This window comes from Candoia aspera, chromosome 7 (assembly GCF_035149785.1).
Source record: "Candoia aspera isolate rCanAsp1 chromosome 7, rCanAsp1.hap2, whole genome shotgun sequence".
Classification (NCBI taxonomy): domain Eukaryota; kingdom Metazoa; phylum Chordata; class Lepidosauria; order Squamata; family Boidae; genus Candoia; species Candoia aspera.
In genome coordinates this window covers 31,221,615-31,365,793 of record NC_086159.1, presented here as the reverse complement: position 1 = coordinate 31,365,793, position 144,179 = coordinate 31,221,615, and the positions used below count along the sequence as shown (strand labels likewise).

Below are 144,179 nucleotides of genomic sequence, written 5' to 3'. Positions count from 1 at the left end.
GTCTCCCCCAAATAAATGAAGCTGGCGTAAGAAATCGCTGTCCAGATTTCAATCTGTTTTTCAACTTTAGCAATGATGTTGGCCAGGTGTTCTGTCCAGAGAACAGTTACAGCCATTGATTGTAGGCTTCCTTCCTTCTTTACCCCCACCCATGTTGGGAAAGTAAGAATCAATTGCTTTCCTTTTTGATTACATATTTCCATTGATAGTTCTTTTATATGAGTCCCCATATGCTGGCTTCCTCTCATACCTGACACCTTCTATCCATTGCACCCACCATTGGATTGCTGGGGGAAAAACAATTTAATCTTCCTTCCTGTCACTTGAGCTAGAAGGAGAAACTAGCAGAACTCTTTGTCTTGTTCTTTTTTAATCTACCTTTCACTGATTCACCAGTGAAACTATTAAAAAAGAAAAAGTCCACCCTTTCACCTTAACCCTTTCTCTGATTCACTTTGAGGAGGTATTTTCAGAAGTGGGTAGGCATTCCAGCAGTCTAGACAAAATAGCCATATAGGGCAGCAACCAGTGACAGAAGCAGAAGTGGCATTCCTGCCACTGCACAAAGTAGCCAATTGGAGTGGAGGCATTTACCTACAAAAAATGAAGTGCAGCAGATAGACCATATAGCACTGCTTGCATCAGTGAAAGTCATGTTTTTCACATGGAACAAGAAAAGACAGGTGAAATTGCCTGCATGAAGGTGGGTGGCAAGATGAGGACAATGTGTGTTCCTGTCCTCAAGAAATGGTTAGTGGCTATCCTCATGCCAGGGCAGTTAAGATGTTCATGAGCCCTAAGAAGCATTTTTTTTAATGTCGAACATCTAAACAACTGAAACCGATGAATATGAATATGAGTGAACAGATTTCCCCAATAGTTTTAATTTTTTTTTTCCTGAAAAGCTGCCATGGTAGCCTGATTTTGACTGAAGCACTAGGAATTTAACCCTTTCATCCACTATGTACAACATTCCTCTGAACAAAATCATACAATATTGTGCTAAATTATTATGCAGTTTGTTTGATACTGGCTTAGAGTCTTTGTGAACTAGCCACTGTTATTTATAAACCATATTTTCTGGTTTATCATTATATATTAAGCCCATTAGCCTTATTTTACAAATGTGTTAATGACACAAAGCTGCTATTAGCTTTGCTAGAGAAAAACAACAATAATTTTAGAGGGGTTGTTAGAGATTTCAGTGAAAGCAAGAAGTGTCTCCTTCCCAATGCACCTGCTCTGATCAAAATCAGAATTACCATGGCTGCATTTAAGAGTTTCTTTCTTTTGATAAGAAATGCAGTAAGGTTACATGGTCTGTATATTGCTTATGTTAAACAAAAATGATATAAACATCTGCATATTTAAGGCTACCCCAAGCTATTGTTTTACAACATAATCCAGTCATCACTGTGTTACAAATGGTGTTTTCATTCATCCTATTTTGCCAGTGATGACTGAATGATACTAGTAATCACTAGAGTTGAAATAGTCACAACATAGTGCAATAACACAATAGGAATTAGTTGTTTACAGCTGCTATACTCACCAAGCCAATTAGTCTAAGAATTTCTGAGTTAAGAAAGGAATTCTGATTACCATCTAGAAGTGTGATCAACAGAAATTTATTCCATGGGTGTGAGGCAATATGGCATGCTAGAAGTGGAGAAATTTACCACAAATAGCTTAGAAAGCAATTTAAGAAAAGAATCCCAAATTAAATGTATTATTTGTACTGTACTACGTCTTTGTTTATAGCATCAAACAAAGTTTAAAAACTTAATACTCAACAAAGAAAAAACATTGGAGGTAAAATTTAGTTTCTCTCACAAAAATACTTCTTATTACTCCTCACAATTTAAACTGTTTAATTCATTCAGAACCAAAATGTGTTAGTAGAAGAAAAGATGAATCCAGATCATGTAAAATCAAGGAGAGTTGCTATATTACTCAGTAATGAAATTAGAATATTAAGATATCATTTTCTGCCGTATGTAAATATAAAACATGGTTTGGTAGAGTGATTCTGCTTTTATCTCACTGGAAAATATATTATAAACTTCACATTCTATTTTTAAAAAATAATTTAAATTGATTCCCCTATCAAAGCTGTCCTTACCCTACCATGGCCTTTTACATTTTCTGTGAAAATCTTCTCTAACCAGTTCATTTCCCAATAGACTAAAACCCAAGTAAACCCCAGATAGTATGGGAATTAGGATGGTGTGCATTCATGTCTGCACTAGAGACTGATTTCATCATAGCATCACCACCCAGCCATAACTGAATTGATATTAAGCTTCTCCACATTATTGTTATTTTGGTACAATGATGGTTGGATAACTTTAGAAGAGGCTATAAATCACTAGTTCAGAAAGTATCCTAGTCTCACACATCTGGACAGCACCAAGTTGCAGAAGGCTGTTCTAGGGAATTTATCAGAGATAGCCTTAGGATATTGGTTGTCATTTATGTATAGCACAGTTTACTAAATAACCCTTTCTTTGACATCCTCTGCCTTGCTTTCATTTGATAATGAGTTATAGACTAGAGCAATTGCCTGTTTTTATACATGTTCTTGGCAACCATTAAATACCTGAAATAAAACCTCCATTTCAGTAACAAGGTATTTTATACCACTGGGTTTATATCCACTTTAGTGATGTGGGGCCAAAGACTGAAAGCAATCTAGGCAAAGCAAAATAATAAAGTCAATGCAAAGCATTTACTACTAATAAAGCATATACAGAGAAAGATATTGAAAGCTGTACCGATGCTCTGATTTTTCATGTGCAGATATCCTAACAAGACTTCAAGGCATCCAATAGCAGTCTGTGTTAGCAAAAAGTCTTTCTGTAAACATAAAAGTGAGAATACTGTTTATTATCAAATTCAACTACAGGTAGTCCTTGCTTAACAACCATTCATTTAGTGACAGTTCAAACTTACAACGGTGCTGGGAAAACTGACTTATGACCAGTCGTCACACAACTGCTGCAGCATCCCCATGGTCACATGATCACAACTTGGACACTTGGCAACCGGTTCACAGTGTCCTGTGGTCACGTGATCGCCGGCTTCTGGCAAGTAAAATCAATAGGGAACTGCATGATTTGTTTAATAACCATATGGTTCACCTGCAGTGATTCACTTAACAACCACTGCAAAAAATGTCGTAAAATCAGGTCAGATTCGCTTAATGATTGCTTTGCTTAGCAACTGAAATTCCAGTCTCAATTGCAGTCATTAAGTGAGGACTACCTGTAAAAGGTATGCCTGAAATTATAACAGAAGTGGAAATGGTTTCTCCTTTTTTAATCCCCCAGCTGAAAGAATAAAAAATATTGTTATAGTTACCTTGAGAGTCATATTAAGTTATAAGAAAGCTATGGGACATAAAATATTTGAAAACATTCTAGCATTTAGGAAGCCCTTCACAAGCAAAGGGACTTGCCTGCATCTCCACAGTACCATGGACTGTCCAACAGTCTTTACATGCAGAGACAATTTCGGAGACATATCAGGTCTGCTTCTACTTCAGAGGAAATACAGCAAAAACAGATTTGCTGTGCTTCTTCTGTAGCACCACACCAGTTTTACATTTGATAGGAATGAGGTGGGAATTTCCTTCTCATCCCAACTCCTGAGATTCTTCCTCCTTCATGATCTTAAAGTAATAGCATGTCACCAATCTTCTGCTGCTTTTTGGCTGTTCTGAGGGCTGTTCTGAGTACCATACCACTGCACAGTGATCTTTTAAAAACTGTTTTCCCTTGCTGCAAAAAAGAAAACAGCAATGGAATAACAAGAAAGTGGGTAAGCCAATTAATATTGGCTTGGTCAAGGGAATGAGGGAGGGCATGTACCCAAGGATTACTGCAGAATGCTCCAAAATCCTTCTCGCACATAGCGGGCAGATGCAGGAGACAGTAGCTGGGAAGATAGCACAGTTTACAACACTGAGAATGAATCTATACCTTTATGAATAAGTGTCTTTGGTAACAGCAGTAGTAGTAGTAGTTTCCACATCATTTAATAGTTGCAAAGTGAGAAAAAGTACACTGGACTGTGTTTTCTTTACACTTCTCCATACATTTGAAATAAATCAGTTTTGGTGAGTCTTACAATAAATATTTCAATTTTATATTAACAGTAAATTCTACCTGGACAAGTAGGTTTTGTAACCGGGCAACCAAAGACAGTACATGCCATATAGCCAGTGGATAAAAGGAAGCATTCTCTTTTGACTGTGGCAATTCCTTTTGCTGTTCATCTGTAGACTGGACAGTAAACTTCACAAAGGAGGAACAGAGGTTCTGCTTAAAGAGGGCTCTCAGAAACTGAAGGATGCTGACTGGATATAAAATCGTGTATTAGTATAAAATAAGTCTCTCCATCATATACTTCAGAGATTCTTGGTTATGCAGAAGAATCCATGCACTAGTCACCGCATTAGAAAGCCCACTAACTAGCCCAGATTCCTAGCTTTCAGTTTTAAAAGATAGTAGTCTCTAGCCCCTTAATAAGTATGTTTGTGTGTATCTGTGTGTGTGTGTATGCCTGATTATTTTATTTTGTGAAAAAATTATTTGCTATCATGTTTCAAAGCGATCAGTGAACAATGAAGGTCCAACTAAAACACTGCAGAAGTTCTAGCCATCGTGACAAGAACAGTATGGACAATTTGTCTGAAGAAGACATTTCCTGCTTAATTTTTATCCATTGATGTTACTTTCAATGTATTTTATTTTATTTTATTTCTTTATTTAATTTTTATCCCGCCTTTAAAAATTGAGAGAACCAGAATTTTAGTACAGTATAGTGTAGCTATGATTAGACATTAGACTATCCAATTCAAAAGAATAGCTAGCAGCAAGGACTTGAATTTATGTTCTGTTGTTAAACTTTTAATTCTTCCTATTAGGTTTTTACTGTTATTGAATATATACACATTTAAAAAATCATCCTGCTGATGACAATAAAGTATACTAAATTCATATGAGAAGTGGAGCTGAGTGAGGAAATTGCATTAAATCCATATGTGGTATGAAAGAGGATGGGAAATATTGGTTATTATTACACCTGTAATAATGTTGAGTGGAAAACTCCCAAAACCTTCTAATTTTTATTGTTAAAAACGTCCTTGGGAGGTACATTACTTTGTGTTCAAATATGAATCTTTCTGTGCTGTTACCTACCAAAAAACAATACGCACTTCCTTCTGAATGCAACTGCATTGAAGACCTTGTCCACATCCAAGCAGATCATATGATGAACCTTTCAGAAAGGAATCAAATGAAATGTCTGAGGGGAAGAATAGACGCACAAAGGAAGATGTTGTGTTTTCTTTGTTCAATGTCTTCCCCCTGGAAAAAGAACTTTGCCAGGGGTCCCGCAGATTAATTGTTTTCTCTATATGACCAAACCACCTGAGCTTATATTGTCTGAGTTGTCACCATATTCAATGCAGATCATTCATCCTTTTTGCACACATTCTTTTTAACTGCACACACTTTTTAAGTAATTCAGTCGTACAGCATTTAATTTTTATGTTTCTCCTGATGCACCAAACTCTCACTTCCATATTAACAAAGTGGGCAGCATTATATACAGCATAGTATACAATACAGCATACTTATATACAACAATTTTCACTTCTATCAACAAGCATTCTGTTGTTATTTCATTTTTTATTTAACAGGAATTAAGAAAGCAAAAAGTTCTGGTGGATGTAGTTTTTTCTTGCTGGAGCCAAGAAGTCTGAGTGTGGCCAGGTCAAGAAGTCAAATCCTTTGTCTTGCAAATTGATATGCTACTGGTTACTATGATAGCTAATGGTTAATAGCCTAGATAAAGGTCAATGTTCTCCTGCTTCTGCTTCCTGCTCTCTGCTTCTGCTATTTCAAATGCACCTTCTGTGTCCTGCTTGTAAAAAGTTTATCTCCCTGTGTGGAGAGGCAGAACTGTAAAAATGCTTTTGCTCTCTATTTTGTAAATACAGTTTATATTTGTTGAAGTTGCTGGCATGATTTTTTGATCTCTCTCAATGGCAAAGCTCTTCTGAAATTCCACTGCTGATCCTCAGGATCACACACACACACCAACACATTCATTCTGCACAAAAGGACACTAACAATATCTCCATTTGTTTTCTCATCTAGTGAGTAAACATTCTGCTAAGATACACAAATTCATTAACTTGCTCTGTGTTTTCTGCCTCTATGAATAATTTGCAACTGTTACCTACATTTATCCCACAATACGCAATACAACTGTCATGAGTAAGGATGGCGAGCAGGGGGCTCCCATCCAGACTGTTAAGCGCATGTGTAGCACTGAGGAATTGGTCAGCCATTCAAAGAGACACAGATCGGGACCACCTTAACCTTTGGGGTTTATATGTCTGGGTTTTTCCCACGCTTCTTCAGTTTGTTAGGATTCCTGTTATGTACTATCAATAAACATTAGAGACCAGTTCCTTGTCTCAGCGTGTTTCCTGGCTGTTAGGACATCAACCACCTAGGGGGCATCACACTTCTTTATCTTACTCCCTGCCCAATGTTGAACCATACACTAAGCATTCCATTTATGGAATGCTATACTTCTATTATATAGAGCTGTTAGCATGATTCAGCAACCAATCTTCAATTCCTGATTCCTGAAAAATATTTCATAACTCAAGCCTATTCATTTTATTGTATGTTTTCTGTAAATTAAAAACACACAATAAACTTACATTCATACATTTCTCAATTATCTGCTGAAGACCAAACTCAAGCCTGCATGATTTTGTTCAGTTTTTTCTTGTACACTTTCTGTCAGAATGCTGCTGAACAACTTCTCAGGAACATTTAACAAACTAATTCACATACACACTTGCAATCTTTCTCTCTGTATAAGGAAATAGTAGTGGCATTCAGGCACAGATAGAGTCTTCATACATACATTAACAAGTTGCACAGACAGTCCATACAGATACCACACCCAATGGTAATTTTTCCAGTTATATTATCTATTTCAAGAATGGGAATTTAATAATACTTAATATAGTTACTGTAGGTAATGCCCTTATTAGTGAACTGAGTGCTTATAAAGAAAAATTAACTGGTTGTACACAGATTTATCAGTGTTTCTAACCTCTGTATTGTAAATATTTTGTTGAGTCAAGAGTGAAGCAGTCAAAAGCCAAGCAGAACAAATAAGTGATTCAATGGATGAGGAGAAGACAGGCTCAGAGAAAGAGGTTGCCATCCAGGTGCAGTGGAGAACTTTCTCAAGGAGCTCTATCAAAGATGTATTGGAAAGTAACAATACCACCACTGTAAAAGAAGAAAGGATTCAACAAGCTGTAAGTGTAACAAGTATAACTTAAATCAGTAGCTACAGGTACAATTACAAGCTGGTATTGAAATCTAAGGGTACAAAATACCACAGGCCTAAGACTCTTGATCTATTCCAAAGATTTATTTATTTATTTATTAAACAGATTTATAAGGCTGCCCAACTCATACACGGTGACTCCGGGCAGCTTACAGAATTAAAAACCATAAAAACACAATAGACACCCCCCGGCGGCAGCAAACACATTCATACCAGCCACTTGATTGGCTCCGAAGCAGCTTGGAGTCCCCAGGCCCATTGACAAAACCATGTCTTCAGGGCCTTCTGGAACAGGAGCAAGGAGGGAGCCAATCTTATATCTGGGGGAATGATGTTCCAAAGGGAGGGAGCCACTATGGAGAAGGCCCTTTTCCTTGGTCCCACTAGATTTACTTCCCTAACTGAAGGGACCCGCAACATACCCTGCCTCCCTGCTCTGGTGGGTTGGGTAGATGTGACTGGGGAAAGGTGGTCCTGCAAATAACCAGGCCCCAAGCAATGTAGGGCTTTAAAGGTGATAACCAGGACCTTGAATTGGACCCGGAAGCAAATCAGCAACCAATGCCACTCCCGCAAAAGAGGTGACACATGGGCAAGTCTTGGCTTGCACAAAACTATGCAGGCTGCTGCATTTTGAACCAATTGAAGCTTCTGGATACTTTTCAAGGGCAGCACCATGTAGAGCACATTACAATAGTCCAAACGGGAGGTGACTAGGGCGTGGGTGACTGTGAGAAGGGCCTGTTGGTCCAGGAATGGGTGTAGCTGGCGCACAACATGTAGTTGTGCAAAGGTTCTCCTGGCCATGACTGCCACCTGCTCTTGGAGCAGGAGTTGTGAGTCCAGGAGAACCCCCAGGTTACGTACAGGGTCTGTCTGGAGCAGCACAACCCCATCCAAGACCAAAGATGATAACTCTCTAGAAATCAAAGAGCCCCGAACCCACAGCCATTCCGTCTTGCCAGGGTTCAACTTCAACCTGTTGCTCCCCATCCAGACCACAACAGCCTCCAGGCACTGGGAAAGGGTGGTTGCAGCATCACTTAACTCACCATTGGCAGAGATGTACAACTGAGTATCATCAGCATACTTATGATATCTCACCCCATGATGACGGATGATCTCACCCAGCGGCTTCATGTAGAGGTTAAACAGGAGCGGAGAGAGCACTGACCCCCGTGGCACCTCACAAACGGGCTGAGGGCAGGACCTCTCACCCCCAATCAACACTGACTAGAAATGGCCCCGTAGGAAGGAGGTGAACCAGGACAACAAAGCATCCCCCTACCCCCAACCCCCAAAGCCGCTCCAGAAGGATACCATGGTTGATGGTATCAAAAGCCGGTGAGAGGTCAAGTAGAGCCAGGATGGTTGCACACCCTCCATCCCGCTCCCGCCAGAGATCATCAAAAAGTGTGACCAATGCCATTTCCATCCCATATCCAGGCCTGAATCCTGATTGAAATGGGTCCAAATAATCCATTTCATCCAGGATCCCCTAGAGCTGCAGCATAACCACTTTCTCAACAACCTTCCCCAAAAAGGGGAGGTTGGAGACAGGACAAAAACTGTCCATCAGGGTGGGATCCAGCAATGGCATCTTAAGGTGGTGGTGAACCACAGCCTCTTTGAAGGCTGAGGCACAAGCCCCTCCTCCAGAGATGCATTAGTCACTGCCAGTACCCACCCACATGTCACCTCCTGGGAGGCTTTTACTAGCCAGAAGGGACATGGATCCAACACACAGGTGGCCGAGCTCACAGTCTCTAGGATCCTGTCCACTTCCTCAGGAGCAACAGGGTCAAAGTGTTCCCAGAAAACTGGGCAAGAACTGTTAATATGTTTTCTACTACAGATTAAGATTACTATGGTAACTAATCATTTTGGTTGGGTGAAGAGGTTGAATTTAATTGTCCCCTTTTCATGTGTTAATGGTTGCATTGCCTAAGGGAGGAACTTGCCTGGACTTGTTGTAGTTTCAGTTTCCCTTCTGTGTAGGCTTGCAGAGAATATGCAGCTGAGAGAAATCTCTCCTCTCAGCAAGCAGCCTTTAAATATGTTTGTTTTCTGTAAATAAAATTATTTTTATAGAAATGCCTGGTATGTGACTTTCTGATCTCTCCTGGGCCAAAGGCTTTCTAGCACTCTGCCAACAGGTTATGGGCCCAGTAAGCAGCCCAGTAAACCTAGTAAGCCCAGTAAAACCCCAGAGAGAATAGAGAGATCAGCTCCACACCTCATGCACAATTTAAAGGCAAGTAGCAAAGACCTGTGAAGATTTTCTTTGGAGCCACCTGGAGATTTTCCAGCAACTGCCAGTCTACAGGACAAAGAAGCCAGCTGAGGTGACTTGCAAAAGAAGGAAGAAGCCATGGCTACTTCCCAGCCCTCAGCGATGCCTCTGGAGTGCCTATCAGAGACCAACTATTTGAATTGGGCCCTGAAGATGGAGATGTATCTTCACAGAGAGAATCTTTGGCTGCCAATTGGTGAGCAAACCCCCCAAAATCCCAGTGCTGAATGGCTTAGACAGGATGAGCGGGCTAGAGCCACCATTATCCTGGGAGTTGAGGACAATCAGCTAGTCCACGTGCGAGGTATGCAGTCTGCAAAGCAACTTTGGGATGCTTTGAGAGACTTGTATGTAAAGGCAACAGCAGGGAGTAAAGTTACCCTGACAAAAAAGCTGTACAAAGCCTACCTTGCAGAAGGAGATAGCCTTCCTGAGCACCTACATTATATTCAGCAGCTGTTTGTTGAGTTGCAGGAGAGAGGAATGGAATTTACACCTCTCACAAAATCCTGTATCCTCCTGTCCTCACTGAATGAAACATGGGACATGCTGATTTGTACCCTGGAGGCTATGCCTGAAGCAGACCTCACCCCAACGTATGTTACACAGCGCTTACTCGCTGAATGGGAGAAGAGAGAGGAAAGATCTCCCCCATGTCTTCTGGAAAGCTGCAGTACCAGAAAACAAGGGAAAAGAAGGGAAAGGAAGCTGAGGCCACAGCGGTAGCCAGCCAGCGATGCTTCAGTTGTGGTTCAGCTGGACATTTGCAGAAAGACTGTGCCTTGAGACCCAAGAGTAGAAAGACAGAGAAGAAGAACACAAGGGCAACACAGAAGAAGGCTCTTCAGACAACCCAAATTGCACAGGTTGCTGAGAAGAGTAATTCTGATGTATGGGTGTTAGATTCTGGGGCCAATTGTCATTTATGTAATTGTAAAAGCTCTTTTGTGTCACTGTCTAAAACTGAAAGACAAAGTGTATCTTTGGGTGATGGGTCTGTGACCAAAATTATGGGACAAGGTGACTTGTATTTATCCTGCTTGGGAGAAACTGTAAAAGGTGTGTTGTATGTGCCAAATTTACAATCAAAGCTTTTATCTGTGGCACAATTGGCTGCAACAGGGTATGTCATAACATTTAAGAAAAATGGTTGTGAGATACGTAAAAATGGAAAATTGTGTGCTACTGGTATATTAAAAGACTCCTTGTACATGGTGCAAAATGCAAGGAAGCCAAGCTGCAAGGCTGCAATTGGCAACACTCCATATCATGACCAATGTGTACACCTGATGCATAGAAGATTTGGTCATGCTAATTTCAGGTATATAGCACAAGTGCCACAGCTGTGTGCTGACCTAAAGATAAAACCCTGTGACAAATACTTAGATTGTGTGGTTTGCAAAGAATGGAAAAGACTAAAAGCTCCTGTGAGTAAGCACAGTGACTGAGTTACAACTAGACCTTTAGAAATTGTACACTCTGACATTATTGGTCCTTTTGCTCCAAGTCTTGGACAAGCAAGGTATGCAATGACCATCATTGATGATTTCTCAAGATACACATTTATCTACATCTTAAAACATAAAGATGAGGCATTTGAGAAATTTAAAGGTTTTGTGACATGGGCAAATAGAAAATTCCCTAGGCCTGTATCTGCACTCCAATGTGATAGAGGAGGAGAGTACCTTTCTCACAAATTCAAACGGTTCCTAGCAGACAAGGGGATAGAACAAATTCTTTCTAACCCTTACACCCCTCAGCAAAATGGTGTTGCTGAAAGAAAGGGCAGAACCTTGTAAAATGCGATGGAATGCATGCTTAAAGATTCACATTTATCTTTTAAGTATTGGGGAGAGGCAATTTCTACTGCCTGTTATGTACAAAACAAATTGTATAACTCTGTGATTCAGGACACTCCATTCCATTTGTTTTATGGTGTGAAACCAAAGGTAAACCATCTTAGAGTGTTTGGTAGTACTGCATGGGTTCATATTCCACAACAACAGAGAAAGAAGGGAGGCCTCACAACAAAGAAAGCCATCTTTGTTGGCTATGAACAAAGCCAGAGGAGCTACAGGGTCATAATGGGAGAGAAATTAATAATTAGCAAAAGCACTTCTTTTGCTGAACAAAACTGGGGGAGATTAAACTCTAGCTCTCCAGTTGATCTATCTACAACAGAACAGCAAGGACTTGCTGATAGTGATATTTTGCCTGATGAGGACATTAAACCAGAAAAGCAAACTGAAGATCTGTCTGATGAGACAGATGCTTCTCAGGAAAGTGATAGGAGTCAAAATTTAAGCCCTGTATTACCTCACAGATCTCAGAGAAGTAATAAAGGCGTTCCTCCATCACGTTTTCAGGCTGAAACAGTAAAGGCATTTCACATATTCACAGAACCTGAGTCTTTAGAACAAGTGAATGCTTTACCACCTGAGACTGCATAAAATTGGCATTCTGCCATGCAACAGGAGTTAGCATCCTTGAAAGAAAATAAAACATGGAAACTGGTAAATCTACCTCCCAATGAACGCTGTCTAGGTTGTAGGTGGGTTTTCAAACTGAAAAGGGATGCTGATGGCAAAAATCCAAAAATATAAAGCAAGGTTGGTTGCAAAAGGGTTCACTCAAAGGAGAGATTTAGACTTTGACAAGACTTTTGCACCAGTTACTAAAGGTGAATCAATTAGATTACTGTTAAAAATTGCTGCACCAAAAGGAATGTCAGTTCACCACTATGACATTCAAACTGCATTTCTCTATGGTGATTTAGACCACAAATTATACATGCAGCAACCCCCTGGCTATGAAAAAGGGGAGAATCTAGTCTGTGAACTGCAGAAGTCAATCTATGGGTTAAAACAAGCTGCTAGATCCTGGAACCAAAAATTAGATGAAAAACTGCAAAGATAAAAAGGAAAAGCAGATCCATGTGTATATATGAAGAAAGACAAACAAGACTGTATGTATCTGTGCATTTATGTTGATGATTTGCTGCTGTTCACACCAACAGAAAAACAAAGGCTTGATTTTGAAGCCTTCATGAAAAGCCATTTCACATTAAAGAGCCTTGGAACTGTAACAAATTACCTAGGTTTGGAAATACACAGGAAGAAGGATGGTAGCTTTCTGTTAAACCAAAGGGGAAATAATGTTCAAATATTGTGAATGGAAAGACATACAGAGTTGTCAAAGAAAATTGGTTTGCATCTTATTCTGTAGTATAAAAAGGGGAGTGTTAATATGTTTTCTACTATAGATTAAGGTTACTATGGTAACTAATCCTTTTGGCTGGGTGAAGAGGTTGAATTTAATTGTCCCCTTTTCATGTGTTAATGGTTGCATTGCCTAAGGGAGGAACTTGCCTGGACTTGTTTTAGTTTCAGTTTCCCTTCTGTGTAGGCTTGCAGAGAATATGCAGCTGAGAGAAATCTCTCCTCTCAGCAAGCAGCCTTTAAATATGTTTGTTTTCTGTAAATAAAATTATTTTTATAGAAATGCCTGGTGTGTGACTTTTCTGATCTCTCCTGGGCCAAAGGCTTTCTAGCACTCTGCCAACAAGAACCTACCCCAGGCTTCTCCACCAGATCATTATCCATGCTGGCATCCAACTGAAAATGAACCTGAATGATTTTATCTGTCAGATAATCCACAAATTCCTCAGCGCGCCCCTGCAGGTAAACCCCCTAATCCTCCTTACCCAGAAGGAGACGGGTCACTTTAAAAAGATTTGCTGGGCGATTATCTGCAGATGCAATTCATGTGGAGAAGTATTGCCTCTTTGCTGCACAAATTGCCACAAAGTAGGCTTTAATAGCAGCTCTTATCCGTGTTTGGTTGGATTCGTTCTTCGTCTTCCACCAGCAACACTCTAGACATCTCTTGATCCATTTCATCCCTCTCAATTCCTCCGTATACCACAGAGCCCAACAAGGTCCACGGGTCAGGAGAGGCCACATGGATGCAATCCTGTCTAGAGCCTCAGTCACCCTCCTATTCCAGGCGGCAACCAAGATCTCAGCAGCACTATGCAGCAGATCCTCAGTTATAACCCCTAGCTCCCTCTGGAACCCAACTGGGTCCATCAGTCACCAGGGGTGGACTGATCTAATAGGTCCTGCCTCCCTGCGGAGGGGTGAGGTCCTACAGAAGCTCATAGCCACCAGGGCATGATCTGACCACAACGGGGGCCAAGATAGGTCCACCAGTTCCAGATCACATAAGCTATGTTCCAACAAGAACACCAAATCAGGAGTGTGGCCACTATTCCTAGTTGGGCCCTGGATGACTTGGGACAGGCCCATGGAAGTCATGGTTTCCATGAATTCCCAAGCTACCTCCAATCCCACTCCCAGGGAAGGTAGGCTGAAGTCTCCCAGAACCATAAGCCTGTGAAACTCCACCACCAACCCTGTGGTAAGGTCAAGGAGCTTGGGCAGGGAGGCTGCTACACAGCAGGGAGGCTGATACAGCAGCAGCAATCCCAACTGATCACTAGAGCCCAACCTAAGAAAAAGGGTCTCACAACCAGGCACTTGTGGAGCGGCACCCCTGGTAGCCACCAGAGATTCTCAGATGACAACAGCAACATCTCCTCCTCTGCCCTGCTGGTGCCACACTCAAAAACTGGCTGGGTACATTTCAGAGAGAGGACCCCTGCCCCGGCCCCAGCCATGTTTCAGTGACACATGCCAGATTAGCCTTCTCCGTGATGATAAGATCAGCAGTAAGAGGAACCTTATTGCAAACCGATCTGGCATTCAGGAGCAACAGCCTAAAACCCATGCAATTATAGATCTGCTGACCATTGGGTTGAGCTCAGGCAGGTGGAAAGCAAGATCGGTATGAGGCATCAAGGTTGTGTTCCCCGAAAATGACCCCATCTCTCACCATATTTCCCCATACCTGACACCACCGAGATCTGCTCCCCCATCCTATCCAGCCCACAAGTCTCTCCATCCTTGAACCTCCCCTTTCGATCTAAAGAGAACCCCACTCCAAACAGCATACATACAGAATACACACAACCAAGGGGCAAAGTAAAAACCCAACAGGTGCTATAGCACTAGCTCTCAGCATCTGTAGGTCATCACCCACCCCCACTCATATCCCCAACAGCCACAAGCACCCCCCTGCCTGATCACTCACCCACCCAGCAGGGAGCCACTTCACCAACCCACCCACCCTGGCTCTCACCCAGGGGAGAGGATCAACCACACACACTACAATACCCATCGACCACCAGATAGCCCCTGGATCATCCCTAGGTAGCTTCACGGGGCAAGATTACAAGCTCTGCATATGCACACAGAGAAGTCCAGGAATAACTTCCTAAAACACAAAGTACAGCGCTGCTCAATAACAACATGGGATGGACATGCAGCCTCTTCAGCAGCTCAGGAACAGATTGTAGTTCACCAAATGCTTCTGCCGCCGCTGCTGGCCAATCACCATATAGTGCTGATTTGCAAAGCCACCATCTTCATAGCCTCCAAGAGTCTGAGGCATCTAATGTCCAGAGTAGAAAGTCCAGCCAGCAGCCCACTCTCCTCCACGATGCCTCCAGCATCTGTGCAGGTAGCTCCAGCTGCGGCCCTCAGCAGAGACCAGGAGAGATCGTCTCCCTCACTGTCTCCGCTGCCATCATGTGGCCCGCACCATCTTGCTGGAGCTGCAGCTTCAGAAATCCAGCTCCCAGACACTGGCTGCTCTCAACTACACCAGAAGGAAGCCCATCCAAGAGTAGGTCCCAGTGCAGCCCACGGGGGATCCAGGGGTCAGGTAGAAACCAGTTTTCCAACACCAGCACAGTCCTCCAAACAATCCCACACAGCCTCTGATCACTGAGCTCTCTCCCTCCCAGCGCACACTCGGTCCCAACTCCACTCCAACTCCCCCTCCAACTCTCCAACACATTCCAACTCTCTCCACAGCCCTCCACACTTCCCAAGACCTTCAAAAGCCTCACCATCAACCACCATCAGCCAAAAGTTACTACAGAGCCCCTCAAACAACCACTCTCACTGCTGCCATCTTAAAAAAAAAATCCCAGCAAACCTCAGTAAGTTGTGTATTTTTGTCTCTAGAGATTATGCAGAAAAAAATAGAACACTATTTTATAAAATGCTTTCAGGGGGTATTGAAAACGTTTCTGCAATTATTAAACAATTAATGATGCATATGTTTAAAAATACAATAGGTGTATTTTTAAAATAAATATTTTAATTATATTATTTTCAATATAAAGTATACAGTTAGGAGAGCTGTTACCACCACTAGATTTCTACATAGCAACAATAAACAGCTTTCTCCCCTTTCAAACAGTGCCATATTGATACATATCTTTAATAGCAAGAAAGGAAGTCTCTGAATGCATTTTATTTTATTCATCATGTAAGAGAGTTTTTTAAAGATCTCTCACACATACCAGCATAGATGAACTCATAGTAGTAATAGTACTACCCTAGCAGCAGTAATAGTAGTTTTATTTATCATGCACTTATAACTAAATACAATACAGTTGCAAATAAAACAATTGATATAATATTACAAACAGTAATAATTTTTAATATAAAATAAGGAGCCTTTAAATTAAAATGTCCATGACATACAATAATATACATACATTCTTTATTATGATCAATGTTCCATATCCCTTAACATATAAAAGAATATAAAATCAATTAAATATATGATAATCAGTGACACATTATTTGATGGTCAAGTGGAGTCCTTTTCAAACAAAGGATGTCCATAAGCCTGTTTACAAGACTTGGAAAAAAGGTCAGTGGAAAGAGTAGACTTTACCAGCTTTGTAACAAAATATATGAAATAAGGAAGGAAAAGGATCAGAAAGACATAAGGAGCCTCAGGGGTCGTTTTGGCTACCACCTCTTTTAAAACTACAGAGAAGGAAAAATCCAGTTTTAGGTGAGTAGAGTTGCCAAATCCAGGAATGCCAGAACCTAGCATTGGACTAAAGCTTGAATCAATTTAAATTTTCAGTACAAAGTAATTATCAAGATCATAAGGCTTAAGCAAAAAAGAAACTTCTTAGCAGCAGTTAGTAAAGGTGGAGATAGAAGTGAATGAAAAGTAATCCACTTGGTAGACTTCATTTGACTAGATATTGCATTTTGTAGTAGAATTATTTTGCCTGCTTATTAAAGTACATATTAAACTACACAGAGTGGATATGGACAGATTCTCATTCTTAAAAGGATGTTTCCTATAGTCTTGTTCCAATTTCCAAGCTTTTCAGCAAATCTGGAGTTAACCAGGAGGAGAAAATTCTATTGGAACGTATTCTGGCTGCCGCTAGAAGATCTAGTGCTCTATGGTGATTCTGCACCATAGGTAACTGCAAATAATGATATAGACATCTTATGAATTGGCCTCATTTCAACTCATGGGAGGACTGGGTATACCTTGAAGAGTAAAATTGACAATATACCAGTCAGACTGAGTGTCTGTGAAACTAGTACTAAAAAAAACAGGGGCATGCCTTAATCCAATTCCAGATATCAGTAGTAATATTATGGGAAGACAAGAGAGAGTATACTTATTTAGCAAAAGAAGATGATTTATTTGGGATGTTGTCAGCACTGAAAACCAAAAGATAAATACTTAGTATCAGGTGGCTAGTAACTAAGTACTACTAAGCAACTTAAAGGAAATTTCAGTTCTGCAGTTCAATATATCTAAGTCTGAATACCTAAATTCAAAATATCTAATATTCTCTACTATAGGAGATGCTACTGATGATGAAAATTTGCAGACTTGGTTTAATATCAAAGCTATTACCTCCACCCCAACTCATTGATCTGGAGATGTATAATAGTTGATAACCTGATCTCATCAAATATATACAATTTTTATAGCAACTTTAACTATAAAGGAGAGAACTACAGCTAGACAGGATCTTTGTTGTATACACAGAGAGAGATTTTTGTTGCTTAAATCCTGAAATATTGCCTGGTTCTGTTGGGATATAATGCTAAACTATGGTTTAAAGCTTCAGGAAAGACATTTAGACTCATAGGTTCTGCCCTTCTCTGTCTATCTTTAGAAAATCCTAAGTATCTGAATAGGATGAAATAGTGGACATTACATGATAGCTGTTACACAATGACTGTATTTGGATAACCACATTAAAGAAACCATGATAAAACCAGGAAGTCTAACCACATATTCCCAAATCTTCAAACAAATATTTTCAATGAAGCCCAAGAACTCATTGCATCCAAATGCTGAAACTGCATCATTATACTGTATTTTTGAAACTGAATGTTTGCCCACACTTGGGCTTTTCTAGTATGTTTCCAACATTTTCGAGGGTTTTTTCCTAACATCCATCCTGAAAATAACTTATGCCTATAAGTCCTTCTTGGGGAAGATTTTTAATACTACCACACACAACAACAACAACATTTTTTTTTACTTTTTACCTATTTGTTGGCTGGAAGGAGTTGTCTGTTGAAGGCTCCAATAAAGAAAGTTCAGGGATGGCTGAAGAATTTCCGAGTCTGTTGGACTGCATTTCACAGACAAATTGATGACTGAATAACAGAAATACTGTACTCAGTATAATTATTATCCTTTTCAGATTTTAACATGTGAAATCTTTGGGGATAGACAGTTATACCAGCTCAGAGTACCAATCAGGTAAGTTTACAGTGTCATCATAGTCACAAAAGACCATCTGCTTCAAAACGACAGAAGAGAAATCCCGTAGTGAATATAGTCACAGCCGTGCTTAGTAATTAGCACCTTTATGGCCATTTTCAGTTTAGGATGCTGTAGTTATCCTCAAACATTACAGAGGAATATATTGACAATCTGACCCAAAGGGTCAAAATGCTCAGCCTTGCAGAAAGGCTAAGTAAGCAGAGGCTTAGGACAAGCTAGAACAAAAAAGTTGTGCTTTATTCTCGTACTTAATTCAGTAAGTACAATTCTCATCATTAATGTTTTAGTGTGATGTCTCCTAATATATGCAGGTGCATCCCTCTGGCTCAGAATATAAGCTAAACTAGCCAATGCAGACCCCAAAGGAAAAATGCATGCCTAAAACACTGCCACTGTTGGTAAACAGATTTGCACCACTATAAAAAAAGAAAGGATCTGCATTTTCCTCTTTGATTTGAGGATTCTCCCTCATATAACAAGTTCTATAAGCTGGGGATACAAGAAGAGTAAGCACTCTATTTGCAATCTACAAAGGTCACCCAGATAGCTCAGGCCAAGACTCTGGCCCTTGGAAAAGGCTTTAAGTGATACAATAAAAAATCCCACTCCTTCCCAGAATTGGGCCAACAGAAGTTGTGGTTTTGGAGTATGGTTGTCAACATGACAGACAAAGCCTAGTGTATCCCTCAAGATGTCAGAAATTTTGTACCCCTTTATAAGGGCAACTTTCAAGTAAAAAGTCAGATTGTTTACTTGTATCTGCAGTTAGTTGGTTATCTGTACAAATGGGTTAGAGTGAATAGTCAAGAGGGAAGGTAAGAGCAAAAAAATAATAGCTAGATGGACTTAATCAGATCTTCAAAAAGAGGTAGATGAAGAGTTTAAAGAAAAAAAGGTAAAGATGGTGTGCAAGAATAAAAAGCTACAGTGAGATACAGTAAATGATATTGTTGTAAATTAGATTTAATTATATACAGTATTTTTTCATAGAATCATAGCATCATAGGGTTGGAAGGGACCTTGGAGGTCTTCTAGTCCAACCCCCTGCCCAAGGTAGGAATCCTCATACCATCTTGGGCAAGTAGTTGTCCAATCTTTCTTGAAAACTCCAGCAATGGAGCACCCACAACTCTGGGAGGCAAGCTGTTCCACTGTTTAATAGTTCTCACTGTCAGGAAATTCCTCCTTATTTCCAGGTTGGATCTCCCTCTGACAAGCTTCCACTCATTGCTTCTTGACCTACCCTCAGGTGCTATGGAGAATAAATCGATGCCCTCTTCCCTGTGGCAGCCCTTCAAGTTTTGAAAGACTGCTATCATGTCTCCTCTCAGTCTTCTGTTCATTAAGCTAAACATACCTAGTTTCTTTAGCCGCTGTTCATAAGATTTAGCCTCCAGACCCCTTATCATCTTTGTTGCTCTTCTCTGCACTCTTTCTAGGGCCTTAGCAACTTTTTTGTATTGTGGTGACCAGAACTGGACGCAGTATTCCAATTGTGGCCTCACCAGTGCTGTATAGAACAGTATTATCACTTCCAGTGATCTTGATACTATCCCTCCGTTGATGCAGCCCAGGACTGCATTGGCTTTTTTGGCGGCAGCAGCGGCATACTGCTTACTCATTCTTAAGTGGTAGTCCTGTCATGGTGGTCTCAGATTCAGAGGCAGAGACCGGTAAGCAGCCAGCTCCAGAACTGCCCACAAATAATGAACAGTCAGCTCCAGAGTCACCAGATGGATTGCCATCTGAGCAGGCAGAGGAGGAGGGGCTGGCCAGGAACCAGCAGAGACAGCTGCTGCTGCTTTCTGAAGATGAGGGTGTGGAATTACCACCCCCTCCCAACACAAGAGCTCGGCAGGCTGCAAAGAGAGCAGAGCAAAGGCATTCTGCGAGATTACTCGCTAGGAAGGAGCCTCGCCCTCCTAAATGAGCCACATTGGGACTGCTCTTATTTAAGAAGAGCTATAAACTCGAGCCTCTTCATTGGTAACAACTGTTTGCAAACCCAGACTCTGTGCATCTTACTTTTGGATTTGAACCCATGTGACTGTGATTCTGAACCTGGACCAGCTGATGACCTTGCTACAACGTTTTGGACCCTGGATTTTGCCTGACTACTCTTGTGCCTGCCCCTTCGATTTTGGACTATCTCTCTAGGCAAGTTTGCTGGACTTGCGGGGACTTGATTTCTCTTGTGCATGTGTGCATGTATGCATTTGCACATACCTTTCCCTCTGCTGCTTGCTATTTGCTTAAAAACCCACCTAGTAAAAGTTTGCAACTACCTCTTCATGTACTTGTGTGTGCTTGGCCTGAGGCAGGACAGGTCCACAAGGACACCTAGATCCCTCTCATTGGCACAACTGTTGAGCCAGGTACTGCCTATCTTGTACTTGTGCATCTGGTTTTTCCTGCCTAAGTGTAGGACCTTACATTCCTCGCCATTGAACTTTATCTTGTTGGATAGAGCCCAATGCTCAAGTCTGTCAAGATTCTTCTGAAACTTGAGTCTATCTTCCAAAATGTTAGCAATTCCCCCCAGCTTTGTGTCATCTGCAAATTTGATGAGCGCCCCTTCAAACCCCTCATCTAGGTCATTTATGAAGATGTTGAAGAGCACTGGGCCCAAGGCAGAACCTTGATGTACCCCACAGCATACTTCCCTCCATGTAGATGTAGTTCCATTAAGGACCACACACTGAGTGCAGTTGGTCAGCCAACTGCCAATCCATTTTCTTATCCCATGCCTTAATTTCTTTAGTTTATTGTTTCTTATTCTTTTTTTGTGCTTTGTATAAGGTTGCTTACCTTGAAATAATGCTATGTACCATAAAACATCCTTCCTCTTAAATGATATAAAAAGAAAACATTTAACCAGTCATTCTCAAACTGCAATCCTGAAGAAAACAAAACCCACTACAATATGTATTTAATTTCTTAAAAGGTATAATTGCAAATGATGTCATTGAATCCATTGGAGATGGGCGGAGAAAGAGGGAAGGAAAGGGAAGGGAAAAAGTATGTCTAGTTTGGCCCCCAAATCCTACAGATAAATAATTCTTGCAATCCCTAAACCAAACGTCCAAACAAATTTAGACACTCACCTAAGTGAAGCAATCTGAAATCTGTATTATCCAACTCTCGTTCTCTTGCATACCTCAGTTGAACCAGGAAGAGGAGATTTAACAAAAGTGGTAAGTTCTGGCTTACTAAAACAAAAGAACATGAAGCAATAGTTGGAAATTGCAGGAAAGCATATTACCAAGCTGTACAAGGTATTCATAGTGAATCAAACTCTCACAGGAGGTAGTGGGCTTTTCTTCACTCAAGGTAATCTAGTAGAAGTATACAGTCATTTGAGGACAGAATTCAACTAGATTATGATCACTGTTAAGTCCCTTTGTTACATACTGACTTAGAAAGATAAATGAAACCTACAAAGTGGTGTCAGTTGAATTAAGCATTACCTTTATAAATGGGCATATATCTACCTTTTCATTTCAACTTAGCCCTATTGATACCATTTGAAGAAAAAAAAAGTTCTAACAAAGCAGCAACTTGTTGTAGGTTTCCCTAAATTTTACATATTTCACTTTGGTATTCAAAAGCAATAGAATCTGTGTTGCATTAATGCAAAGTATTGTCTCATTTTACATTTGAAGTGCAACCTATGCAGCATGCTATATAGCTGTATATTATAGGACCACAGATTTCTTAGATTTATGTCCCATCTTTTCATTCAGAAGCTCAAAGCAGTATATATAGCACTTTCTCCCCTTATTTTCCCCCACAATAACAGCCCAATGAGGTAGGTTGGGCTGAGAGAAAGAGAGAGAGAGAGAGAGGTCCAAAGTTATCCAGTGAGCTTCCACAGCTAAAGGTGGACTCCACACTGCTTGTCCAGTACCTCAACAACTACACTACACTGGGTCTCAGGGATGTACAATTAATTAACATGATTTAATATAATAATCATGATTTTTTTATATGTCCTGAAAACAGGAAAAAACATTAATATTATATCAGTGTGACGAAAGCTGTTTCAGTGATAATCAAGCTGTGCCAGACCATTCCTGTCCTAATCAGAAAGGAAGAATCACTACTCTGTTCCTTCCATCTATGCTGAATGTGGAACTCACGAATGTAGAAGTGGTCTTTGCATTGCTAACTACAAAATTCAGTTGCAGACTAAAAACATTATCTTGCTCAAATACATACCTATAGAGAACTCCATAACCCAATACCTCTGTTCAACAGCATTTCACAATCAAATTTCGCTGGAGTATTTGCTACTTAATTATCTGTCTATTCACCTTGTGAAATACTGGAATCATTTTCTACTAAAAGCTGTTGCAAAGTCTGTAAAAATTGGCTCCGAAGAAGGTCACAGATATGGATATCCTCAGCTATTCTTAAGAAAGTTTTCAGTGAAATTAAGACTTTGTGAGCCACTTCATTGGTGCCAAAGCAGACTAGATCCTGAGTGGGAAAACAAATCAGACTTCATTTATGTGGATAACATTATTTACATTTGTCCTATTGACATTAATATGAACACTTAATGAGAAACCAAAACCAAAATGCTGGGAAAAGATAGAAAATACTATTGTTAAATATGACAAGATAAGAAACATTGAAGACATTTTCCTCATTTTAGGTCTTTCTTATTCTGTCTTTCAAATTTTACAGAAAATGGTTAACAAAGAATAATGGCTTTATATAAACTATATTTTATATACTGGAAACAGATCTATAATTTAAATCTTTTCAGATTGTGATTTTGTTCACTTTTATAAAATCACATACCAGCAATACAAGTATAGCACTGGGATTGCCTTTTAGCATACAAAGCAAACCATTAAAATTGTTTGAAGAGTCAGGAAAGCCAACAGAGCATCTTGTGGCATCATCTTCATATTCAGTTTGGGAGAAATCTTCACAGGAAAACCAGAGTTGAAGGATGCAGTGACCAAATCTTCCCATAAGATCAGGATATTGTAAAAAGAACTTAAGCATCAAAGGATGATGAACATATACTAGGCTGAAATCAGATATAACATCCAGGATTTTCCTTATAGCAGAAAGTGAAGCCTCAATGTGGAGAATAGAGGGAGAGGAGAATAAAAGAAAGTCAATATAAAGTCAGAATCATCTCTTGGGGCAATCATATTTATAATTTTTTCAATTAATAAAATAGTAATATAACAGGTTCAAATCATTTTCATTGTAGTAGTAACCTTCTCAAGGTTTCTTTTAGGTATAGAAAATAAATAATAATATGAAAGCATCTGAAGTTAGTAGCTTCAATAACATGGAATACTATTCCACCACTTTTTTGTTGCTGAAAGTGGTTTGATATTGTACACATATATAACTACACTTGTAACATCTTTAGATGGTATTTGCAAGATTATAATGAGTAGCAATAAACTCTAGATTTTTCCAAACAAGTATTTTATTGTGGAACTGCTCTGCTTCATTCAGGCAACTCTGCATGAGTGGAAGGTTCAGGTAATACCAACTTCCATAGTCCCACCATGTTCTTCTATCACTTGTATAATTTTTTCTTACAATTAAAAAAAAAGAAGGAAAGGTAGGAGGAGAATTATTTTTGACTGTAGCATTAAAAGTAGTCTGCGTGGAAACAATTATTTGTCTCCTTCTCTTGTCATGCCAGTGTTCTTTTGCAAAGGGTTGCTGTCATTCTTTTTCTTTGGGTATTTTTAGCATTTTTGCCTGTACATTTTCCCATGCATGCTATTTGAGCATGGCATCTAGTTATGTTTGCCTGCATTGCCTCATTATTCAAGAATTTTTCTGGGGAGTTTGATCTTTGTTACACTGAACTACTGTGTAAAACATAAAAGAGTTATTCACCAAACCTTAATTAAACAAACCCAAATATAATGATGGCAAGATCACCTAGATGACTGTGGCTGAGCTCAAAAAGCTAAGCATGATGGAACCTAGTAAGCCCTTGGGTGGGAGACCATCAGGAAATACCATTTCTGTAGGCCAGACTGGAAAGTTGAAAAAGCATCACAGAAGACAATGGCATCTATTTCTATTCGTTTCCATAAAAACTTCATGGACACATCCATAAAGTCCCCAATGTTAAGCCAGTTCAAAGGCCATTATACTCCCAAAGCAAAATAGCTTTCTCAGAAAAGAATGGGATACTAAGCTGCTGATGACAACAACAAAATACTAGTTTTTAATTGTCTGGAAAATTCCTTCAATGAAAATAATGTGATGTGTTAAAATTTAAAAGCTGCACCTGGATATAAAGATTAAGCCAGTGTTTACCAAGTCTAAAGCTTTACTCTTGTGTTGACAAATTGCCAGAAGGTACAAAATAGCTTTAACAATATATGGAGGTGGACAATCTCCCTGGTCCTCAACTGATAGAAGAAAACTTGATATAGCTGAGAATAGCTCTGTTTCTGGAACAAATCTGAAAATAAAAGATTAAAAAACACTTAAGCTGATTCATCTTGCTTACTAACTGCTTTTCCTATTCATGCCATACCACTTACCTGTCTTCATGACTAAAAGCAAGGTAGAAAAGAAACAGAAGGCTATATTGCTGATTGCGAAGTGTTTCATTTAAAAATAAGGGATCTGGGGTTTCAGATAAGAGTCTGAGGCTTTCCACTGCACTGAAGTTTAGCTGCGGCAGAGTCTTCCACAGGAGTTCAGATATTTCTTGCTCTATGAGGGAAAAACAGCAGCAACCAAAAATGTTGCAAAAACCTGGACAGCAAATAAACAATTTCTGGCTTAGAATTCTAACCCCCTACTCCTAATACGATTTTGGTAACAATGATCACATTATTGTTTTACTCTACAAAAGAGAACAGATTTTTCTTTTTCCTCTTAGTTCATTTTGCTAGTGCAGTTCAAAAACATGCAAATGTGAGTAGATTAATAGGTACCACTTTGGCGGGCAGGTAACAGCGTTCCGTTTAGTCATGCCGGCCACATGACCACGGAAGTGTCTACGGACAAACGCCGGCTCTTCGGCTTTGAAACGGAGATGAGCACCGCCCCCTAGGCTCGGACACGACTGGACTTAATGTCAAGGGAAACCTTTACCTTTACTATGATACCACTAGCCTGTATAACGATCATGGCAAATACATATAACAATTTAGAGGTTGAACTGAAGGGCCCACCCCACAAATACAAGAATCTATATTTTAAATATATCACTTATAGAGCCTACATATTCATATCTATCTCCACAAATTGGGCATATTTTTCCCAGATTTCCTGCCACAATCTTTATTCTTAGACTATAACAGTATGCTGCAGTTCAAAGAAATTTCACAAATAAACAGTTACATCTTTTATCAGACTTACTTTGTTGTGAGGAATCCACCATCTTCTCAGAGGACAAATAAAGACTAAGGCACATCCTATGAAGAAAGCTAGAACAAGCTTGATTCAATGCAGCATTACTTTAAATAAAAAGAAATCATGCAAAATGAAAATTTGACAGTGCATCCATGGACAAAGCATCCCTCTTAGTTTAATTATATAGTATTCTATAAAGCTATGAAGGGCTAAATTTTGAAATAAATAATTGTATTGACTCAGAAAGTTTTGGCATCTTCAGAACATTCAAAATTAACCAGCTGCTTTATAAAAATTATAAACATGTCTTTAAGCTATCTAAATGGAAAGCAAAGTAACAAAATCCTTAGAAATTTCTGGAGATAATAGATCTATTTAAGTAAAAATAATGTTTCAACAGAACTGAGCATGACATAAGTTTAGTATCAAATTTAATACCTTTGTCCAATGCAGAATTTGGCTTTCAATTCCAGGTTCAGTTGGATGAAAGAAGAAGATGCTAAAGAGAAAGATAATTCTACTCATGCAAAATGTTTGAATTAAAATAAGTGTATTTTTGTCTTTTTTTTAAAGTAGCTATGCATGCAATAGTGCTTGAATTAAAAAAGCTTCTTGGCACATCTTTTCAAGACTAATAAAGTACTATTGCCATCATTTCAGCACCATTTTCCTGATATTTTGGTAAGCAAAGTTTTAATTTTTCTTTCTAAAAATATGCATGAAGATGTACCTCAGTAAAAAGTGTGTTAGAACAAATGCAATAATTTATTTGTTCATTTGTTTTTCAAATTTCTACCACCGCCCATCTAACCCCCTAGGGGGACTCTGGGTAGTTTACAATAAAATTGACAGTTAAAATCATAAAACATATAAATTACATTACAAATGACCAATATAAATAGAGAATAAATAAATATAAAATCCAAGCAGTGATAAGATCTCATTCCATAGGGAGGGCATTACGGCACCAGCCACCCCCAGGAAGGACTATTGCCCTTCCCACCCCAGGCGAGGCAGCAGAACCAGGTCTTCAAATTCTTCCCGAAGGCCAGAAGTGAAGGGGCCTGCCTCACCTCCAGGGGCAGAATGTTCCAGGAGGTGGGTGCCACTGCAGAGAAGGCCCACCTCCTGGACCCCCCCAGGTGGAATTCTGTTACCGATGGGGTCCGTAGCATGCCCCCTCTGCATGACTGGGTGGGACAGGTCAATGTTATGGGGATGAGATGGTCCCTTAGGTAACCTGGCCCCATGCCATGTAGGGTTTTAAAGGTGATAACCAACACCTTGAATTGGACCCAGAAGCAAATCAGCACCCAATGCAGCTTGTGCAGCAGTGGCGTTATATGTGCCCTTCTAAGGGCTCCTAAAACTGCTCGCACAGCTGCATTCTGCACCAGCTATAGCTTCCAGATACTCAAGGGTAGCCTCATTTAGAGCGTGTTGCAGTAGTCTATATGGGAGATGACCAGGGCATGAGTGACTATTCAGAAGGCATCTCAATCCAGGAACAGGCGTAACTGGCGCACAACACAAAGTTGTGCAAAGGCCCTTCTGGCCACAACTGCCACCTGCTCTTTGAGCAAGGGTCGTGAGTCCAGGAGGACCCCCAGGTTCTGCACTGGGTCTGAATGGGGCAGTGCCACCCCATTCAGAACTAAAGATGACAACTTCCCAGATACAGAGAGGCTGTCAACCAACAGCCACTCCGTCTTACCAGGGTTCAGCTGAAGCCTGTTGTTCCCCATCCAGACCCCCACAGCCCTCAAGCACTGAGAAAGGGCAGTCACTGCATCACTTAGCTCACCTAAGATGGAGATATATAACTGAGTATCATCAGCATATTGGTGATACCTCATCCCGTGGTGACGGATGATCTCCCCAGTGGTTTCATGTAGATGTTGAATAGGAGAGGGAAGAAAACCGAACCCTGCGGCACCCCACACAAGAGGGGTCGAGGGTCATCTCTCTCATCTCCTATCATCACCGATTGGGACCGGCCCTGGAGGAAGGAGGTGAACCAGCGCAGAACCACGCCACCCACCCCCAACTCCCTGAGCCGCCCCAAAAAGATACCATGGTCGATGGTATCGAAAGCCACTGAGAGGTCAAGAAGAGCCAGGATGGATGCACTCCCTCCATCCTGCTCCTGCCAGAGATCATCCATTGGTTGCATCCACAACCAATGCAGTCTCTGTCCCATATCCTGAAACCTGACTGAAAGGGGTCTAGATAATTTATTTAATAAATGATAGAAAAGTATTATTTAGTAAATAGAAAAATATTATTCAATAAATGGTGTGCCCAAGTAATTTACTTTGCCTTGCCTACGTACCACTGCAACACATTCTAAAATGGATGGCAGGTAGCAGAATGTATGCTCACTGTTATGAGTTGTAATATAATGTATTACTTGTGGGTAGAATATAAGGAGTGGGAAAAATGAGCCAGCTATGCATGTGTCGGTGACTCTTTACTCATGATGTAACCTGCAAGCTATCAGCAAAGCCTACCTATGTATTGGAGTTGTCTTTCTTAATATTTTCTAAGTTTGCTGTGGTAGCAAACATAACACTCACAGGAACCGCTGTATCTGCCAAATTGTGGAAAGTCATCTGCAGTTCTGCCAGTAGTTATAGCAGAAGGACAAAGATTGGCAGCACTAGGAGCCACCAATCTTGGTAAGGCAGTTTACCTACTGAATCATATAATTAGAAGCACATTTATTTAGGATTTTTATGGCATTTTTGGCGTCATTAAAGTTCAGCAATTAAAAAAATGTATTTTAATCTGAAAGTAGTCTGCTGCAGCTCTCCTTACCCATCTTAATGGAGAATCTCTTACGCATGTCTGGCATAACATTGAACAGGATGCTGAGAGTTGAAATGAAGACTTCCATGACACCTAGGCGGACAGCCCTTTCAGAATATTTCTGCAAGAACATATATACATATTCTCCCTATTACAGAAAGTAGTGAAATGCAATTCAGAAATGCAAATCAGTATGGGCCTAGCAGACCTATAACTCTAAGCTGCATAATATAATCTATTGTAGCTGAAAGCTCTTTTCCTGAAACAACTTGTTTTCTTAACAACACTTGAAATGCCAAATAGAGTATGATAATAAAATTAACTGGATTTATAAATGTTACTCATTGTTACTCATTTAATAAAAATCAGAAGCAGAGGACATGGAAGCTTTGCCTCCATTAACTAAACTTTGCCACAGTTTCTTCTGTCTGACCTACAGTTTCAACTATTTTCTTTTTCTTTCTTTCTTTTTGTTTTCCTGTACATTTATATGACCTACTTGATGTTAAGGACATAGTGAAAGTAATTACCATGACCATGGGAATGCAAAGAGAATCAGATATCCTTAGAAGAAATTCCGAAAATCCTTTCAGTGTATCAATATTCTCTGAGTTTGGAGCTGTAAAAGTGTTCTCCTGAGCCAGAGGATCCTTTTGGCATTGCACAGCTAAGCTAAAAAGTTATAAAACCCATTAGATACAAGCTATATTACATCATATTTCTGTATCTTCCCTTAACCCCAGCATCAATTTAGACATGGTGAGGTTCTAAGCTATGGAAAGCCATAGAGACTCTATTAGGCAGATGGTAATAGAGAAAGGTTGTATAACTTGGTAAGAATGCTTCCGAGATGCATAACAACCCATGATGGGGTGAGGAAAGGTCCTCTATGAACAGGAGGTGTGAATGCATGCAGAAATAAAGCATACCTTAATCAATTAATGAGAATCATATGAGGCATACAGGAGGCTTAATTTATGGAGACTTTCATATATGAAATTATAATAAAACTGTAACAAATTACACAAAATCTGGACTGTGAAGAATCCTTCAATGTAGCTTGCTAAGTTTACAGTATGCCTAAATCTGGCTCTGCTTAATCCTGAAGATCCTTTGATTCTAATGTTGTGGCTGGAGCACAGGATTTGGAGAGAGAGAGTGAGTGAGTGAGAGAGAGAGTGTGTGTGTGCATACATTTTTTCCACTGAAAAAGTTAACTGTGTAGTCATATATAAATCAGCTTACCACTTCAAAATATTTAATTAAATACATAGTAAGAGACAAGGTCAGACCAGTTAGATACATTCAGCTGAAATGTCAGTAGAATTCTACACATAAAATTACTTCTTCATGCAAACATTCTCTTTGATCAGACATATACATAGACAGAGTTCTATTCACTTTCTCTGCAATAGAAATTGATAGGCATGACCCTACTTCTTCTATTTTGAAGATGTGAGCATGATTTAAACTCTTAGCCCAGTCTATTTTACATTTGCAAGCATAATATGAGATAACCTGAGATGGACTTCCAGGAAGAAAGGCAAGGTACAAGCATAGCAGGACAAATAAATGAATAAGACTCCATTCATACCTGACAAGATTAAGTATAGCTAAATAAAATAAGCTAAAGTTCTTGATATTACATAATATTGAGACATAGCACAAATATAAAACTCAAATCACATTATCGGGTTTTTAAATTTTTGAAAAAAACCTTCCTGATAGCTATTGTATCAACTGAACATATGTGCATAAAATAAGAATTATAACTGAAGCCCCTTCAACCATTTATTCATCTCAGTCAATAGCAGTACCCAGCCAATTTTGTCTGTACTCAAAAGTTAAACGGTGTCAAGCCTGGTTAGTACTTGGATGTGAGACCTCCAGGGAAGGTCACAGCTATAAGCAAGAATGAAAAGATCTAAAAAAAAAATTAAAATTCCAATGTCAATGTCAAAACACTTCTGTATTCTTGCTAACAAAACTACATGAATATGTCCATGAAGTCATCAAGAGTCAAGAATGACTGAGGGTCATGTTCAGATATAAACACTTTTCCACTGAATACAGGTAGTCCTTCGGGTTCGAAGAAGACACACTGTTGTGCAGTTCATCTGTGGACATGGAGGTGGCTCTGCAGTCCCAGTCTGGAAGCACAGAGTCTAGCACAATGGGGGCACTGGAAGTCCATTGTTGTAGTAACTGTGGGTGTTATTCTGTGATGCCACTCACGGTTTTCTCTCAGTTTTTGGCCGTGCCTGTCTTCAAGGCTGGTGGAGGCTTCAAAACACAGGGCTTGCCAGCAGGTTCTGTCAGAAGCCGCAGCTTCTAGTTCCCTTGGCTGGATGTCACAGTGGCATAGGGTTTCTTTCACAGTGTCTTTGTAGTGCTTGTGTGGTTGACCTCAAGGGCTCTTCCCAGTCTCTAGTCTAACATAGAGCAACTGGCAAGGCATATGGTGGTCATCCATTCTGATGACGTCCCACCCACATCTGGGCTCTGATAATCAGGGGCTCAGTGCTGGTGGACTTTGCATGATCCAAGACCTCCAAGTCGGTGACACAGTTTTGGCAACAAATGCCAAGGATGGAGCGGAGAGTGCGCATGTGAAATTTCTCCAGTTGTTTGATTTGTCATCAGTATAGAGTCCAGGACTCACATCCATATAGGAGAGAAGAGATTATCACAGTTCTGTAGATTTTCAGCTTTGTGGAGATATGGACATTGTGTTGATTGAGCACTCTAGTATGCAGCCACCCCAGAGCCTGGCTGGCTTTGCTGATCCTGGAATCGATTTCTTTCTCCAAAGACCCATCGCTCAAGATGATGCTTCCCAGGTATTTGAAGCTGTTTACATTTGTCAGTGGGTGTTGTCAACAGTGATTTTTGGCTCTGTGGGGTTGGTATTTGGCATGGGCTGGTAAAGGACTTCAGTCTTGTTCAGGTTGATAATCAGGCTGAAGAGCATAGCAGCATCTGAGAATTTGTTCAGTATCAACTGTAGATCACTGTCTTTTTGCACCAGGAGCATGCAGTCATCAGCAAAGAGGGTTTCTTGAATGATTGTATGGAGGTCCTTCATCCCAGTGTTCAAGTAGCAAGGGTCAAAGAGAGAGCCATCCAATCAGTACCTAATGTATACTCCCTCCTTCAGACCCTGGGCAGCACATGACAACATGCAAGCAAAGAACAGATTGAACAGGACTGGGGCTAGCACACAACCCTGCTTCACCCCATTGGAAATGGCAAATGCAGCTGATGTATTACCATTGTAAAGAACCTGTCCTGTCATTCCATCATGGAGAAGCTGAATCAACTTCACGAATTTCTTCGGGCATCCATATCGTCTCAGGATGGTGCAGAGAGCCTCCCTGTTTATAGTGTCAAATGCCTTTGCCAGGTTGTGTATTAAATATAATATTTGTGTACTTAATATTTGAGTTTCTAAATGGATTTTCATAACCATTCCTAGCATCAGCAAAGTTGAACAAAACGCTTTCTCACCTGCAAGCATTTCTGAAGCTTTCTAAGGCACTCTGCAAGAACTGTGCATGTTGTGACACTGCTCTGTTCTTACATCTACCCCCTTGATGATCCTGTGATATTGAAAGAAAAGAAATCATTAAGAATATTTTTATGGTACCATAGACCAACATTTAGATTAATAATTAAATTCATAAAATAATGGTGTGCAAATATGGTACAAAGTACATTTAACAGATGCAAAGAATCATCTTTAGAAGAAAGGAGTACTCAACTGCTTCAATATATGGGGATGGGAGCACTTTCATCAAATTTTGTTAGATTAAAAAAAGTACAGTTTGTATTTGTCATATATATCACACATTACTGATACTCAGTCAGAACAAAAAAGGATTTATGAGGCACTAACCATCAGCCTCTTACTAAAAGGTGCCAATGGTAGATCGTTACATCGCATTAATACAGTTTCAATCAATTTCTGTAGCTGTCCATATTGTATAGGTGGAAAGCTCACATGATCCTTTCTGTGCTGAGAAAAGCAGGAAAATGTTAAGCAAGGATAATAGTATAAGTAAGTGTCAACTTGAACATTGTGGTAACAGTTTTAAATATTTAAAGACAAAAGTGTCCCATTCAAAAAAACTTATAAATCTGATTTCCTGTTTTAACCATAACATTTAATTTTTTTTCAAATGAACTATATCAATTAAAATACATGAATGAATGAATGGCAATCTTTGGTTACATTTCTCATCTATTTAATTAACCTTATTTTCACTGTCCATAGCTACTACCCCCAACACTTTTTGTACTGCCAATTTAATTATTGAGAAAAGCATTTGAGAGAAATGCTGTGAACAAATTAACTATGAATAGAGGGAGGATATTTACATACATTTTTTCCTGCTAAAATCATACTAGTCGTTTCTCTTTTCTCCAAATGAATACTTTGGGCATACTTTGGGCATAATATATTACCAAACAACATGCATGTTATTGAATATCCATATCCTGTTAGCCTAAGTCTTAAAGAGTTTTACCAGTAAGGGACAAATTGGAAGAAAGTTATAAAAGAAGATGCAGAGCTAAGGGAAGTATCTACAGTATATCTTCCAGAAAATAAATAAAGCCTTTCTTCAACACTCAGTAAAACACTTGTAATTTACCTCAAAATTGCAGTCACGGCTTTCACAGCTTCGACTGCTACTTCAATAACAGGGCATTTCACAGCTTCCAAAAGAGCATTAATAGCATCTTTAAATACAGCAATATTTGTAAATAATTTGATTTCTACTGGTTGCCTGAAATTAAATAAAATATTCAAAGTTTTTGCCTGACAGAAAAACTTATATAATACTGTATATCATTTTGAATATCAGCATAACAGAAATTAAAGTATGGTATTTCAAATTCACTTCAGCAAAGGATCATTCCTTGTCGTGGTGCTGGAGCTTGAGCACCTCAGTGACGCCTTGAGCTAAACCGTGAAGGGCCACCCAAGACGGGAAGGTCATGACAGAGAGGTCAGACTAAATGCAATCTCTGGGGAAGGTAATGGCAACCCACCCCAGTATTCTTGCCGTGAAAACTAAATGGATCAGTACAACCAGAGATATGTTGGTATACCATCGGAAGATGGTCAAAATGCTACTGGCGAGGAACAGAGGATGAGTCCAACTAGCCCCAGATGTGATGACGCAGCTAGCTCAAAGCCGAAAAGACGGCTAGCGGCTGACAGTGCTGGTGGTGAATGGGGAATCCGATGTTCTAAGGATCAACACACCATTGGAACCTGGAATGTAAGATCTATGAGCCAGGGCAAATTGGATGTGGTTATTGGTGAGATGTCAAGATTAAAGATAGACATTTTGGGCGTCAGTGAACTGAAATGGCCACTTCACATCAGATGACCACCAGATCTACTACTGTGGACAAGAGGACCACAGAAGAAATACAGTAGCCTTCATAATTAATAGTAAAGTGGCTAAAGCAGTGCTTGGATACAATCCAAAAAACGACAGAATGATCTCAATTCAAATTCAGGGCAAACCATTTAACATCACAGTGATCCAAATATATGCCCCAACCACAGATGCTGAAGAAGCTGAAGTAGATCAGTTCTATGAGGATCTGCAGCACCTACTGGACAATACACCTAAAAGAGATGTTATTTTCATCACAGGAGACTGGAATGCTAAGGTGGACAGTCAAATGACACCTGGAATTACAGGTAAGCATGGTCTGGGAGAACAAAACGAAGCAGGACATAGGCTGATAGAATTTTGCCAAGACAACTCACTCTACATAACAAACACTCTCTTCCAACAACCTAAGAGACGGCTTTATACATGGACTTCACCAGATGGACAACACTGAAATCAGCTTGACTACATCCTTTGCAGCCAAAGGTGGCAGACATCCATACAGTCAGTAAAAACAAGACCTGGAGCTGACTGTAGTTCAGAACACGAACTTCTTATTGCACAATTTAGGATCAGACTAAAGAGATTAGGGAAGACCCACAGATCAGCTAGATACGAGCTCACTAATATTCCTACGGAATATACAGTGGAGGTGAAGAATCGATTTAGGGACTGGACTTAGTAGATAGGGTCCCGGAAGAACTATGGACAGAAGTTCGCAACATTGTTCAGGAGGCGGCAACAAAATATATCCCAAAGAAAGAGAAAACCAAGAAGGCAAAATGGCTGTCTGCCGAGACACTAGAAGTAGCCCAAGAAAGAAGGAAAGCAAAAGGCAACAGTGATAGGGGGAGATATGCCCAATTAAATGCAAAATTCCAGTGGTTAGCCAGAAGAGACAAGGAATTGTTTTTAAACAAGCAATGCGCGGAAGTGGAAGAAGACAATAGAATAGGAAGGACAAGAGACCTCTTCCAGAAAATTAGAAACATCGGAGGTAAATTCCAGGCAAAAATGGGTATGATCAAAAACAAAGATGGCAAGGACCTAACAGAAGAAGAAGAGATCAAGAAAAGGTGGCAAGAATATACGGAAGACCTGTACAGGAAGGATAACAATATCAGGGATAGCTTTGACAGTGTGGTCGGTGAGCTAGAGCCAGACATCCTGAAGAGTGAGGTTGAATGGGCCTTAAGAAGCATTGCTAATAACAAGGCAGCAGGAGACGATGGTATCCCAGCTGAATTGTTCAAAATCCTGCAAGATGATGCTGTAAAGGTAATGCACGCTATATGCCAGCAAATTCGGAAAACACAAGAACGGCCATCAGATTGGAAAAAATCAACTTACATCCCCATACCAAAAAAAGGGAAACACTAAAGAATGTTCAAACTATCGCACAGTGGCACTCATTTCACATGCCAGTAAGGCAATGCTCAAGATCCTGCAAGGTAGACTTCAGCAATTCATGGAGCGAGAATTGCCAGATGTACAAGCTGGGTTTAGAAAAGGCAGAGGAACTGCCTTATCTGCTGGATAATGGAAAAAGCCAGGGAGTTTCAGAAAAACATCTATTTCTGTTTGATTGACTATTCTAAAGCCTTTGACTGTGTGGACCATAACAAATTGTGGCAAGTTCTTAGTGGTATGGGGATACCAAGTCATCTTGTCTGCCTCCTGAAGAATCTGTATAACGACCAAGCAGCAACAGTAAGAACAGACCAAGGAACAATGGACTGGTTTAAGATTGGGAAAGGAGTATGGCAGGGCGGTATACTCTCACCCTACCTATTCAACTTGTATGCAGAACACATCATGCGACGTGCTGGGTGTGAAGAATCCAAGGCTGAGGTTAAAATCGCTGGAAGAAACATTAACAATCTCAGATATGCAGATGATACCACTTTGATGGCTGAAAGTGAAGAGGAACTGAGGAGCCTTATGATGAAGGTGAAAGAAGAAAGTGCAAAAGCTGGCTTGCAGCTAAACCTCCAAAAAACCAAGACTATGGCAACCAGCTTGATTGATAACTGGCAAATAGAGGGAGAAAACATAGAGGCAGTGAAAGACTTTGTATTTCTAGGTGCAAAGATTACTGCAGATGATGACTGCAGTCAGGAAATCAGAAGACATTTAATCCTTGGGAGAAGAGCAATGACCAATCTCGATAAAATAGTTAAGAGCAGAGACATCACACTGACAACAAAGGTCCGCATAGTTAAAGCAGTGGTGTTCCCCGTAGTAACATATGGCTGCGAGAGCTGGACCATAAGGAAGGCTGAGAGAAGGAAGATCTTTTGAAGATGCTTTTGAACTGTGGTGTTGGAGGAAAATTCTGAGAGTGCCTTGGACTGCAAGAAGATCAAACCAGTCCATCCTCCAGGAAATAAAGCCAGACTGCTCACTTGAGGGAATGATATCCAAGGCAAAACTGAAATACTTTGGCCACATAATGAGAAGACAGGACACCCTGGAGAAGATGATGCTAGGGAAAGTGAAGGGCAAAATCCAAATATACAGATGCCTAATCTAAAATTATTGTACACAATTACTTAGGTTTTACAGTTTGTTTATTTATTTATGAAATTTATAAACCAGTTCAATGTTGAAAGACTCTAAGCAGTAATTAGATTAAATTAGAAATTATTATTCTACCCATAAAACCTATGCATATATACTAAATATACCAATATTAAGGTTCTCCACCACTTAAAACCATTGTGAAAAATCAGTTTGTTGCTACAAAATGTGAAAATTCCATATACTGACAAATAATAAGAATTTCATATAATATGCAAGTCTCTTCATCATCCCCCCAAAAAAACCCTTGTATAAACTTACTCCACAAACTGACTCCTATTTTCATGACTTGAAAAATAATAGTAAACAGTTTTTCAAGCTTCAAGTTCATACTAAGAGTGGTGAAAACTTCATCATATTAAATCATGCTTATCATATACAAAAACCTTTTCTCCTGAAATATTTATCCTCCCAGATATAACTTTAGTGAAAGCTGCTTCCTCTGCTCCAATTTTCCAAACTAAAGCCAAGTGGAAGTTGGTATCTCTTACTTTTTCAAAATTTCAGTAAAAAGCAGAAGTCCTTGTTTTTGCAATTCTATATTATTAAGATGCAAGGTTTCTTTCAGGCTCTTTATAAGAGGCTCTATGCCTAAGATAAAGAAAATATTAAAAGATTGATGAAGGTAGTTTATATGGATAGGAAATACTGACACAACAGCAGTTCTATCCTATATGAAAAGTCATGATTTACCATAAACAGTGTGGCATTTGGAAAAGAAAAGCTGTTCCTCAGTCAGAAGCAACAGGCAGCAATAAACTGACCAGATGAGAATTTCGCTCATGCAGAAGAGACACTCAAACAGAAATTCTGCAAGCAAAAACAAAATCATTCTATGACCAGCTGAACCAAAATAACTGAGAGAATGGATTGGGGAAAACAAGGTCATGCTAAATCCTACCAAGATAGATTGATTTGCTAGTCATTGATAAACATCTGGCATTCCAAAAAGAGAGGTCCTGATAGTCACTACTGGATATTGTTTCCTCCAAGGAAGCTGGTCTGTGACTCGGGGTTTTCCCAATTCTCAGCTACTGCTCAAGAAGCAAGTAGAAGCTTTAGCCAGAGGGAGATTTCTCCAGCTTCAGGTGGTTTACCAGTTAGAACCCTACCTGCACCAGGATACTCCAACATCTGTAACTCACATCCAACTCACCACTTGGTTGGACTACTGCTGTACATAGAACTTCCTTCGGAGGAAACTACAGCTGGTACAGAATGCAGTGGCCAGATTCCTGGTAGGACAACTCCACCAGTTTAGAATTACACCTATATAGCCCTAAACAGTGCAGCAGCACCAGGATATATCAAGAAATGCCTTGCCAGAGCTAAATCTGCTTATCAAGTCTCATAATTTAGAGAGGGCTTGCTGAAAGCCCCTCCCCCCAACTCTCAAATGGTTACAGTGCTGCTTAAAAGTTTGCAAAGGTTCACGTACTTTTGTCACACACAAATATGTAGCTTTGGATAATTTTCCTCAATAATAAATGATCAAGTATTAAGTATTGTTTAATTGGGTTCTCTTTATCTAGTTTTAGGATGTGTGGAGAACAGATCAGGTTTTAGGTCATACGTATGCAGAACTATTGAAAATTCAAGGCTTCACAAACTTTTAAGCACCACTGTACATGGGGTGTGGGCAAGATGACAGGTCTACTCTTTGGTAGCTTCTACTCTCTCCCCAGAGATATGTAAAGCCCCCACTTTGTTGACATTTCAGGAATAAAAGCAGTTTTATTCCAACAAGCTTTTGATCCATTTGACTGGTTGCACCTATCTTGAGTTTATCTCTGCTTTCTGATGTTTTTTTATTGTGATGTTAGTTGTTTTGTTTTCATTGTTGTATATTATCCAGAGTTCTCTCAGATTAGGAGAATTAGAACTACTTTTAAATAAATAAATGTTCCCCAAAGGAGGAAAAATATAGAAAAAGAAATGAATGTTAATAAAGCATATCCTACCAAACTTGGGAGGCTTGCTTTGAATAACTCTAATACAATCAGAGAAATTGCACTGAAGGGTAAAATACAGATACGTTGAAAATAGGAGCTTAAAGCTTAGTGAAACAAATCTAAATTGATGTGATCTGCTCAAAATGCTGCCAAATCTAAAAGCAAGCAGGCATTCTATTATAGGCACCAATGACAGGTTTGAATAGACAAGCTAGATGCAACATAGGAAATCAGAGACAGGATTCTTTTTTTGCTAACAATAAATAATAAATTGAGCTGTCAATTTTGATTGGAATCACAGCCCTGGGAAAATAGAATTTACACACACACTTCTTTGGCATTTTTCCAACAGTTCTCTCTTCAAAACCTATTAGTGTAAGAATAAAAAATCAAATACAACTTAGGAACCTGTTTCACCTCCACAGGTTATAGTAGCTTCAAGTATATGTTGGGTGGATTCAATTCAGATTAGGAAATGGGGCAAGAAAAACTAAGAATATTCCTCAGTCCCATATCAATTATCTGAATTCAGACATAGGATTTCTACATTGTATATTTGGCAGGCTTTGGAGAGAACTTTCAGATGTGTGGACATAACTTCCAGAGTTCCCAAGTCCCAAGTCATTGCTGAGAATTCTGGGAGCTTAAGTCCTCACATCCGGAAGTTGTTAAGGTTGGAAAATATTGCCTTTAGATCTCCTAATTTTTGTCTAAAAAACCCAATGACGATTGCAGATTACCTGTATGAGATGCAGGAATTCTCAACCCCAGCAACTTTAAGATGGCTGGCTGGGGAATTCTGGGAGTTGAAGTCCACACATCTTAAAGTTCCTGAGGTTGAGAAACACTGCAGTAGAAGTTGAGAGGTAGGTAGAAAAAAGCAAAGAAACAAGGTACCCTTTGACGAGGTACCCTTTGGAATTAGCAATGTACCCTTTTGTACAAAGAAACATGAAAAATGGATAGGCTACTTTAAAAAGCAAAGTAGAAGAATAGTAAAATTGATAAATATACTCATGCTAAAGAGAAGGAACAATAAACTGTGTAAAGGTATTCTAAGAAACAAAAGAGATTCTACATGAAATAGGTAAAAAAGGAACTGGGAAGAAATATATTGGCAGTGATTCTACAACAAAATTCTGGGGCCTATTCCCTAAGTGATAGTGTTCTCCATCTTTCCTTGAGTCAGAAGAAAAATATTGATTATTGATTATGTGCCATCAAGTCAGCGTTGACTCTTAGTGATCACATAGAAAAGATTTTCTCCAGGAGCAGAAAATTATTGAGTAATTAATTGATTATGTCCATCAAGTCATGAAATTTGCTGTTCCCATTGCTAATTACTATTGCCTCTGCCCCAGTCACCTGATTTCCATCCAAGGATCAGAAATATACATAATATTTCAAATGTTAGTAAAGGTAAAGGTTTCCCTTGACGTAAAGTCCAGTCGTGTCCGACTCTAGGGGGCGGTGCTCATCTCCGTTTCAAAGCCTTGGAGCCGGCGTTGTCCATAGGACACTTCCGGGTCATGTGGCCAGCATGACTCACGGAACGCCGTTACCTTCCCGCCGAAGCGGTACCAATTAATCTACTCACATTTGCATGTTTTCGAACTGCTTGGTGTGCAGAAGCTGGGACGAGCAACGGGAGCTCACCCCGCCACGCGGTTTCGAACCGCCGACCTTCCGATCGACAGCTCAGCGGTTTAACCCGCAGCGCCACCGCGTCCCTATATTTCAAATGTTAGCATACTATATATTTTTCTAATAGCATTACAGTGTTGACTTTTATATTTAATCTCTTTCCTAATGATCCCTATCATAGAATTTGCCTTTTTCACAGCCGCCATACACTTAGACATTTTTACTGAGCACTCCACTATGAGCCCAGGATTATATTCAGACTCCAAGTGTTTGAAATTAGGATATTAACCATTATATTCTAATTTCTCACTTAGATTATTTTTAAGGTTTTACTCATTAATAGTGATACAGCAAAAGTTCATTGAAATATAGCTTTTAAATCAAATACCATGGCATTCCAGAATATCAGACAAATAGAATGTCAAATTACTCTTGTTACCTGGAATATCTGCATGGATAAAGGCAGGAACATATCTAGCTGGAGAATGCACCAATATAGCAGCCATACACTGTATACTTGCTACCTGTAATACCTCATCTCTTGACAATAGCAGCTGTGGGAAACATCAAAATTTGTACTGAAGGATCATTTTTATACTAATCACAGTGAGTTCATTAGAAAATACATTTATTGAATATAAACAATATTTAAAAATTTAAAAAAATTGGTTAGAGTTTATGGGAGTTTTATTTCAAGGCTGAACAATCCAATGTTATTAAAAGATCACTAAATTCTTATAAATATATTCTTAGTAAAATACTTATTATGGGAATTGCACTGAGTCATAATTCCTTGCATTAAGAAAATAACACTATGTGCAGTAAGGAAACAAGAATTCCTATCCACTCTTCTCATTATATTTAGACATAATACAGAGACTATTGATCTCTTCTCCATCATAAAATATTAATTCACTGGGTGGACTATTTCAGAAAGAGGACTGCATTTTATTGTAGATCTCCTCTTCTGAGTTAGTTCCCCTTGTCCTAGTTTCTGTCAAGCCTGGGCTGCTCCTAGTGTACTGGCCATCCAGTTCCCAGCTGTTCCTTGATCTCATCTTGGGGCTGGTGTTTGAGTTCCAGAAACTGTAAGTTTGGGGGATCCATCTTAATGCCTTGGGAGTGGAGTTTAGTGAAGTTCATGAGTTCATGGTCTTTATGATGACTTGGCCCCAACTCATGTGGGAGAGCACACGCTTGTTCTGGTCTTTGTTTTTGAGAAGATGAGATGTGTAATGAAGATGGAGGGCATGTCCTTTGCTCTGGTCAGATCACTTCTTCATTAAACTGAGGACATGCTAAACCTCTATAAGAGCACAGGACCAATTAGAACAGCCTACCCCAAGTACCTAATGGACCCAGGTTTCCTGAGGGTTCTGGGGGTCTTCCCAATTCTTTGGCAGGCAATCTTGTCTCTTCTCTGGTTGGGGCTTCTGGGTGAGGACTGATGGCAGGTTAGATGTCCATGTGAGCAACTCTGCGAGCAGGGACAGCACTGGGGTGGAATCGCTGGCCAGGAGACATTTCTGGCTGACAAAAATCTCTCCGGAGAGAAGGAGAGATCCAGAGAATGCCCACTTGTGCTCTAGAAGAGCTGCTTCTTGTGAGGAGACCACAGGAACTGAGTTTCTTGTGGTCGATCACAAGCAGAGTAGCTTGGGAGCCGAGGGATTTACAACATGCCCTTAACTGCTGTGCAGCTCTTATGGACATCTGACTGGCAAAAGCCTCACTTTCTTGAACACCTTTGGATTTTATTGATTTACAACCTAAGAGAGAAATTCCAAATGTTAGGAAGATCAAAGGCTCTTGGTGAATTGCCTTCTTTTTGAAACTAAGAAGAGGAAAAAAATACATCTTAAAGGATTTTAATTTAAAAGCAAAAAGCTTAACAAGATTGTGATTCAATAAAGATTTAAACAGATAAAGGGGAAAGTAATTTTAGAAAACAGAAGACATAACTTTTTTTCTGACGAAAAGTGCCTTTGAAAATAGCAAAATTAATTAGACTAACAGACTGGACCTTCACGGGAATGCTGATTGTTTATTATTAAGGACAGTAGATAATTAGTGGATTTTACAAAACAAGAAGGTAAGGATAATATGAGCTAAACTGTGAGACTGTAACTATGGAGAGCTAATTGGGACTAAAGTGCTAAAGAGAGAGAAAAGCAAAAAAAAAAAAAAAAAGGAGACTCCTGCCTTTTACTTTCACCATAGTAATTGACGTACTTTCACTTTCTCATCATGGCAACCATAAGAAAAGCTGCTATTAGGACGCAGAGATTTACTAGAACAACTAACAGATATGGGTATTTAACCAGACTTATTGCAGAAAATGTTTGAGGAATTGCTAAAAAAAATGACTGCAATGGTTGCCAATAGTTTGGATGCTTTTAAAAAAAGAAATGGAAGAAAGATTTGCAGGAATAAAAAAGATGTGAAAGAATTGAAGAATCTGTAGGGCAATTGGCTGCAGACTTAAATTACTGACAAAGTGGAAGTTTTGGAAAGTAAGACAGAAGTTATAAATAGACAGAGAGAGAGAAAGATTTGGACAACTTGGCATTACTGGAACTGAGAGAAAAAGAATTTTGTTTAAGATTTGGAGTAATTCCAGAACAACATGGAGAAGATATCAGAGAAAAGATTGCTCTCTGTCTAATATCCTGGATTGGGAGGAAGATAACACTGAGACAAGATTGATAAAGTTTATAGGATTAATATACAATTTGCAAAATTAAAAAATGTTCCAAGTGATGTCCTTGTGCACTTTGTCAGGAAGAGGACTAGAGATCAAGTTCTGCAGCAGCATTTTAATACTAGACTGAGGATTGATAATACAGACGTAATTGTACTTCTGATTATAATACTACATAAGAGAAAATAGTATTTTTTTCTGACAAACTTAAACTGAAGAAAATTCCATTTAGATGGGACAATTTGGAGGGGGTGATTTTTACTTTTAACCAACAGAGTTTCAGATTGAACTCTGTGCAGAAAGCAAGAGATTGTTTTTTTTTAAAAAAATTGAAGAACTGGAGGAAATACAAACGGAACTGACAGTGACAGATCTGACCAAACAAATGCCGCAACAGATACAAGAAGTCACTGAAAGACTCCACGTTGGGTGCTACAGATACTTACTTTTCTAAAATCTTGGCCTAACTATGGACTATAAATGCTTAATGTGGAATATAAATGGAGCAAATGCTCCTCAAAAGAGAAAAAAAATTATTTGAAAAAGTTAAACAAAATGTGATCTGCTTACAAGAAACACATATTAGGAAAAAAAGATATAAAATATTTGAGTCACAAAAGTCTGGGTAAATAACTTACTTCAGCAGGAATGAAAAAAAATGGAGTTGTTTTGTATGTAAATCCACAACAAAACCTATATTGACTGATGATTATGGCAGATATGTTGTTTATTTTGTTGTTTATTCATTCAGTCACTTCCGACTCTTCGTGACTTCATGGACCAGCCCACGCCAGAGCTTCTTGTCGGTCGTCAACACCCCCAGCTCCCCCAGGGACGAGTACGTCACCTCTAGAATATCATCTATCCGGAAGTTAATCTACAGGGGGCTAAAACTTTGATATTGGGAATTTATCCCCCAAATGAAGATAAAACAGCATTTTACAAAGGACTTATGGATAAATTATTGGATTTTTTCATACGAAAATCAGTGTCTCCTTGGAGACTGGAATAGAGTGGTTTCCCCACAAAATGATAGAACTTCTGAGAAAAGTATTAAAAATACACAGGACAAACTACCAAAGATTTTTTTTTAATTTAATGGATAATTTGGAGCTTGTTGATGCATGGAGATATAAAAATGCCACAGTTTGGTCTAGTGGTTAAGGTACCAGGCTAGAATCCAAAAGACCATAAGTTCTAGTCCCGCCTTAATCATGAAAGCCAGCTGGGTGACTTTGGGACAGTCCCTCTCTCTCAGCCCAACTCACCTCACAGGGTTGTTGTTGTGGGGAAAATAGGAGGAGGAAGGAGTATTAGGTATGTTCCCCAACTTGAGTTATTTATAAAAATAATAAAGAATTTAAAAAATCTTTAAAAAATGACGATTAAAAAGAATATATTTTTCTGAAAGACATAGGTATTTTTTAATAATAGATATGATTTGGATTTCTAAGGCTTTGGCTATTAATGTTTATAAAGTGAAGACATTACCAAGACTTTGTAAGGTCACAATCCAGTGACTAACTTTTAAAAGGAAAAATTGATTTTTTAGGTGGAGATTGAATGAGATGTTATTACAAAAGGACATGGCAGTGGAGGATTGTAAAAAGAAGTTAAAGGAATTTTTTGAGAATAATCTTAATAAAAGTACAGAAGTAAGGACAGTTTGGGATGCATGTAAAGCTTTTGTAAGAGGATATTTTATAGTGTATAGTGATAGTGAATTTAAAAAGAAAAGGCAAGAGAAGATACAAATGATCTTGGATGAGATTTAAAAAAAGGAAGAAGAATTTAAAAAATCCCCAGGGATGACAACTGTTACTCACCAAATTAAACTTTTACAGAGGCCACAATCTATGTTAACAGTGAGAGAGATGGAAATAAAGATGAACTATACAAAACAAAGAAATGTTGAATTTTCAAATAAACCAGGGAAATGGTTAGCATATAAGTTGCAAAAAGAAAATGAAAAGAAAGTGATATTAAAGTTTTAAGAAGGGAATACTGTAATAACAGATAATGCAAATATGCAAAAAATGTTTCATTACTATTATACTACTTTTTACAAAGGTCAAGAAATTTCCTGGGAAAAAATGGATGAACATACATACATACATACATACAGAATTTACTGAAGATTATAGAGAATAAGAGACAAATTTTTGAATGGACCTATAAGAATAGCTGTGTGAAGCTATTAAAAAGACTAAAACAGGAAAAGCACCTGATCCAGATGGGTTGCTGGCTTCTTACTCTAAATATTTTGAGGATGAGCTTTTGCAACCTTTAAAACATGTTGAATATTAGTCTACAGAATGAAATTATTTCTGATAGCTGGAAAGAGGTTAATACAGCACTAAGACCTACAGAGGGACAAGATATGACTTTAACAAGAAATTATTGGCCAATATCTTGTTTACTATGATTTTGACTGAAAGGTTAAAGATAATTTTACAGGACTTTATTCATGAAGATCAATGTGGGTTTTTACCTAAAAAACAATTACGAAATAATATTAGAAATGTTTTGGATATTTTGAAGTACTTGGAACAACATAATGAAAAATAAGCTGCATTGATTTCTTAGATGCAGAGAAGGCTTTTGATAGTTTGAATTTTTGTTTAGAGTTCTGGAACATATGAATCTTGGAGATAATTTTATTAAATGGGTAAGATCAATTTATACTTCTCAGAAAGCATAAATAATTGTTAATGGAGAACTAACAAAACCTTATGAAATTCAAAAAGTGACAAGAAAAGGATGTCCGCTATTTTCACTTTTATTTATTTTAGTTCTTGAGGTACTGAATAGAGATGTAAGACAAGTTGTGAGAATTATGGGAATTAAGATTTAAAAAGAAACTTATAAGTTAAGGACATTTGCGGATGATTTGGTGCTAGTTTTGGAAGATCCATCAGAGGGAGTAGAAACATTAATGGGAAAATTAAAGTAGTATGTTAGGTTTTAAGATTAATAATCAGAAGACAAAGATGTTAACAAAAATATGAAATGGGAAGATCAAATAGAACTGATGGAGAAAACTGGTTTTAAGATTGAGAAAAAAGTAAAATACTTTAGCATGATAAATATGAATTGTATGCTATTTCAAAATAATTATGCTAAGACATGGAATGAAATTAAGAAGGACATGTTAAGATGGGAGAAATAAAAACTATCACTGTGGGGGAGAATCTCTGTGATAAAAATGAATGTTTTGCCAAGAATTATGTTTTTGTTTCAGACAATACCTGTTTTGACAACTGAAGTACCATGTAAACAATGGCAAAAAAGTATATCTAAATTTATATGGCAAGAGAAAAAAACATGAGTTAAATATAAAACATTACAAGATGCAAAGGAAAGAGGAGGACTGGGTTTATTGGATTTGAAATAGTATTTTGCTGCTTGTTATTTGGTCCTGATGAAAGAATGGTTGTTTCTGAGAAACAAGAGTCTTTTATAGTTAGAAGATCACAACCTGAGGTTTGGATGGCATGGATATTTATGGTACGATATGATTAAAATTAATGTGGACTTTAAAAATCATTTTATTAGACATGCCATATTGAGAATATAGAATAGATATAAACCCAGGTGGATCTCAGCTCAAGAAGCACATCACAGAAGAGAAACAGCAAAGACAAATGGTTGATGTACCATGAATTATTGGAAAACCATCCAGGGGAATCTAAAATAAAATCAAGAGAGCAATTAATAGCAGAAGGATATAGTTGTCAATGTTTTTCCTATTTACAGTTATCAGAAAGATTCAAATGGACAAAAAGACTTATGGTATGGAGCAAAATAAGACAGAATTTGAAGTACAATTGTGCATTGATGATGAACATGTAATTGCTAAAATCTATAAACTTTTGTTGAAATTTGAAACAGAGGAACAACAGGTTAAAGAATGTATGATAAAGTAGGCTAAGAATTTTGGTTATAATATACAGATGGATCAATAGGAAAATATGTGGTTAAAAGGTTTGAAATTTACATTGTGTTATGATCTCAGAGAATTTTTACAAAATGATGTATTGTTGGTAGATGATGCCAGATAAATTATCTAGAATGTATAAAAGCAATTCAGATGTACTTTGGAAATGTGAACAACATGAAGAGACATTTTATCATGCTTGGTGAACATGTAAAAAAGCTAAAAAAAATTGGATTCACATCGATACAGAGGATTTTAAAGATTAATATTTAATTGAAGCCAGACCTTTTCCTTTTCGGACTGATGGATAAACAGAAAAAAGCCATGGAAGATAATTTCAATATATGATTACTGTGGCGAGTTTATTATATGCACAGGGATGGAGAGATTCGACACTACCCACTATGGAGGAAAGGCTGGTGAAATTGACAGGTCTTGCTGAGATGGATAAACTAACTTCTTTGATTAGAGAAAAGACATTATCTACATTTATTGGTGACTGGAGACCTCTTATGGACTTTTTGTGTAAAAATGAAAAATGAACTTGTGATTTATGGCTTTGATGATTAGTAGGGCGAGGATTTCTATGACCTAAAAATGTTAGAAATATGCAAGCATTTATGACCTTAAAACCGTTTAAATATTAAACGGTTAAATATGACCAGTTAAACCAAAATATGACTTTTAAAGCAAAAAAATGATTTTACAATTTTTCTGAAATTAGCACCCAATTTTTAAAAATCTGTGTTTACACAAACACACGTACACACACGAATTAAAAGGTTTATTCTACTGCACTTCCAGTGCAGAAGTGCTAGTATCGAAGGAATCAAATGAACATTTTGAGAATAAAATGGTCATCCCTGGATTAGTTTTCATTAACAGCAGAATTGCATTGGATGACCACGTGCATCTTGAGGTTATCAAACTCAGAGCGCCTTCTGTTGTTCACCAGTATGTTCTTGTATCTGGAGAAACTCCGTTAGACATCACAAGAGGTTATAGGAACAAATTTGAAAAAAGCAAACTCATCTGGAGAAATTTCTGGCTCAAAGTCTTCAAATTTTGATTCGAGTCCATTTAGAACATTACTTATTTTGCAAAGTGTTGAATAATCCAGATTAGATTGCAGCACTCTTTGCAGTTTATCACTAATTTTTTCAGCCACTTTCCCCTTTGCTTGCTTTAAATCACTCTCAGTTTGTTTTACAACGTTCAGTGCACCACTAAGTTCCATTCCTACAGTTTCAAGGTGGGTGATTGCTCTTGATAATCCACTGAAGTTAGATCCTATATATGCTAAATTTCCAGCCAAGGTTTCAGAAAGGGAATCTTGCACAATCTTGATGGAGGAAGATTCAGAACAAATTGATTCAAATTATTTAACTATCTGCTGCAAGGAAGCATAATTTATGAAATAATACATAGCCACATCTAGCCAAGTCCCCCAACGCATCATGACAGGTTGGGGAGGGAGAGCCAAAGTAGGAGCAATTTCTTTGAACTTTTGTACTCGAAGTGGAGCTTTAACGAACATTTTTTTCCCATTCGAAATGATCTTATCTGCATCAGGATAGTTGCTTCAAATCTCTTCGGCCACTCTGTGTAAACCATGTGCAAGGCATGTGATATGGATCATTTTTGGATAAAGAAGTCCCTTGGCTGCTTTAGTCAGGTATGGAGTGGCATCTGTTACAAAGAGAAGGATATTTCCCCTTTTTACACCATCTGGCCACAGTAGTTTCATAGAATCGTCAAAGAACATAGCAATAGTGGAATTGTTTACTTTTTGTAGAGTTTCACATGTTAAGAAATACTTCACCAGGCTTGTCACATTTCAGAGTGACAATAATAACTGTCATGAGTACTGATGGCGAGCAGGAGGGGGCCTCTATCCAGGGGGGAAAACGCATGCATAGTACTGAGGAATTAAGCAGCCATTCAAAGAGACACAGATCAGACCCGCCTTAACTTTTGGGGTTTATCTGTCTGGGTTTTCCCATGCTTCTTCAGTTTGTTAGGATTCTCGGTCTTATGTAGCAGTAATAAACACTAGAGACCTACTCCGCGTCTCAGCGTGATTCCTGACTGTTAGGACAATAACATTGGCTATATATCTTCCGTTTACATCACTTGTTTCATCTATTGAAACCCATATCTCAACAGCAGATCTTATCTTTTCTAACACATCTTCCTAGCAGGCAGAGATGTAATTTTTCCTTACAGTTGATTCATTTAGAATTGGGTGACTGGTATACTTCTCCAAAAAGTGCCTGAGGCTACCACTACCTAATTTCCTTAAGGAAATATTTGAAGTAACCATCATTGTACAGAGATCCTTCCAAAATTCTGACTGGGTATTTGATGAACCTGCATTTGAAGAAGCAGCTCTCTCGAAAAGGAGAAGTTGCCTGTTCTCAGTGAAGGTAAACCTTGCTAAACAGCTCTTGTGTTTCGTGGTGTCACAATGTTGTTGAATATTAAAATTCTTTTGGGCCAATCCCTTAACTTCACACAATTTACAAAACATCACCATCGCTACTGAAAATCTGCTCCCCAAATTCTTGAACAAGACACCGTAATTTCACACTCACTGAACATCTACTTTTAGGCATGTTGAAATCAGATTGCAGCTCTCATGTGACTCCACCATCTAGAACACACACATACACCTGAGTTGGGAAGCAAATGAGAAAAAGAAAAAAAAAATAGGCAAATTCTCACTCTTTTTTTCAGGCCTGGTCAGGGGAGAAGCCTCTGCCTGCTGAAGTCATTTTAAAAAAGGTTGCTCTCCCTCTCTTACACGGACACACAGAGAGAGAAAGAGCCCTGAGTTGGGGAGCAAATCAGAAAAAGAAAACAAAACAGGCAAATTCTCACTTTTTTTTCCAGGCCTGGTAAGGGGAGAAGCCTTTGTTCCCACCTCTCTCTCTCTCTCTCTCTTACACACACACACCCCTCCCTGAGTTGGGGAGCAAATAAGAAAAAGAAAAAGAAAAACAGGCAAATTCTCACTTTCTTTGCTGGCTCAAACTTGCTGGCTTATCAGGAGGGTTGCCAATGACCAAAATATGACGTTTGTTACAAAATTAAGCAGAAATATGACATAGCACCTTTGAAAGGTCAAAATATGACTTTTCAGGCAAAAAAAAAGCATCTAATTCCCACCAGATTACTCTAAAACATGTTTTAACTTACTTATAAATTCAAATAAAGGTTCCAGAAAAAATATGACATGTCATAGAAATCCTCGCCCTAATGATTAGACAGGGTAGATTACAGAAAGAAGAGTACCATGATATAACTTTAGAGAGAGAAGTTAAAATATAATTGTACTTATAACTGCTGTAAAGAATATCTGAAGCCATTTCTTTGTATCTTTTCTTTTTTTTTTTCTTGCACTTTTTGCTTTCTCTTTGCTTTCTTTCCTTTTCCTTTTTCTTCCTTACTTTATATTAGTTTGTATTAGTTTTTATCCTTCTTTTTAAAAATTTTAAGTATATGTACTGTATATGTATATGTATGTATTATATCTCTTCTCTGGTTGGCCTGGTATACAGAGATGGCCAAGGAGTCAGATGAAGTTGCTCCAGCAAGACCTTTGTCCAACTGCCAATCATAAGCAGCTCCTTGATTTACTGAGAAAAAGCCCAATTTAAGATGCTGGTTATCACCTTTAAAGTTCTATACCAGATTATATTAGGTAACACCCTGTCAGAATAAAACCTGCCCATTCAATTGATTATTGTGAGTCTACTGAGAGTCCCTCCTCATTCTGAGATACATGGAGTGTGGACAAGGCCCCAGGCCTTCTCAATAGTAGTTCCCACTTTATGGAATTCTTTCCCCCTCCCCTGGAAGGGCATTCCCATGTTTCTGGCTTTTGGTAATCACATTAAAATTGCATTATTTCATTGTGTCTTTGGCCCAAACTGAATAAAGGTGCAATGATATGAACTTTTCTTCAATTGGAATTTTACTGTATTAGTTATTTGTTCTAGTTGTATAGTTACTGTTTTTATTGTGGGTTGCCCAGAGTCCACTGGGAATGAAGTGGCCTAAAATTGATATAAAATCAATTAATAAAAATAAGTGTATTATTCATCATGACAATTAAATTCATAACGATGACCAATTTGATGTTGGCTTTTACCAATCAATATTAGAATAAGTGCATTTCTATAAAGTTACCTTCTTGAGAATTAAGGGTAATAGACTGTCTCCTTCAAATAACTCAGGACTTGCAGAATCTGCTCCTTTTCCTGTAAAACTCATAATAACCGAAACAAAATTATCATATTTCAGCAGTTGCTTTAACAAACCTGCCGAAGAGAGAAAAAAAGAGAAAATGAAGAACAGTAGCAAATAAGAAATTGTACAATATTTAACTATGTCACCATTAGATCCCATAATATATTTGTACAATTCCTATAATTATAATAATAACAATCCATACATTAGGTCCCATAATATATTTGTACAATTCATATAATTATTGTAATAATCCTTACAATATTCCTTTAACATCAGATATTAGTATTTCCATTGATAAAGAGGTCAGGGCTCAGATGTACTTGAGACAACCCAGCAAATTCATAGCTGAACTGAGATTTAAACAATGTATTTCTCTTTCATAATTCACATTCTTAACCATTATGCTACTTTACTTATGCCATTGATTCTTAACCTGTGGGTTTTAGCCAAAAATGGATCACCATGCTTTTTAGTATGAATTGTCATGGTCCTGTAGATAAGCTGAATTTCTTCTGCATAAGCATGTTGAGGTATGAGGGGTGTGATAAATCAGAATGAGCTGTTTTGACTATACTAAGTACACCTTCAGTAAAGAGCAAGGATTGAGTTTCATCTCAAATGAATAGGCAAACCATCCAGTTCAGGGTTACAGCTGTGAGCAATAGTGAATTGTGCATCAGTTCTCAGAGCTTTATTAACTTAGCTGTAAATCATTGCAAAATACACAAGGGTAAACAGAGATAAGACAAGGGCTGGAAGTGATAACTCGGGGTAGGAGTATGTTTGCAGCAGAACATCTCATAAGAGAGCACTTGCACTTGCCCTTGCCTCTTGCTGTACACTTGCTGTAACAGAGAGTCCCAAAACTCAATTTGTTGTGCTAGCCAGGGAGTAAATACCAGGGCTGTCAGCCCTTAGTCTGAAAGTCCTGGGCTGATGGAGTTCCCGGGAACCTGTCAAAAGCCAGTATCAATCCACAAGATAGGAGCCATAAGGTGTTACAACCTCTGAAACCACATGATCCAGATCAGAAAGCAGGATAGTTGTTTCCAACAAGGAGGCAGGTGAGAGGGATGGTTCTATATAGTAAGCACCTCTGATCTTGATTAATTAGCAGATTTGATATTCTTTCCTCCAAACAACTGCACCAACTGTTGCTGATATGGAATTGATACTAACTAATATGGAAGAATTCCTGTTTTTCCAGCCAGTAACTATCTCAACAGAAAAAAAAATATTTTAATAAAGTAGATTTGCTTTTCAGTAAAATAAGTCTAACCTGGAATCACTGTTTTTGTTTCAAAATGTGCACTGATGGTACACTAACAGTATTTGGTGCATGCCAAAATATTTGTGATAGAGTAAAAGAAGTTAATCTACTGGTAAAAGCTTTTCAGCACCTTCACCATAGCGAGACTCTTACTTCTAAGAAGCTATCAGATAAGTTGGTTATTGTGATAAAAAAGATCATTCAGGATGTGATTTAATAAAAGTGTGGTCTCTTAATAGCAGCATTTTTAGTCAGTTGTGCCCAGGTACTAGCTCCAAATACACACATTGCTTCATCACTCTGAAGACATGTGACTGTCTTTAGGAAAAAAAAATCAACAATGTATGGTATTACACAATGAGATCAAAATATCTCTGTATGGAAATCATCTCCTGCATTCACCATTCTTAAAATTTTCATGGATACTGAAACTAGACTATATTTCAGATATATTTGCAGAACTTATTAAGTTGAATACTTCAGTGCTAGGTCATGACCAGACAGTGGTTAATCTAACAGAGAAGATGACAGCTTTAACAGATAACCTGAAATCGTTGAAGAGGAAAATAGAAGAAAACTAGATTGACCTTAAATTTGCTCCAGGAGATGAAAATGTTACATTAATGTTAAAATTTTGTCACTGAACTAAATCTTGATATAGATCCTAGAGGACGTGACAAAATACAACTGGGTGTGCAACCCATTTGACATTGATGTTGAAGATCTGGCTGATGACATTTCAAGCATAGCTGGCCTTTAGGCTTAGCAGATCCAAACTGTGCTACTGTTTTAAAAAGCAAACAATATCAGTGAATTCTGGATCAAAGTAAAAAAAAAAAACACCACAACCCTGGGAAATAAAGTTCTCTACGATGTATTTGTACAAAGCAGGTTTTTCTATGCTTGCAATCACAAAACCCAAATTTCAAAGCCAACTACAACCAAGAGCATAACTTCAGATGCAGCCTTTCAAATACATGACTATGATTTGAAGAGCTTTCATTCAAAGCTTATATAAAGTCAAGGATCACACTGATATTAATAAATAATAATAAAGTCAAACAGTGCATTAATCTAACAATAGCTATTTTAATTTGTGGTGCTTTTCAAATATATGTTCTTTATAAAATCAATATTTCATTATTATATTGTGCAAGTTCCTAACTTCATAATAATTAGTTATACTTTAGAAACAATAACACACTTAATTTTTGTAGACAACATTAATAGGATTTAGTAGGAAAAACATTAATAATTCAGAGCTGAATCATGGGTCACAAAGCTGGCCCCCTCTTGTCTTAGCCAGTCAATTTAATGTTCATTCTCTGCAGCTAACAACTCAATGTTCCATAATATTTTTATTTTAAAAATTTATTTTCATGTGGGAAATTTAAAATCAGATTGTTTTCTGTGAGAAGCATTATAGCTATTTTACCATATGTCTGAACCTAATCTGGAGGGATGTAACACTAGCCCAGTTTTTTCAAGTAAAGATACTCATCCCCAGTTAAGTTGATTATTTGTATGTGCTCAGTATCCAAAAAGCAAATGAAATCCTTACATTGACATTTATGCTGGATTTTAAAATGTTTTCCACTTTTCTCCAGATGTTCAGCATTCCAAAGAAAAGGATTGTTATTGTATATAAAGGTCATCCATAACAATTATGAAAATCCCTTCTTGTAACCTTTTGACTCTTACCCACAGAGTTAAGTTGCAGTTCCATGGTCTGAGCATTCTTCAAAGTAGTCAGAATGAGGCTATTCAGTTTATCTGTGAAATGAATAGACAACTGCTCTGCAGCACTGGGGACAGAATATAGCTTGCCATAAATATAACACACAGCAGCCTTTATCCTCTCACTTGGGTACATCAAGCCTGCAGCCAGATGCTCAATCATGTTACATGTTAAAGAAAATAGAAAAGCAGTTGTAATGAGAAAGTATTTATATGTCTGCAAAGGTATTTAGAAGAGCTCAGAAAAAATAATCACTGAAACCAAGTTCTGAAATGTCATATAATTTCTCATATTGCGCAAACCACTCAAATCTCAAGAAAGAACATTGGTTCTGTTTCAACAATTAATTGGAGATGGATAGATCTCCAAGCTGAGGGCCTAAAACTTTTGCTTTCAACATAGACAACATTGTGCTTACAATATAGATAGTGTGAAATACAGCTAAGTCTAAAGTATTTTCTCAAATGAGCCACCAGTAGCTAATTATCAAATCACAGAATATTTTAAAAGGCTAAAGGCTAATTTCCAGTCAGCTATATTTTTTTAACACTGGCCAAGCAGAAGAGAGCAGGTTATCTTGATAATAGTTTCTGTGAGGTTAACTGAGATTATATTTTAATCCTCTTTTTTACTGCTAGAAATATTCTGTGTGGCATCAAGAAAAATATTTTTTCATTATTAACTTCATTGAGTTAATATAATCACTGTACAGTTAAAATTCATTTGTAATACTTACTGTGTTCAGTCACTAAAGTATCAGCAAACAATGGAATAACATCTGCCAACTTTCCAAGAAGAATAAATACAGGGAAACTATTTCTTGTTGTGGCTACCTTGCATAACTATTGGGGTTGGGGGAAGCAAATCAAACAATTTAGAAGACAATCTACAGTATGGAAATCATTGCAATTAGCTTCTTTTCTCTCTATTCAACTATTTTCTTTGCTGCCATCCTGCTAAAGGTCTAGTTGATACACACAAGCACCCTCAAAACAATTCTCTTGATCAGGATACAAAGATATATTGTGTCAAAAGGCAATCCACAGATACATTCCAACAATCCTAAGGCTTTTAAACTCATTTAACCCTAGACCATCCCCCTGAAGACAAATTGAGGAAAGTTCTGAAAGCAAATGAGAAGGACAGAGAAAAGTCATATATTCCACTTGACTACTACAAATACCACTATCAACCACTGCTATAATATTTCTAAGTTACACTAATGGGTGATAACGTAAATGGATGGTATTTCAATCAATGTGAACAAGTGAACGGCAATCACACTTTTATTAAACTATTAAGAGTTTGACCACTTTTATTACAAGGGCTCGTGCAAAACAGTGATTGTGTTGTTTGCATCTCTAAAATATTTTCCTACTATAACTCCAGTAATATCAAGTCTTTATATAAACCTCATTCACCATCATAAAAATCTTTTTTAGAATAGCCCTGGAGTGCAATGTGTGTTAAGGGCAGACCACAAGAGTTTGCCTTGGTAGCATGTTTGTGGAAGATGTATGAGTGTTGCAATGCTCTGAGGAAGGCGTAGGAGGCTTTCAGATGTTGTTTACCGTTCACCTGCATGGATTTGCACTAGCTGCTGGACATGATAACAGCCAGTTTCCAAAGCGGCCTGGGCAGAAGATGGTTGCAGCTCAACCAGCAACATAGAACAACCCCTGCTGCAGTGAACCAGATTGATCATGGACCCACTGCCTGAACAGTAGCAGCAATATTAGCATCACTAAGCTGTTCGGCGGCAGCAGCGGTGCTTCATGCAGAGCTGCAAATACTCTGATCAGCTGATGGAGTTCAGCAGCTAAGCAACTATGGCAGAGTTAATGGAAATTTTTTTACCTGGTGGTGGTAGCAACAACAAATCATGCTACAATTGTTCCCTTAATAGCTGTGTCCCTCTGCTCAATAGTGGCAACCCAGAGTAGGCTGACCTTAGTATTTTGGAGTCTGAGTATCTAGGTACTTGTGGTGAGAAACAGTGGCAGCAGAATTGGGTCAGTGGTGGAATTTATTTATTTATTTTTCAAATTTATATAGCCACCCATCTTACAAACAAGTGACTCAGGGTGGCATACAAAGACCTATTGCTGACCAACCTGAGTTCTATTGCTGTGCTAAAGCCCATCACTCTGGACAGCAAGCATCTTACCTCTCACATAGAGCAGCAAGACTGGGTGAGAAAGGAACATATGTATGTCATTTACTGCTCATGGTCACCTCTCATATTACTGCAACAAGCTCTACATAGGACTGCCCTTGAAGAGGATTGGGAAGCTTCAGCTGGTGCAAAATGTAACTGCACAGGCAGTTATGTGCATCCCTTGATCAGTGTACATTACACCTCTGCTCCATGGGCTGTATTGGTTGCCAGTCTACTTCTGAGGGCAAATCAAGGTGCTGGTGATGATCTATAAAACCCTTCATGGCATGGGACCAGTTTATTTGGGGAACCACCTCTCTCTATCCATTAGTTCTGACAGGTGGGATATGCTCTGGTCCCATCTGCCAGGGAACATCATCTAGAGGGGCCCAAAAAGAGAACCTTTTCCGTCATGGCTCCAACCCTGTGGAATACCATTCCTGACCCTGCTAGCTTTTCACAACATGGTTTTGCCTATGGGCATAGGGACCTGGGAGTATGGTAGAGCTTGTGTAGTGTTATATTGACTGTTATGTATGCACATAATTAGCTCAGCTATGAATTTTCTGATTTTAAATGTTTTTTTATATTGTCTACTTATTGCATTGGCTTGCTGTTTTTCATAGCGTTTTTGTTTGTGAGCTGCCCAGTCTTGTATGGAAATAGGCAGCTACATTAATTTGAAAGATAAATGCCATCTTTTCGCAATACATATCTGAGAACTGTTCTGCGTAGTACCCACAGGACTTGGAATTAGATGGAAAAGGAATTCTGCTCTGTATTTGGAGTTGATAGTATTGGATGGTGTTACTGGATTGCAGTTGACTGAAGTTATCTATGCTCCCTCTAAGTGAGAGCCAGAGTGGGGCTGTGACAACCTTCTGGGTCACTCCAGTCAGTGATGGGGATATGAGGTGGCTTTGACCCCCTGTTGTCCCCTCCAAGAGCAGGTGGGGATTTGGGTATTGTGTGGTTATCTGTATGTATGATGGAAGAGCAGCTAGCCAACTGGAACCAAAGATCACTGAAGCAATCCATAGGAACCAGTTGGCCAAATGAGAATGATCATTGGTTGTTAGTTTAAGTTTGGATGGGGCCCTTTGGTCTGGGGGAGGGATGGCATGCACTGGGGGAAGGTGGACTTCGGGGGGGGGATGGAATAAGCAATAGTATTTCAGTGGTGATGGGAAGAGGGAGAAATGTCAGGGGATTGGGGGCAGGCCTCTCACAGGAAAGGTAGTTTGGGTGTTTTAGATCAATTCTGCATTTCATCCCACATAGCTTTTTCCCTACAAGTGATTATTAGACCCTTAAAGACCCTGGTCAGTTTGTAATAACGCTTCCCTCTCCATGATTTAACTGGTTGAATGAAGGTGAGGACTCCCCTCTCAAAGAGGAAACCCTCCTTGGTTTCAAGTGTGACATTAGCCACAATTCCAAGGTAGGGGCAGGAGTATGGCTATTGTCACCCAGAAAACTTGTGGTTTTCAAGTGTGCTGTGCCACAGATAATAAAATGTGAGTCTATATTCATGAAATTGGGCTCTAGAGATCAGATGGGATTGATGCTACTGTACCAGGCTCCCTGCTGCATAGTGGCTTCCCTGCCAGAGCTGCTCAACTCAATGGCCAGGTTGGAGGTACAGCTTCCTAGACATAATGTACTGAGAAACTGCAGCCTGCCTTCTCTGGGTGTGGAGTCAGAGGGGGCTCAGGAGTTCATGCTACCTGATCCAGGTCATCAAGAACCTGACCCAGGTGGCAGTGACATGTTGAACTGTTGTTGTTTTTTTGGTCTCAGGGCAGTGGTATCATGATTTGAATACAGAGAAAATTAACGTCAGTCCCTTGACATGATCAGATCACTCTTTGATTGCTGTGGAGTTCCATGGCCAAGTTCCTGCTACAGGAAGGTAGGTCTTATCTGATTAGTCCATCCAAGCATTTAATTGACCTTACTGGTTCTAGACAGAGTTTGGGGTTACTCCTGAGGCTTTAGTACACAAGTCAGCTGAGGCCTGCTTGGAACAAAAGGATAACAATGGCCTTAGATTGTATTGCAACCTCTCCCTGACCATGAATCCTAGAGAGTCCCTTGATTTTCAGAGGAATTACAGATGAAGCAGCAGCAGAAATGCCTAGAATACTGCTGGAGAAAGATAATGAATCCAACTGAACACAAATTAAGGATTCCCTTGTGGTGATAAAAGAGCAAATGTAATTATTTCTCCACTCTTACTGTGGTTGGCAGCCACCCTGTTTAAGATGACCCAGTGCCTCTTAGGGAAAAGGGTGGCTGAAGGAACACCCACAGGGCCGCTGTGAGGAATATTATAGGCATCTGATGGTTAAAGTTACTAGGATCCTCTCTGAGCTGGAATTCAGCTCTGCAAGTCCAGTGGAACTGACTGGAGTATGGTATTGCCTGGTTATCTGAGTGTATGTTGGTCCCATGGAAATGGACAGGATCCTCAGGGCTGTTAGTTCAGCCACCTGGCTTCCACTTTTCAGGGAAGGTTGTTGAAAAGATTATTGGGTTGCAACAAAAAATGGCATGGAAGCAGGTTATCTGGACCTCTTTCAGTCAGAGTTCAGATCTGGTTACCATATTAAGATGATATTGATTGTACTTGTTGATGAAATCTAGTGGAATAGGGATGGTGGTGGTGTATCCATCCTGGCCCTCCTTCATCTCTCAGCAGCTTTTGATACCACTGATCATGATATCCTTTCTGGACCAGTTCAGGGGTAGGAGTGGGAGGTACAGTGTTGTAATGGTTCTCCTCCTTCCTCCAGGATCAGTTCTAGTGCTTTGCAGAGTTCCACAGGGCTCTACTCTCTCCCCACACCTGTAACATTCCATGAGGCCACTGGGTGAGTTCATCCAACAGCACGGGATTATGTACCATCGTATGATGATTTATTCATTCATTTATTTATTTATTTATTTTATTATTCGAATTTCTATTACCGCCCATCTCCCCCCAAAGAAGGGGACTCTGGGCAATCTACAATAAAATTATCCTTTTAAAAGCCTCAGCATATAAAATTACAAAGTCAACATCCAAAATAATAAATAATAAATATAAAATCCAGGTGGGAGAAATTACATTCGGTAGAGAGAGCTCTACACCACCAGCCAGCTCCAGGAAGAGCTACTGCCCTTCCCATCCCAGGCAAGGTGGCAGAACCAGGTCTTCAAACCCTTCTGGAAGGTCAGGAGTGAAGGGGCCTGCCTCACCTTGGGGGGCAGAATGTTCCAAATGCCAGGCACCACTGCAGAGAAGGCTCGCCTCCTGGACCCAGACAAGTGAAACTCCCTTACCGATGGGATCCGTAGCATGCCCTCTCTGCATGACCAGATGGGATAGGTCGAAGTTATGGGGATGAGACAGTCCCTGAGGTAGCCTGGCCCCATGCCATGTAGGGCTTTAAAGGTCATAACCAACACCTTGAATTGGATCCAGAAGCAAACTGGCACCCAGTGCAGCTCGCACAGCAGTGGTGTCACATGTGCTGATCTTGGGTCACTCATCACTGCCCACGTGGCCGCATTCTGCACCAGCTATAGCTTCCAGATACTCTTCAAGGGTAGCCTCACGTACAGCACATTGCAATAGTCTATGTGGGAGATGACCAGGGCATGAATGACTGTCCGGAGGGCATCTCGATCAAGGAATGGGCATAACTGGCGCACAACATGAAGTTGCGTAAAGGCCCTCCTGGCCATGACTGCCACCTGCTTTTCGAGTAGGAGCCATGAGTCCAGGAGTTCTGCACCGGTTCTGAATAGGGCAGTGCCACCCCATCCAGAACTAGAGATGACAACTTCCCAGATACCGAGGAGCCGTCAATCCACAGCCACTCCGTCTTACCAGGGTTCAGCTGAAGCCTGTTGTTCCCCATCCAGACCCCCACAGCCTCCAGGCACTGAGAAAGGGCAGCCACCGCATCACTTACTTCACCTGGGATGGAGATATATAACTGAGTATCATCAGCATATTGATGGTACCTCATCCCGTGGTGACAGATGATCTCACCCAGCAGTTTCATGTAGATGTTGAAAAGAGGTTTCATGTAGATGTTGAAAAGAGGTTTCATGTAGATGTAGATGTTGAAAAGGATGTATCTCTAACCTAGGGTAACTAAGTGAAGCCATGAAGGTGTTTTCACAGTATTTGGAGGCTCTATAGATTATTGCAATGTGCTCTATATGGGGCTATCCTTGAAGACCACACAAAAACTACAGCTAATCGAAAATGCAGAACACAGAATGCATACCTTCATCCCCAGATTTGGAAGGGCCTAACCCTGCCAGCCTTGTGCTGAAGTTCTGGTTCTTCCCCAGGCATTGGGCCACACTACTGGATGAACCTGTCCTGGTGTTGTGACTGTACGTTTTTTAAGTCACTGAGTGCAATGAGTTGCTTTTGAATTGTCTTTGTTTATTGTAGGTTGTTTTTAATTGGTTGTAGGCCCACCAGAGTCACATATCAAATGGGTAGCAATAAACATTTAAATAATAATTAAATAATTCTTCTGACTTTTGTAATTATCAGAAGTACAATGAAAACATATTTGGTAGCAGCACATCACAGAAGACAGAAGCCTGTAAGTGGTATCAGGATGAATTACATAAATGCCATTCATGTGTGCTCACATCCCTAAATGAATGAACAGGTTAATACCACAGTACCACTTATTTATTCTATCTTTCATTCATCCATCCTTCATAGAAGTCTATTATTTTTTATAAATTAAGAAAAGCACTTATTTTTCAACTTACTTCAGTTAATGAAAAGCACATACTACCAAAATGGAAGATACAAACCTCTTTCTGACATTCATCCAGTAGGTAGTGCAGATACCTCTCCAATTTCAGCTCTACTACCAGCTGTACTAATACTGTTCACAGCAGGAAAAAAATTACTCAGATTTATTCACAGTATTTGTCACACATACTACAATAAATTTTGCTATGAGTATTGCTAACATCCTTACACAGAACATTTAATTTTCTTTACTGTAGTCTTTCCAGAACTTATAAACTCTCTGCAGAGAATGTTTTCCTTTTTAACTTAAAATAATCATATGTACATTAAAAGAAATATGCTTAATAATGATATCTCATATACATAACATGTTAGGGATTGTATATAGAGCATGGCTTCTGGAATTCTTAATCACTTTACCAGCAGTGACCAAGGGAGACATATTTTCTTCTATGTAATGCATCTCTATAGTCTATTTTTTTGTTTCTGTTCTGCCCTCACATCTGCACGTATTTGTGCCCTAGGAAGCACAGAGCAGCTGCATACATTCCAGTCTGGGTTACATGACCAGAGATGAGAAGGAAAGAGGCTTAGAATGAAACAATAAGCAAACTTACTAGCTGCTGCCCAACTGCCTCTCCCACAGGGATTCACTGTAGGATTTTTTTCTGACATGTTTTTCTCCATAGCCCTCAGCATTATCTTGCCCATTTTTAATTCATTTTTTGTTTTGCTGATTTCTCCTTGCATACCAGATTTGGTCCTGTTCTATTCAGTTTTCTAGAGACCTCAAAAGAAATATGGCAGGCTCACAACTCATCTTTGTGATATATAAATGTAACCTCACATTTAAGGAGGTAAAGAACCTGGTTTTATATATCATTTTACATGCCATTCAGGAAACACTAGCAGTGTTTTAGACTATATATGTGTGTGTTACATGAAACAAGATTGGACCGTTTTCAGACATCCAAGCCCATGTGAGGGAGGACCGCAATCACCAGCCAATCAGTCCATTTCCAAGGCAGATCTGATTCTAGATTATTCATGCCTCAGAATTAGAGGCTACTAGCTAATCTCAGTGAGGCAAAATAGAAGGCTCAATTGGGCTAAGGTACTGTAGATACTAAGGCAATATCCACCTTTCTGAACTCGGAACAGGCCCAGACTTGCAGAAATGCAATTTCCTCCCCCACCCAAGGCCCTGATAAAATCCTGACTCAATACGCTGATCTGTGTCTTTTGTTAAGAAAATTCTTAACAGATAAACTCCCCACCAGAAACTGAGAGCAAAGTTCTAAGTTCTAATCGGTTTGATTCTAAGTCTCTACGTACAAGAAAGTTACTGAGGGCAGTGATGCAACAGGCCCAGGGACACCCTACCATAAAAAAAAACACGAAACGGTTAAAAATTAGGTGTGAGTAAAAGAAACTGATAGCCTCTAAAAAAGTTTGCTTCATGGCTAAAATCTGGTCAGAACTGGAAATTTCAGCGAAACGGACAAACCCAATTTTTTTCCTGGAATACTGTATCTGGTTTATTGAAGGAACATAAATTCCAACTGGATATCCCAATTCCAGCTTGAGTTTGGGAGGATTTTTATGCAAATTTATCTGCTAATCCTAACCAGGGCCTCCCACATAAGCAAATCATTGTCTCATTAGCCTTTGAAAATCTTCCTCCCTAGCCTCCAGTGTCAGTACCAGAAATCAAACCTATTATTCAATCTCTGAAACCCAAAAGGCACCTGGAGAAGATTTTTTCCACCAGAATTCTTCAGAACATGTATTGATTGGTGGGCCCCATTGTTAGCAGGGCTATTCTCTCATATAAATAACACAGGTTGCATCCCAGTCAGATGTGAAATCTCCATTATAGTCTCCATATATAAAAAAGGAGACATGGGAGACCCCCAAAATTATAGATCTATAATCCTTATTGGAATTATGGCTAAGATGTATGCAAAACACCTTTTGAGTAAAATAGAAGACTGGGTAATAAACGAAAAATTTCTTAGTAGAGGAACAAGCTGGATTTAGACTAGAGTGCTCCACAATAGACAATTGTTTTATTTTACACCATCTCATAACAAAACAAGTAATTAAAGGCAAGAAATTGTTTACCGCCTTCATAGATCTCAGTGCGGCTTTTGATTCCATAATTCTGTGGAAGAGATTGGCCACTTTAAACATGGAACCCAAATTCTTACTCCTGGTTAAGGCCCTCTACTCAAACATCCACTTGAAAGTACATACCAGTATAAATGGTTCTCTAAATCAGAGTATGCCTACCCATTATGGTGTTAAACAGGGTTGTATTCTAGCCCCAATGCTTTTTAACCTCTATGTCAACAATACTCCAGGATTCCTGTATGCTTCAGACACTCATATGGCAAAGATCCTTGATAAATTTATTAATAACCTTTTATATGCTGATGATATGGTTCTAATGATGCATTCTCAATAGGCCTGAGAAGATTGTTGTGAAAGCTAAACGCCTACTGCATTCTCAATTCTCTAAACATCAGTAAAACCAAATCTAAAGTGATGGTATTTAGCAAAAAACTGTGTGAAATGGGCAGTTGGATGGGGAACCTATTGAACAAGTAAATTCCTTCACCTATTTAGGAGTGGCCTTTACCAACACAGGATCGTGAACAAATCATTTTAAAAGAAGCTCGGTGAGGGCTGAGGTAAGTAGCAAAAATTATATAAATTGTTTAATTACAATTACCCAGGTACTTTGACCCCATATTGAAAGTATTTAGGGTAAAAGTAGTCCCAATGCTGACCTGTGGAGCAGAACTGTGGGGCACTACAAAAGCTACCTCACTTGAACAAGTCCAGACCCATTTTTTAAGAAGTATACTGGGAACTGACAAGAACACATCAGCCCCGGTGGTCAGAGCAGAAACAGGTATCCACTCCATACACAGTCACTCAATAATCAAAGTTTTTACCCATTGGCAGAGGATCTATTCAATGGACCCTGATAAGCTACCCAAAATATGTTTAGCTGAACAGATAAGTATGGCTCAACCCATCTCCTGGGTAAGCTGACTTACCAAAGTTATTTTACAGCGTGGGTTTTCCACCCAATGATTACTCTCTCAACTGCCTTTTAGGCAAAAGAAATGTTTAAACAGAGAGTCTTAGATATCAGTGCCCAAATAGACACGGAATTATTGGCAAAAAAGAGATCTTTAAATTGGGTAGCTAAGAACAAAACCACTTTCCAAGCCAAAAAATACCTGTCAATGAGTTTGACACAATTCCTAAGAAGGGCCTATTCTAGAGCAAATTTGAGTTGTGGGATTCCATGGCCAAATATGGGCGCTTCCATCACTTGCCATATCATGAGAGGACGTGGATACGCGGTGACCCAGTCATTGAAGAAATTGCTTATGTTTTGTTTGACTGTCAACTGCACGCCCCTTTTAGGCTTAAATATTTAAAATCCCTACTTGAAAGAACAGCCCACTGGCACTGTCTTTAGATAATTCAAGCTGAATATTGTGTTGATAAAAGAAATATAATCCAAATCTCAACCACAAAAGAAATTTATTTATTTACTGGCATTTGCATAGCACCTCCTCATACAACTGTTCATTGACTGCTGTTTCTACCATCACACAGACACATAAGGTAATTCAAGCTCCCCATTTTATATTTACCTTCAATGAGTAAATCCAGGATACTGCTGTCTTCTATAACTTGTAAAATCCCTATAATAGCGATACAGATAGGTAAGAATCATGTTTTGGAAAAATAATGATCATGTTCTTAAAACAAATACTTGGGGTGCAATCTTCACTGTATTTACTAAAGAGGAAACCTACATAACCATGATGCTATTCTGTTTTGGGGTAAGCAGCTTTATGCAGAATACAGAAAAGGAGTAAGAAATAGTAAACCAATATATATACAATAAAAAAGGGAAATATAGCTAAATCTAATTTATACCAACGTAATTTACTACATCTCTCCATACCTTTTAATCCTTGAAAATCATCCCAGCTTCTGTCATATCCATACACCAATACACACATCATCTTTTCTTTTTCAAAATTTTCATCATCTCTCTTTTTTAGGATCTTGTCAACTACATCCAACACAGTAACTTGCAATCATTCATTATGGTCTTCCTGTTCTTTGGTACATTAATTTTCAGATCCATACTCCTCATTTCATCATATAATTTACCTAACATTCACTGCAAATAATTCAGATTCTCAGCTACTAAAATGAAATCTTCTCCATACAACAGTATATAAACATTCAGGTCCCCAACCAGAAAATCTCTAACATCACCACAAGTATTCCATATATACTGTATATTATCCATAAATGCATTGAAGAACCATCCTTTTCTTATTCATTGCTCAGTGTTGAACCATTCATCAAGAATTCCATGTATTTTCATGCACAATTAGTTCCATCTTATACCACTCTTATCACATTCAGCAAGCAACTTTCACATTCCATAATTCAAGCCTATTCACTTTATATTATACATTCTCTGAATCAGCAAATTTACAATTAACTTTCTTTTTCACATTTATATATTTTTCAATAACCTGCTAAAGAACAAAGTCTTGTCTGAATACCCAATTAATAATTCTTAGAAAGGGATGAAAGAGGAATAAAGGAAATTAGAGGTCTGTTAGCTTGGATGTTCTTTAATAGTAGAAGGCAAGAGGTTCCTCACATCCAATTAACCATCTTTACAACATGCTAAAAAACAGGATGCCACGTATGGTTTAACACCAGATTCAGGAAGCATCTTGCATTGTTTTTTATAGAACTGTAACCTACTAATTACAATATGTAGGAGAAGTACTCCTTTTTTTAGCTATAAAATATTGCACTTTGTGTTCAAAAGATTCAATAACACCACAAAAGAAGCAAAGTAAATATATTGATTGTGGATTACTAAAAAAATAAACACATACAATGCAGCAGGATATATATAGTTCATTCCAAGGATTCAAAGCATTTAACATGAATTAGGAATGTTTATAATAGTACTATAAATTAAACCTACATTATTAACCCAATCTCCTCAAAGGCCACAGCCTTCATTCATATTTCCTTTTCCCTGTGGTATTTATTTGGAAGAAAAAGTAAACTAGTCATGTAATATGAAATCAACTATTTAATATGTCTATTTCAGCCAAACAACTCATCTTAGTCATTCTGATTCACAAAATAAATTATGCAGAAAAAAAATGAAATATTCATGCAGAAGAACCAAATGTGTGTGATGTTCTCTTACCAAACAAAGTTGCTATAAAATAGGCACATACTCTTTCATTTTGAACAAACAGTGGGATGACTTGTGTTGCATGCTGAGTCAGAACATCTTGGAGGCAAGAGACCATGTGCTTCTTGCGTACTAGCTAAATGTTACCAAAGAAAAATTACAGAAGTTGTTAAGAAGAAATAAGGAACAACTTAATTCTCATGTAAACCTATATTTGTATTTTTTAAGCCCAAAACTGCTGATTTCCTTTGGAAAGGATCAAAGCTGTTAAAACTTTATAATTTTTTCCCCTATCCTCTGCCTTATCTCTCCATTTTATATCCAACACATCCTTGGACATAACAATCAATCACATAACTCTAGTAACCTCAACTAAAGAGATTTTATACACCTTAGGTGGCCATTTGATAAAGGATGACTTAAGTCTCTCCTCAAGGCCTGGGGCTAAGATGAAGGCAATGTCATGGAGACATGGCAGAAAAACGTTATTGTCAGGGCAAGTTTGCACCATAATTAGTTTTCAGTGTGGAAAGCCTCTATGAATGTTATAAAGAGCAACAATAAAGTTACATTTTAAAACAAATAATCTTAACCTAAAAGCTTATCAGGCACTTGTTTCCTTAAATACTAATGTTACATTAAACTCAAAAGAAATACTTGAGACCAAATCAAGAATTACAGTAGTAAACTTGGCAAACCAATACAATAAGTAAAACACAGTTCTTTTCCTCACTTCATCTGTGGGTGTATATTTATTTCCTGATATTTTATCCTCTCCTCTTCATTACCAAGGAGCATATTGTTACCTGGAATTTTTAGGCTTCCTTATTAGCTTTTTTAAAAGATTATATTAGCATGTCTAACATGGCAGCCTAGGACTCTTTTCTAACTTCAGGAAAACATGTTTTTCTTCTGGGCCAAGGCCATTTCTTTTGGTATGTGAGAACTTGCCTTTTCAGCAACTAAACAATAGGGAGTGTATTCTAAAAGTCCTTTTATACACTTGCAAGTTTTAAAGATACAAACCCAGCTAGGAAAGAGAGTGATGTAACCTGTAAATTTGCCACTTGTGGAATGTTATCTAGAATCAATATTTTCTATTGTTCAATTCTCACATGTAATGCATGTCTTTTATTTGTTTGATTACTTGCTTTATGACGTATCACATATACTGAATGTCTGTATCATTTGTTTCTGTACCCTATAAAGGGACTGGACCCCCCACTTAATAAATGCTTTTACTTTTGCCTGAATTATTGTGTAATTTGTGTTTTGGGGTAGGCAAAAAGCCACCTTTGCAAAGGTAAAATTGTTTTTTCTCCCAAATTCAGGAAACAGGTCTTCAGTTCCACACCATGCAGCGTGCCTGAGTTTTTAAGGCAACAATATCTACATATAATGCTTAATAATAAGGAAATTAGCTCAGTTATTATTTTATGCACCTATTCATTTTAATTTCTAAAATGACTATATCCTAAACTCCCCTTTTTGAATCCATCTGAAGAAAACAGCTAAGAGCAAAAGTCTGAAGCTGATTCTGCCATCTTAGAACAGGAATTGTGGAGAGAAGCAACGCAGGGCAACTAAAAGTGAGAACACTTAGAGAAAAATGGGGAATGGAGAGCCACGGCTCAAAGCAAGCACGCTGGCACACATACCGAAACCCCGTCCTCCTTCAGTGTCTCGATGGCGCAGGCCAAACAGAGCGGCGAAGGCATGAACTCCAGCAGCCAGTGAGAGTCGTGCCGCGGGTGGAACCGCTCGCAAACCAACTGCTCTGAGACGAAGCCCGCCATCCCACCACCTCACCTGCTCTCCCACACACGACACCTGCAGAGAAGACGGACAAATTTGGCGGGATAGTTTAACGCAAGCGCGTTGCAAAGCCAGCATGTTACTATGGTGACCCCGATGACGGCGCCTGGAGGGGTGGCGGACACGGAGGACTCGCTTTCAGCACCAACTCTTTATTATAGTAGCTATTTCTCCGTCAGTTCCTGAGCCTGATGTTTGATTTGGTTTTGTGTTAGTTTCTTAGATGTTAAGGGTCTTCCCCCTGTATGAAATTATACTACTATCCACCAGTCCATGAGCCAGTTAAAAAAAAAAAAAGGATGCCAGCATGCATTATGAAACTTGCTGTCACATTGCTAATCCTTCTACTGCCTCTGTTTCAAGTCACAGCAGTCACACGGGACTTCCAAGATAAAAGGTAATAAAGCCTAAAGGATGCCTCTGGCCTGGCTTGGAATAAGTGGGGAAATACTACTTTAATGACTTAAGCATGTCTCCCTAATGGGCTGAGGACACGATGAAGGTAACATCATAGGGACCATAGCAGAAATTTTTTTTATCAGAGCATATTTGTACTTTGGGTACAAAGACACAATAGGGCTACAACTATAAGCTTCATTTTAACCCAATATATAGGATTTCATTGAAGAGATAAACTATATTTTAATATTGTTTTATTTTTCAATATATGCATTAATTAAACAAATAAATACCAAAGGGTGACATAGTATGGCATACCCTAAAGCATATTCACTCAGCAATCCATTGTGCTCTACTTGTTCAACACGTACCTCTAAATGCCTTGTTCTGCAGTTCTAATGACTCTCATTTTGACAGATATGCTTGTATGTCTTGAATGTAATTTTATCAAATATTCTCATTGTTTTAGCCATGAGCACTGTTTGTAGAGGGAAGAAAAGTGTGCTGTAATTAAAATCTCATGCCAGCCTTCATCACTTTGATGATTTCCAGGTATGTTAAACTTCAACTTCCAGGTGGTCCAATACACTCTTGGGTAGCAATACCACTTAATTCCCCAGGACTCATTTACTGAATAATCCATGCACAGAACTATGTTGTCAAAGAGCTAGAGATTATACTACTTATATAATCAGACGTTTGAGATGGCACATTATGGAGCATATGCTTTTTAATTGTTTCAGGTACTGCACTTAATAAGCTACTCTCAGTAAGTTGCACCTATTTAATTTCTGCCAGTTGCTAAACAACTGGGAGATTAAAAAACCGAATATAATTGCTATCAGAGTATGCCATAGATAACTTCTCAGTTTGTCACAGAGAAGTTTGATGAATGGATTTAAATCTAGCTGTTCAGCACTGGACAGTAGCTCTAGGATCTGTACCAGATAACAGGCTGGGTGTGCAAAGATTTCTTCGAGAATGGAACAGACAATTATTTCTTAGCAATGTTTTGTTTCAGGTGGTAGAGCAGTTAAGAGCCAGTTTGGTCTAGTGGTTAAGGCAATGAGCTAGAAACCAAGAGACTGTGAGTTCTAGTCCCACCTTAGGCATGAAAGCTGGCTGGGTGACCTTGGGCCAGTCACTCTCTCTCAGCCCAACTCACCTTACAGGGTTGTTGTGAGGAGGAGGAGGAAAGAGTATTAGATATGTTCCCTGCCTTGAGTTATTTATAAATAATAATAAAAGCAGGATAAAAAAAATCTCTCCAATTTAGGCTACAGAAACTCTGTTCAAGTCCCCATTCACCACGGAATTTCTTTTTAAATTCAGCCTACTTCAGCAGGGAAGAACTGCTAAGTGCATCACCTTTAACCTATAAAAAAAGGCATAATATTTCTATTGCTGCTGATACTATGTCAGTCAAATTATATACCTGTAAATGTAATTAACAACGTAGTTGTGTATAAATAACTGATTATGAGTGAACATGGAAACACGGCCCATTGGATTTGGTAAACGTAACCGTGAGGAAAGCTGAACAGGATTGCTATTTTACGTCCAAGCTATTTCTCTACAGAAGTTTTCTTTAATGATCAGCCAAAGGTAGAGGTCGCACTTCCGGGAGCCAAGAAATCTTTAAGATCTGCAGGGTATTTCCTGCGGGCGCCCGCTCGAACGTCACTTCCAGGAGCGCGTCTATCTTGTGTGTCCGCGCATTTCCACATTTTTCCTCTGTGAAGCCTTCTGGCCGAGGGGATCCAGGGTAGAGCGTCTGAGTGAACCTTCTATTTAACAGAAATGGTGAGTGGGGCCAAGTCCAGGCGTTGCGGAAAGCGAAGGCACTAGTCGTCAGTGAAAATGCCGAAATTGATGGCACTTCCGCAGCGTGAGGGAGAGCGCAAGCCCCGGAGACCACGCGGAGGAGGCTTACCCAGTCTTGCTTCGCCGCCGTTTCCATACAGGCAGGTGCCAATGAAGGCACGTGCTAAGCAAAACTTGCGTGCCGTATCCAGCATCTTCCTCTGTTACTGTTTAATTGCTGTATTCATTGGAATAACCCTAGACTATTTTTACTATGATGGTGAGGTTGGACTATTAAATCTCATGCCACGAGTATCATCATCTGTGCTTTTGCCATGGATTTCTTTTATTTTTATCCCGTCCTTGTGATACTGAATATGAAATGCATAAAGAGGCTGACCTACTTTGTTCTCATAACAACTTTCTCTGGGAATACCCAAGTATTTGTAGCAGGACCCAGGTAAACCAGTTTGTTTCATGGCTGTGTAAATATTTAAATTCAGCCCCTTTCAGTCCAGAACAGCCTTTTTGTTTTTGTCTATCTGTAGATGCTAGTTCAAATTCGGCACTCAGGAATGGGAGCTAGTACATTTTTAGTAGTATTTATTAAGTATGTATGACCTTTGTCTACTGCTTGAAACCAAAAGGACTCTAAGCAGCTTGCAGAACTTGCATATAAAATGCAAGTCAATATAGTATTAATTAAAATAGCAATCCAGTTAGGGCTTGATTTAAATGTTTGTTAAAAGTAATATATTAAATTTATTAAATATGGTGCCCCCAGTAAAATTAATCCTTGAAGATCTCTGGAAGAGCCACGTTTTCCCCTGCTTTTGGAAGGCCATGAGGATGGGGGCAATCCCTGCCCCACTCAGGTGGTAAGCTGTTCCAAAGGAGTGGAACTGCGATGGAGAATGCCTGCTGCTGCCCTCCCCCCCCCCCCCCGTATCTCCTGGTGGGTAGGGACTCTTAGCAGGTGCTTCCTGTTATTCAGGTAGAATGGGGAGAAACTGCTGGGAAAAGGTGGTCCCTAAGGCCTGAAGTTATGTAGGACTTTGTAGGTTGTGACTGGCACCTTGTATTGCATATGGAAGCATTTTGGTAATAAGTACAGCTCCTGCAGTAGAGGTGTAACATTACACTATCATGACTGACCACTGACCAGTATCATTCTGAACTAGCTAAAGTTTCTGGGAGGTCTTCAAGGGCATCCCACATTCAGTGAATGTGATGTTGTTGTTGTTGTTGTTAGTTGCTGTCGAGTCGTTTACAACTCATGGTGACCCTGTGTATAACAGAACAAAATGCTCTTCGGTCTTGCACCATATACCTGACTGTTCCAATGTTTGCATCCATTGTTCCAGTAATTGGATCAATCCATGCGTTGAAGGTCTTCCTCTTTTCCGCTGGACCTCAACTTTACCAAACATGATGTCCTTTTCAAGTGATTGGTCTTTCCTGATGATGTGCCCAAAGTATAAGATTCTAAGCCTAGCTATCTTCACCTCTAGGGAACGTTCTGGTTGTATTTCTTCTAAAACTGATTTGTTTGTTCTTCTGGCAGTCCATGGTATTTTCAATAATCTTCACCTGTGGTACTGTGGTGGCTTGCATGTTGCTATGATGCTGCAAGCTATGCCACCAGTAGTTCTACTACCAAAAGGGTCACCCATGGTTGACAGGTTTCAGCAGAGCTTCCAGACAAAGAACAGACTAGGGAGCAAGGCCTGGCAATCTAGTCCTGAAAACGTGCCAATGAAAACCCTGTGGTTCAGTGAATTGTGAAAGGTGAAAAGTCCCCTGTGCAAGCAACGAGTCATGTCTGACCCTTTGAAGGGACATCACTTTTGCAATGTTTCCTTGGCAGACTATATTGAGGTGGTTTGCCATTGCCTTCCCCAGTCGTCACCTTCCTCAGTAAGCTGGGTACTCATTTTACCGACCTCAGAAGGATGGAAGGCTGAGTTGACCTGAGCCGGCTATCGGAGAATCAATGAATTACAGTAGTCTAAATCTAGAGATGACAAGCATGAGTGACTATTTTTAGGTCATCCTGTTCCAGGTAAGGCTGCAATTGGCATATCAACTGAAACTCTACAAAAGCACTCCTGGCCACTGTCTCCACCTGCTCTTTGAATATGTTATAGTAAAACAAAATGGGAAGAAGGTTTTTTTAAAGTGACTTTTGAACCATTAATGAAAGGGAATTAGCAAATACTATAGTTCTGGTAATGGAAAGATGATTACTTCACCTGATGCAGATATGTTCCTTAAGATAGTTAGATAGGCAGTTGAGAAAGAAATACTGTTTTCTGTAGCTCAGTTTCTGATATCTTTCTACAGAATGAGGCAGAAGTAAATCCTAAAGCTTATCCGCTTGCTGATGCTCAGCTCACCAAGACACTACTGGATCTTGTACAGCAGTCTTGTAACTACAAACAATTACGCAAAGGAGCCAACGAAGGTGAAATCTGATTGAACTTTTAATCAAAATATTATTCTTATAATATGCATGTTTGGGGGGTGGCTTGTCTCCTGTAGATAACATTTTAAATACTTTGCCCAAGGGCAAGAGAAACTTAATTCAGAACTCAGCACATTTGGAGATAGTCCTAAGAACTCAGCAGATTGCAAGAACCTATTAGTCCTGAATCATATAAAAGCCGACTAGGATGAATGGATTAGATAAGGTATTGTGCTTAGTAAACTTAAGAGAAATAGAAGAAGAGGGACAGCTCTACAAGTTATTACCAGAGGCAGATTGAGATGATGATGTGTCCATACAATTACAAGGAGTCAACCCTGACATTTAACTAAATATATCCTAAAACATTAATTTCTGATTCTCCTGTTCTTAGTGGTTCTTAGATCTTATTACTAGTACTCTAAACTCATTCCCTCAAATGTGCTGAACAGAAATAATTGGCATCAGACAGAAGCACTGAAAATATATTTAAAAATAAAATGAATAAATAAAATAAACTTGAAGACAGGAAGAGCTTTCACAGTAATATCAGTGTTTGCTTTCATTGTTAAAGAAACCCCAACGTGGGGAACATTTGGAATGCTGCATAATATACTGTATTCCACCCTTCCTAAGGTAGGTCAGCTCCAGAAAGGCATTTAACTTGCGATGTATCCAGTTGTGAACTTGTACTCATATGTTGAAGCCTTCAGAAAGAGATGCAGTCAGATCTTCAATCCATTGATTTACAGGAGGTAGCTATTACTTTCATCAGTGATACAACCACTTTAGTATCCAACATAGAAATCCCACAATGTGAAAATGTAGTTAAATAGTGTATTTAAGATGAACACAAATCTTGAAGCAAAAGAGTGCAGTGAAGGATATAATAAGACTGCATGTACCAAGATGCTCTCTATCCTCTTGCAGTGCCAGCAGAGGAGCCTGCTCTTGAATTTAACGAGTATCTGATAGTAATTGTATTGATTTCCTTTTCCACAGCCACTAAAACTTTGAACAGAGGAATTGCAGAATTCATTGTGATGGCCGCAGATGCTGAACCCCTTGAGATTATCCTTCATCTCCCACTACTTTGTGAAGACAAGAACGTGCCCTATGTGTTTGTGCGCTCCAAGCAAGCCTTAGGACGGGCATGTGGTGTTTCTCGGCCTGTTATTGCCTGTTCCATTACTATCAAAGAAGGCTCACAACTGAAGCCTCAAATTCAGTCTGTTCAACAAGCTATTGAAAGACTATTGGTCTAAATCTGATAAAAGTAACTAAAAAAAACACAAGACTTTATATGAATATTTTGTTCAACAGCTGTTGTTTGTACAGTATTTTCTTTTAATAGGTTTTTAAATCCAGCAGATTATTTCTGTTTAGGCCTTTAACTAGAGATTGCTTGCTCATTCTTTTAAGTCAAAAGGAGGCAAATTTATGCCTTCTAAATATTTAGGGCAATAACTTGCAGTTGCCAGGCAAGAGGTAAAGATTTGTGGGAGCTTTAGTTAGAAAAACAGTTCTAATCCCAAACCTCTGAATTTGGTGAGCAGCCTGCTGGCTTTAGGGAGTGGGCTATCTGGAAACCCTACAGCATGGTCAAAAGTTTTCACCTTGCTTTTTGATGGATTTAAGGGTGGAAATTAGAGGCTTCCCAGAGATAACCTGCCCAGATTTCTATCCTAAAACCACCCAAATGTTCAGAAAATGGGCTGAAATTGCCCTACCAGAATTTGGCAAGTTTACCAGTGAATTTCAGTGGCATGACCTCAGGATTCTTGGGGCCAAATGGGGACTGTGCATTGCTCACCTCTGCTTGGAAGGGTATTAGGTTGCCTATCCCTGCTTTTACATCCTTCTGATGCAAAACGAATAGAGCTAGCCTAGAAAAAAATCAAGACTTCCTCCCTAACCTGATACAGTTTGATACGATAGCATTGTAAGAAACTTTTTTTTTTTTGCTCCTTGTTGCTATAGCTAGAGGCTTTAACTTTTTCAGAAATAAATTACAATAAATGAGTAACATGTCTAGTGTCTTATCTGAAACTGAGCTAAAGCACTGATCCTGGTAGGCATTCTCTTCCAACTTTTACCAAGTCAGTGCTCCTTCCTAGAAAGTTAGATGTGTTGGGATGTTGGCCTTCCCTCTAGCCTACCACTGCAGCTGCATAAGGATGAGATGACAGCAAGCTGTTGGCACTGTTTTAACAGCAAGGCTTTTAAACATTATGGAGCATTGTGAATGTTGATTATTTCTGCTTTTTCTTTTTGGCCCAGAGAGAAGAGGAAGACAGCAAACAAATTTAGTATGGCATAAACTTTTCAGATGCATAAATAGGATTATATAAAGACATTGCATGTGTTAATCTGCTCACCTATGCAAAAATGCCTGTCACACTCAACAGTTGTTATGGTGATTGGGCATTGTTAATAAAATTATTACTGTCTGTATTTTCTACATTTTATTTTTATAATTAATTTGTAAGACATATATTGCAGCTTTCTTCCAGGATCTCAAGACAGCATGCATAGGAATCCCTTTCCCCTCATTTTTCCCCCACAGTAACAGTTAAGTGAGATAGTAGACTAAAAAGGTATGACTGTCAAAAGTCAGCCAGTGAGCTTTCATCAAAGGTAGACTTGAACCAGAGCTTTGCCAACATTTTAATCTCTAGCTAGGTTCAGCCATGCGCCAAAAGACATGTTCAGTATTGTTGCCAAGCCACAGCAAGATAAACTCAGCTGACTACCTAATCCCTGCCTATGCCACATACCTAGGGCCACCAGGCCTGGGCTGCAAAAATCATGGTGACACTAAATGGTAGCAAAGATACAGAAAACTTTTTTCAATCTAGATCTGTTTGCCCCAGCTACATCAGAAGTAAACTTCAGCCACTCAGTTGAAATAGAATAGCCATGCAAGAACATGGTTTTGTGAAAATTCTTTAAAATCATGCTTTTCTGCAAGATCCCAACTTTTTTGCACATGGATAGTGCTTTTTCAACCAGTCCAGTGAACAACTTACTGGCAACTGGATGAGCTGTGTCCTAAAACAGGAGAGTCAGATTTCTCCCTCCCAAAAAAGTTTTGAGAAAACCAGCTTTTCCACATTACAATGCAACTCATCCAGCTGCCGATCAGCTGTTCCATCAAATGAAGAGAAAATGGCAGTTAAGAATGCTCTAGATCACAAAGGAGAGTACCACCCTACAGTGACTAATGGATGCTGGCCCCCATGTGGGTGGTCATGGTCATCCTTTGGGTTACTGTCTTTGACAGAGTAGTAGACAAATTGCATTAAGTTTTACATACTTTGCAACTAGTACAGGTTGCCTGCTGAAGAGGAAAGACCACTATAAAACCTGAATGACTAACTTTTGTCTCGTGGACTGGGAACAAGAAGTAACATGGTTGAAAAAAAAAAGATTGCCAGGACATGTTTGCTACATAGTTAAGGCACGTGGAAAAAATCCCAAATTTATACAGTACTATTCTTCCAGCAATAAGCTATTTTTCCTAAACAGGGCTTTGTACATTGTAAAGTTACATGTGAAATAGTAAAAAGAAAAACCTGACCAAGATAGGCAAAACAAGCTCATTTATTAAAGATGCATGAAAGTTGCACAATCAAATCTAGAACAAGATGTGGAGAGAGAAGGGCTTTCTTCTATTAATTTCACAAAGAAAAACCTGATTCTCACTCTCTTTTATCAAATGATTATGAAAATATTATACCCAGTTTCTCTCTTCAAAATCTCAACATTTAGGATTAAAATGTTTGAAACAGTTGGGGGGTCTGCACCAAACTCAGTGCTTACTGAAGTGTGCAGTTATTACATCTAAAAGTTCTTGCTTCTTTCCACCTCCTGTTAGCTTATAAATCCTGCATACCTCCTTTAGAATTGGCACAGTAAGTTTACCCAAAGTGCCTTTATGAACGTGATTCCTCAGTTCCTCTTCAGAAAGTTCTATCTTAGCTTTCTTTTCTGGTTGTTCAGTACCATTACCTGCTGGAGAAAGAATTTGGACTTAATTTTTTGCCACTCATTTGCTATCATTGAAATGTTTCATGTATACATCCCATCGTGGCACAAAATCCTACAAAGCTTCACATTCTGATCTCTTTAAAAAGAGTCTCCTTCAAGCCAAGCTCAACTGTTGGTGATTTCACAGACATGCTCATGTAGTTTTCTTAGCAGCAATATGAAAGTGATTTGCCATTACCTCATTCCAGGATATTTTTTTCAACTTCCTAATCTAGTCTACAGCCCTAGTATTCCCTGGAGGTCTCCAATTTGTTGCTTTAATTTTGTGAGATGGGTGGCCATATAAATTAAGTACATAAATTAAAGTACTAAACGGGCTTGACCTTAGCTTCTGAACCCTGACAGGAGATGCCACCTACTGAGACAGCTGCTAGTCACAAGCAATAAACAGCTAATTGCATTTAATTAAATCTCTCTGTATCATAAATGTTTTGATCCATTGTAATTTCCTCAGGGTTACCTGAGGAACTGCCTCACCCCTGCTATATCAACCCGTCCCACCCGGTCAGGCAGAGAGGACATGTTACGGACCCTGTCTATGAGGGATTGCCGATTGGGAGGGTCCAGGAGGAGGGCCTTCTCTGCCGTGGCACCTGCCCTCTGAAACAAGCTACCCCCTGGGGTAAGACAGGCCCCCACTCTCCCGGCCTTTTGAAAGGGAATAAAAACATGGTTGTGCCACCTGGCCTGGGATGGGAGGGGCGACAGCTCTTCATGGGGCTTGCTGGCCCCATGAGGGTGCCAGGATAGGTTCTTATTTCCCATTTTGAATTTTTTATCTTATATCTTATATTTGATATTTATATTTGTTTTTGTATGTTTTTATATTATTTTTATTCTTTGTGAGCTGCCCAGAGTTGTCATGTATGAGATGGGCAGCAGAGAAATTTAATAAATAAAATAAATATTATATAACAAGCTACCCCTGGGGGTAAGACAGGCCCCCACTCTCCCAGCCTTTCAGAAGGGAGTAAAAACTTGGTTATGCCGCCTGGGATGGGAGGGGGGAGTGTTATTCATGGGGGTGGCTGGCCCCATGAGGGTGCCAAGATTAAGATCTTCCCATCTGGAATTTTATATTTTATATTGTATATTTTGTATATGTATTTATATTTTTAGGTATTTATATGGTACTGTTTTAGTGATTTGCTATTTTTCCTATTTGTAAGTTGCCCAGAGTCATTGTACACGAGATGGATGGAAAAGAAATTAAATAAATAAATAAATAATCAATTTCCCCATAACATTGACCCGTCCCATCCGGTCATTCAGAAAGGGCATGCTACGGATCCCATCGGTAAGGGAATTCCACTTGGCAGGGTCCAGGAGGCAAGCCTTCTCTGCAGTGGCGCCCGCCCTCTAGAACATTCTGCCCCCGGAGGTGAGGCAGACCCCTTTGCTCTCAGCCTTCTGGAAGGATTAGAAGACCTGGTTCTGCTGCCTCACCTGGGGTGGGAAGGGCAGTAGTTCTTCCTGGGGGTGGCTGGCACCGTAGAGCCCTCCCCACTGAATGAGATCTTATTGCTACTTGGATTTTATATCTATTTTATTTTCCATTTATATTGGTTGTTTGTATTGTAATTTATGTGTTTTATGGTTTTAATTGTCAATTTTATTGTAAGCCTCCCAGAGTCCCCCTTTTTGGGGGAGATGGGCAGTGATAGAAATTTGAAAAATAAATAAATAAAATTTCTTTCAGAAAATTGGTTCCCAACTCACCAGCACCATCAAACTATATTCTAATTCAAGATTAGTATCAGATGGCAGGTAGGCTGTTAAATATGTGCCTGATACTTGCTATTCTTATTCTCCCAACTGCACCTTGGGTCGGGAACCTACTGTACCTATATTCTGAGGAAAAAGGTATACTTGGATTCCACATTAGAATGTGGGCAACTTTAAAAAGGACAAATGAATTCAAGAACACAATTCTCTTCTTCTCTCTATATTCTTTCATCCCACCTTGTTTTCGTTTTGTAGCTTTCCCATCAGGATCATAGCCTGGTGGATAAACAAGTTGTTCGAACTCCTCTGCAAGATTACCCAGTCGGCAATCCATTAGCTCAACCTTGGGAACTGGAAAGTAAGGAAGACTACCTTAGAACTGGTATTTAAAAATACAAAAATAATGGATATTCAACATACACAATATATTTTTGAGCTTTAAAGCAACAGAGTTCATGAGCGGACCTGTAGAATGTGACTGCATAAGAAAAAATACCAAGTATTGTTAATTACTGAAATATTTTGATTTGTAAAATGACATTAAAACAAAGTGAAAATCAGACTGCTTTAAAGAATAGGAAAACAACTAGGAGTTATAACTCAATTTTTTTTTTGCCTCAGCCTTCATTAATTATCAGAAATGACAAGATAATACTAGAAGCTAGATAGGAAACAGAAGATAAGAATATTTGGCTAACTTAAATACTGTACATCAGTTGATGTTCTGTATTCAGGAATATGAAGAAAAATTGCTAAACAAGCTCTCACCATGTCTCAAAACTCATAGTATAGATTGGGACTGGCAATCTAGGCTCTTTAAAAAGATCCAAATTACTGATGTAGACACTGAAAAGTGAGCTCTATTTTTATTTATATATTTCTATCTTACTTCTATCTTACTATCTTATTGTTTCCATCTTAAAAACAATCCCCACATTCAGAGTTGACTTTCAGCTTTCAGGTAAGTATGTATAAATAATGTATTACTCTATCAAATGTTTTTGCTACTTCTTTAAAAAAAAACCACAGTTCTAAAACAATTGCTTTTCTATCCTTAAATGTTTATGACACATCAAAGCCCACAGTAAAAGCAAGCTATATTATACTAAATTATTCTTGCCTGTCAGATCCTCAGCTTTTTCAGGCTCCATCAAGTCCAGCGCCAGTGCTTCCAAGTTCATATAATGCTGTTGTAGTACTGGATTTTCAAAACTCTCACTTCTATTGAAATCCAACAAAAAGTGCCAAGAATGTCATCATAATATAGAAATGGAGATTCAAACACACATTGATAGATTAAACCCTGGACTTATTTCACTGAAGAATAATTCTTCCTCAAGCATAATATCTTTCTGTGGGAGATTATCCAGTTTTGAAATGCAAGTGTGTCTGTAATAAAATGGAGTAACTTTGCTCTATAGGAAGTACCAGAATGTTTTGCTAATACCACTAAGCAGAGCATAACACATAGTTGCACAATGTTTGGTGCTCTGCAAGAGAAAATCTTTGATTTTCCTTGCATTATCAAACAACATACATCAGTTAACATTGCCAAAAGAAATGTTGTTTAATGAAAACTTGAAGGCTACTTTAAGTATAACAAAATTGTGTGATTTATTTATTTGTCACATTTCTTTACCGCCCAATTCTCATATACAACAACTATAGATAAATGCACTTGGAATCTATAGCAAGACACAGATCCCTAGTGAAGGTAACTTAAACTGCTTTCTATGTCAGAATTTTGTAAAATTGATGCAGCTCCTACCGATATTTTTAATTTATATTGTCCCTGTCTAGGATGAATGTCTTACTGTAAGCTAAAATTTGTTCCTTCTCTAGAGAAGAAATTTGGCTTTATATCCAAATGTAGGACATCGTAATAGTGCTAAAAGGATTTGCTGAATAAAATTTGTACATATTCATCTCAGATATATTGGATGAGTACCAAATTAAAATTGAATTCACAAAAAGTTGCCCTATTTGGAAAGCTAGGTTCACTCCAAACTAAGTTCTGCATCCTGCATTAAAACTGAGAGAGCAACAACACATTCAGATCTGATGAGGTAAAAGAAACTGACTGGCTCAAAGTCACCCCATGAACACCACAGTTGAGTTCTACTACACTACACAGGCAATACAACAGTAGGGCACTAAAAGAGACACTGAAAGTTCAGATAGAATTTGAAGGGTTATCCAGTTACTGTTTGCTGGGCTTATATCCTTAATTCTTTATCTCAGTATTCACCTGTACTTGAATCGAAGCTTCTGGATTATTTCCTTCATTTTGCTCACTTGTTCTTGATTAGCTGGGACCTTCTCAGTAAAGTCAATTTTTCGTTTGTCATCAGCATAAGGTAGAAAAATGAGATGAAAACCTAAGCAGAAGGAAAGAAAAAGCGAACAATAGGAAGCCAAGTCATTTGAAAGCACAATTTGACATTTATTCTGTCAATGTAAGCTCCAAATATGCAGAATTTTGACAAATAATCTACTCATCTAAACTGGCTTTATCACAAACTTTGCCTCTTGAAGTAAATTTGATGTGGGAATGCTTGAATTATTAAACTGCTTGAATTATTAAAGTATCAATTCATTAACTGAAACTGTTCAAGTGGCAATAAATGTGATTGCTTTTGAAGAGATAGTTAATGTGGAAAATCATTAAAAGAGGCAGATCAGAAATAATTCACTGCATGTTTAAATTAAATTTATTAGACATAACTCAGAATGAGATATATATTTAAACACCCTTCATAGTTGGAGCAATAAGCTCAGAAGTAGGTAGTGAAGAATTGACAGAAAATTTTATTTTATCCCACAGGCAATCAAGGAACAATATTTTTGTTAATAAAATACACAGCTTATTATAATCAGAGATGGCGTCAGCATGCCAAAGTTCAATGAATGGACATAACATAGTATGTTTCATTTTTAAGAAATAAAAAACAATAGGAAGCATTTAAACAACTTTAATTTGAATCTCTATCTCTTGTTTGTTAAAAAAAAAGTTCTCCTGATCAAAAGTAAACAAGATAAGCATGCAACTCAGTAAAAATTACTTCTTTACAAAACAAGTCAGGTATAATCTTTGGATTCCAAAATGCTGTGATGCTATATGACATTAGAAAGAGATGTGAGGCAAAGCAAAATGACATTCATTATTTCTAACTCCAGGATCTTTATCTAGAGGAATACTGGGAGAAAAACTCCAAAATTTCAATCAATGTAAATGTATTAAAAATGTCATTGTTTTATGTGAAAGAAGTCAATACACACACACACATATATATATAATGTAATTTTTAATAATTTTATCAAATTATTTATAACTCACATTCATTGGTTATTATTAGAAATAATGCCAAATATGGAACTTAAATAGAAGATCCTAATTCTTCTGAAGTTATACAAATCTTTTTATCAGTAATAGAAGAAGAGAAAAGGGATGAAACTCATAGGTAGAACTACCTGCACACAAGTATTTTACTATCCTGTAACTACTGGATATTGTATTGGATAGGGTAGTACTTAATGACTTAATACTTTTAAGGAATTTAGTAGGAGCAGCCAAAAGACCACATACAAGATACAAGATACAAGGTTTCTTTTTTTTCTAGTATTATTAAAGATGGAATAAATATCTTTCCAAATTATACTTGCTCTATGCTGCTTCTAATGATATAAACAAAATATCTTTTACAAACAGAGAAACACCTCTAGCCAACCACAAGACAGAAATATCAAATATTTAAATTACCTGCAGGGACTATTTGTACATTCTGCTCATCCAGCTCTTCTTCTTGAGGGACCAGGGCTATAAACCTGGGAGGGCTGTTTTGACGAGGGGTGCATCTACATATGGCCATCACTCCTTTCTCCATACACTTTGTTAACAAAGCATTAAACAGAGTAGTACTTCCTGTAAGCAGAAGTCCATTTTTGGTTAAATTCTTCTGATGCTTTGGGACTCTTCAATAATCAAGATGTTCTAACAAGTTTTCCCCAACATGCATGTGTGAAAACTACTTTTGTTTTTTTATTTGACCTGGGACTCTTTTTTACATGTGTATGTCTGTAGTCTTTTCCCACATTTCTTCTTGCAAATCTCATCATATGGATCTTCACCACCAATATCAAACCTGCCTTCTGATGAGCTACATCAGCATCTGGATGGTGAGAGTGCAGTTCTCTTCATCCTGTTAGATCTCTTGGATGCTATCGATCATGTTATCCTTCTGGTCTACCTGATGGTTAAGAGTTGGGACACTGTATTACAGTGGTTCCACTCCTTCCTCTCTGGGCAGAATCACTCAACAGTTATAGGGATAAGAAATTAAACACTTTTTGTATGGGGTGTCACAGCACTCAGCACTCTCCCCCATTCTATTTAACATTTACATGAAGCTAGTGGGGGAGGTCATCCATGGATTCAGAGTAATTTATGATCAGTAAGGTGATGATACACAGCTATACATCTGTACTTGGTGCCTAAGAGGAGAGATGTTCTGGAGGACTTTACCCAGTGTCTAAAAGCTATAAGGGTCAAGATGAGACAAAACACTTGAGTATGAATCAAGCAAGACTGAGTGGCTGTTTGTTCAGCGACTACATGATAGTTGGGTGCCCTCCTGCTGGCCAAGCGGGGATGGCACTCTCTCCAAAGGAGTAGGTCCACAACAGGAAGGTGGGGAGGAGGGGATTGGACTCACTGGCTTAGGAGTAAGGGTTTTCCATCACTGCATCAATCCAATCCTATGGAACAAGCTGCATCCCAGCATTTAGATGGCCCCATTTTATTTTTCAGAAGCTATTGAGATTGGATGCTCTGCCAAGCCTGATACCTGTGTTGCACGTCACTCAATCGTCACTGTTATTTGACTAATTTTGTTTATGACTGCTATTAACATGGGAGGTTTCTTGGTTTTATTATGTTACATGTTAATCTTATAAACTGACTTGATTTAGCATGTAATACTGGAAATAAATAAAATTAAAAACACTGATTTGCTAATGACATTTATTCTGGATTCTTTTCTGAAGCCTATCAATTATGCCTAGAAAATAAACCTCATTCAGGAATTCCATTGTCGTTGGTATTATTGCTGCTGGTGTATACTGGAACTTGTTCACTCTAAGGATAAAAGACAGACTATAATTTTCAATTATACTTACCATTCATTAAGAACTCATCAGGATAGATGAACTGTGCAGGCTTGATATAGTGATATTGTTTCAGCATTACCAAGGGTTTAAACCCAATTAGATACAAGCCCGGTGAATCAAATCTTTTTATTTCTTCCGTCTCTTCTTTCTCCAGCACAATCTGACGATTCCCATAAGTCTAAGAAAGGAAATGAGGAAAAATCAGTTGCTGTAAAAATTGTAGCAAAAATGGCCAGAGCTGCAAATAAAGAAGCCTATAAGATTCTGCATAACTAGTCAGCAGCACATAAATCAAATTCTATACTGACTGTGTAAGAAATGAAGAGAAGGACAGATATTATCCCTGAGTTCATAGTCTACTCCTGAAGTATACAAGCTCATCCAAATCACACTGCAATTTTCTCTCTAGCTTTAAGCTCAGAATGGGATTAGGGCTCATTTTCAACAAAATACATACATTTATTGCTACCAGATTTTTATGTTCTTTATTTAAGTTCATTTATATTCTACATTTTCTCCAAAGAATTCTAACATGGGAACATAGTGTTACATAACAATTTAAAAATACTTTCAATTTATCAACAACCTTTGTGAGAGAGCACCAGTATCACTGGTAAAACAACAGCCAGATCAAGTATGGATACTCTCAGATAGTTGGGTTTTCTATACCTTGGATTACATTCCAAAAATTGTTTCAGAACACACAGAGGTATAAGCACAGCACTTGTCTGCACTTCTTTAAGCAGCTGTGTCTGCCACAGAATTCTAGGAAGAGATGCAGCTACTCTGAAGCACTGCAGAAAGGTGCTATGTTCATGTTCCTGCATACTCCAAAGCGTTTTTCTTAATTATTTCTTAAGCTTCCATAGCCTTAGTGGACAGCGGAACAAGAGTATACTAAAAGAATCCCTATTTTGTCCCAGCCTTCAGAACCACACATAGAAGACTGCATATTTTATTTAAAGCCCTAGACTAGAATGGGCATCAAGCCCTTTTAATTGGTTAGTTGGTTATTGGCTGTTTGGCTTTCTTGGGTAATGGTTCCATTAGCTGTCTTCTTTTTTCCTCTTAATGTATTTTGTTTTCTTTTAATTTTTACCTGTAAGCTGCTCAGAGTCACTTAGAGTTGGACAGCCTCAGAATTGAAATAATAACAAACAATAAAATATCACATTTCAATTTTCAACTAAGACATACCCAAACAAAAATAAATATTGCCCAAGTCATGCATAAAAATAATCCCAATTAAACTAAGTTTGTAGTTTAATGCTTGTCAAACATTTAGAAGGCTTAAGGATCTGACCTATACTAGCCCTAAGAATCTGATCTATAGTAGCCCTAACTTTCAGCAACAGAAGCTACCTGACTGCTAGCAGTTTTATGACAGTTGTGCTTGAAGAAAAAGAAAACTTAGAGAAAATACATAATACAGATTCCAGTATTTGGTACACTATGATCCAAGAGATGCTAAGGCATGAATTCTTGATCTCTGTGAATCCATCCAGACACCTAATGGTAAGTTAAGAAAAACAGTACAAAAATAATTTTAAATGGCATTAGAGCAAAAAAGCAACTGCCCAAGTACATAAGTCGGGATATAATGGCTTCTACACCATTATACACATTATGATGTACTGCCCCTCAAAATTCTTTAACATGTAAAATAGAAAGTTGAAAATTAGTATAAAAACTTCAAGGTACATACCTGAGCCCTCTTGGTGTCACTAGGAAGAAGCAAACTACCTGTCTCTCGGTTAAAGGTTCGCGTTTTTGTTTTCAGTGGCTCATTAGTTTCTCTGTAAAGTTTCACTGGAGGCTGCTTGACAGCCTTCTGGACTAAGTTGAAAATGCCAACAGTAAGAGTTAAATCTTTTCCCAAATACAAATTCAGCCTAAAGAAGCAGCAAATACAAACTTAAGTCTTTGAAACCTTATACAGTAGAATAGTTCAATTTCCATTTTAAAGAGATGAAAAGCACATCACAAGATTTTCATCTGAAAACACAGTAAAAGAAACTTTCCACAATTTAATATTATGTACTATTTCTGTTATCATGATTTCTCCAAAGTATCCCAGATTACCCTGCAAGAGAAGGATGTTTCCTGATGCTCACCTACTTAAAATTCGCTTCCTTGTTTCTTTTGCTCGTACTTTTTTCATAAGGTCCTCCAATTTGCAAGACTCATCAAACTGGATTCCTAAGTCCTCATCATCTGCTGTATTAATGATATCTCTGTAGAATAAGGAAATATCAAACCCTCCAGGCTTCTTTAGGTTCATTAAGTCAAGGTAAATACCTGCAGTCACAGAATTGTGGGGAAAAAAAAGCTTGTTTCCTATATGAGAATATAGACATCATCATTCCATTTCTTATGGTAATCTCCAGGTTTGCACAAGACAGCATTTATTGGGCACAGAGTCCTCCAAGATTTGAAGAAGAATATAAGATTTTTTTAAAAAAGCACCCAAATGAGGGCAGGGTAGGGCAGCAGAAAGCATAAATTGCAAGATAGGCAGATACGTTGATTGAAACAACCATAATCATAAATAAAAGCCTCATGAGGACTAAGCATAGTCAGTAAAAATATAAAGTTTAATTGATTGACTGTTTGGGGAAAGAGATGGAAAGGAGGGGGGAAGAATGGAACGGGCTGTCTGAATTCCCAAACAGGGCAATATTTTGTTTTATGTTCTACTTTGCAGTTTTTATTTTGTAAAAAAGTTTTACTATGCCTACAAAGTTAAGAGATCCAAACTATGAAGTAGCATGAAACAAGGAGTATAACGTATACATTTGTCTTGTACTAGTAAGCCCACATGGCACATTCGGCTACCAAATCCCCCATATCCTCTTGCACGGCTTAAAGGAAGCAAAACACACAGAAGGCAAGTGCAGACTTCTCACCCTCACACCTTCTACCTGGCTCTCTTTTTGAATTGCTTCCTAGCTGCATAAAACTGAGACAGAAATAAAGACAGCAAAGTGAATTATCTCTGCAATGTCATCGATCTGTATTTCTGTCCCACCCAGAAAGCACTAGAAAGAAATAGAAGAAAATATGGGAAGAAATTTCTCCCTTTGTTCTTTCTTGGAAAGATTGAGGAATCAAGAAGAGGAGGAATGGAAAATGTGTGACAGCTCTCCTGCTCTCAATTTATGACTGAAGTCATAAATTATGACAGACAGAGCAGAAACAGGCAAGCACAGATAATCATACAATAAATAGTTGTTTTCTCTGAGCTGAGCTCAACTAATGTCCATATAGTTTTCTTGCAACAATATGGAAGTGTATTTATTTATTTATTTATTTATTAAACTTTTAACACCACCCATCTCCCCCCACAAGGAGGGACTGTGTATGCCACTGTCTTCTTCCAAGATATTTTTTCCAACTTTCAAGTTTAGTGTACAGAACTGGAGTTCCCTGGTAGTTTCCCATACATTTAGGAAGTCAGGTGTTAGTTCGTATAGCCCCCTTTTGCTGCAGTACCCAGGACATATTGAAACACTTCACATTTCTGGACTGTAGAAAACAGAAGCACTCAAATCAACCTGATCACCAACATTTAGTCCACCACCAAAGTGATCTATTCATGAGAATGTCAGTCTAGGACTTAAACAACATGCATTCAACTTTTCATTCAACCATGAAGGTCTTGCTAAATTATTTTGAGTCACTGATAATCTCTCAGCCTAACCTATCTCACAGATTTGTTGTAAAAATAAAACAGGTTAAGATTAACATATGCCACCTTGAGATCATTGGAGGCAGGGTGAAATACATATGAAACAAATAATCATGCCTCCTTATAAAGATGAGATTCAGGAAATATTGTTTGCTTCTCTGAAAGGAGGTATCACTTTTATTCTAAATTATGCTTCACCTTTAATTTGAAATACTAACCTGTGTCTCGTAGGTCAGCAGCTTTAGTTCTAGCAAATTTGGCTTTAGTACTGTCTTGACCATGAGGGTCATCTTCATTGGTGAACAGCATGATTCTCTTGTGGCTCATCTTGAGATGGACTCCACTGAAGAGATTAGAACAAACCCAGAGGACCTCACCTAATGAGTAGTTAACACTATGGCCAAATGACTTCTGGAAGAGGGCTTTTCCTTGTTCTCCTTCATAGCTGGCCAGCTCTAATACCCGCTTTGCCCCTAGTGGGTAAAAAAAATTATTCTCAGTTCTCACAAAACCAAAGCAATGGAAGAGTTAATGTTAGCGCTACTGCTCTAGAAATGATAGGCCGGTATTTGCAAATCATTCAACAGTTTGCCCATTGTGTTTCATTTCCAACTCAGAAAAATAATATTGTTCAGCATAGCAGGATTGTTGGACCATCAATAATTACCTTATTTTTTCAGTTGCTAAATAAATTTGTTTCAAAATAGGAAAAAGTCTGAAACTAAAATTTACAGATTAATGTAATAATTTAAGGAGGAGCTTTAACTAGAGAATAGCAGTTTGGGGAAAAAATAGCATTATCTAACTGGGTAACCCCATTAGTTATTTGCATTGTTTGCCTAACTGTTGCTTTAATTAATTTTGACATTAAATTGTATAACTTGGTTGTCAGCCTTCTTCTTTAACCTATCAAGAATGTTTTGAATTGCATTTCTGTCAGCTATCCCATCCAGTTTTGTGTCATCTGATAAGCATTCTCTCACTTTTTTATACAAATCATTAACAGAAAATTTTAAGGAATACAGGACCCAGAACCAAGCCTTATGGCACTCTGGTGGAGAACCACTGATGAGCACTCTCTCAGCATGATCCCTCAATTCCCTAGATCAGTGGTTCTCAAACTTTGCATTACCATACAACCCCCCCATGTGATAAATGAATTTGTGTGAACCCACCCCCCATGAATAAACATAATTATTTTATTGGTATTAGGGTTAGCCAAATAATAAATATAGCAATAATTTTTAATAGTCAACTCTTAATTTATGTATCACAGAGCTTCTCACACTCTGAATTACATCACAGCAATTGCCCACTGCAGGATTTTGCAGGCAAAATGATGAGCAAAGCCCAGAGTGAGTTTTGACAGTGTTCCCACTTTCATCAGGTTTTTTTTTTTTTTAATGTGACTCTCCCTCTACGTTGCTTATGGTCCCCCATATGTCCTCACTCACGGTTTGAGAACTCCTGCACTATGTATCTCTGGACTCTTTCATCATAGATACACTCCATATAATTCCTTCTTTACCTGGATTGTACAACTCCTGTAGAACATATGTGTGTTTAGAATCCATTGAATTTTTATGTTGCTCAGTTCCATAAAACACAACACCAACAAGGTCTCTCTCATGGCTGATGATCTTGTTTTTGTATACATTCTGAATGCACTAATAAGAAAATACAAATCAGCTGGGGTGGGGGAATTTAACATAAGTACATCTAATCATCTTTTTGATGGAGGTGGGCTTATAATACTCTATAAATACTTCTAAGTACAGCCACAATTTCTGACACTTGATTTTTAAGACATTTATAGCTGAATAAATCTTATTAGGGAGGTAACTTGTACGTGGAGCCACTGCTCCATCTACCTCAGATCAGTGAACAGGTTTCCACATCTCTGGTCCTTAGGGTTTCAACAGGAATGCTCCTCAGAGATATCAGAGTCTGAATCAAGGACCTTTTCCATACAGAGCATGTGCTCTATCTCTGAATAATACCCTAACCAAGAATTTAAGGAAATACTGGATTGCAGCCTCTTTTCTGCCTTCACAATAAAGGATTTTTTTATTACCCCATGTTATAATGCTACCACTCCAAAACATTTCAGAATCTTTCAAACTTCCAGATGTGAAAATAAAAAAATCATCTTACCTGAATTGTCATATCAAAAGGGGTCAAATTACTATCATCAAAGGAATCAAACATGGCTCTTGAGCCATCCACTAAGAAAAGCAAAGTGTCTTGACCTCCATATTTATATTCTCCTACAGAGGTAGAAAATATTGCATTTAATGTATGTCACCCCATTTATCCAGTCCAACTATTTTATATTCTTTAATTATAACTCTCACATAATCATCAGACAGTGATTCTGAGACAAAGGGTGTACATTCATATGCAGCAAAGTAATTTAATATAGCTTTTTGTTTTTGATTTAGCTCTACAGTTTGCCCATGCTGCAACTCATCATAAGACAATAACAGCATTATTTTTATTTAAAAGCAGTTTAAAGCAGCCTGTTCTATTTGCTCTGATTTTTTGAGTTTTGCAAAAAGCAAGAGCTATAGTAGGTAAAAAATTACCAGGCACCCTTGTGTCACATCTATAGCTGTATTGAGGAAAGCCTAAAATTTTGAATTCACATCATGCTTGTGTGCTTCCTATAGGCATTAGGATAGCTACTGCGGAAAAGCCTTTTGTTTTATCCAGCATGTGCCATCATATGTTTTAGGTTTTTCAGGATACTGCACCAGCTTTCACATAAAAGTGGCAAAATGTTTGTTTGTTTATTATTTTCTATCCCACCTTTATTATTTTTATAAATAACTCAAGGCAGGGAACATACCTAATACTCCTTCTTCCTCCTGTTTTCTCCGCAACAACAACCCTGTGAGGTGAGTTGGGCTGAGCAAGAGGGACTGGCCCAAGGTCACCCAGCTGGCTTTCATGCCTAAGGCGGGACTAGAACTCTCAGTCTCCTGGTTTCTAGCCCATTGCCTTAACCACATTTCACATAAATAGACTCCTGGTCCCCAATACCAGTATAACCTAGTTGCAAATTAAATTGCCCTCAACCCAGCATTTACATCTGGCAAATTAACAGCATATGCATGCCCTGAAACTGAGTCTTACCAATGGTTTCAGCTGCTGCTGCTTCCTCTTCCTCCTCCTCCTCTCCCTCATTTCTGTAATATGATATCCAGTTTGACATGGTTTCCCTGTTGCTACAAAGAATGAATGAAATAGATAAATAACAGCTTATAAGAAAGGAGAAATGGGAAAGCTGTTCCCATATTCAGACTAGTTTCCATAAGAAGTCTTTCCACAGACACAAACTTGAAGACATTGTTGATACATTCTACTTTGGCTTCAACTATAGAAACTGACTCTCCCAGTCTAAGTTTATCCATCATATCATTATTGTTTCACTAAAGAGCAACACACTGCACAATTTGCTAAACACATTATGTGGGGAATAGAAATAGGTGACATAATAGTCATGTATCAGGCCACTGAAAAATAAAGTTAAATAAACAGCAACAACAATAAAATAGCCACAGTTCAACAACATTTTGGTTACCTCTACTCACTTCACTTTTGGAAAGGGGCCCTCAGACCACTGCACCAAAGAGATTAATAAATTTGCCAAACCACGAATTAAACAAAATTTATTCCGTATACTATGGGAAATAATCTGTTAAAATGTTTGAGGGACAGACAGTGTAGTGGCAATGCAGAAGACCATTGTATTTCGAGGAGTTTAAGTGACATTTTTTAATTTCTCCTTCATATTAAGAAAATTATAAAAGTTTATAGAGTTCATTTTGAGCTATGTTTAACCTGCTTGTCTTGCACTCTTGCTTGAAAAGGGAAGGGGAGAGAAGAGAAAACCCCAGGATTGTTTTTAAGCACTAGCTTATCTGTATAGCTTCCCAGGCTCTTGGATCATGTCATAAACAGGTGCCCAGACCCTGGGATCTCCAGTCAAGGTCGGATCCTGCAGTCTCAGTACCATGGAAACAGAGTCATGAGATTTTAGGGCCAGACTTTGATAAAAACCTTAGGATTGCCTTTTATGTTTGGGAGCTTCTGCACAGACCTGAGTGCTGAGTGCTGTGGAAATGGAGCCGCCACTGTCATTATTGACTCCTGATAGCCTATGGGAGAATGGGTATCATCTTGCTTGGTATGTTATGATTTTTCTTTATGTTATGCTGTTTATGCTTCTGTTTAATCTGTCTAAATGGTGTTTAAATCTGTTTGCTTAAGTGAATAATAAAGCTTAAAATCTCTTTATTCACTGGTGTACTTATTGTCTCTGGATCTAAAAGAACCAATTGTCTGGGCACCTGATCACTGCCTGGTCACTTGGCAGAACAGACACTAAGTAAAACAAGACAATTATGAATCTATCAAATTACTACATGTAATCATTACAACTCCTAACATCCATACTGATTCTCTTAAGATAGATCATTCCAAGTTTGCAAAGTCATTTACAATACCTGCTAATAAGAACCACCTTCAGCTTAATAGGTGATTCCTGCCAAAGAAACAGAGAAAATTCAAGCAATTTAAGTATTTACCCCATCTGCAAACTACTGTTAAATTTTATGATAGCTACCTTGAAAGACGAACTGCATTATCTGTGAAGAAACAACTATTTTGTTTTATGTTCATCTACAATCAAGCCCTGCTGTTTATTTTCACATTAACTTGGAGAGCTTTCAAAAGCAAAAGCAATTAGACAACTAGAAAACATGCTAACTTGTGTAAACGTTTCAGCTATGACCATACATTTTTTGGCAACAGGACAAAATTCATTTGGCACTGTTTTGATCTGGTTTGATTTTGGAGTTCCTCCTAAGTGAGGTATGCTTCCTTTACATCTGCCTCCAACACAATTACGGATTATTCTTAGCTTCCTCCATTCTTTTTTCACTAGTTCAGGTCATCAAGAGTGACCCTATCAGAGGCTCTCAGGTCACTGAAGCTACAGAGCCTTTCCATCATATCAAGCTAGAAAGGAAAACTACAGTTTAGCACTATTATGGTCCAGGCCATTGTGTGAAACAACACTCAAACTCCAACTGCATAAGTCAATCTTATGCATGAATATTTTGAAATATTTGTAAGGTTTTCTTTCTGTTTATAGGATTGTCAGCAGATTGCGATTGTATTGTACATACTTGCTGAGAAGGAAATCTTGGATTCAATATGCACATCCACTTAAGAAACTGCACACAAAGGTAACTTCCGTACTGTCAGGAGCGCAGGCTGCACTGCCATCCTCCCACTCCCAAAATTTCTCTTTTGGAGAATCACCACATGGAAGAGCTCGACTCTTCCAGGAGCCCTCAACAGCCCCAGAGGCCTGTTTGGGACCTCGGTTGCATCTTTGTGAGCTTGAAAACAGGGAAGCGCAGAGGCGGCCGGGCACGGGAGCTGGCACTCGCTGCTCCCGAAACCTCCTCTTCTCTACGTGAAAGACCCACCTTTATTTTCTTTCTTACTTCATTTCTGGTAGCATTGCTTTGTCTTAGTATTTTCAAACTATAAACCGCCCTGCATACTTGGCAGGAAAGCGCTATCGTTAACACCACTGCATCAAGGAATAAACAGAAACAGCGCAGTCTCAACTATTTAGAGCTTCCCTTCCGGCGTTTCAGTCCCCTGCCTCATTTGCTGCCGAGGCGGGCAAAACCTGTAGACAGAATATCCTTAGTCCCAATCCCACCTCCCACCCCCGCTTCAAACCTACCGCCGACAAAAAGCGGCGCTCGAGAAAGCACCTCTTGCCGAAAGCCCCCAACCGCCCGTTAGCCTCCCAGATGGATTCCAGCACCGGAAGCTGTCAGTCACAACGAAGCTCCGCCCCTCGGGAAAAAAATAAAAGCGCTCCAGTGGAAAGAGGAAAGCGGGAGCTGCTGTACCGTAGTTCCAAATGCCTCAGTTTTGTAATCTATGTGCTGCGGTTAACCGTAGAGATAAAATTGAAGAGTCGCACAGGGGCCCGAAATTCCGATTGCCTGTACTGTAGAGCGTTTGCGTTTTCCGTTGTTTAAGCCCAATCCGTGATTTTTGTCTACTTGCTGTAATTTAGAACTAGTAGAGCAATGCAAAACCATTTTAAAAGCCTCGACGCGACTGCGGGGAAACCTAAGAAGCAGGAGACGTCTTGGAGAAAATCGGTGAGTGGAGATGATGAGAGACAGTTAGGGTACTGATTTTTTTCCTGCAATCTGAAAAGTGTCTTGAATGGATGGTTTAAGATTGAAAACAATTGTTTTTATTTAAATTTGGAGAATGTAATCCACACACACAAAAAACACAGTTTTCATGGGGATACTTGATCAAAACAGCATGCACTATCTTTGGTGCCAGCCTTTATTTATTGAGAAATTGGTAACATATCCAATCATAGCTATTCTAAAACCTTTTTTTCCGATTGCTTTATAAGACAGCACCTAGCTGAAAAGCTGAGTAGGGTCACGCTCAATTAGTACATGGATAATAGGGAAGTCGAAAAAAGAACCTGGAAGAAGGCAGCGGCAACCTATCTCCTTACTGTTGCCAATACCGACGTATTCCAGGGCCTATGAAGTTACCAGGAGTCGAATTCGACTCGAAGGAATTTTACCGTTTTGCACGAGCAGATTTCAGCGGGCAAGAGGAGAAAAAGTCTAAAGGAAACAAAGCTCATCTGGACAACGGAACACGTTATTCTAATGTAATCTGGCCCTCTTCATTTCATTCTGAAACCTACCGCGCGCTACGCTCAGTTATAAATTGAACTCACATTCTCACCACCCCGAACACGTAACCCCACCCAACAACCTCCTAACCTCTTACTACTCGTTAAAATCTGGGTGTCCCACCCCTTCCGCACATTCAAACCAATAGCGTGCGGCAAAGACAAGATCGCATTGTCCTCAATGATGCCGTCCACATGGAACAATTGCGTAAACTCTCTGATCCCGCCTATCTACTGTTCAGCACTGCTCCCTCACAAGAGGCCCGGTGACAAGCGGTCTACCACGTCTTATGGGGCGACGCATGCGTGAAAGGAGCGTTCCCCTCACCGCCCTCCCTCCGCCCCTTTTCAGTCACCTTCTGTCAGTTGGTTAGCCCCGCAATAGCAGTCGCTGCCGGGAGCCGCACGGACCAGGCCGGCTGTGCTTCTCTCCGGCTTCTTTATTTCCCCAGCGGCTTCGGCAGGGGAGGTCGTCTTGGCCTCAGAGTCTTTCTGCAAGTTCCCCTTCCCGTTTCCTCTGCCAATGTCATGGACTCGCCTCCGATGCTGCACTCGGTGAAGCTCTACGTGTACGACCTGTCCAAGGGCATGGCTCGCCGCCTCAGCCCTATCATGCTCGGTAAGAGCAGCGAGGAGGACATGGAAACCCCACCGCCTCCTCAATCTGTGATAGGCTGAGGGGGAAGAGGACGCGGGCGGCTGTCCTGTCTTTACTGCCTTTCGGGGGAAGAAGCGACTGCTCCGGTTACGCGGGGCTGCGGGAGCAGGCGAGGCTCCTCCGTCCCTCCCCAGGCTCCTAGAGAGAAGCGGTGAGAAGCTGCGGGCTTGTGCTTCCGTTCCCCTCGCCCGCCCGACCCAGGCGATGTGCGGGTCTTTAACGCGCCCGGTCTCCTCCCCGCTCGGGCTATGTAAGGGGCGGCTTTAAGAGGTTTGATGGCCCCCGGCGGCGGCGACAGCAGCGCTTTGCCTCGCTGAGAGTCACAACTTTTCCCACCGACACAAAGGGAGAGGGAGAAAGGCTAAGGTCGACGCTCGAAACCCGGTCCTTTCCCAGGGTCGTTTAAGGTGGTTATAGATGGGAGCGATGACTAAGGATGGGCTGAGTTCAAAAAGCCACAAGACAAAATGTCTCTTTCGGTTTGTCAGAAAGGGTGTGCTAATGGGACCCCTAGGAAGAACGCTCACTCACACTTCCACTTTTATAGGCAAGTTACAGCAGCGACAAAAGCAAATCTAACTCCAGGTAAAGAGTACAGTCGCTACTGTATACTGATGTCCCTAAACCATTAAAGCGGCAATTATTTGAATAATTTAGTAGAGGAACTTGTTACAGCTGTATTACAAATGCATGCTTTTGCTCTAATTCAGAAGAGGTGAAAAGTAGAACAAATCAGGGTAATTCCATTGTTCCTAAAAAAACTGTGATTCCAGGTGCCTGTGCCACTTCTGTAACCAGCTTGTAGTTCTCCATGTAATTGTTGCAAACTCTTGATCATTTTCTTACTGGCATTTGAGATAAGGGTAACTGTTCATTAGTCTGAACATTCATTTGCACGGCCTTTTTTTGGTACCTAATAGAGATTGATCTTTTCATTCCTTTGGTCACTGCTGTTTCCCAGTCCAGTTTACAAACTACGAACCACACTTTAACAGCATCATCTTGTAAGATTTTAAACAGCTTACTACTATTACATCAATTCCTGTTGTTAGCATTTTTTTCATTGACCTATTTAACTTCATTTTCCAAAATGTTTGGCTCTAGTCATGGCCACATGTGTATCAATGATTTTGGGGTCTTTCCATATAATCACACCTACCTTATTTTTATTTCTACTTTCTCCATTAGACTTTTGCCTTCTATATCTTTTATTATGACCATCTTTGTGTAAAGGCTTTGCTTGGTTTCTCTAATTTTCTTAAATCTCTTGTTTTTTCCATTTGATTATTATCCTCCATTTCTTTGCTTTGCTTCTCTAGATATAACTTCTTGCTCTTCTTTGGAATTCAGTTTTTAGGTAGGTATTTTTTTTCCTATTGTTGCCTTTTCCTTTTGCCATTTCTCAGCTATTTTCAATGTATCAGTAGACAGCCATCTCACCTTCTTTTGCTCCTGACAGCATGAAATACTTTAATTGCTTCATCTGTAACAATATGACAGATTTCTATTAGGAATTCTTCAAGGACATTATTGAATTTACTTCACTGAAATATATTTATTTACTCAATTTATATCCCACCTTTTCATTCAGAGTTCAAGGCAGCATACATAGTGCCTCCCCCAAGTTTTCTCTATAACAACCTTGTGAGATAGATTGGGCTGAGAGAGAGCAACTGGCCCAAAGTTACCCAGTGTGCTTCCATGGCTGACGTGCACTAGAACCTGGGTCTCTCTGTTCCTGATTCAACACCTTATTTCCTAAACGACACTGACTCTCTATAAACCTATTCTTTTATCTTTACCACCTACTCAAATGGAATACGGCTGAGATTACATCTTCTTGGCTTGATCATTTCATTTCCTTTCTTAGTTGAAGTTGGAAGTTCATGATCTGAGCTGCATCAGCATCATGTCTTGTTTTTATTGGCTGAACAGAACTTCTCCATCTTTACTTGCAAAGTATATGGTCAATCCATATAGTAACATCTGTGTGTATAGTAGTTTAGATTGGTGAAAAAAGTATTTCTTATGAACATCAAATTATCATGTCAGAATTGTGTTAATCTGTCACTTGCTTCATTTTATATAACAAGGCCAAATGTCCCACACTATTGTACTTCAGCATTCCAGTAGCATTTGATGAGATCACATCTTTTCTGCTGTTGTATTGACAGGTTATTGCATGTCAGGATAGAACTATTCAGTATCAGCCTCCTCTGCATCTGTGGGGTGCAGGGATCACCTTAACACTTAATTTGGACTTGAATTGAAATCCTCCTGTCATTTTTTGAGTTGTATCCAAGCACTGGCTTTAACACTTTTTTTTACTAATAATTATGACTATTTCTTTTCTTCTTTGATGTTCTTGTTCACTGTAGAATATCTGGTGCTCTTCTGATGTGAAGTGACGCATTCCAGCTTTACAGTTCACTAATTCCCAGAATGTCAATGTACAGACTTGATATTTCTGCTCTGGTTACATCTGGCTTGCCTTGGTTCATGATTGTAACATTTGTTGTATCAACTCTCCTTGCTTGTGTGTGTGTGTATAAATACACACAAACATATACACATATCTTTGCAAGATCAAACTTGTATTTTGTCTCTGGGCATACCAGCAGCTGAATATTCTGTCAGCCTTAATCCAGCCATATGATCAGCATCAGTACTACTCATAATTGCCCTCTACTCTTCCTTGTTAAACCCTGCCTCCCCCCAGAGGTGTTCATCTTCCAGTAGGACACTGCTATTGTCCTAGTTATGAATGTCAGTTGGTTTTCTTGGTAGAATAGTGGAATGGGTTGCCATTTCTTTCTCCAGTGGATTGTGCTTAGTCTGATCCCTCAACTGTGATCTGCCTGTCACAGGTGGCCCTTCTGGGAGTATGTGCTCCCAACAGTTTAGTTCATAGCATAATTGGGATGTACAGTTTCTTGTACCACTACAAAGTGATGATCCTTGAAAGTGTTAAATCATTTAATTTCATGTATTTATTTTAAATACGTAATATTTAATCAAACCAGTTTACCTTAACTACTTGCCTATAATCAGTAACTTTCTTCTTGATGTAGCATAGTGGAACCTTTATTCTTAAAATTAATTTCCAAACAGTAAAAGCTGCAATCAGATTGGTATATGATCTTAACATTATATATCACTGACAGAATAAAATCGTGGAACTGTGGATCAAACCAAACCTTATGTTAAAACTATCCCCAGATTATTGATGGAAAATTATTTTTAATCCATAAAATATATCCATTCCTTTTACCTGCAAAGCAGCACTGAACTTAGATATTCAAGTTGAGTTCTTATGTATCCTCAACATACAGATGTACATTTACAGAGTAAATATCTAGATGTTGAGAGATACCACAAACCTGAAGGCCAAAAAGAGTAATTTTTTTTAGAAATACTACATAATCATTTGCTGTTTGTCAAAGTGCTATATTTCTGTTTTCGAAAACAAGACAAAGTGATATGTTGTATGCTGCTTACTACTTTGGATACTTTTAGTAGAAGAGCAAGATATAAATATCAAACCATTTCATTATTTTTTAATGTTTGCCTTATTACTTTCATTCATATCTGAACTTGCACTGTCATTGTGATGAGGAAAACTGTAAGCATAACAAACAACTCATTTGAGTTTCCACAGAATTGCAAGTACCTCCCACACTGAACTCTGTACTAGTTAAAGCTAAGCTATTGCTTTTATTGTGCATGCTTAGGCAAGTTTATCCTCTAATTTCCAAATAGAGATTAAACAGAAGATTTTAAAAATCATCTTCCCACTTAAAAACAACTAAACAAGAAATTCAAATATTAGATTTATTGAAGAATCTGCAGAGTCCAACTGCATATATGCCTTATCAAAAGCAGATACCAATATATCCAATAAAATACTGTAGAGATAGTATTGAAATTTCTGTCATATGCTGGGAATTGAGCACAAGGGCAATATTCACTTGATGTATTATGTTGCACTGATGATATATCATTTCTATTCTTATTAGGTCAGATGTAAATAAAAAGAAGTAATTCATCAATAAGTTTTATTTGATCTCTTCTAAGATAAAAAATTCTATTTACTCTGAATTGTCTTAACATATTAATTATTAACATATAAATATTATGAATCAACTTTACAAGTTACATCACAAATCTGTTATCAGCCTGCCATACTTATAGTCTTCAAGAAAAAGAAAAAAGGAGGTTTCACAAGTTTTCAAGGAATTGAGGTAGTTTAGTCTCACCTATTGAGCTCCTTCTAAGAGAAAACTAATTTAGAGAGGGTACATGTTACTCAAAAACTAACACTGTGTATTCTTCATGAAGACTGATATACAGTAGTTCTTTGTCAGCTAGCATAAAGCTCAAGGGGTACACATGTCAATTTGACTGAGGATAGCAGATATAGAATCTCCTTTGTTTTAGACAGACACATATTCTAAAGAGTGTATATGAAATTGCATAATGAAATGTGAATAATGATGGGAGGTAAATGGTTACAGCATATAAAGTTGCTGATAATTATTGTTTGTTCTTTTGTATACAGGTAAGCAGCTAGATGGCATCTGGTGAGTAAGTAGTCTTAAAATTAATTGGAATGTTCATACTATGGGATATCCTTACAGTTATGCTCTACATGATTTAGATAGTGTAGTCAAGGGATAAAAATTAAGAGAGAAATCTAATTATTTTGGTGTAGCTACAGTCAAACAATGCAAAAAAAAACCTTTCAAAATGGAGCAGGGGCAGTGGGGGAACAAAAGAAATCCCCCAACATACTAATGGAAGCAAGCATTTGTCATGAAATGCTAATTGACTACTGGAGGTGAGAGGTAAAAGCTGACGAAAGAAGAATGGAAACGGAAGGGCTGAAATTCTGAACATTCTGCAGTGTTATACAAGTAAGACAAAATATTCTGTCAAAAGGCAGATGAGACTGAATAACCTGTTTGCATTTGTATTACCCTTGATAAACTGTTTGGCAATATACTGGCTAGAGATTTACTCTTTCTTTTAACTTACTGTTTGTTTATTCTCAGGCACACCTCCATAGTGGTCCACAGGGATGAATTCTTCTATGGTAGTGGGGGAATTTCAAGCTGTCCACCTGTAAGTTTACAGGAGTCTCAGAAGTTATTTTGTTTTTTGTCTCTCTGTTTCCCAATTGATTTCAATTTATTTATTTTTGTATTTTTTGAAATTAGTATTACCATTCTTACATAGGGAGATTATATACTTCAGTACCTGTATAATTGCAAGAACAAATAGTTAGAAATGAAATAACTAAACAAAGCTTTGATTAAAATGGATAAAAGAGGAATAGATGACAAATGAAATTTTAAAGCAAGGAGGAGGAGATTACTGTTATTATCCTGGCTTTCTACCAAGAGGACGTTTAAAGCAGTTAGAAAAATAAGATGTAAAAAAAATTAAGGTTTACCCAAATATCTTTCTGCCTGAGATAAAAGACTAGAAATTAATTAGTTTCTTAACATCAACAGTGGCAATGGGATAGGATCCTCCATCAGACTTGAGGACAATGAATTAGTTTACAGAAACAAGACATGCCGTTCTGCATCCCTGAACTCTTAAGAGAGAAGAGTAGCTGGGGTATGCAGGAAAAACACCCTGGGACTGCCACCCCTTACCCCCCTAGCTTCTATTGCCTGGATGGTTGCCTCACATTACCTAGCATTAGGCCTTGCTCTGTATTTTGTATAGTATCCCTTGCTTTGAATATTAAGTAATCTTTTCAACCCTCCAAAACTTGGTTTAAATAAAAGATAGTTCTGAATCTCATTTCCTAATGCCATCATGATGCAGCCAATGCTGATTTTAGTTTAGCCTTGTATAGTAGATTGTGTTTGTGTACTGAAATGTGAAATTTAAGAGTCGTATCCCCACAATTGACAAACTGAAGTCTTCTAAAGCCACAGTATTTCTCTCTTCTGTAAAACAAGATGTGGGGAAGTAGGGGACCCACATCACTATCAAAAGCAAAGGTGTTTTTCTTCTCCTGCTGTTCCACATCTCCAGATTAAGATTAAAAGAGGATCCTTTGGAATGTGACTGTCAGTTTTACTAGTGATAGCAAATGTGAGTAAGTTCTGGAAGTTTGCAGTTGGTGTGAGCAAATTTTGGAAGTTTGCAGAACATTTCCAGCTTAAAATATTCTGTAAAAGATAATGAGAAGTTTTCTTGATGACTTAATAACCTAATGAATATAAATTTTATAGGGTGGAACACTACTTGGGCCTCCAGATTCTATTGTAGATCTGGGATGTACTGAAGTTTCAGAAGAGCTCTTCTTGGAATACTTGTCCTCACTGGGGGAATCTATATTCCGGTGAGACTCTGCTGCTTAGTTTTTATTCTAATATTCTGTGAAGGGGAAAATTTGTTAGAGCTCACATAAACATACTTTTTATGTTTTATGTAAATTGTATGTAAAATTCTGAAATTATATGCACATGCTATATTTGAAGTCACCTCAGATATTAGAATATGAGGATAAACGAGGCAGAGTCATTATACTATGCTGATTACTTTTGATTGTTGCAATGATGTCACCTCTGGATTGATGTACCATATAACAGAAGGTTTGTATAAAGCCAACTAACTATAGTTAATGTTCTTGTTTCTGGCCATATAATCCTTTAAATCAGCCTTTCTCAACCTTTTGATCCTGAAGGAACACTTGAAATATTTTTCAGGCCTTGGGGAACCATTCACATTCAGGCTCAAATATAGGCCACAAGTTACAAAATTATTATATTTGTTTCATGAGTAGGCCTATCTATATGCATTAACGGTGTTCTTAAACTAAAAATAAAGAATCGAACTTACCTCTTTAATGTGAAGTTTCCTGAATTTGAAATATTTTTTGAAATAAATTGTGATCTCCCAGGGAACCCCTAGTGACCTCTTGTGGAACCCTAGGGTTCCACGGAACCCTGGTTGAGAAACCCTGCTTTAAATAGAATTAGAAAAGATACACCCTCTGTTTATTTATTGTCATTGATTATCCTATATCAAAACACTGAAGTGTTTAATTACATTTTCCTTTTTCTCCCTCACTGATGAGAAGTGGAATGTCTTGGATCATTCCCCTTCATATGTTTTAATCTCATGGTTTATTGAGCAGTACAAGTGTACAAAGTATTACTGATGTGTGTCTATTAACACAATAAAACATACTACTAGCAAAAAAAACATAAAAGCAGTAGAGGAGAGAAATTGAGATTCAGTGTTGACCAACTACAGGTAGTCCTCGTCTAGCAACTGCCTTGTTTAGCAACCATTTGCAGTTATGAGGGTGATGGAAAAGTAACTTTACAACTAATCCTCACATTTACAACCTTCACAGGTCTGTAAAGCAAAGGAAAGCTGAAGTAAGATCATAAGCACAGTTGTGGTTTCACTTAGTGAGCGCTTTGCTTAATGACCAAGTTGCGGGTCCCAATTGTGGTAGCTAAACAAAGACTACCTGTAGTTAGTTGGTTGGGATTAAGTTAGAACATGTATATCCACATTTTTATAACAATTGCTTTATAAAACAATTTGATCTTTATAAATAAAATCTGCACTAACACTTGTATTGTCTCTCAATATTACACATATAGATATTGCAGAGCAGTTGCAAACTATCAATTTAGCATTGATATGCTACATTCACAGTGATATGTAAGTTTAAAATGGTTTCTGCCTTCCAATATGCAAGAAAACCACTTTATTGGGCATGTATGGAAGCCACAGTGCTAATTGTTGAACTGAGTTTAGGTGAGGCATCAGTAGGGTAAGGATTAACCCATTTCTTGCCCTTAGTTTCTTTATTTTAGATGCCAACAAAATATGTATTTTCTTCAGTATATTTTAAAGAAACCAGTAGAAGGTCAGCCTGACTAGGGGAAACTGTAGGCAGAAAAGGGTTAATGAATCCATTCTAGCTTTTGTATTTGCAATTTCTACCGGAGCACTGACTTTTTAAAAACAGTACTGGCTGTACTCTGTTCACATAGACGTAACATGTACAGTACAGCAATCCTATCTGTGCATTCTCTCTCTCTGTTTTCAATTGCATGTGGAGGGAAATGGCATCATACTTGCTCTCTTTGTTGCATCCATATGATCACTTGCCAGTGTCATGCATAGGAGGGAAATGTGTCAACAGGGGGACTGCTACAGTTATATAGGCTCACTGTATGATTTAAAACTTGGATCATACAGTATCTTGAACTGCAGAGGGAGCCTATACATATATAGGCAACGATCTACTTCATATCATTTACCAACAATACGTAGAAAGCAGCAGACCTAGGTGGCAGAGGTGTGATGGAGGGAGAACAGCCAGCAGACATGATCCTGGTGTCCTCCTCAGTGTATTAATAGCCCAAATAGGATGCAGTTGGTTTTTGATCTGAATGCTGTATATGTTATTCTTTATATGCTGTATATGTTATTCTAGAGTCCTTGTCTTATTTTGAGACTTTTTCTGCATACTCATGTTCATTCTGTTTGATTTTTTGTGGGGAGTCACAGTGGAGAGTCCTATAATCTTTTTGATCATAACTGTAATACGTTCAGCAATGAAGTGGCACAATTCTTGACAGGGAGAAAGATCCCCTCCTACATTACAGATCTTCCATCTGAAGTCCTTGCAACGTAAGTGGATTCCATTTTTATACTGTATACTAGGTTTGTACTGCTACTTTGCATGATGAGTTTAACAGTCATGCCTTTTCAGAAATTTTAAGGGCATGCTTTGACAAGACAGCTTGGGACAGTGATCTGCCTCCTAAGTCACCTACAAGCAAATGACACTAAGGTCCAAGCTATATCAAACATATTAAAAACTAAAAAAACAAAAGTATTCTTAAACTGGCCATTCCAGTGTTGAAGAAAAAGAGAACCACAAGGCCCCACTACAGAATATGCTCCCAATTCGTATCAGGAGCTATATTAACTTTCTTCTGAAAACCCTTTTCCAGGGCTTGCCACCCCTGGTGGTAATTCAGTATACAGTAACTTTTAGGGACAAATAAGAGCTAAGGTATATGATTTGGGGGCATAAAGCCTCAAACTAAATCAGCTGTAGCATGCAGTCTAAAATAGATGGCAGGGAAACATTTTTTAAATGTCATTACACACTGTATTGGGGCATAAAAAGATGCTCAGTAACTCCACCCTTTGCCAGGAAGATAGGTCATGCTTTGGGCTGTAGGTAACTGCCGTTAAAGCAGCATACAGTGTGTGTGTGTGCCAGCATCCACCAACAGGGATAGGGAACCTTGTGTTGTCTGGGGCTCACTACTATTAATAGTAGTAGTACTAGTTCCAGTACTAGTATTTGAGTCCCAAGGTCCTAGAGCAGGGCAGGGATTTCCAGGGGTAAGATTGACTGGTTTGGTATTAAAGCTAAAAGAAGGCTTGTTTCAGTTGTTTTCCTCTTTAAAAGATACAGGAAAATATAATTGCATTTCTCAGTAATGTGCCATCAAAACCAGGAAGCTGCAAAAAAGAGGTACAGGTAGTCCTCACTTAATGACCATTTGTTCAGCGACCATTCAAAGTTACAGTGGCACTGAATGAATGGTACTTATGCCTGGTCCCCGAAGATATGGCTGTTGCAGTGCCCCCACCATCACATGATCAAAAATTGGGCACTTGGCAGCCCACCCACACTTACAGCGCAGGGATGTTTCAACTCCCCCCATCTCTGCCCTTTTGGCTGTCCTGCACAGCAGCACTCCTTGGCAGCAGCAGTGGAGGTCCCAGTGGTGGTGGAGCTGCCAAGGCCCGGGGAGTTCCAGCAGTCTCAGCTGGCCGACCCAGCCCCTGGGTCTCTACTTCAGCCCCAGCAGCACCAGCACCACCACTGCCAGGGAGTGCTGCCTCAAGCCCTGCACCATGGCCAGCCACTGCAGTGTCACGGCACAAAGCCCCAGCCACCCCTGCTGCCCTGCACTCTGCTAGCCCTGCCACACCTGGGGCTGAAGTAGAGGCCTGGTGGTGGCAGCAGCAGGCTGAGACTGCTGAAGGTCCCAGGCCTCTACTTCAGCCCCAGCACCACCACCGCCAAGTAGTGCCACTGTGCAGGGTGGCCAAAAGGGCAGAGATGGGGGGGAGACAGGCAGGTGGGGAGAGTTCAAGAGGCCTACCTTGCCGAGGCTTGGGGCTAGGAGGGACCAAGCCAGGAATGGCTTGGATCAGGGTCAGTCCTCGCCTAACAATCAATGGGATTCAGTTAACAATGGCAACAGGGACTGCTGGGATTTCTGTGGCTAAACAATGTGGTCACGTGATGTCATACTTTACAACCGCATTGCTTAGTGACAGAAATTCAGGTCATAATTACTGTTGTTAACTGAAGACCACCTGTATGGAGAAAAAAGAACTCAGTGGACTCCCCACCCCTGCCCTTATATATGACCTAATGTATTGAATATATTCTTACGGCACACCTCTTCAATGTGCTTAGCAGTTCACTGTCAAAATATATAGAGTTAATTGCAGTGCAACTTAGTATCTAGTGCTGCAGAGCTATGAAGCAAAGAAACACAAATAAAGCCCTCAGAAAAAAAGGAGACAAAAGTGAAAACTAATTCCATGTCTCTGGGTTCTCTGTTATTATAGAGAAGGGTCTGGGTTGGCTTCCCTTTTCTTCATCCTGATTTACAGATGACTTAGATATTACCTTAGGATCATTTCCCCATATATGTCACTTATGGACTGTGTTGAATATGAACAGCTAGTCTCTCCCCAAGGTTCTGTAGATATCTTGTTGTTTTTAAATTACCTTTTTCAGTTACAAAGTGATTTGAAAGCTTAAACATACTCTTCTCCCATGCTTCGTTGCTGCCACAGACCATTTGGACAAGCACTACGACCACTTCTTGACTCCATCCAGATCCAGCCACCTGGAGGAAATACTTTTAGCAGACATAATGGACAGAGCTAGCAGACACAGTGAAAAATGTCTCAACTCACAAGGGCATTTCCTCTAAAAACTCCACTGTATTAGATTCCTGTCTTATAAATTCATGCCAGGGTTCAAAAGTGGCATTTCAGACTTTATAGGGAGAATATTTATTGAATTGCATGTCATGTGGTGCTACCAGAAAAATATGGTCATAAAATCAAATAGTGTATTTACTTATTAAAGCTGTTTTTGTCTTGGTTCACTTTTTTACTATTCCCTGCTGAGGAAGTGGAGATAAGGAAATCCACTTGCATAGTTTAAAATAACAGGGACACCTAAGCCATCCCTTCTCAGACTTACTTATTTTCATTACCTTTGTTACGGTATTTGTGTAACCTGAAAGTGTGAATTTAACAATATTAAATAACAATAAGCCTGAACATGCTTTTAACTTTTTGTAAGAGAAAAAAAACTAAAAATATTCACTGTGAAATTATTTTGAGAAATACTTCTTAAATAGAAAATATAAGCCAGTTCTGCAATAGAAGTAAATGTATGCAGTAATAGATTTCTAAGTTTGGATGGGTGATGCCAAAAAAAAATTTTGCTTGTCTTGAAAATCAGATCTTTCCAGTACCAGAAAGAATAGCCCTTAACCCTTACACTATATTAATCCTTTGTATGTTAAAAAAAAGTACTATGGGTAGAAATAAGGTCTTACTGTAAGCAGTGACACCATATTGTAAGGAAGGCAACTAAATGAATTTGACTAATACAACAAATAACTTATATCATTATTTTCACAAGATGACAAGACTTATACAATAGACAAATTTCAGATAAGAGTGTAGATTAGTAATGTATAATTCTGGAAGTATATCCAAAATCAATTTTAAGACCTACTATTTTAAGTCTGACATTTAAATCTATAAATATAGTTAGATTGGCTATGTCCATTCCCATAAACTCCCTCTTCTCCATATGCCAACATCCAGTTTGAATCAGGAGTATCTTGTAGCTGTTTTTTTAAAACAAACAGAAATTGGCTATTTAGCCACATTTTGGACCCACTTCACTTTTCCCTACAAATACTTGTAATAGAACACTTGGGTCAGCTATTTAGGAGCAAACAATTAGGATATGCTCTTCCTCCTTCTCTCTACTGAGCTTGATTAAGAAAGCATTACATGGCAATGACAGCTGCTGAGAATATTCTGCTTACACACACACACACACAAACACAAACCTTTCCCTCAAATTCAGGCTACGCCATTATATCAGATTTTCATTAATTAAATTGGATTTTTTTCAAGCACTAGGAGATCTGTGACCTTTTCCTTTGAGAGGCTATTAATTTGTCTTCATGTTCTGCTAATGCTTGAGAAGAACATAAGAAAATCTGCTAATACTGTACTCAGAGATATATTCACTTGTACCATTACATACTGTATTAAAATACAAACCTAATTAACCAGATTGTAGTCTAAAGATATTTTGTCCATTTTTTAGATGAACTGTCCCCTATCTGGTCTTACTGTAGATATGATGGATCAGAAGCCCCATTATCTCTAAACATTACAGGACTGCTTGCTGGGATTTGTAGCCCAAAGATACTGGTGGATGCTGGATGAGAAAAGCTGTGTAAGGTTGAGGCTCAGAAAAAATTCCAGCTAGGGAAAACTGGAGTTATCCTTCTTTATGACCAATAGAAAGGACTAGGTGAATAGAATGGCAGAGAAATGAGATAGGATGCTTCATTGATCGCATGCTTTTGAAATGCCTCAGAACTTTTGTGCTGAATTTTCAGATTGCAATCTGGTAACAAAGTATTTTTCTATTACAGAAATATATTATACCTATATTGATTATTGCAACAATGTAAGAGTTGGAGTGACAGTGAATCTGGTTCTGAATGTTCTTTCAATAGGACATATTGTACCTGCTTTTAGAACTACCATCTCTTCTCTATCACAATCATTTTGGATGCATGGTAGGGGAGAAGGACTGCAGGTATAAGATATAAACCTTTCTAAAAATTTACTCCATCACATAGCGGAAGCACCAACTGATTTCTTAAACAGTAACTTGACTTCTTAAAAGCTACATCCAAAACACACATACTTCCCTGTGAGCTCCAAGAAGTCATGCTTTCTAGTAAGCTAGTTTTGGATTGTAGTTTTAATAATGGTAATTGTTTGTTTTTCTTGTGTGTAAATGCTTCTGATAATTCCTTCTGTCAATTTTTTAATATACATTTCTCCATTTAACTAGAGCAGCTGAGCATGTGGAGAAATGGAGAAAGTCCTGGTATTTATTTGAACATCTTTTTGGAACTTTCCTTCCCATAACTTTAGGAAATGCAATGTAAATTCACGTTTACTCAGAAATAAGTACCACTTTTTCCTACAGGATTTATTCACAAGCAAGTTTGCAACCTTAGGTGTCTTCACTAGAATTAAAAGGAAATTTATACTTGTTGCATGATTGATCCTGTTGTCCTCCCTGCTGCTTCCAGTAAAGAAATGACTCTTTTGCTGTTCTGTAATACAGTGTAGGCTCTATTTTCAGAGAAGTGTAATATTTAGAGCTTCACTGAATAGAGTCCTCAAAGAAGCTGCATTTCAACACTGGCTCTCAATTCTAGGAGATGAAAGAATTGTATGCTGTAACCCCCTCCAATTGACACTGCTGACTAAGGGCAGTCCATAGACAATAGGCCTGCTTTATAATTGTTGAAAAATATAGCTGCATTCATATCCAGCATTTTCCCCCATCCCTTATATTTATAAGTCTATATAAAGTATGCAACATATGTACATGTATTTAAATTGATACTCTTCTAACCTGTCAATGGGCATGGAAAGCTGAGCGGCCTGTGTACGACAGCAGAGGTCTGGCTTAATAAACAGGTCTGCCATTTCCAGGAATTCCTTATTGTTCTTGTTTTATAATTAAAATAAAGCCTTTGTCAGAACCCACTTTGGTTTGCTTGTTTTATTTAGGCATTGCTGCCTTCCTGTTTATCTTGATAGTTATACAGTAGGTCCCCAGTTTAAGAATGTCCCAGTTTACAGATGACTTCTAGTTAAGAACGGACTACCATAAAGCCTATTAAAAATTCAAGCTAAGTACAATGTTTTGAGTTAAATATTATGTTTAAGATGTTTTAGTGTATTTGGAAGTGTTTCTTAAGTGTTTTGTATACATAGAAAGGTTAAATACTATATACTAAGACAAACATTTGAGTAACTGATGCTAAATAACTGCTCCAACTTACGTACAAATTTGACTTAAGGACAGACTTAGGAACAGAACTCATTCTTAAACTGGGGACCTGCTGTAATGTAAAATGTCGTCATCCTAAAGAGGGTGTGTATTCTGCCAGAGAAAGGAAATCCTCTAGACACCATAGCACTCACTGGATAAAATATGTTAATTGCATAGAATGAGCCCTAAATAGTTCTCTCTTACTCTGCTGCCTGCTTAACAGAGAGAGTGATTAGAACCTGCACAAAAAGATTCCTCCCCCAGCTGCATAGATTCTAAGATATTCACTCTTGGAGGAAAAGTAACAGTTTTATTGAATTATCTTACTCATCCATCTGAAAGAGAAGTCAGCATGACTTCGTGATGGGGGCTACTCCAAGAAAGATGCATCTCTATGGAACTTGAATGGCTCCCATATCCCATATGTTGAAGTGGGATTTTATTGGTTAATTATACAAAGTGTATATGACCCCAAACCATGCTTCATGCTTTCAATCACTATTTGGAAAACATGACTACTCAGCATATGCAGATTCTGTGATGGCCATACACTGCTTGTGCTGGAGATGTAAATAGTTTGCTTCCAATCACCCTACAATCAGCCATTTCCCTCTCCAAATTATGGGATTTGGGTTGACTTTGCAGTGAATTTTTAATCCTAAATGATACATACAGGATCACTAGCTAATTTTCATGTGACAATGTCTTCCAGATAATTCCCAACACTACAGGGTAATTGCTATTGTAAATCAAGCAGAGCAGAATTAAAGAGATTTGCAGGTCATAAGGACATGTTATGGTCAATATTGGAATGTATTTGCACTTTTTTCTCCCTATTATTTTGGTATCCCCACCCACCTCTTTTCCTATCACTTCTATTTTTCTTCCCTCAAAATCTATTAAGGAAAGGAACAATTAGAACTGATTTTTAAAGGCATGGATAGGTACAATTGAGGTACCTATGGGTGAGTGGATTTCTTTATTGAGATTGATTATGATTATGTGCCATCAAATCATTTCCAGCTCCTAGCGACCACACAGATTTTCTCCATGATGATGGAGCAGAGTGGGTATGTTATGGGTTCCGTTGTCTAGGGAGCTACGTTTGGTGAGCCCTAGGTGGCAGGCCTTTTCTGCTATAGTGCCAGCATTGTGGAACCTTCTCCCCCCAGACATGAGGTCAGCTTCATCACTCCTGAGATTTTGAAGGTCCCTCAAGACCTGGTTAAGCCAGCAGGCCTGAGAACCTCAGGGGACACAAGAATTAGTGAGGTGGCTCCGTTAACATCCCTTTGCCTATTATTTTCTTTTTCTGTTTTAGTTCTGCTTTTATAGTTTTTAATGTTTTTCAATAATTATTATGTAATGGTTTTAGGTAACGTTTGTTTATTTATTGTTTTATTGGATTGTTGTACGCCACCCAGAGTCACTTTTTATGAGATGGGTGGCCATATAAATTGGATTAATTAAAAACAAATTATCTGTCCCTAACCTGGTCTTTCAGGTCTTCCAATAGTGCATTCATCAGCACTGTAACTGAGTCCATCCACCTTGCTGCCGGTTGTCCTCCTCTTTCCTTCCACCTTTCTCAGGGTTAGAGCCTTCTTCAGAGAGCTGGGTCTTCACATAAGTGTCTGAAGTAGGGTAATTTGATCATTTGTGGTCATTTGTGCCTTGAGTTTGGTTGATTTGTTCAATGATCCATTGGTTTGTTTTCCTGTCTGTCCACAATATTCTCAGGTGACTTCTCCAACACCAAAGTTCCTATCCTGCTTCCTCGAAGTCCAACTTCCCTTCTATACAGGGAATTCTGTGGCTTGCACAATTCTGATCTTTGTAGGTATAGAGACAGCACAGCATTTGAATATCTTTTCCAAGGCCTTTGTGTCTGCTCTACCAAGTGCTAGTCTGCAGCTATTTCTTGACTGCTTGTTCTTTTACTCCTGATGGTTGATCCTAAAAGGCAGAAATTATTTACCACTTCGATATCTTCACTGTCAGTTCTAAGGCTGGTTGTTCTACCTGTTGTCATTAGTTTGCTCTTCTTTATATTTAATTTTAGTCCCATTTTTTCACTATGCTCCTTGATGTTTTTCACTAGATCCTTTGCATTTTTGGCTATCAGGATAATGTCATCAGCATAGCGCAGGCTATTGATGTTTCTCCCTCCAGTTTTAAAACTATGCTCACCTTCTTCCAATCCAGCTTCCCTTAATATATATTCAGCATAAAGCTTGAATAAATAAGGGGAGAGTACACAGTCTTGTTGCACTCGTTTGCCAATCTGGAGCCAGTCTGTTTTGCCATGTTCTGGCCATACTGTGGCTTCCTGACCTGTATATAAGTTTCTCATGAGGACAGTGAGATGTTCTGGGATTTCCATTTTTCTGAGCACTTTCCACAGCTTGATGTGATTGACGCAGTCAAAGGCCTTTCTATAATCAATGAAGCACATAGTGGCTTCTTCTGATATTCTTTGGCTTTCTCAATTATCCAGTGTGCATCAGTAATAACGTCTCATGTTCCTTGGCCTTTTCTAAAGCAAGCTTGAACATCTGGCATCTCTTTTTCCATGTAGGGCTCTAATCTGTATTGGATGATCCTAAGCAGTATTTTGCTGGCATGTGAAATTAAGGATACTGTATGATAGCTTGTACACTCTTTTAAGTCTCCTTTGGGGGGGGTATTGGAATGTAGCCTGACCTCTTCCAATCTGTTGGTCACTGTGTCATTGTCCAAATTGCTGTCATAGCTTGCTTAGAACCTTTACTGATTCTTCTTCTTCTGTTACTCACCATATTTCAATGGGTATTCCATCATTTCCTGCAGCCTTCCGACTAAGTAATGACTGGAGTGCTGATCTAATTTCATCTTCTACTACTAGAGGTTCTTGTAAGTAAGGAATATCTTCTAAGGTATCTTGGATGTTGAGATCTCTACTGTAAAGCGTTTCAGTATACTCCTTCCATCTTAGTTTGATCTTTTTACTATCTGTCCTTTGGCATCCATTAGGAGACCAATTTGAGGTTAGAATCTCCATCTGAGTTCAGAGTTCTTTTGGAAGGATTTCCTTGCTTTTTTTTTGTCTGTTTCCATCTTCAATGATTTTACAGATGTTGTTGTAATACTACTTCTTGTATCTTCTGACACAGGGGTCCCCAAACTCTTTAGCTCATTGACTGCTTCATGAAGTTTCAGATTGTTCATAGACCCCCAAACATTTATTATATGAAAATAATTTAATAAATACTACTTTAATAGTAACAACAACAACAATGGATAGTCCCATTGACCTTTGGGGGTTAATATTGAGCTCTCAGAGAGCTAACAGCTCTCTGAAATTCTTTGTTAAGTTCCTTTCTGAGACTCTTCTCTTCTCGGCAATTTCCACAGTTTGTTCTGACATCCAGTTTCTTTCTTCTTTCTTCATTTTTGGCAGTCTCTTTTCGCATTCAACTTTAACAACTTCTTTAAGTTCGTTCCATAATTCCTCTGGTTCTCTATCAATGAAGTTCAGTACTTCAAAGCAATTCCTGATGTTCTCCTTGAAAATGGTGGGTATATGTTCAAGATCATATCGTGGAAACTTTGTTCTTCTTCTTTAGCTTAACTTGGAACTTGCACATGAGCAGTTCATGATCTATTCCACAGTCATCAGCACCTGGCCATGTCTTTGATGGTATAATTGAGTTCCTCCACCTCCTTTTAGCAATACACCACTCCGCATTTAGTGACTACCCTGGTCAGCAACCATTCACAAATACAACAGTAATAAACAGTAACAAAAAAAATATTTTCTGAATAATGTGCACATTTACAACCAAATTTTATGTGTCTGACAACTATGCATACCGGAGTGAGAGTAACACTGGCATAGCTGTACAAGAGAACTTTATTTGAATGAGACGGCAGTAACCAGTGATCTTTACAGCACCTCTCCTCAGTCATGTGTTCACTTAGCAACCACTTCACTTAACAATCTGGTTGTTGGAACAGAACTCGGTCGCTAAGAAGGAGTGTGTGTGATATGGTCAATTTGATTTCTATGTACTTTATCTGGTGATGTCCATGTATAGAGGCATTGTTTTGGTTGTTTGAATACACGGTTAGCTATGAAGAAATAATTGGAGTGGTAGAAATTGATAAGTTGGTCTCCTGCTTCATTTTGGTTTCCTAAGCCATACAATCCAACTACATTTCCCTCTTTAATGTTTCCAACTTTGGCATTCCAGTCTCCAATCACAAGCAGCACATATTGTTTGCATGTTCTGTCGATTTCAAAATAAACTTGATCATAAAACTCATCAACCTCCTCTTCTTCTGCATCAGTGGTTGGAGCATAAACTTGAATGATTGTCATATTAAAGGTTGTCCACGAAGTCTAAACAATATTATTTGGTCATTGATTGCATTGTAGCCAAGTACTGTCCTTACTATACACTTCCTAACTATAAAAGCAACACCGTTCCTTCTTTGTTTTTCATGTCCTGAGTAATAAACAGTGTGATCGTCTGACTGAAAGTGTCTGATCTCATTCCATCTTAATTCACTAATGCCTACGTTGACGATCTGTAATTGTTTCATTTTCTCTTTCACTGTGTTGAGCTTTCCTGTAGACATCTTCTTACATTCCATATTCTTACTCTAATTATCTTTGCAGCTCCAGATTTTCTTTTTGAAAATCAGCAACTAGACATCCTAGGGGCTTTAATTTAGCCACATCATAAAAACTCTTAGTACTCCGAAAAATCTTCAGCTCTTCTCAGGAGTATATTGAATGCCATCTGACCTCAGTGACCCATCATCTGGCACTATATTGCCAACCATTTTATACTTTCTATTCATGTGGTTTTCTTGGTAAAAATACAGGAGTGGTTTACCATTGCTTTCTCTTGTGCAGGATGAATTAATGCCTTTGCCATTGTCACTACAGCAATCATCTGCCACCAGCATCTTCCTATATCACTGCTGCCCAATATAGGTGCTGGTTTGCTTTAGCTGGGCAACTGGGATGACCTTCACACCTTGGGTGACCCTGATGGAAATATATACTCTTGGCATGCACTGTCAACATTCTTTGCTTATCCCTCCCAAGAACACACACACAAACATACCACCACCACCACGATAAGGCAGCACAGCAGGACTTTGAAGAGATCTTTACTGAGAAAGGAGATGATATTTTATATACTGTTTATTACCTTCTTACATTTCCAGATGCAAAACTTTTCCCCCATTTTTTGGCTTTTCCTGTGTCTCTCTTTCCTTTTCAATTTTGTTTACAAGACAACGTTGAGCTAGCCATCCCCACTGTGATTATTTATTTATTTGTGTTCCATCTTTTTACCAATAGATGGCACTCGTGCAGAAAAGCAGTATAATTAAAACACAGGGAAGTACTAATGTTTGACCAAATTCATCAGCTAAAAACACACATCAAAGAGTAGTTAGCTATTTAATTGAGGTTATAATTTTTTGAATTAAATTATTATGTAGAGCAATTCTGCTCTTGCAAATATAGATATTGCAGCTAGGGGCAGGAGATGATACTAAGTGCTTTTAATGGGTGGTGGAAAAAACTGTAGCTTTCTGTTAAAATTAGCCATAAATGAGCAGGTTAGCTGAAAACAGTGGTCCCTGCCTTAATAACCTGACATCTAGATTACTGTGATGTGTTGTACAAAGGGCTGCCTGCAAAGCGAAAGCTTTTGCTGATCAGAACACTAACACTGCCTGTGCAAATACTTCAGAACTGGTGCTTCACAATTAGCAGAAGTGCATACAAAGCACATCTCTTTGAAGAAATGAAGCAGCTGCATTTTCTTCCATGCTTACAGAGTTGCTTCATGAAATGCTCCTGGTTGCCTCCACATGCATGTAGATGAATAGCTGCTTTGCTTTTTTCCCAGTGAGCCTGAAAATAGCCTGGAAAAAGACATGGCTGCTTTATTTATTAGAAAAGAGGAGCTTTATACATACACGTAGCAATGCATTTCAGTCAAAGCATTTTCACAGTCCTATCAGTTACTGATAACATACAAAGCTGGAATCCCATTACACCCATTCTGTGATACCTCCCTGGCTGCCTGTTCACATCCAAATCCACTTCAAGGTTTGGTTACTGAGTTATAAGACTCTAAACAGCTTGGGTCATTACTGTATTCTGGAACATCTCTGCTGAAACATACACCAGACCACTTTTTAAATATCCTGCAGGGGTAGCGGGTGTGGTGGTGCCCATGATGCATCATGCCTGAGATGGTTGTGACCCAAACCAAGGTCAGGTGAGACTCTTGCTGGATCTTCCTGCCTTTGAAAGTGCACTTGGCATCTTCAGTACACTGCAATTTTTTTTAATTGCTCAAGATGTACCTCTTCTCATAAGCCTTTGAGACATGCTACTGTAGTAGTGTTTATCTGCTGAATGATAAATACAGTTTGTATTATTGATTTTTTACCTTATAGCATTCTCTAATTTACTAAGCCACTTTTATTTTTAAATAAAATGCAGTATATAGATTCAGTCAATAATAGTAATCAAAGAATCTTTATTCATCAGCAAGCTTCCCCTTGAAATTCTAAAGATGAACTTGCAAATACTGTATGCAGACATAGCATAGGGAAGATTCCTGTGGAATTAGGGCTTCATGAGTCAAGACCTTGCTTCTCATTGTTTTCCATACTCAGTAGTAGTGGAATAAATTGTGAAAAAGAGCAAGTCCATTAAATGTTTACATAATAGAATACAGACTTTGGTTATCTTGGTCCTGACCTATGTAGGAGTATATGCAGAATACCTTAATAAGCTGAAGTTCTGGGGTCATTATATCATTTACAAAATTGCCCTGATGTATATAATTTAAAGGTTCCACAGCACTGTCCCAGCCAATAACTAGAAATGCCATAGCTGTACTACAAGTTGACCTCTTAGGCCAAGGAGGTTATGAAAGAGGAATACAGATGTCTGATCAGGAAAATAACAGTTTGTCACAATCACCTTTTCAAAATTAGGCAAAATGTCAACTGGTTTATTGCAATAAATTGCCCGTAGGTGGCACTAACATACATTATGCCTTAATTAATTCTTCAGGACCTCAGTATGTTGGGCCTTGAGTTATAATGATGGGATGTATTTATAGCCTCAGATCTGCTTTTAGCAGAGAAGAAATGTTAGGAAATGATAACTTTCAGCGGGTGAACAATAGACATGTGCAAAGTATTTTGAAACACATCACTTTGAGTTCAAAATGCTCAATTTCAAACGTGAAACAACTATTTTGGGTGCAAAACAGACTGTTTCCATTAGTTTTCAAAGCCACTTGATCAATAACTTCCAAAACGGTTAAAATAGCTTATCTAACACTCAAATGGCTTGCATTTCATACTCAAAACTGCATTTCAAATTCAGAATGGATTGAATTCAGAATGTTTCACACACATCTAGTAAGCAACATAGGTCCTGAACACTCTCCAGAAATGTCTTTTTTCTGCTGCAGTTTGTTTAGACTGTGGATTCTGAGATGGATGGTTTATCCCAGGGCACCCATATGTGCTAATTATTATATTTCTACTATTGTACTTCTACCATGCATATAGAGAAAAGTATAGGGCAGCTAATAAATAATTAAATGTAGCTAAAAGTTAAAAATTAATCCAATCCTATGGTCCATTTTATAACCAAAAATGTAGTTCCTTCCAAGGAACATGGTGCAAAAACTACTTTTTAAAAGAATAATGGTCTGCCTTTTGCTGTAAAGTTTCCAGACATAACAACCTACAGTTAATGATGAATTTCTCACCTTTGATAGCAATGCTTTGGAATTTCCCAACAGTTTTGCCAATATCAGACAAAGAACATTCTCTTTCAGAGTACTTTTGATATGTTTGAGCCAGACATCAGAGAAAGTCAACATAAAACAAGGCAGTTTCAGAATATATGTGCTACATTCAGTGGGGGGACATATTTTATTTATTTATTTATTAAATGTGTCCCCACCCATCTCACCCATCAGGGAATTTTCATAATTCTATATAATAAATGGCAGCTACAGAGTCACTCAGAATTCTATAGCTTATCTGATGTTTAGATTTGAATCATGTATACCTATAAACAATTCCTAGGGGCAACAAATCCATTTTCTTTTAATGACCAGAATATCAAAGGTCCTCCTCACTTGGAACAGCTCACTTGGACAATATTTTATGGCTTATCCTTGCTGTTGTTACTTCCAAAAAACAGCTCTAACATGAACTTTAACATGTGTTCAGTCAAGTTAAGCTTTCTTTCACCAATGTCTGAGATATCATTCATCTACTGAGCTGACTGAAATCAGTAGCTACAGTAGCTACATTTGCCAGGAGAATGTTTGGGAGCAATGGTGTTGCTACTTTCTAACTGCTTGCCTGTTCAGACATTGACCAAAGCTTCAAGCAAGGCTACTTGTGATCTATTTTCATTTCACAATCTCTGGGGTTGGACCATTCTAACAGAACCCCCTCAGAACAAGCTTTTCATCCCTGAAGGTTTTACCAGGGCCAGTTGGCAGGCAGAGGCTCTACATATGTGTGTAAGCATAAAAACATGCACACCCATGTGCAGTTGCATACCCACAGCCTGGCAGTTAGTCAATAGATACACTGTAAAGACAGCAGCAGCTATTGCGTGCAGGCGGCCAGTTTCCATAAGCGCTACGTATAAGGTAGCAGCCTTGATAAATCTCAGTGAACACAACCAGTTCATCCTTCAAAGGATCACATTTCTCCTGCCCACTACAACTCATCACATTATAATTGTGATCTCAAATGAGTAACATCAGAGAGATACAGGGTTATTATGGAAACCAGCCGAACCTGTAAGCTCAGGCAAAGAGATGCCTTTGCAGCCCACCAATCCTTTTCTTCCTATCTCTTGAGAGTCTACATACAGTCCACCCCTGAATTATATAATCCAAATCAATTCAGAATGCAGTAGAATATGAATGCAATAAATAAATAAAACTCTAATACTGCCTCACAGCCCATTGGGATTAATCAATAATCCTAGCAAACAGAAATAAAGTTCATCCCATCTCCCTGATCAGTCTAGATCCTTGCAATAAATGCTAGGTTATACTGGTAATTCAGCATTATATCTTCCATGGTTATTATTTTCTCATTTACCAACACAGCATTCAACAGCTTTATATTAAGATTCAATATATCTTAAATCAGTATGTTAACGCAGTAAAAAATAGTATATTAATTAATTAAAGAAAAAGAATTTATCGATAATTATCCAGAAATTTCTAGGAATTATGAATACCATTCATGTGCAAATGACTTTATTTTGGCAGATTTTATGAATGGCAAAGTGGTAAGTGCATTAAGAATTTGTTTTAGGAGTTGAAAAGATGAATATCACAATGATGTTGTTAATCTAAAGTACCTCACATTTTAGCACTGTAATTAAAATATATTTAAGAAAAGCAACTATTTAAACTTGATGACTCAATTTGGCTTTGTGTTTGAATTTCCACATAATTGGCCCATATTAAATAAGCTGCTATTGATTTGAACTTGCACAGAAACCATTTTTAGGGCAATAGATGTTCTGGGGGAATAGAACCAATTGCTTCAACACAATCTGAGCCACCTGATGATCTCTCCCATATGATGGTGAGTACCCTCCTGGGCAGAAGGGACATAGTTCTATAAATTAATAAGCAAGCAAGCAAGCAAGCAAGCATAAGAACCAAGATGGAGACCAGGGGATCTCACAGCACAAATGTCACAGGTTCTCAAAACTACCTCTGGTACCTCCATACAACAGGAACAAAACTACCCCATAGTGGAACCGTGCTTCCAATTCACAACTCATATAGCTGACTCAGGAGAACATTGCAGTCAGTTGTATCAGAAACAATCAATACATCACTTTATCCAAGAAAAATCTTATATCGGGGGAGTGTCCATGCCAAAATTGGACCAGAAACTCTACAGAAATGTGTCTAGAAAATATGGGTTTATTCCAGAAACCACAGAGTTGTACACATGCTCTAAGGTTTTTGCCACTCTTCAACAATACAGTAATCACACTTTTTAAAAAGGTGCTGTTTTAAAAAGGAAAGGTTGTACCACTCCTTCCTTCAAGAAGGGCTTGCATCTTCTCTGAAGACCCAAATCTATTATTCTTCCTTTTAATAATTTCATCCCATCTTCTGCTTTCACTGCAGGTGGTGTGTACACAGACATATCAAATATTAAACTCACCTTGCAGATTCTGTTCTTTCTTTTGCATCATTAAAAGATAGCTGTACCCCAAGATATGTTAGCAGGGAGTAAAGCCAACCTTCATACATCTTTTTATGATCTTGGGTCTTCTACATGCAAGTGATAAAAGTGGTTTGTTGTTTGTCTCTCCTAGGTTACAGAGGAGCAAAGGGACCAGGATTTGTCATTAAGCTGCTGGTTGCCACACACATTCAGATTCCTCGGGGACTGTTATTGGCTATCTGCCAAACACATACCTTAATTAAAGAAGAATTAATATCCATTGATAGAAGTCACGAAGAGTCAGAAGCGACTGAACAAATAAACAAACAAACAAAAAGGTTTAAAATAGTTATAATGCACCCTTGCTGTAGACAGTAGCTTACACTTGGTGTTTTAGGGGTCAGCCAAAAAAATTTAAAGCTTAAAATTTTAAGGCAATGTTTGCAGGCTTGATTAACTGATCTTTTAAATAAAAAGTTAGAACTTCCTAATGTTATTTTCAGCAAAGATAATTAAATGGTACGTGTTGCTTTTCTGCCTTTGCCCAGAGCAATGATTAAACAGGAATTTTAGTGTGAAGATTTGCCATGTTCCAGATGGCATAGATTAGCTGATCTTGCCTGATATTGGAAGCAAAGCAACTGCATTGATCCATTTATCAAGATCTGAGTTCAACTCAGTGTCTTTAGCTTTATCTGTGTTTCAGTATGCTGTCTATGAATTTGTTTCATTTTTTAAAAACTTCCCTATAGTTCACTGTTTCTCAAGACAATGGAGAGAGATCAAACTGTAATGGGGAATATTAATTTAGTGAACTTCCTTGACAAATGCTTTTTAAAATTGGAATCATAATTCTAAGGCACCACTGTTGCCTTCTACCGTCTACAGTGCAACATTTTGCCAAGGATTAACACATTGGATGAAAAAATGTAACATCCAGAAATGTAGAGTACAATGGGATCAATGTAACACATTTTTGTCACCTTTTGTTGGATCCTAGTAACTTTTTTAAAAAATTTGTTCAGTTTTGTCCGATTCTTGGAGACTGCCTAGACAAGTCCCTGAAGTGTTCTTGGCAAGGTTTTTCAAAAGTGGTTTGCCATTGCCTCCTTCCTAGGGCCAAGAGAAAGTAACTGGCCCAGAGTCACTCAGTTGGCTTTCTGCCTAAGGCAGGACTAGAATTCAGTCTCCCAGTTTCTAGCCTGATGCCTTAACCACTACACCAAACTGGCTCTCATAATAAAGGTATTATCCCACTGCATATTTTGGATTTTTCTTCCATGGATCAACAACATTATGATTTCATTTTGTATACATTGAAAGATGCAGATGTATTCACAGTGGCTCTGCAAGGGCAACATTTGTGGCAAATGTTCCTGTCTGACCAATTTCAGAACTTTGATCTACAATGATGTTATGCAGCTTACAAACTTCTCAACTGCCACATATGCCTGTGAAAGTTGGACATTAAAAAAGGAAGATAGAAGAAGAATTGATGCATTCAAATTGTGGTGTTGGCGAAGATTATTGAAAATACCACGGACTGCCAGAAGAACAAACAAATCAGTTTTAGAAGAAATACAACCAGAATGTTCCCTAGAAGTGAAGATAACTAAGCTTAGACTCTCATACTTTGGGCACATCATCAGGAAAGACCAATCGCTTGAAAAGGACATCATGTTTGGTAAAGTAGAGGGCCAGCAGAAAAGAGGAAGACCTTCAATGCATGGATTGATCCAATTACTGGAACAATGGATGCACACATTGGAACAGTCAGGCATATGGCGCAAGACAGTATTTCGTTCTGTTATACATAGGGTTGCCATGAGTCGTAAACAACTCGATGGCAACTAACAACAACAATTAGTAACTGGAAATGAAATGCTCTAGTTCATTAATTGACACAGCATGAATGAACTATTCTTGTAAGCAATACTCAACCCTGAAACCACTACACATTCCAACAATTTTTATGCAGCTTATTTATTCTTATATTTATTGTTTATTTATATACTGTATTTTTATATATTGTAATTATATTGTACGTTTATTGTTTTATTATTTTATTGCAAACTCCCCAGAGGTGGGAGGAGATGGGCGGTGACAAATTTAATAAATAATATTTGTATTAATTTACATTGAATTTGCAACTGCGTGTCGCTGTGGGGCATCGTTAATGCATGTGGCTGGAGCCGGAAGTGGGCAGGACCTGTGATCGCAGTAGGCGTGGCCTAGCCGTCCTCCGCACGTAGGAAGTCTCACTCGTATAGCCTGTCATCCATTCATGTACACGAGTGCGTACATATTTGTAAACACCCATTAATGTAAAAGCTCATGTGACTATCCTATGGATAAAGATACGTGCAAGCACACGTTAAAGGAGAGGACATACGGAGAGAGTGGCCAGCCCCTTTCTACGCCTGCAAGGGCCGTAAGAATCTTGACTTACAGCACCTATCCCGCTCCGGTCTTGAGAATCCGCCCTAAGGTTTCGTAAGGACCCGGGTCAACCAAGTTGCTCTGGGAGCGTTTAGCGTGAGAAACCGCCGCGAATTCTTCACAGACCTTTGCCAGACCGGGACGTATTCCCAGCCCGGTTTCCAGTAATCACATGAGCAGCTCTTGTCGCCCTAATTGGTTCCTCCGCGGGCCGACGCCTCCGGCAGATCGCAGCCTTGTTCCCGCTGAGGAGTTACGGCCGCCGAGCAAGGAAAGCGGGGTGGACCTACAATGGCTGCCACCGAGACCCCCGGTAGTCCGCCGCGCGTTCTCTGCCTCTTTGACGTGGATGGGACCCTCACCCCGCCTCGACAGGTAACTGGATCGGGAACTCTCTCCGCCATCCCTCCCCCTTTCGCGCTCGTCCTCGGCTCGTCCTTGAACACCGTGCAGAATGAATGGGGACCAGGGGATCCTGGGAGCCTGGACACTGGGGCGGGACCCTGAAGCATACCGCACAGCAGCGGCGCTACCTGGATCGGAGCTCGAGTCCAGCGGGAAAAAGTGATGCTTCTCCTCACCTGCTCCTCTTCTTCCTCTTTCCCGCCCTTTGAAGCTGTAATGCGAGGCGATTGCGAGATGCGCTGCTGGAGTTCAGCCGCTGTCACGTACGCAGGGAAGCTGCGGGGCTGCCCGGGATGGGCTTTTCAAAACATTTCCATTCGGCGCCGGTTATATAAGAATTGTGAGGAGGGCAGTTGGCTCAGATTGGGTAGGCTAAATCCGGAATGTTTTGCTCGGAACTAAGTCCCGCCATTTCCAATTGAAGCGGGCTCAAGCTCCCATTGAGCATATGGGGGTTTACCACTGGATTGGCTTATATAGAAGAGATAGCGTCGTTGTCTCCCAAAAATGACCCGCAAAATGTATCCAGAAGTGCCCGTACCAAACCAATGTTAGCTGGGAACAATATAACCTAGGATGTAGTGCAAGTGCAACACATTTGGAGGGTACTAGAATGGGGCTGACCATTTAATACCATTTAATACACATCCATCCTAAGTATTGCATGCATGGAGATTTATAGCCATTATGGCTCCATTCTAGACTTGTGTTCCATTAACTAGTGGCTGGACTATTGAGTTCCATAAAAGTCTGCATTGTATGAAAGCTTAATTCCTTTTGTCTGTCTTGAAGTATTGCAAACACCATTCTTCTGACTTTTTTTTCTGAATGTATTATGATTAGAATTTTAATCCATTCAGCTGTATTGTAGAGCTAGCAGTACCTGTAACCAATTTTGGTATAATGTTTGAAAGTTGGGCCATTTAGATATCCAGCCCTGCTCAATGCATGATTCCTCCCTCATTCCATTTTTTTGCCTCTGAATTTGCTGGATTGTGACATCCTGATTAAAACACAAAGAAGAAGGTCCTATAATATTTGCTTTGCAATAACTGTATTCATTCAGATATCAGGTTATTTATAGTGGAACAATGTAGGGCATATCTAGATCAGAGTGGGCTTTGCATTTGTCACTGGAGATTTGTTTTTCTAACCCTAAAGACTATTTAGATTTGCTTATTTGCATGTCCTAACTCCTTCATCCACTTTCTCACAGTGAACTTAAATCTGTTTCTCTTACCACAACTTAAACCATGCAGGATAGGAGTGGATTTTTAATGTATTATTAAGGATTATTTACCTAATTATGGATAATTCTCTAGCCAGATGCCTTGCTCATTGCCCATATAGTTACATAAACTTTGAGTTAAAGTTAGGTACAAGGTTGGATCCCAAACCTGGTGAATAATAAGGGGCTTACAGTTAGAACTTAGGAAACTGTGTGAGTCAAGCCATTGATCCATTTGCCTATGGGGGATTTCAGCATCTCCAGTATTTTGAGCACAAGTCATTCCAAGCCGTAACCAGAGATATAGCATATGGACTTTATTAGTGAACTGTGGCCTTTTGCCCTACTTTCAGTTACTTTGCTCAACCTTCCTACTCTCAAGTTAAATTCCACAGTTCTAAAGTTCCCCTGCTTAGGAGTAAATTTTTAAAAAGTGTATCTTGGCCTGTTGTACCTGACATGGCAGACACACAAGGGGATGTAATGGGCAGTAAGACTAACCTTGAGGAACAGGAGGAAGAGCCACAACCAAGACAATGGTCAACCATTTGAGTCCAAGGCAGAAATGTAATTTGAGAAAGCGTCTCAAGCTTGACCCTCCCTAGTTCCCTCTTATGGGAGGGAGGGTGGAGGCACATTCAAACTTGCAACATTCTGTTACTGTAATCTTACAATAAAATTAGTATTAGCATTCATAACTTTGGTTTTCCAGCCTGGTCTACCTTGAAGGGCTGATGGGGTGTGGATGGGATTCTTTTGTGCCTTCAAGTTAAGAGGTCAACTTCAAGGGGGAGTCAATTCCAGAGTGTAGGAGCAAAATGGGACAAAAGCTGTGAAAACATTTTGTCGCATTCAGTCTAAATACAATTTTCCAATTCAGATCAAGCTCTGAAAAACAAAACACTTGGACAATTAAAGCAGTATCTGGCTCTTTATCAGTGATCAAGCACATCACTACCACCACCTCAACGATCATTTAGAAAGAAAATGTCCTCACCACTAACCTGTTTTTCCCTAAACCCTCTAAAGCCTGAAAAACAGCAATCATTGCCCTGAAGCAAAACAAATCATAACAGAATAGTCAATGAGACCTATGTAAGGCAGCAATGTCTGGTGTTGCTTATAAAAGAAAGATCAAGTAGTTCTGATTGGATTGAGAATGAGATAGGAGAGATATGGCCAGAAGGGGGAATTGGCCATATATTTCCAATCTCCCTTCCTTGGACTGTCCAAACCTCTTACATTTTATTGATTTCCCAGCATTGCTATATAAGGGTTTTCTAATGGTTTGGTTTGGTTTGGTTTTTTACCTGACTACAATTTATCTGGTGATTTTAAATGTCCATTGCCCTGGCTTACGAATGCTTATTGTACCATGATGAAGTGGTTCAATTTTAAGATACACACACAGGATTCAGAGTTTTGTGCATGTGTCTGCTGTGGAATATCAGCGTGCTGCTATTGATATCTTTTCCATAAGAGTGCGTTCTTCCCTGTTTCCTTCAGAAAATTGAGCCTGAAGTAGCAGCATTTCTTCAAGAGCTGCGTAAACGAGTGGCGATTGGGGTGGTTGGAGGCTCAGACTACTCCAAAATAGCAGAGCAGCTTGGAGAAGGGGATGAAGGTAAGTAATGCATATTTCTTTTCTCTCACTTAATTTTTATATTACAGTATTTTTATTATTGATTGGACACTGATGGAGTTGCTGCATAGTAGTGTCAAATCATGTTAGTGAACCATAATTCAAACAAAATGGAAACTTGTGGTGAGTTCTCCTGTGACAAGGCTGCTGTAAGTATCCCTCTGGACAAGTTATTACTTTTAATTGCATTTAAAGACTCTTTAAGAGTCTCAGCCAAGACACTGGCCATTCCTCCCTATTCAAATGCTTGAAAGTCATAGAACAAAGCAGGAAAATCAATTGAGTTTTAAGGCTATCTGGGACAGGAGCAGCCTTGCAAGATATATTGCTATACTCTTTCCCAGAACTTATGCGGCAAGCTCTCAGTTTAAATGTCCAGTTGTGCATGCATAACCAGAAAACTCAGGAGAGCAAATCAGGCACAGAAACACTCCAGGACGCAGGGATTTAGGAAACAACAGAGACTTGCAATGTGGACCCTTATGGGTATCTTTCAGAACAGAGAAAGAAAGCATTAGTTTTATTTCTGTAACAACATGTAGCCTGCAGCAATCACAGTAAGGTTGGAAAATGTTAATGTTCCATGCTTACACAAATTTGCATCAAAGGGGCATATTGCTTTCCAGTCCAGGTTTCCAGATAGTTCATTAAGTTAGTGGAATTTCACCAAATGTTTTCAATGTAAGCTACATCCAGTTCAAGAAAAAAATAGAATGGCAGGTAGTTCTCGAGTTAAGACTATTCGTACAGCGACCGTTGAAAGTTATGACGGCACTGAATGAAGGGACTTACGACTGGTCCTTGAAGTTCCGGCTGTGGCAGCGCCCTCGCAGTCACATGAACAAAATTCAAGCGCTTGGCAAACAGCTCACACCTACCTCGTTGCAGCATCCCATGGTCACGTGATTGCCATTTGTGACTTTCCCTGCTGGTTCCCACAAGCAAAGTCAATGGGGAAGCCAGCAGGGGAGATTGCAAGTCACTCAGGTAAGTATCCCCCACCCCCAGCCTTTCTTCAATTGCACGCACCATGCCCTCCTTCCCCCCTTCACTCACATGCACACTGCACCCTCTTTCCCCAGCCTCCCTGCGTTCACTCGCTCACATGCACCCTGCACCCAACACCCTCTTTCCCCAGCCTCCCTGTGCTCACATGCACCCCTCATGCTCACGCTGCACTGCAGCACCCCCTCCCCCAACTCATGAGTGGCATGCGTTGTGCCTCCCAGGGCCTCCCCCACCCTCCTGTGGCACCCCTGCACTCTTTACTTGGGACTCTCTCTGCTTCCTGTTTAACATCGCACATGTCTGGGGTTACAACAACAACCAGGACTGCCTGGATTGACGTTGCTAAGCAATGTGGTCATGTGACTTTGCACTTTACAACCGCATCACTTAGTGATGGCAATTCCAGTCCCAATTGCAGTCATAACTCGACTGTCCGTAGTTATTCTGTATCCTATGTTCCACATAGTCACCATATTCTCAGGAACAAATACTGTACAGTACAATATCAAATTCTGAATCCTTTGTTCCAAGGAAAGGTGAGAACTAACAATTTAAAGGGATATACTGCTGTCTGCCAGTTTAGGACTCCTAAAATTATTAATGAGCATCACTGTTTGCACAGCTTTTTAAGAGAAGCAGTGCAAACAGAATTTAGCTAATTCATCCCTCTTGGCCTCTAGGCACCTGAGTGATGAAAAGAATTGCATTAATTTTTGACTCATTTCTCTTCTATCACTTTTTTTTCTCAATGTCTCCACTCTCCCAACAACCATTTCCAACAGTCATCAACAAGTTTGATTACGTCTTTGCAGAAAACGGCACTGTGCAATACAAGAACGGGCAACTAATCTCCAAGCAGGTAGGGCCAGCCTCTTTGTGTTTGTCCATCAATATTACAAAAATTCTCCTGACATCCCTTTGCACAATAAATCACTCATGGGAAGAAGGTTATATCCAAGCCTTTTCAACTCATCTGGCTTCATAGGAATCTGAAAAAGATGATGGATAATTTTGTTGCCAAACTACTATTTACACCAGCCCTCACTGTTGCTTATGCTTAGTTTGCTAGGAATTGAAACTCAGTTGTCTCTGGATGACCACTTGTTGCATGCCCCTTTAATAAACCTCAAAAGGGGAAAGCAAAATCTCAATGAGTGATGCTTGAAAAATATTATTTCATAGTGTAATATACTGAATACATGTCTGAATATTACAGCTTTTTTTCAGGGTCTTTCTGACACAAAAGATGACATAACAGGGACATTAAAATTACATTTAAATATAAGGCAACATTTCCTGATCTGACATCCTCCAAATGTGTTGTAATTCTCAGAAATGGCTGGGATTCCTAAAAATTACAGGACTGCATCTGAATTACCCTAATGCATTTGGAGGACACCAAGTCAAAGGAGGCTGCTTTAAGATTATAATTTTCCTTCCAATCCTCTTCATACAGAGATGACAATCTAGAAATGTCATTTATTTTAGTACCTCTGCACAAGGTAAAATTGTATCCAGCATTTTACATCATAAAATAATATTTGTTGAGCAGCATTTTAAGATTTCACCTACTTTGATTTTTACTTTGGGCACTGCCCTCCTTTGTTTCTAATTGACATATAGTGAAGCCATTTGCTGTCCTCTGCTATCTGTAACAAGGATCATTTTTGCCCATTGTATCTTTTGTTCAATAGGCTATCCAGAACCATCTTGGAGAGGAACTTTTGCAAGAGCTTATCAACTTCTGCCTTAATTACATGGCACTTCTAAAGTTGCCCAAGAAACGGTAATGCACCTTCCTGATACCTATATATGGGGATGCTATTGCACCATGTAATGTGTGGCATTAGGATCACAGGAAAAGAAATGCCCAGCTTTCTGCTCCCAGACAAGGATGAATTTTGTCCAAGAATAAAGTTTCCCCCATTTTCTTATAATTATTTAGCCATTTTGTTAGAATTTGTAACACAATTGTATAGTTAGGTAACATATTGAGAAGAAATTCCTTAATCTTTCTCCCTAATCTGAAAGTAGTCAGAATATTTCCCATAGATTAAACCATCTCAGATAACCTTAGAGGGAGGGTGTGTCATACTCAGCCTTCTACACTTCACAGGAGGCTGTTGAGGGACATGGAGGCATGATCTTAAAGGTGAGTGTTGAAATATTTCAGCCTGTATTGACAGGTAGTTGCTTTTAAGTGTGGGAATAGGAATAGAAGACCCTTCAATCTGCCTGAGCCCTAAAAAAACAGCCAAAAGTCCATTTTTTTCAGGCAATTTTGGGCTGTGTTTGAGATTTGGAGGGGATTAAGGGTAAACTAGCCCATTCCCATTGCCACCCCTCCAATGGCTATTTGACATGCTGGGGGGGGGGGGGGATGAGGGTGGAAATAGGGGTAGTTGGCCTTCCAGAAGTTTCCTGCTCTTATTCCTATCCTTAATTTGTCTTTTAAAAATATTTTACAGAAATTGAACTATTTTACCACTGAATTATAGCAACCCAATTTGAAATGCTAGGGATTCTCAAACAGGGCGCTTGGAAGGGCTGCATGCCCTCTTTAGGCCATGGGTTGCACACATTTGCTTCAACCTCGGGAGATTTGGAGCCGCTGCAGTACAGTCCTGCCTTCCTACCATGCGTTAAAGTTTCTTCTTTCTCCTCCAAATATACAAAGGGGAACATTCATAGAATTTCGCAATGGAATGTTGAACATCTCTCCCATTGGTCGAAGCTGCAGCTTGGAGGAACGAATAGAATTTTCTGAGCTGGACAAGGTAAATACAAGGATTAGGCTGCCCAACGGGTTATCACTGGGGATGTTTTTATTATGATACACAATTGCTTTAGTATTCTGGTGAAATTTTAGGAAAAGGTATATGTAAATCTGCATTTGTAGTTCTTATAAATAAGACATACAGGGCCTGGAAGCTGAAGCCATACAAGATTAACCTGACAGTTTGCTGGAAGACCCCTTTGCACTGGCTTCTGTGGAGAAAAAAGTGGAATCTGATAAATAAAAATAACTGAAGCGTCTCTTTTCACACTTCTGGTTGCCTCTGCTGTAGAAAGAAAAGATACGAGAGAAGTTTGTAGCAGCTCTGCAGAGGGAGTTTGCAGGCAAGGGGCTGCGATTTTCCCGAGGTGAGCGTAAGAAATTTCTCAGTCATTTTGGATGCTTTTTAGTGCATTTTATTTTGGGTGGGATTTGGAAAAAAAAATTAAATTCCATTTAAAGCAGGCAGGTGAATATAAAATGATATGTGACTGCAGGAAAGGTAAGTACAGTTTTAGTTTGCATCAATGGAAGTTTCCAAATCACAGGGAATAATGGTTATCCTTTGGTCAGACCTCATTCCTGTATTGCTCTGGCCAGGGCCGCAACTGGTGGGGGGCAAGCGGGGCATGTGCCCTGGGCGCCGTGCAGGGGGGCGCCAAAATTAGCACTGGGGGGGCACCAAAATGGGCGTGGAATCCATGTTTGCCCTGGGTGACACAGACCCTAGTTGTGGCCCTGGCTCTGGCACCACATTTTAAGAACAATTTAGAGAAGGACAACAGAGATGTTGAAGGGACTGGACATTGAGCCCTATGAAAAGAGAATGAAGTAGCAGGACATATTTAGCCTTGAGAAAGGAAGACTGGGGGGAAGGATGAGAGCATTCTTCAAATAACTGAAAGGATGTCACAAAGAAGAATGCCAAGGCATTTTGGAAGGAAGGAAGGAAGGAAGGAAGGAAGGAAGGAAGGAAGGGTTGTACTCAGGTAGGTTCCTCATGCAAGTGGAAGCTTTGCACATTCTCTACCTCTGTGTATCAGTCCTTCAATTGGCTAATCTATGATTAGTGCTACTGATGCCCCAGCAAAAAGAGACATTTTTTACTCTCTTTCTGTTCTGCTATCAGGAGACACCATTCCTTGTGGTGGTGGTGGTTCCTGATATTCTTGCCACCAGCATGCCAGACTGATTTAGGTAGAATACAAGCATTGGGCTGCCAAAGTGGCAGAGATGGTACTTTAAGCCGGTGTTTCTCAATTGTGGCAACTTTAAGATGTGTGGACTTCAACTCCCAGAATTCCCCAGCCAGCCATGCTGGCTGGGGAATTCTGGGAGTTGAAGTCCACACATCTTAAAGTTTCCACAGTTGAGCAACACTGCTCTAAGCACTCATGGAGAAGCTCCCCGTAGTGTTAGGGTTAAATTGAATTACATGACACATCTGCTATGTCCATGCATGTTGTATTAACCTCATGATAAATGAGTGCTTTTTGCAGTCCAGCTGTTCCACAGCATGATAAAATAATTGTTTCCCCCATTAGCCATATTGCTAAGCAAGATGTTTTCACATATTTTTCTGAAAAGTACTTGAACTCTGCACACTGTGTGCACTCAGACCAACTGTTTCTTGTTTGTGTCTTCAGCTGAGGGCCCACCGCTGATGCCATTTCATCTCATTGCTATAGAAACGTCAGCTCTAACATTAATGTGTCTGAGAATCAGGCAGACAGCAGCAGTGCAGATCCATGTGTCATCTAACATTTTTTTATTTGCACAAAGCCACACTTTGCCTTATGCCAGGGATAGTGAAGGAAGGATTTGACCCTAAAAATCTCATCTCTTTTTCATTTAATTTTCTCTAAACCTGGCAGGTGGCATGATTAGTTTTGATGTCTTTCCAGAGGGCTGGGACAAACGGTATTGCCTCAACATCCTTGAAGATGAGAGATTTGATCTCATACATTTCTTTGGAAATGAGACAACCCCTGTAAGTATATGATAGGAAACCCTCTGCTTTTTGACAAGAGCCCAACGTTTGTAGGACTGAGGAGAATGTTCTTTTGTTCTTATCAGAACAAGCTCTTCTCAAAGCTCGGTTACCACCATGGCTCAAAAGTGTCTTTTTTGTAATGTTCAAAGTGTAATTTCAGTGTTTGAAAACATCAGTAGGCATACCTGGGAGCCTCAGACATGGTCTTCTTTTCAAACTGAAGGGTCCTACATATGCTTCCCTGACCAGAATTTCCAGTGCCATGGCCAAGGCCTTGTTTGTACAACAAATCAAGGTTGTGTAAAGAGCTTGTACGTCATGCAGACCCACAACCCAAGACAAGCTCTGGTGATTGGGTCACTCTTTTCCATGGGCTGTTTCATGCAAACATGAAAGAGGGGGATACTTTGAGACTAACCTGCTTTTTTGGAGAAGAGATTAGGGTTGCTGAAAAAAAAGTTTCTTCAGTAGCTTTTCTTTCATTTTTGTTCAGCTCTTCCATGGGCTTCCATGAAATGGAGACAGAAGTGGGATTGTGGGTGGCTAAATCTTCCCTTATACTGTTAATGGTGGTTTCAACTTTGATCAGGCCACTTAATTTTTTTACTTGAAGTGTTAAAAAAAAGCAGAAAGCGACAGCTGCAAATATGCTTGAGTACCATCCAAAGCGAGAGCCAGTTTGGTGTAGTGGTCAAGGCATCAGGCTAGGAACTGGGAGACTGGGAGTTCTAGTCCCACCTTAGGCACAAGCCAGCTGGGTGAGCTTGGGCCAGTTACTCTCTCTCAGCCCTAGGAAGAAGGTAATGGCAAACCACTTCCAAAAAACCTTGCCAAGAAAACTGCAGGGATTTGGACATGATTAACAGATTTTTTTTAAAAAAAATCCAAAGTAGCTAATCCCATTATATAAAACAAAGAAAGGAGGGCTGGTAACAACAAAAAAAGCAGAAAGAGGAAGGGGGAAAATCACTTAGTTGTTGCCTAGTGCCAGACTCAAGTGTTCCAAATGAGCATGCTCTAAGGGTGATGCTTTCTGGGAATAAGCAATGTGGGTGGGGAGGACATTGAAGGGCACCATGTTGGAGTAAGGAAGGTCTTCCTCAAGTTGGGGTTGAACTTCCCAGTCTGACCTATACGCCTGTTACTCCCTGGTGGTCTACAGGGAGCAAGCATCCAACTTTGCTTGACTTTCAAGATCAGGCAAGATCTGACTGAACAAGATGCTGCCTTATGCTGTAGGCTATGCTATAAAAAAGGGTATTTCTCATATGCAGGCATCAAACTAATAGCAGGGGAGCAAGATAATGCATACAATCTCAACCCCCACTAGCCACAACCCTGACTGCTCAGTCCTGTTCCTCTCTACCTTTTTGGTAAGGGAGATCTAAAAGGAGATTCTACAAGTAGAATCTAATACTTGGACCTAATGAAAATAAACTAATATTCTCCAATTGTGGTGACTGGAAGAAAGGTCTGTGGCCTGCATTTCTTCCACCCTATTAGGATACCATTTCATTTAAGCATTTCAGAAAGGATCTGACTTCCACAAAAGAAACGTTCTTTGTTCTTGGTCAGAACTGTAGACTAATCTGGAAATAAAGAGGAAAATTAAGCAGGCAACATTATTCTCACAGAGACATAATGAATCTTTCAGTCTGTATGACCCTCTTCTGACATCATTTGATCATCAGCTATTCCCAAATAGTTTATCTCTATATGTGTTGAAGTTCACAAGCCAGCATAGTATCTGAAGTCCAGCACTTCTACAGACTTCAGAAGTGGGGAAGACCAAAGCTTGGGGAACACTAAAGTCCGTTATGGATGGTGGTGGGGCAGGGGTTCTGGCAAGGTGATGACCTGTTGTGTGTGGGTGAATTGCAGAAAATTAAAGTAATATGCATTTTCGAAAGAGTAATAAACTGTGGAAAGTCTGTAAGGTCCTTTTGCCATGCTATGAAGATTAAGATTTCCTTCTTGTTTCAGAAGTTGTTCAAATTTTAGTCTTGCTTAATCTTGTTCTTAAGCCCCTTTGTAGCCTTTCTCAATTATGGATTTTTAGATAGACTATAACTTTGCCCAGGGAACTGGTACATCCAGACTGGCATGGGCTAATCTAAGTGGAGGCTGGTACCCTGTCTCAGTGGAAGGAGGAGGACTGGATTCATGTTTTTTTCCATAATTGCTGACACAGCACTTCCAGCCTCATGAACTTAAAAAGCATAAAGCAGGTGGAATAACACTCTTCTTATCTTTAGGGTGGGAATGATTATGAAATCTATGATGATCCTCGGACAGTAGGACATAGTATCCACTCTCCCCAGGACACGGTTCGGCGATGTCGAGATATCTTCTTTCCAGAGGCAGTGAACGAATCTTGACTCACGGGTCTTCTGCTGCTATTCGTGTTATTCACATCATAAAAGCACTTTTTGAATTACGTCAAGGCTTGCTGAAGCCCAAGGTTGAAATGCACTTTGGAAATGGAGATGAAGTGTGAAAGTGGAAAGAGCGCTAAGGTGCCATCACCAGTTTATGATAGTAAGAACCTGTAGAACCCTGACTGCCATACCTCTTCCTCCTGGCCCCAAAAACAAAAAGGTTTGTTTTAAGGGAATTGCATCCTTTTTCTGTGAGACAGACGGAGAGAGAAAGAAAGCTGGTAATCTCTTCATATAGTCACCCAAATGAATTTCTGAGATTAAAATAATAGTTTTATTGGTAGGATAAAGGAAAAATAACCTGACCTTTCAAAGTATCTTCATATTCTTGAACCCTCAGGATGGCCTGCCAATTTTTTTTTAAATTGGAGTCATGTCCTTTTTCCAGCTGACAATGAATGAATACGGAAAACACCCCCAATCCATTACTAGTCATGAGAGAGTGCGGCGGGAGGGGGAAAGTAACTTTGAAATACAGATCCTATTGAAAGTGATGAACCATAGACACCAGCATTCTACTCAGCTTTCAGTATCCATTAGAATATTCTATAGCTTCTGATCTAACATATGAAACCATCTGTTTTTCTTAAAATACGAGCTTGGTGTGCAGGTTTATTTTATTATAGATAATATATTTTTGGACCAATAAAAATCAGGCTTTGTACAGTTTGTGTTTTGAGGTCAACACATCTTAGTAGCCTTGCATATTGCAACTGTACCTTCATACACCTAGGTCTGGGGAGCAGCCCTTGCATTAGCTTCAGTTATTAAAATATTGTTTACTTGCACTTTCTTCCCATTGCCCAATCAGTTTGAATCTTCTTGTCCCTTCTTCATTTTCTGTGCAACTTAAAATTTAGATTCCCACCGATAAAAAGTAGTAACTGTTATTGTTGGGACCAACATCCCATTCAGATTATATTTGAATGGGGGAGAGGGGAGAGAACTGAAGGACAGTTGATTGTCCTCCTCAATTAATAAGCTTGTTCCTATTCTTAGGATTCTTGAAATAAGTGAATGAAAACTGCTCAGATGATAGATGAAACTATATTGGCCCATGAGAATAAACTATAACTCCAAATTCCAGAGTTTGATAATAATCTCTAGAATTCCAAACTAGGTCAGGGATGGGCAACCTACAACTCTAATGTTGCATATAGCCCTTAAACTAATTTCGTACAGTCTGTAATTTCAACCCATCTAATCGCCCACCATACATATAAGTAAGCTCTAATTAGGCTATCAGTTCCTTCTCTGCAAGTGAGAAAAAGTGCATCAAAAAATACTGTATGTTCCCATTACCCTTTGGCTCTGACCCAATCTAATATTTGCTTCAACCTCACCCATCAGACAGTCCCCAACAGATTACTATTTATCTATTGCCCACCTCTTATCTAGGTTGTACAAAATTCAGAGGATTAGTTTTTTGGGGTGACAGAGGAAAATGTTAAAAAATCAGACCACAGTCATACAGTATCTGTATTTTAGACCCAGTAATTCATTTTGTCTGCAACAGACTACAGTTACCAGACAGGACAACAGCAGATGCTAAAACCCATCTCTGAAAACATAAAGATCGAATGTTACTCAGATCCACACTTCCCTTATGCAAAACAACATGTCTGAATAGACAAAGTTAAGAATTTAGTGGTTTTTTTCATTAGGGAAAGAGATTAATTTATGGTGCTGCATTAGGTAATAAAAACATTTGAAGGCAAATTATGATTTATCAAGTTACAGATTAGAATCCTCAAAGTACAAAGTGCCTGATCTTCCTTCCTTGTAGAGTCTGTCCTAAACAGATGCTAGGTTTATGAAGAATTGTGGTTCAGTGAATCATCCCTAACCAAGCTGACTGGGGATGATTGAAATTGTGGTTTAATGCATAAGGAGACCAGTCAGGAGAAGACGGAAGTAGAGGATAACCCACTTTACAGTCCACATGTATATTTTCTTGCACTTACTCTTTCTACAGATCTAGATATACATACACAGTCAGTCTCACATAACAGAGGAGAGAAAAAACTGTTTTGCCTATTTGTAATCTTTGATGAGCCATGGCTCTGTTCTTACAGAAAGTACTGCATTACAGATTGAAGGGTAAACATATTTCTTCTAATGTTATGTGTAATCCTATGATTTTGCTGAAGCTTTGGGAAGGAAATGCCACTTGTAGCAATCAGGAAGTACAGCCCTTTGTAAGTGCACAAGGGCTGCCCTTCACCTCACAGAAGCAAAGTAACCTTCATGATGTAGTACGTTCAGTGGACTATTATATAATGAAATAGATGCTTTCAGCTACAGTACTTTAATATAACCATAGCATTAATCCAGAGACTTGAAAGCAGGCATTTCATCCCTTGCTTGCTTCTGAATAATTTGTGCTGTGATGCAACTGAATGAATCTGTAGAAATAAAAGGGTGATGAGAAGAGCCTGATATTAATAATGTAATGAGTTTGACCCATCCTTATCTAAGATGCTGCTGAGGCTTCTGCTTTAAAATAAATATTGCCAGCTCTTATGTTTGTTTCCATTTCTTTTCCAGCAGGGGTGTTATGATTACTGATTACTGTAAGAGCCACAAAGTGACCTATTTCTCAGACGGATCAAAAAATAGATCACCTTATTAAGCAGGAATGTTTATTTTGATGCCATATACATTGGAGAAACCAACTACTTTGCTGTAGCTACAGATTTGTGGGGGTTTGTTCACAAGCAGCTTCTATATCACTAGAAAAGTGTGACATTAATAAAATGGAGTTAAAGATGAGAACTTACTGTCAAGTGTCTGTTTTGTAGTTCACATTTGTAACTTGAAATGAAATTAAACAAAAGTGAAGGCACAGTAGGAGAGGAGACTGGTAGGCAAGGGGACTGCTGAACTAGTAAGGTGGTTCCATTATTAACATCCCTTCGCCCACTACTTCTTCTTTTTAGCTTTGTTTTTAAAGATTTTAATGAACAATAGTAGTAGTAGTAGTAGTTTTGGGTATTTATTAACTGTTTTTAGCTTTTTTGTAACACTGCCCAGAGTTACTTGTTTTGTGAGATGGACGGCTATATAAATTTGACAAATAAACAAACAAATGACTTCACACTAAAGTTCATTAAAATGTAAACTAAAAATTCTGTCTTTGGAACTGAACAGCATGCAGTGTGTTAAAGCATATATGATTTATAGGGTTAACGCAATGGGCTAGAAAGCAGGAGACAGAGTTCTAGTCCTGCCTTAGGCACAAAAGCCAGCTGGGTGACCTTGGGCCAGTCGCTCTTTCTCAGCCCAACTCACCTCACAGGGTTGTTGTCGTGGGGAAAATAGGAGGAGGAAGGAGTACTAGGTATGTTCCCCGCCTTGAGTTATTTATAAAATAATAAAGGCAGGATAAAAATAAAAGAAATCCTATCCTCAGCTTAGAAATGATAGGTATGATCAGATAAGAATCATAAGGTTCATAAAAGTCACTGGTAAAACCCATTAACAGGTGCACTTACAAACTTAAAAGCAGCAGAGATTAGGAGAAAACGCATCATATGAAACCTAGCAAAGCTATTACTAATCATAGTGGGCTAGATGGTTCAGTACTGATTTCACTGCAAAGTAATTCACATATGTGACATTCCAGAAGTTGTTCAGTGCCAACTCTCATTAGTTTTAACCAGCATGGCCAATGGCATGCAATGATAGGAGCTGTAGTCTACCAATGACTGGAGAGCAAATATTGCCCATCCCTAAGTAGACTGCATGCATTATGCTACTAACCCCAATGATAGTTTCCAGCAGGCCAGTATCCTTCATCTCTGCATCTAGGACCTGCCACCCGTTCCCTTTGCCCAACATCCTTAGACATTGTCATGTCCAAAGACCATTGTGAAAAGGAAAAATGTCAAGACAGGGAAGACTCTTGGAAAGTCACTTTAATGATTTATTGCCAGTGTTACAAAAACCAACATGGGATCAAAGAGGCAAGAACCACACAAAAAAAGTTGTCAGAACACACACACACTATAGATAACAAGGTTATTTCAGAAAGAATTAAAAAGCATTCTCAGAGAGAAGTCACAGTTTTGTGGCACTCCCATTGGTATTGCACCATCAAGGAGGGAGATAGGCTAGAAGCTGCTGGTGTTACATATGTGCAGGAAGTTCCTCTGGCTGTCACAGGAAGCATGTCTCATACAGCAAAAGGAAAGTGGATGCCTTCAGATCCTCACTTTGCTGGGCTGGAAAGCAGCTGTTGCATCTTGAGGAAAAGGTCCAGAAAAATTCTCCCTCTGTATCTACGTACAGGATGAATTATCATTTCTTTAAAAATCACTATTTCCCATTTTCTCTTGTATGTATGGAGTTTCTTTTCAAAATGGACCATTGGGAATGTTTTATTTAGTTTTTTAATTGAAGGAGGCAGAATGCTCACATAATCACTGGCATAGAAATTTCAGGAACAAAGGAAAACTAATGTCCCCCAGAATGAGCTTAACCAGCTTTTGTATAGCTTTGCTTGGAAAGAACTCATTTCCTATCACAAACATAGTTCTAATAAACCCAGAGATTTCCTGGATTATGTTAATTAATAGTATGTTGGGAACGGAGGGAGAATGTTTGGGTACCCTTTTACTTAAAGTTCCCTATATGAGGAAACAAGCTCATGAGGAAGAACTAGGCTAGTGCTTTTCTTAAAGCCACATGCCATTTCTACCCACATCGGGTTCATGAGGGAACATTTTAAAAACTCAGCTGTAGTGTGCAATCCATCCAAGAAAGAATTGTGTGAAAGCCTTCTCTATCTTGGCACCCTCTAGGTGTATTGAGATGGCATATCCCAGAATTCCGATACAATGTGGTTTTCTGGGAGTTGGCAGCCCTAGCAAATTGGAAGATAACTAAGCTGGGGAAGGTTGCATTAGACCAATGTTCTTCAATCATGGCAACTTCAAGATGTGTGGACTTCAATCCTCAGAATTCCCCAGGCAGCAGACTGGCTGAGGAATTTTGGGAGTTGAAGTCCACATATCTTAAAGTTACCAAGTTTGAAAAATACTGCATTAGACTATGACATCCTTACAGCTAGTTGTGGTATCATTTGGAAGCCCCCAATAGCTACCAGAGGTTTCTCTTTAGTCTTTTAGGTTGAAATACAAATAGAGCAGAACTCAACCCCCTCTGGGCACCTTGCATAAAGTTTCCCATGATTCTAGGTTGGCAGTATACAGTAAAATTAACTATCTGTGTGGGGCATCCCCCTTGAAAACTAAATATGAGCATCAGGTTGTCATCAAACAACTACTTCTACAGAGCAAACAGCCTACCCTCAGCCTCACCTCACACCTAAGTGCAAGTCTGTAAAGGATCAAAGGGGCTGAAATCCCACAAATATGAACAGTAAAAGTAAGTTAGACATTCACACACATACCATCTCATTAAGGACTCTGAAAACACATCCAAATACAAAAAGCATATCTTTATAGCAGACACCAGTCTTATCCCAACATACTGCAGTACCGTTATGCTATAGGCTCTACCTATCAAGCTCCTTATCTCATTCAAGAGTACCTCACTACATCCTCAGCTCTCATATTCTTACTTACATCATTTACTTAAACACACCCACTAAGTCCTAGAAGTATGGTGCTTGCTTCTCATGCATTAATTTAAAAACTTACCATCCATGTACATCTTTCTCTCCAAGATCATGCAGCTTCAGATGTGGCACTGCCCAAATGCTTTCAACTCAGCAGACCACACAGCAGACTACGCAGTTTAGACTGCCTGACAATCCCATGCAAATTCCTAGCATCTACATGGTATCCTGGGAAACTCTTAATATTTCTAGAAGATTATTATAAACCCAATATTGTGCTTTTGAACAAGACCCTGTATATCCTGGGGAATTAAGATGTTTGGGGAAAGACTGGGTAGAACTGGAACAAATGAAGGAAACTCAATACAATACTACTAGATACCATTATTTAATACTACCCACTCTTATCTCTGGTGACCATTCCTTCATCTCTTCTATACATAATCCTTATTCTTCAGACACACAGAGGATAATCATTAAAAAGTTATAACAAAAGGGAGAATGGGAGAATTAGTCTAAACATCCATTCTGAGGAAACATGTCATGAAAAATATTCAGAAGTGCAATTACATGCAGATAATACTGAAGCCTACATTTCTGAAAGTGTAGTAAACAAAGATGCTATTGTTCAAGCAGATCTTCATGGCCAAAAACTACTATTCATAATACAAGAGGATAAAACAGATGCTTCCTTCTGATTTTATTTCAGATTTTCCTAGCCTGATACATTCCAAATGTGTTGGAACTGCAGCTCCCAGTAACATCTGGAGGTTACCATGTTAAGAAGTCCATTCTAGTCTCTTTTGAATGTTACAACAATATAGTCTTCTAAAAAAAAACAGCTTCATCTGCAGGGGATTTTATTATTATGTATTACTTTCAGTAGATGCAAATGCAATCATGGGTAATACTTAACACTGTGATATATATGAAAAATGCAATGTCAGCAAAATAACACATTTCAGTAGAGGCTGAATTCCAGAATACCCTTACTCTTAGACACACACTTTTAATTACAATTAATGGAAAAAAATATATTACCATTCCTGTATTATATTTTGCTACCATTTAAAAAAACAGATGCAACTTAGTTTACAAGTAAGAGCAGAAACAAGAAACCTTTTTGTTAAGTATAACCTGAATATATATCACAACAGTCTGGAAGCAAGATCCTGCTACAGTTCAGGCTACCTGGGACAAACCACTGCAGCGCATATAGAAAAAAATTAAAGTCCATTTGAGACTAAAAGGTTTAGAAAGATTCCTCCTTCAACCACCTCCAGCAAAGAATTATTTGCAAAATTTTACTGACTCACTTGCATAACAACAAGCAGAAGATACTAATTTTGAACTTGGTAAGATCTTTTACATGACCAAAAAATCCCTCCACCCATTTTTAGACATATTTGAAAAAAACATCACAGTGAGTTACCAATTTGTCTTTAGAAATGCTCCTTCCTTAGTGTTACATTCTATTGGATTACTACATAACTACTTCAGGTACTGTGCATGAAATGTTTTTGAAAGAAGATCTGCAACTAGACCAATAATCATATACACAACAGTGGTAACCAAGCCATTGATCTCAGGCTCAGCCAAAGATGAACAGAAATCTTGAGAAGTGCCATCCATGTGCAGGAGCAAGCCTGTAGGTGCTTTCTTTGCATATGACTATACATGTAAGAAATGCACCCCCCACACACAAAAAAAACCTTCAAGCATCCCTGCAGATTGTATGATTTAGAAAAGTTCTGGAAGAATGACAGCTTCACTATGTTTGTACCATACAGAATTGTGCCCTGAAAAGTACCATTTCATTACCATTTAATTGAGTGCCTGTTCTGGCTGAGAAGGGTGCAATGACAATGCAACAGCCCCTGCTGAGGATGTAAGGGAAAATTTTGGTAAAGGGACAGGATAATAGACGATTTCATTATGAATGAAATAGCAACCAGATAAATATCAGTCTTAGTGGCCAATAAATACTACTTTGATAGTATATTTCTTTTGTCCAATTGGGTACAGTCAGGAGCTCATGACTTAAGAGTAAATCTACCCAGCAACACTTTTCCACTTCTTGCTTGCCTGCCTTCTATAACAAAAAAGCACGTTTACAAACTAAAGGTTAAATCTTAGAAAACACAAGATAAAATTGCAAACATGTCACACAGCAAACAAAAATTGCCAGCCTGGCTCTTCCGTTGCTCCAGCAGTTCCACCACCCACCATATCATTCAACTCCGCTTCCTGATGGCCTGCAGGCTCAAGAAGCAGTTTATGAGCCAATTATTTGGCCTGACCATGTTTCATGCTTTGTATGTGGTGCTAAATGGGTGAGCACCACCTCCACAGCCTGGAACTTCTGATTCTTTGGTGGGATGGGACAGATTTTGTATGTGACCTCATCTCCTTCTACTGGGACATATTCCCCCTCAATGCTGAAAAAGAAAAAGAGGAAGGAACATTTCAGAGCTCTGAATAAAAGTATGGTGGAAAGAAATTGATGTAATTAGCCTGACAGGCAAAGCATAACAAATTAAAAGCCAACTGTATTCCCCTTAGGAAGCTTAAGTGCATCAGTATCTGGTTAAGTAATCGGTACAAAACAACATATAGAGCTATCAAAGAAAACTGTATAAGCTGCTTAGCATCACCTTGTTTTGATGGAATACACATAAAAAGGTACAGGTTCCTGTTTAGTCATGTTTTAGTCCCCTGTTTCAGAGAGAGACCCTACTTCCCCAACCTATCTAGCTGAAGCTAAGACTACCAGAAAGGCTGTCTTCCAGAAGATGATGTTAATAGGATCTGATGCATTCAAAGGGAGCAGTTGTTAGATCCCAAAGAACTAATGAGGGAAAATGGTGAATGATCAGTGAGAGAAGTCTTGCAGCACTGCAGAAGCAGCACATGTGAGGATGGCCACATAGAGATGTACCTCGCCAAGAGCCTATGTAATGTACTGGGGAAGGCAATGGCAAACCACCCCGCTATAGTCTGCCAAGAAAACGTAGCAAAAGCGGTGTCCCTCCAAGGGTCAGATATGACTCGGTGCTTGCACAGTGGACCTTTCACCTTTTTCACCCTCTTTCAAGATCTCTTGAGAGAATCTCAATAGTTCTGAACCCCTGTTCCTGATGCCACAAGACTCATTTGTATTATTGTTTAAAGGTACACCAAGTAAAATGATAGATCTACAGGCCAAAGTTTTCCACTGTGGTGGTTAGAAAATTAGAATGCAGATGTTCCCATTCATTTTTCAGGCATACAGTTGTAGCCATCTGAGTCCAAGTGATCAATAGGGCTGGGAGAGACGACATCTGGGCATTTCAGGAGATGGCACAAGGGCTCCTTACTCGTTTCCACTAAAGCAAATTTGAAGAATCAGTGTCTTCTGGAACATAGTGGAGGGGTTAAAATCATCCATGTTTTGACCATCTTCACTTAGCACACTGCTTTGAATAGTGTTGGTGGGAAAGTTTTTTTTTCAGGACACAGCACCACCAGGGCATCAATCCCCTCTGCCTTGCTGTCTTGAGATTGGGAGAAAAAGTGCCTCACTATCATGAACAGGCCAACTGAGGGGTGGGTGGTCCCTATCTTGCTGAGATATCACAAAAAAACTCTGCTCCTCTGTGAGAAAGCATTGATGATTCAGCCAGTTAGCTGTTCCCTTTACATACTTGGCTGATATAGAGAATAAGTATGTCTCTGCTCATATCATTAATGATGTAGCTTCTTTTGAAGGGATCTTGATCTTGTTTACATCAGTTTTGGTCAGAATATTGTCTGTCCACACCACTAGGTGCCTTTCACTCACCTGCTGTAAAAGTGCCTTCAGAACCAACCATATTTCCCCTCAAGTTGATTGATAGAGAATGTTGACTTGAGATGGGACCATGATCCTTGCACTGATTTTCTTTTTGGATTTAGGGTCTCCATCCCATTAGGCTGGCATTGGGTCACCTGAACAACTCTATGATTGGTATTCCTTACCAAGGCAATGATTGAGCTACCTTACAAATCCTCAAAACAAGGGGACAAACTGACAGTTCAGAATGCGCTGCACACCACAAATACATACACATTTGCTTGTATACCTCTATCTTGCTACAACTGGCTCAAAAGAAAGTTCCAGGAGAACAGTATTTCCTTGCAGAAGTTGAAATGGAATGACTGATCACAGATGTATGTGATTATTGTATCAGAGTATGCAGAGGAGCAAGAAGAATAGACCAAGTTGGTTCATACATTTTTTTTTCCTGTCAGCATCCATACATGAAAAAACATGTAGTGCATGAGACTACAATAATGTCAATGATGCAAGTTGGTGTGGAGAGAGAAAAGAGGGATTGTGACTTACAAACATGTTATTTCTGCCCCACACATAAGCCACTAAAGACATCTATGTTCCACTCCCCATAAAACTCACTCAGAAACATGTACAAATATGTCTTCTGTGCCATTCTCTGGGGTGATGAAACCATGGCCCTGGGAGCGTGAAAACTGCTTACACACACCTTTGTAAATGGGGCCAGCAGAGGCACGAGCCGTCCTAAGGAAAAGAAAAAAAAAAAGGAGAGGAAGAAGGGGAAAAAAGGAAAGATGAAAATCAACCTGAGCTACTCTAATATTTTTTGCTAACAGAATATTACCTTCAAAAACAATATGAAATCCTATTTTTTCATGAGAAGGATACTTAAAGCTAATAAACTATAGGTTAAAACAAAGAGCAATTGTGCTATAATAGAAAGAAAATAAGACCAGCCAACATATTATCCTAGATTTTTATTTATTTACATCTGACATTAATTTGGCTATGTGTACAAGGATAGACACCATGGTGCCTTCCAGATTTTGTACAACTTCAGCTCCTACTACCTTTCACCATTGGCTATGTTGGCTATAGCTCATGGGAGATGTACCTGTAATTCAACATCTGGAGATTCACACGTTGTTTATCTCTAGTCTATTATGTTCTTAATCAGACATTTATCACATCTACTGCATTAAATCTATTATTTACCATCACTGTATAATCCTATGGACTATTACTGAAATCGTATGTTATTGGCTTGATGAATAATTTAAACTGTAACTTAGAAAAGATTCATAATCTGAGCTGCAGTCAGCACCAGGACTTGTTTTGGCTGGCTGAAATTTCTGACTTTGCTCACAGCATATATTTTCAGTCTGATTTCAGTGTTGGCCAACCAGCAATATGTAAAGTCATATTTTAGATTAATAAAAGAATGAAGTATAGAGCCAGTTTGGTCTAGTGGTTAAGGCAACGGGCTAGAAACCAGGAGGCTGTGAGTTCTAGTCCCACCTTAGGCATGAAAGCCGGCTGGGTGACTTTGGGCCAGTCACACTCTCTCAGCCCAACTCACCTCACAGGGTTGTTGTTGTGGGGAAAATAGGAGGAGGAAGGAGTATTAGGTATGTTTGCCGCCTTGAATTATTTATAAAAATAATAAAGGCAGGATAGA

At 39.0% G+C, this 144,179-nt stretch overlaps 6 protein-coding genes and 1 long non-coding RNA gene across 9 annotated transcripts in view; 3 read left to right on the top strand and 4 right to left on the bottom strand.

Annotated features, from left to right (window-relative positions):
* MEI1 (meiotic double-stranded break formation protein 1) overlaps positions 1–54,592 on the bottom strand; it is a 58,032-nt gene extending 3,440 nt beyond the window's left edge. For both annotated transcript variants that reach the window (XM_063308464.1, XM_063308465.1), the window contains exons 1-23: positions 53,979–54,592; positions 50,945–51,075; positions 40,555–40,669; positions 37,213–37,329; positions 37,011–37,110; positions 33,184–33,318; positions 32,427–32,541; positions 32,039–32,130; positions 29,062–29,203; positions 28,541–28,652; positions 26,162–26,222; positions 25,730–25,827; positions 24,904–25,078; positions 24,674–24,821; positions 23,174–23,458; positions 22,681–22,846; positions 21,472–21,576; positions 18,127–18,237; positions 7,141–7,322; positions 5,202–5,280; positions 4,167–4,357; positions 2,775–2,856; positions 1,553–1,659 (exon numbers count right to left, since the gene is read on the bottom strand). In XM_063308464.1, coding sequence (XP_063164534.1) covers positions 1,553–1,659; positions 2,775–2,856; positions 4,167–4,357; positions 5,202–5,280; positions 7,141–7,322; positions 18,127–18,237; positions 21,472–21,576; positions 22,681–22,846; positions 23,174–23,458; positions 24,674–24,821; positions 24,904–25,078; positions 25,730–25,827; positions 26,162–26,222; positions 28,541–28,652; positions 29,062–29,203; positions 32,039–32,130; positions 32,427–32,541; positions 33,184–33,318; positions 37,011–37,110; positions 37,213–37,329; positions 40,555–40,669; positions 50,945–51,075; positions 53,979–54,177 — 3,048 coding nt within the window. In that variant the 5' untranslated portion in view covers positions 54,178–54,592. The remainder of the gene's footprint in view (positions 1–1,552; positions 1,660–2,774; positions 2,857–4,166; positions 4,358–5,201; positions 5,281–7,140; positions 7,323–18,126; positions 18,238–21,471; positions 21,577–22,680; positions 22,847–23,173; positions 23,459–24,673; positions 24,822–24,903; positions 25,079–25,729; positions 25,828–26,161; positions 26,223–28,540; positions 28,653–29,061; positions 29,204–32,038; positions 32,131–32,426; positions 32,542–33,183; positions 33,319–37,010; positions 37,111–37,212; positions 37,330–40,554; positions 40,670–50,944; positions 51,076–53,978) is intronic.
* Positions 54,593–61,013: 6,421 nt separating this feature from the next.
* Positions 61,014–66,332, bottom strand: LOC134500961 (uncharacterized). The gene is made up of 3 exons (XR_010068308.1): positions 66,220–66,332; positions 64,619–64,669; positions 61,014–61,077 (listed from the first exon to the last, which is right to left on the bottom strand). It is a non-coding gene; the product is annotated as an uncharacterized LOC134500961 (long non-coding RNA).
* Positions 66,333–70,093: 3,761 nt separating this feature from the next.
* On the top strand, positions 70,094–75,144 carry SNU13 (small nuclear ribonucleoprotein 13). The gene is made up of 3 exons (XM_063308480.1): positions 70,094–70,224; positions 72,568–72,688; positions 73,691–75,144. The coding sequence occupies exons 1-3, from the start codon at positions 70,222–70,224 to the stop codon at positions 73,951–73,953; spliced, it is 387 nt and encodes a 128-aa protein (XP_063164550.1). The 5' UTR covers positions 70,094–70,221; the 3' UTR covers positions 73,954–75,144.
* A 1,131-nt stretch (positions 75,145–76,275) lies between these two features.
* Positions 76,276–90,744, bottom strand: XRCC6 (X-ray repair cross complementing 6). Of its 2 annotated transcripts, none has more exons than XM_063308307.1 (12): positions 90,453–90,744; positions 89,472–89,584; positions 88,846–88,984; positions 87,536–87,790; positions 85,744–85,927; positions 85,335–85,521; positions 83,639–83,807; positions 82,224–82,385; positions 80,712–80,841; positions 79,584–79,684; positions 78,701–78,814; positions 76,276–76,699 (listed from the first exon to the last, which is right to left on the bottom strand). In XM_063308307.1, the coding sequence occupies exons 1-12, from the start codon at positions 90,529–90,531 to the stop codon at positions 76,500–76,502; spliced, it is 1,833 nt and encodes a 610-aa protein (XP_063164377.1). In that variant the 5' UTR covers positions 90,532–90,744; the 3' UTR covers positions 76,276–76,499. The 2 variants fall into 2 exon arrangements, with proteins under 2 accessions (XP_063164377.1, XP_063164376.1); XM_063308306.1 differs by having other exon boundaries at positions 76,276–76,702; positions 90,453–90,742.
* A 3,687-nt stretch (positions 90,745–94,431) lies between these two features.
* DESI1 (desumoylating isopeptidase 1) lies at positions 94,432–108,640 on the top strand. Its single transcript, XM_063308311.1, has 6 exons — positions 94,432–94,693; positions 99,291–99,312; positions 99,784–99,853; positions 100,981–101,090; positions 103,283–103,405; positions 105,608–108,640. The coding sequence occupies exons 1-6, from the start codon at positions 94,603–94,605 to the stop codon at positions 105,699–105,701; spliced, it is 510 nt and encodes a 169-aa protein (XP_063164381.1). The 5' UTR covers positions 94,432–94,602; the 3' UTR covers positions 105,702–108,640.
* Positions 108,641–121,758: 13,118 nt separating this feature from the next.
* PMM1 (phosphomannomutase 1) lies at positions 121,759–133,108 on the top strand. The gene is made up of 8 exons (XM_063308298.1): positions 121,759–121,994; positions 124,759–124,876; positions 126,685–126,761; positions 127,597–127,688; positions 128,580–128,679; positions 128,971–129,046; positions 130,553–130,668; positions 132,927–133,108. The coding sequence occupies exons 1-8, from the start codon at positions 121,911–121,913 to the stop codon at positions 133,047–133,049; spliced, it is 786 nt and encodes a 261-aa protein (XP_063164368.1). The 5' UTR covers positions 121,759–121,910; the 3' UTR covers positions 133,050–133,108.
* A 6,267-nt stretch (positions 133,109–139,375) lies between these two features.
* The window catches only part of CSDC2 (cold shock domain containing C2), a 20,100-nt gene continuing 15,296 nt past the window's right edge, over positions 139,376–144,179 (bottom strand). The window contains exons 3-4 of the mRNA XM_063308300.1: positions 143,123–143,245; positions 139,376–141,128 (exon numbers count right to left, since the gene is read on the bottom strand). Of these exons, the coding sequence (XP_063164370.1) occupies positions 140,966–141,128; positions 143,123–143,245 (286 nt within the window). The 3' untranslated portion in view covers positions 139,376–140,965. The remainder of the gene's footprint in view (positions 141,129–143,122; positions 143,246–144,179) is intronic.

Excerpts from the sequence above, each read along its gene's own strand:
- SNU13 (XM_063308480.1), top strand. Across the intron at positions 72,689-73,690 it reads ACGCAAAGGAGCCAACGAAG|CCACTAAAACTTTGAACAGA; the intron begins GTGAAATCTGAT and ends CCTTTTCCACAG.
- XRCC6 (XM_063308306.1), bottom strand. The coding sequence starts at position 90,531 with ATGTCAAACTGGATATCATATTACAGAAATGAGGGAGAGGAGGAGGAG. Across the intron at positions 88,985-89,471 it reads CTTTTGATATGACAATTCAG|TGCATTCAGAATGTATACAA; the intron begins GTAAGATGATTT and ends TTTTCTTATTAG. Across the intron at positions 85,522-85,743 it reads AGGAAGCGAATTTTAAGTAG|GCTGAATTTGTATTTGGGAA; the intron begins GTGAGCATCAGG and ends CTGCTTCTTTAG.
- DESI1 (XM_063308311.1), top strand. The coding sequence starts at position 94,603 with ATGGACTCGCCTCCGATGCTGCACTCGGTGAAGCTCTACGTGTACGAC. Across the intron at positions 99,313-99,783 it reads AAGCAGCTAGATGGCATCTG|GCACACCTCCATAGTGGTCC; the intron begins GTGAGTAAGTAG and ends GTTTATTCTCAG. Across the intron at positions 99,854-100,980 it reads GAATTTCAAGCTGTCCACCT|GGTGGAACACTACTTGGGCC; the intron begins GTAAGTTTACAG and ends TAAATTTTATAG.
- PMM1 (XM_063308298.1), top strand. The coding sequence starts at position 121,911 with ATGGCTGCCACCGAGACCCCCGGTAGTCCGCCGCGCGTTCTCTGCCTC. Across the intron at positions 126,762-127,596 it reads GGCAACTAATCTCCAAGCAG|GCTATCCAGAACCATCTTGG; the intron begins GTAGGGCCAGCC and ends TTTGTTCAATAG. Across the intron at positions 129,047-130,552 it reads GGGGCTGCGATTTTCCCGAG|GTGGCATGATTAGTTTTGAT; the intron begins GTGAGCGTAAGA and ends TAAACCTGGCAG.